The 144,179-nt window shown below is 36.9% G+C and overlaps 7 protein-coding genes across 16 annotated transcripts; 3 read left to right on the forward strand and 4 right to left on the reverse strand.

The window, feature by feature from the left end:
* Positions 1-2,129: 2,129 nt before the first annotated feature.
* mpeg1.1 (macrophage expressed 1, tandem duplicate 1) lies at positions 2,130-7,455 on the reverse strand. Its single transcript, XM_079897943.1, has 2 exons — positions 6,854-7,455; positions 2,130-6,573 (listed from the first exon to the last, which is right to left on the reverse strand). Exons 1-2 carry the CDS (start codon positions 7,316-7,318, stop codon positions 4,852-4,854), a joined length of 2,187 nt encoding a protein of 728 aa, XP_079754069.1. The 5' UTR covers positions 7,319-7,455; the 3' UTR covers positions 2,130-4,851.
* A 4,384-nt stretch (positions 7,456-11,839) lies between these two features.
* On the reverse strand, positions 11,840-12,377 carry LOC307174313 (histone H1.4; the record flags this gene model as incomplete). Its single annotated transcript, XM_079898073.1, has 1 exon — positions 11,840-12,377. One exon carries the CDS (start codon positions 12,375-12,377, stop codon positions 11,880-11,882), a length of 498 nt encoding a protein of 165 aa, XP_079754199.1. The 3' UTR covers positions 11,840-11,879.
* Positions 12,223-21,546, forward strand: tspan36 (tetraspanin 36). Of its 2 annotated transcripts, XM_079898072.1 has the most exons (8): positions 12,223-12,431; positions 17,780-18,029; positions 19,693-19,884; positions 20,053-20,127; positions 20,262-20,357; positions 20,492-20,641; positions 21,077-21,160; positions 21,252-21,546. In XM_079898072.1, exons 2-8 carry the CDS (start codon positions 17,970-17,972, stop codon positions 21,324-21,326), a joined length of 732 nt encoding a protein of 243 aa, XP_079754198.1. In that variant the 5' UTR covers positions 12,223-12,431; positions 17,780-17,969; the 3' UTR covers positions 21,327-21,546. The 2 variants fall into 2 exon arrangements, with proteins under 2 accessions (XP_079754198.1, XP_079754197.1); XM_079898071.1 differs by lacking the exon at positions 12,223-12,431 and having other exon boundaries at positions 17,685-18,029.
* A 1,874-nt stretch (positions 21,547-23,420) lies between these two features.
* Positions 23,421-38,717, forward strand: mapk4 (mitogen-activated protein kinase 4). Of its 2 annotated transcripts, none has more exons than XM_079898165.1 (7): positions 23,421-23,555; positions 25,954-26,027; positions 26,430-27,010; positions 32,579-32,723; positions 33,488-33,649; positions 33,724-33,925; positions 36,980-38,717. In XM_079898165.1, exons 3-7 carry the CDS (start codon positions 26,468-26,470, stop codon positions 37,950-37,952), a joined length of 2,025 nt encoding a protein of 674 aa, XP_079754291.1. In that variant the 5' UTR covers positions 23,421-23,555; positions 25,954-26,027; positions 26,430-26,467; the 3' UTR covers positions 37,953-38,717. The 2 variants fall into 2 exon arrangements, with proteins under 2 accessions (XP_079754291.1, XP_079754292.1); XM_079898166.1 differs by having other exon boundaries at positions 23,465-23,789.
* A 3,114-nt stretch (positions 38,718-41,831) lies between these two features.
* On the reverse strand, positions 41,832-91,026 carry slc20a2 (solute carrier family 20 member 2). 4 transcript variants are annotated; one of them, XM_079896936.1, is made up of 11 exons: positions 90,869-91,026; positions 65,701-66,259; positions 65,142-65,282; positions 64,201-64,286; positions 61,252-61,348; positions 60,913-61,032; positions 58,410-58,619; positions 57,696-58,305; positions 55,879-56,064; positions 49,310-49,394; positions 41,832-44,128 (listed from the first exon to the last, which is right to left on the reverse strand). In XM_079896936.1, exons 2-11 carry the CDS (start codon positions 65,987-65,989, stop codon positions 43,964-43,966), a joined length of 1,989 nt encoding a protein of 662 aa, XP_079753062.1. In that variant the 5' UTR covers positions 65,990-66,259; positions 90,869-91,026; the 3' UTR covers positions 41,832-43,963. The 4 variants fall into 4 exon arrangements, with proteins under 4 accessions (XP_079753062.1, XP_079753065.1, XP_079753064.1 ...); XM_079896939.1 differs by lacking the exon at positions 90,869-91,026 and adding an exon at positions 80,981-81,065; XM_079896938.1 differs by lacking the exon at positions 90,869-91,026 and adding an exon at positions 75,783-76,073.
* Positions 91,027-91,101: 75 nt separating this feature from the next.
* hsd17b3 (hydroxysteroid (17-beta) dehydrogenase 3) lies at positions 91,102-103,937 on the forward strand. Of its 3 annotated transcripts, none has more exons than XM_079896949.1 (11): positions 91,102-91,170; positions 98,099-98,145; positions 99,104-99,179; positions 99,272-99,379; positions 99,472-99,539; positions 100,685-100,729; positions 101,566-101,600; positions 101,999-102,080; positions 102,214-102,279; positions 102,408-102,557; positions 102,891-103,937. In XM_079896949.1, exons 3-11 carry the CDS (start codon positions 99,119-99,121, stop codon positions 102,984-102,986), a joined length of 711 nt encoding a protein of 236 aa, XP_079753075.1. In that variant the 5' UTR covers positions 91,102-91,170; positions 98,099-98,145; positions 99,104-99,118; the 3' UTR covers positions 102,987-103,937. The 3 variants fall into 3 exon arrangements, with proteins under 3 accessions (XP_079753075.1, XP_079753074.1, XP_079753073.1); XM_079896948.1 differs by lacking the exon at positions 91,102-91,170 and adding an exon at positions 91,905-91,956; XM_079896947.1 differs by lacking the exon at positions 91,102-91,170 and adding an exon at positions 94,210-94,477.
* A 9,102-nt stretch (positions 103,938-113,039) lies between these two features.
* Positions 113,040-131,990, reverse strand: ercc6l2 (excision repair cross-complementation group 6-like 2). Of its 3 annotated transcripts, none has more exons than XM_079896927.1 (18): positions 131,763-131,990; positions 130,874-131,282; positions 130,675-130,785; positions 129,818-130,011; positions 128,675-128,836; positions 128,278-128,485; positions 127,924-128,181; positions 127,364-127,483; positions 126,267-126,338; positions 124,678-124,823; positions 124,459-124,554; positions 121,738-121,837; positions 121,389-121,541; positions 120,981-121,052; positions 119,137-119,851; positions 117,985-118,139; positions 116,665-116,837; positions 113,040-114,241 (listed from the first exon to the last, which is right to left on the reverse strand). In XM_079896927.1, exons 2-18 carry the CDS (start codon positions 131,150-131,152, stop codon positions 113,344-113,346), a joined length of 3,912 nt encoding a protein of 1,303 aa, XP_079753053.1. In that variant the 5' UTR covers positions 131,153-131,282; positions 131,763-131,990; the 3' UTR covers positions 113,040-113,343. The 3 variants fall into 3 exon arrangements, with proteins under 3 accessions (XP_079753053.1, XP_079753055.1, XP_079753054.1); XM_079896929.1 differs by having other exon boundaries at positions 130,874-131,220; positions 131,763-131,951; XM_079896928.1 differs by having other exon boundaries at positions 130,874-131,296; positions 131,763-131,904.
* Positions 131,991-144,179: the final 12,189 nt, after the last annotated feature.

Consider the following 144,179-nt stretch of genomic DNA (forward strand, 5'->3'; position numbering starts at 1 on the left):
TGGTGTTTGTTCCGGACAGACTCAGTTTGTGCATCAGTGGTGGGGATTCTTCCAAGTGGTTCTTACTGCAGAGCCAAATGAAGTCCAGCTCCCCCTCTTTGGACATAATGGGTGGAGCTTGACCTAATTAGGTTTAGCTATAGGGTGTGGCCATTAACCTCCACCAATTGGCATTGAGCTGTCTCTCAGTTTGCATGTAAGTGACATGTGAAGGCCAAGTATGGAAACTTATACTCATAATATTTACTTATACACACACACTAGGAGTAGTGAGTACTGAACACACACACACACACACTGCAAACCCTGGACACACACCCAGAGCAGCAGGCAGCCATTGGCGCCCGATGCACAGATGTATCCTATGCGGAAGTCTTTCTTGTTGAGAAACCCGACGCACTTGTAAATTCTCCTCCCCCTCACATCTGTCACAATAAATGCTATACCTTTTCAGTTTAAATAAACCATATATCTTACATATTTCAACAGTATATCTTGCTTTATCATTATTATTTATGAAATTCTTAAATAACCAAACTTAAACAACATAAGGGCAGATCCTTTGAACACAGCTGATGACGAATAATATCAAGAAGAATATACAAAAAAACTTTCCTTTGATTCTTCCGTTCTCCTTTTCTTTTCATGCAGCCCTCCCTTGCATCCTACAGGGGGTGGAGCTGAGATGCAAGGAAAGGAAGCAAGGATGCACAAAATAAGAAATGAGAAGCACCCACTGAGTAGACTTGTTTCCTCGAGGGGTCAAAGATCTGTCCAAATGAACTTCCCTCGCCCACTTGATGAAGTTGAAAGCACTTCAAAATGTTGGCGGTGAAGTGCTTCGGGAAGTTTAAAAGTCTAAAAGAGTTAAACGCAGCCAAAGTAGCTGTCAATGTCTTTTCAATACGTCTAACTTTTGTGTGACGACGTGTTTTTGATTATAGAAGTGTTTTTCTGGGACTACAGAGAACAGTGTCTGGTTCACAAAACACAGAAATACGCTGATAATTAGCCTTGCTTGCTGTTTACAAAGTTGATGGTTTCAGTTTATAAGACATAATAAATGATATAAAAGACAAAGAAGCCACAGAGTTAGTGGAATAGTGACAGTTGGTCTTAATACTGCCAAACAAACACACACACACACACACACACACACACACACACACACACACACACACATTTCTACCTACTAATTTTGATTATGCACTATGTTAGCAAACTTAAGCTTTCTCATTTACGAGAGGAAGAGATTATACAGTCAATACACTTTTAAAGGGAAGCAATTGTCTCAAGCTATAGGTGAACAGGTAGTTGATAAATAGGGCAGATGCCAGATAAACTTAATTCCTGTTTTGTTTTTATTTTATTTAAATTTTTTTGGCTTGGGAGACAGGACATCTTTGAAAAATGACAAACTGACTATTGTCCAGGGCAACACTGTTTAACTGATTGCTCATCTGGGCAAACAGTCTTACATAGTGGTGCCACTGTTATATCTGTATCACTATGCTTTCTTACTTGTCATGCGAAGCAAGTTTGAACAGATAATTGGCACCATCTTAAAGGTGAAAAAAGACAATGCTCAGAAGAATAAAGATGAGAGAGAAATTAAGAGGAACTGGGATTTTTTGGGAGATTAATAATACACAAATGAATTGTCTAATGTTTTTACAGAGTTTGTCTTTGTAGTGGCTGGACATATCAGACTCACAATTATTTGTTATATTTAACAAAAAATCTACAATAGGCCTACCCCTCACCTAACAAAACAACCATGAGGTAGAGTTCTAAGGCTTTGCCTCTAAGAGCAACTAAACACCCCAAATGCAGATAACACCAGGCCTCTGGTTAACATGGTACCAAAGATAAGACTGGTTTACAGCTCAAATGAATGTACAGTTTCACTCTAAATTCACTTTTTAAACAGACAAATGTACCCTTTTTTACAGTCTATCCTAATCCTATACCCTCTATATAATTGCTTAAGATATGTACAATCATCCAATTTTTCTATGTAATCATATATGTTATTTTACGTTGTTTTGCTTATGTTTTAATTCAAACTCTATTGAAGGAATGATTGGGTGTCTATGAACTGCAATTTTAATTTTCTTTATTTTAATTTGCATTACATTTTGCTAACTTCTTGTTTTATAACCACAGAACAAGTACACAAGCATACACCCTTTCACATTATACATATTCAATTTACACGTCTTTTACACAAAAAAGAAGAAATGCATAAAGCAAATAATAAATAAGGAAATGAAAATAAATGAATTTGTTATAGACAGTGTTTACAAAGTCTTTTTCAGTAAGGTCTACATTTCCATTTTACATGATATTTATGTATGGCTCCCATAGCTCCCATTTCCGCTTGCACTTAGCAATACAAGTTAGCCTTTCCAGTCTGATACAGTTCGATATCTCCTTTATCCATATTTTCATGGATGGAGCATCCATACTCTTCCAGCATAATGCAATAACTCTTCTGGCTTGAAGGAGACCAAATTTTACAAGTTTAATCTGTCCTGATGTTTGTATAAAGTCCATTGGATATATTCCAAGAATACAAAGTTTTACATTCAAAGGAATTTTAATGTTAAACATGTCTGACAACATTTTATAACCTCCTTCCAGAAGTTTTGTATTTTTGGACATTCGTTACATAGGCTATTACTATTATAAGAATCTTAAAGGTTTCTTCTCTTAACACCCAAAGAAACAACTTCTTATTAGCTCACTCACGTCCCGAGAGGGTGTGGCATCTTCATGTTTAAGAAAAGTCTCTCACAGCGTGCTTTAATGTTTAAGGAAGTTTGTTTTGAAATGCTTTTATCCTGTTTAAAATCGCACAAAGCCACACTTGTGGTGTTACCTGTCAAAAATGACCAGCCTACAAAAAAAAAAGCTTATAAATCATGCTATATTATCATCAAATATTTGATTGTCTTTTTGCCAACTTGTTTTCTTTCAATTTTTGAAAGATATTCTTTAAATTTCTTTCAATATTTATTTTTTAAACTGACTGATTGTAGGTCTCATTCATCTGAGCTTATATTGGTCAAAAATTAATATCCATTGAAAATGAATGGGAAATATTTAAAAAATAAAATAAACATTTAGTGTTCAGGAGCATGTTCATGTTCACATATTTACATGTGTGCTTGCATAAAGGCCTTGGACCTGTGCACACTCACACCACCAGGCACACAAACACACACGTTCATGTACACAAACTATTTTGAGTATTTAATGTAGTATTGAGATGAGTATTTATTTTTTTATTACAGGCTTTCTTTTTCACAGAGATGAAATTATACTCGGATCAATGAGATCTACTGTCAATCATTTTTGTTTTTCAAGAGGTTTTTGAAAAAAGCTTTTCAACACAGCACAAGGGTTCAACACTGATCACAAGATCAAGCTCTTTGCTTCTTCTTCCCCTTGGACCTTTTTCACAGACTGTGATGACAGATGTGAAATGCAGACCTTCAAAGGTTTTTATATGTTCATTTTTTTTTTTAAATGTATGTAAATTTATAACACTTAAAATTTAGTATTGTATTACCTTTGCATCGAATTGCAAAAAATTAGTTAACGCTGCTGTGAGTAAAAATATGTCATCTTTCTCTCTTCTGACTGTTATCGATCTCTATTTATTTATTTTTTATTCTTTTTGAAAGTTGTGAAACCTCTATTGTGTAGTTTTTATTTTGCTATTTGAGCAATTGGGCACGCCAAAAAAAAAAAAAGTGTATAGTCTCTCATTTACCGCAATAGAAGTTCAACCAACTATAACGACTTCCGCTTCTGAGAAACCTGGAAATGTGAAAGAGTCTATTCTGAGACTCTGACGTGAAGATGATGCTGAGCTTGAAGTCTTCTAAAGACCCCCAAGTTTGTGCCAAGCTGCGGCCTTGTCTTTCCATCCTTCAAAGATCCTCTGACTCTAACGGGTTATCTCTCAAGACAACTTCAGTAAAGATCAAATGGAGCGTCAACAAATTGCATAAAGAAACTTTTATTTAAATGGCCGAGACATACAAGTAGCATATGAAACCCCGGAAATGAACATTTCTTAGAATTATTGAAACAATTTGTTTGGTTGTGGTATTAATTCTACTTTATCAAGTTAATTCTTACAGCTGATCTAAATAATTATAATGAATTATTACTAGTTGTAATTAATTATGAAAAATAAAATAGTCTATTACAATCTCACTAACAACAAGTAAGATAATATAATAACTTAACTTGACATCAGGATTTTCATCAAGATGTCCTTAAATTTATTTACAATGTAAGTCTGCCTGGTGTGAGATTAATGATCATGTTGCATGTCTGAGTTCAAGACATTTGCTCAGTTTTTTATTTTAATGAAATATTTATTAGACACACAAGCACAAAAACTTAGATATACACATATATCAATAAAAATAATAAAGCATTAGAAAATAATTTTATATATAAAACCCAAATTCTGTGAATGTATTTTTACTCATCTTCTCTAAAACTAATTCATTTCAGAGTATTCTTATTTCACAAATATCTCTCTATAAGGCACACTTTACAATTTTCAAGATTTCATTACGTTGAATTGTTTTTATGACATTGTGTTAACAGAATCATTTTCTTCCAATGCTTGGATTGTTAGTTGAATGTAACATGTTGAATGTGCATGTAAGTTATTTTTGGAGAATGGTTACTGACTGAGATCACTTCTAGTAATATAATTGCTGTACCTGTTACTGCTGCTGCTAACTATTAATGCTACTACTAATCACATTCATTATAACATTATAAAGCTTTTCTGCAAATCTCTGAATAGTCATCTTAAAGAGATTGTTATGAAAGAAGGGATTGAGTGGGGTTATCATTTGCAATCTCAATCTGTTGTTCTCTCTGAATCTCTACACTACTCTCGCTTTGACCCTCACTATGAATCTCTTCATAGCCTTTGCTCAACCTGATGGCAGAAAACCTCTTTCTCTTTTTCATTATAATCACCATTCCTGTGACCACAAGAGCAACCAGAACAATTACACCAATGGCTACGCCAGCCTTTTCTCCTCCGGACATCTTTGAAGAAGACTCTGTGTTAAACATTGTTGCCATTTGGTTAATCTCACCAGGCTTTGCCAGTCGCCACATCTTAGTTTGTCCAACTCTCACCCAAGAACGATCACCTTCTGTCATTACAGCTACAGTATTTGTGGCAATCATACTAACCATTGGTGGTTTTGTGAATGGTGGGAGACGGACTGGCATTAACTGACCACCAGTGAACACACCGGACTGGACACAGTACAGTACCTGACAGCCATCACTAATGGCAGCAAGATGTTGACTGAACTGAGGTGGACAGCGAGATTGACCCTTTGAGAGAGGGTTGCCAGATTGGCAGCTAAAGAAACCAGCAAAAGGCACAGAGAATCTTGTTGCGACCTCATAATCATTGCTCAGACAAACCTTCATGCCATTAGACAAAAAGTTTTGTGTAAAGTAGTTTGGTGGACAGCCAGTAGATTTGGTCAATGGGTTTTGCATAGCTGGTCCAAATAGACCTCCAAATAGGTATCCAGAGTACTCAGGGATTTTCTGAGTAGAGGAACACCAGTAGGTTTCAACTTTTGCTCGACGGACACGGTAAGCATCACCACATGTTTGGTCACAGCAAGTAGACAACCATAAGAAACCGCATGAATGACAGTGGCTGTGGCATTCATAATGATTATAACCTCTTTCTACTGTCTCAGAGCGTAACAGAGTGGTGTTGTACTTTGGAGGGCAAGTATAATCACCAGTGGCTGGGTTTTTCTGTGCTGTCTCATCACAGATGGCACTTCCATCTGATGTCAATGGAGTGCATTTTTGGTAAATGCCACCAAAGCTAAGATTGGTGACTGGACCCTCACAAGAAGCGTCATCTACATTTGCCTGAAAGTTGAAATTTGGGGAATCTGGACTTACACAACCTGGAATGGTGTTTACTTTATAGTATTTATCTGCAGCCTGACGAACTGATGAAGCCATTTTGCTTACTGTTGGTGTTGGGAGGTCTGGGAATGTTGATGGATTAAGAAAATAGTGCAGCGGCAGCCCAGAGCGGTCAATAGCCACCAGATTATTAAGCGTACTCTCTTGCCACTTCTGTAGAGTGATGCCTGGGTAGAATAAAGCTCCACCATGGCTCTGAATTAACGAATATGTGATGTTACCCTGATAACCACTGGTTTTAGAGTTTCCCTGGGATGTATTGGCACCAATATCAAATTTAACTTTGTCAAAGAAGTTAAAGCCTGCTGATGCAGAAACCGAAGACATGTCTGACTGACTGTTAGAGACATAAGACATTTTTAAATAATCCTCTTGCACTAAAGTAGCACCAGCATCAACACTTGTGATGACATGAGTACCATAATCAAGGATTAGTTTCTCTGACAGGTAAGTTGCTTGACGTGTTTGATTGTTCTCGATAGCGTCTGCAATTTCCTCTGCCTGTCTCGCAAATCGGGAGTCCAAAGTGAAGTCGGGATACGCTTTTACTGTGTACAGATGGTTACGGACCTGAGAAACAAATATTTGATATGAGAAAATGAAGGATTGATTTTCATCATTTGTTTTAAACAATATTTTTTTACTTGTAGATTTTATGAGATGTAGTAGCCTATATTTAATTTATTTTGGTGTTAGAATTGTAATTGAGATTTTATGTTACCATAGTTTCAAAATGACTTTTTCCCTGGTTTACGTTTTACTTCAAAATCTTCTGTATTTGTCCAGCTTATCAATACAGTCCATACGAATCTCTAGGTATGAAGTTTTTTACTTTGACTTTTGTACTTACTTGGACCCGTGCTGTTACAGAACTCTCTCTCACTTGGTGGCTTTTCATGCGCTGGTTTTCTGTGGAGAATTTTGCATTTAGCACCGAATAGAAGGAAATATCAGCATTAATGGAGCTTGAAGTGGAGCTTTTTTGTTCCAGCCATGACATGATGATCTCCGAGTTTGTTTCCACTCCACTCACTTTCTGTGGAATGACAAAGACTTCATCTGGAATGAGATAGGCACCATCTTCTGTGGTCTGACACTGGGAATAGCTCAGATTCATCACCCGGCCCATGTCTATGTTGCGCAGGTTATCCCAGCCTCCACCTGGTAGAACCTCCAGCGCTGTCAAACTTGAGTTTTTGCGGCACAAACGAAGTCCATTACTGGGACGAATGAGCGGATGAAGGTTGCAGATGTTGATTAAACAGCAGAGAATCAGCAGACACAATGCTCTTGCTTCCATGATCACCAGATGCATGTTTCACACTACTTCAATAAAAATGTATGTGGCAGATTATAGAATTTGGTGAGTTCCTTAACAAAGCCACTTCTCAGTTTCACATCTGTCAGAAAATAGTCACGAGACCATGAACTTCCTCTTCATGGTTTGGCAACCTTTGAGACACAAACAGACAAAAGAGCCTTCAACCTATGTTTAAACGTTCAGTTGAAGGACGGTTTTATGGGCTGAATTAAACAAATATTTTTGTTGTGATTTATTTTTCTGGGTCTTCATATGTGTGGTTTTATTTAACTATTCTTTTTTTTTTTTTTTTTTTTAACAAGAGGAAGTGAGATTCTTTGCTGCTTCTTGTTTTAGAAGAGTATGGCATTATCAGGTATTTTCAAATCCTCTTCAATATGAGAAACATTCTAAAACTGCTGTGGATGTAGATCACGAAAGCCTAAAACAGGTCATGAAAACAGGTTTCTTGTCATACTTTTTGTAGCATATGGCAGCACAATTTTATATTTTACTATGTCAAAGTATTCCATTCACATTTATTTGTATAGCGCTTTTCAAAATACATATTGTTTCAAAGCAGCTTTAAAATGCATGTCTACATTACAATTTAGACAGGATCTGTTATCAGAGGTGACTGTGTCATGTATCTCAGAAATGTACTTATACAAATCACATAGTTAGCTAATAATGTATAAATTTGACCTCATTGAATATAAAAAGTACTTGATGTTGCAACGCATATGGTCAGCCGGATATGATGTCAAGCTTAAGTACTTCTGTTTTTCACTAAATAAATGTCAAATATTCAGCTTTGAGGTTTGTATGTATTTAGCCAAGAGGTCAACATGTGATGTTCACATTCTGTGTTGAACAAAAATACATTTTCAAGCCATAATTTACCAAATGATGCAGTAGAAGATATTGGTTGAAGGCTCATGTGATGTTCACATTCTGTGTTGAACAAAAATACATTTTCAAGCCATAATTTACCAAATGATGCAGTAGAAGATATTGGTTGAAGGCTCCAAAGTACAATGCTCAAAGCCTGACTTTAAAAGAACCCCTTAAAAGAACTTGATTAAACTCATAAAGAACCAAGAGATAAAAAAAACCTTTAAATATTTAGCATCACTAGTTTTAAACCACAAACATCCAGTGACATGTTCAGTTCAAGTTCTAATAGTTGCCAAATAGATATGTGGTGTGAAATCTTGAAAATGGGCCCTATTTAAAAATCTATAAACACACTACAAACATAATGTTGTGTACCATTCAAGAGTAAACTCTGAAACGATAACCATGCTGTATATGTAGTTGACAAATATTTTATTTTGATTAATGTATAAATGTAACTAAAATATAATTATTTATTGTTTTACTGCTTGCTGCTATTTTTGTTATTTCGTTGTATTTTTTTCATTACAACAATAACATTTTACTTTCTGTTATTGGTGAAGGTGATTATTTAGAGTTCATCTTTTTCTTTTTTTTCCCCCCTTTCTTTCTTTTTTTGCTCAAGCTAGCATTTGCGTTTTATGTTTAGGCCCAATGTTGTCTTAATTGAAATGTACAACAAATAATTGCTTCTTAAATTAATTACTTTTTCTTAAAGAAATGGAAGAAACACACTATTGAATGCAATTGAGTTTTTCTTCCCAGGCAGATGCTGTCTCACCCAACAGCCTCATCACCTGTGAAGAATAAGTTAAACCACAATGCACACACACACACACACACACACACACACACACACACACACACACACACACACACACACACACACACACACACACACAGATGGACGGTGTAGATACTTGAAATTTGGAAGGATTTGTTTTCAAGAAATGAAGAAAACTTCTCTCAATGTAACAGTCAGGCTACTGTTTCTGTCTCAGAAACAGCAGTTCAGTCAGCTCATTCGTTTGCATACTGTATGCATTTATTAAGTCTTTTTGCTTTGCTTTTTTATTAATATAAAAACCATAGGTTATATGATATTATAAGCTGAAGAAGCCTAACATGGTACTATTTACTGTACAGTAAAATAATAATAATAATAATTATTATTAATATTTAACATGAGTGAACATGGATATAAATAAAATTGGTAAACATTTTCTTGTTTTCCTCAACTTTTCACATTTTTATTTCGATATTTCAACAGAATTTTTTAAAAATAGCCCTTGTAGTCTCAGTATGAGCTCATAAAAACTGCATTCACAATAATTATGAGACATTTAAAAAAATACTGGTTAAGTAATAAAAACCTACTGTGTTACAGTTCTTCTGAAGTTTGTCCATGGTCTTCTTGGCTTGAGGTGCAGTCACTACACTTTCACATTACACTTTTGTTCACACTTATACAGTATACACGTCTTCCCCTTTGGGCCAAAGTTCATGTTTGATGACCTGCAAGTCTGTATATCAAAAAGATAACCAATAGAGGATGAAATGTCATCTCTTAACTCAAAAAGAATCCAAACTTCAAGGCTGCATGTTTTGTAATTGTGGGGAAATGAAATTCTGTATCCTATTATATTTTAAAATGTGTAATGTATTATTTATAACAAACATAATCTCTAGAACATCTTATCTTTATAATATGGCATGCTCAAATGCTATTGTGTACTTACAGTTACACTTCCTCAAAGATTGATTGACCTCATTTTAAACGAATGTAAACACAGGAGAGCACAGTGCAAGCACACGTAATGCTTTCTCTTTTACTGCGTACCAAAGTTAAAGTTGGTTGGCAGCAAACTTTATTAGGATGGTCATGAAAACATTATGCTTTATTATACTTTAGTTTCTCTAATTCCTTTGCCAAAGTTTAATTTTATTATGTAACAGAAGTTTACAATATCTAAGTTTGTTTGGCCCACTTGCACTTTTGATAAATTAAAATACAAGACACGGAAAAACTGCGAGTGACACTCCACAGATTCAAAATTATGCAAGAAATTTGCATGAGAATGTGCAAAAACTTGACATAAACAAAAAAAAAATCCATATAGACAATGCAGACATGATGAGCGGTTTCAGAAAAGATAACATGTTGTATGTATATATGTATATATGCACACAATAGTATTGTATTTGTATTTGTATCGATCACGAGAGTGCCCGGGATATATAACCATAGGAAATTCCCAAGGCTCAAAAATAGTAACTCCCTTCCGGGTTGCACCACAGCATGAATACATTTTGCAGACTAATGTTTAACTAATATTTTACTGCTGTTTTACTGCTTGTTGCTATTTTTATACTGTTATTGTGTTTTTATTTTCACTTCCAGTAATCGGTAACCTATTATGCAGATGGGAGACATGATAGACAATGTAATCACTTTACAGGCAAACAAAGTAGGCTACTCAAAAGTACGACTCGGGTCATTTTAACTTGATTGGGAATTTACATTTATCCATTTGGCAGACAATTTTATCCAATTCTTATTTTAATTCATAATTAATCATTCTTATTTAAAATGTAAAATAAAATGTTATATTTATGGTACATTTATGGTATTATGTTTCCTGTTTGGTTTATATAATGATGTGAATATGTTAACAAAAGGTATTATTATTGTTATTATTATTCATGTTATGATTGTAATCAATTATTAATGTTACAAGCAATGTGTGTAGCCTACTTCATATGAGAAATTATTTTTTTTTCTATAGTTAGACAGGACATTGACTTACTTTCATTAGTTGTGATTAAAAGAGTGTGCTTTAATATAGCCTTGGCATAAGCATGAAAAATATTAATATGAAGAAATGAATCCACACTTACAGGAACGTTTATTTCTACTCAAACAAACACTTTTGTTACTATGTTTCCAGATAGTGAGAATTTTAGAAAATCAAATGTATAATTTTATGTTTTATGTCTTTTTCATTTTACCCTGTAACACTGTCTAATGTCATTTATGAATTTCCAATTTAAGTAAAAAAGAAATATTGGTGATGTTTTGTATAAATGAATTGCAGTCTTGGATGAGCATCTCTTGTTTTGATAAATATATGTGACGTGTGTAATTAGGCACGAGCTTTATACACGTTATTCCACTAGATGGCAGCGACTCTAAACGGAATGATGACTTGCTGCTTTTCAGAGAACACCATCTAGTGGAATAACGTGTAAAGCTCGTGCGTGATAAATACACGTCACTTTTCGATACAAAACTATCCCAGTCACGTAATTTTTAACATTCACCATCCGTTGGTATTATTTGCCCTTTTACATTTCTTGCTTATGTCAAAAATAATAAATACAATAGAGTTAGGCCTACCTATTTGCTGTACAAAAAGTAATTAATAGCCCAATATGGGATTTAGCCTATGCTAAAATGAACTTTGGTCTGTTGTAAATAAAATGTTAAAACGCAATACAATTAGTGTAAATAATAGTAATTATTGTTATTTTTATTATCCTCATCAGTCATCATCATCATCAAAATTTCAATGCAGCAAGAGACTAAAAGTTTTTCATTAATTACGAATTGTTTTTTTTTTTTACAAAGGGTGCAATATCCCTTAAAAAGTATGAACAATAGCCATTATCATGGTATCAATTATTTTTTTGCTTTGGTTGATTTGGAAGCTCTTCGTTTGGCTCTCTTGGGTCTTGTGGTCTTCTTGACCGCAGCTGTCTCGCTGGCTTTTTCAGGACTTCCTAAATTTCTCCTTCTCTTCTTAGGGGATTTCTTTGCCCCGGTAGGTTTCTTGGCCGTCTTTCTCTTTACCCTCTTCGCCTTTGCCTTCTTTGGCTTTGTAGCAGCTTTCGAGCCGATCCTAAATGATCCAGATGCTCCAGTGCCTTTGGTCTGAATCAGGCGACCGCTGGCCACCAGTCGCCTAACTGCCAGCTTAATGCGCGAGTTGTTTCTTACCACATCATAACCACTGGCAGGCAACGCTTTCTTCAGAGCAACCAGAGAGACACCGCCACGTTCCTCTGAAGATGACAAGACCTTGAGGATCAAATCAGACACACTGGGTCCTGACTTCTTGGCCTTGGACCTTCTTTTTGGCGTTTTAGTAGCAGATGAGGCTGCTGTGGGAGCTGACATGACTGACAGTTTATTTGAGCAGGAACATCAGCTGGAAGAAGATGTCTGATGAGAGTGAGTTTAAGGGCGGGTGCGTGCAAGTAAAATAGTCAACATGAGAACCGTGTAGACTCTGGTAGTTATGATTTCAGCGCCTTTTTGAGCCGCAATAATTTGTGTTTTCCGACTAATAGAAAGAGTATATTTTTTACTTTTAAAAATAATATAAAGATCTGGATTGTCGATCAGAAAATCAAGAAAGTTCCACTAGGACATTTAACTTGTACATAGCATCCAAACAATAAAGTACTAATTCGTTTTTTATTCGCAAATGTGAAGAATCGATGTGCTGTGCTGTTTTAAGACTGAACAATTTCTGTACTTTGTTTAATTACATGATTTAAAAATATTGTTTACTTATTATGTGCCATTGTTCAGTTAGAGTGCACCATATGTAATATTTTCATGCATTAATAAAGCGAATATTTTGCAGAGTTTTTGAACAAATAATATATTTTCAGTCTACTAAAACACATTTTCTTTTTCTGTCAGTTTCAGTCAGTTATACATTATGGCCCTACAAAAACAATGGCACATTGAATAAATGTAATTGATAATGCAATAACACTGATCAAATATTTTTATTCTTTTTTATTTTATTTAGTATAGCCAACACCTCAAATCTGTCAGGTGGGATAGTTTGAGATCTAAGGCTATTAGATGTCATTCATTTGTCCATTGTGCTTATTTGGCTGATAGCTTTATAGTGCTAAAATAAACTTTAGTTTAATTCATAAAAGCATTTAAATTCTTACAGTTTGATCTTCTGGAGTTATTACACCAGAAGGGTGTCTCCTAGACGCTGAAACCTTATCTTTGATGCCATGTCAGTTGTTAGATAAATGACCTAAAAGGACCTTTTTGGTTGTGCTTGTTTCAAAGGTTCATTTTCTGGCAGTTTTTAAAGGATTACATAAGCATAGATGATTTTGCTGCTTTTAAATCAAACATGCTGACTTTGTGAGCACGTTGTGTTCTTCAAAATCAATAGTTATTTGATTTAGTTTACATCTTGATTTTATGTGTTTTTAGCATTTTAATTTAGATTTGAGCCAGATACATTTTTATATCAATAGTAATGATTTGTTAATTTAAATACCTTTAATTCATCTTGCAGCCCCTTGCAAACCAGTGCTCTAAAATGTAGGTAGTATAACCAGGCCCAGAAAGTAGCCTAATAATTTTTCTTACACCTTGAATAGCTACATGTATATGTATCTCATTGTTTAATTTTATTTAAATATATATATTGTTTCACAAATATGAAATTAATAATTAATAAAAAATGATATAATACATTTTTGGGGAGCCGCCCCTCACAACATATTAAGTCAAGTCATTTTACTGTTACTTTGATACAAATATTATCACATTGTGAGAAGTTTTGTGACCAACTAAAATGAAAACTTTTGCTAAAATTGAACAAAATCTTCATTAAGCCAATTTATTTTGTGTTGTTTGGCAAAGTTCGTGCCAGAGATTGTCTTATTATAGGGAGATGAGAAGTTCTGTGCCTTTTACCATTGGAAAAACATCTCTTTACAAACCTCAGTTCCCTGAGATAACAGGAACGAGTATTGCGTCGGTCTATATCTTTCCTCCGAGAATTCTGAAGCCTGATTGAATCACATATCTACAATTGCACAAACCTATGGTGCTTCGGGGCTACCCGTCTATATAAGCAGGCTGAGAATGCCATTTTCTCACAATCTTTCAACTGAGGAGCGGCAAGCGCCTACTCAAGTGCAGCGCGGTATCACGGCCAGCTACGCAATGCTCGTTCTCGTTATATCAGGAAACTGAGGTTACGTCAGTAACCGAGATGTTCCCTTATTGATACGGTTCACTCGCATTGTGTCAATCTTTAGCTGATGCTATGAGGACGCAATCCAAAAGAGCCATACTACAAGCGTAGAACGAGATACCGTCCTACGAGCCCCAGCCTAGGGCACTCAAGGTTAAGGGCCCAGAAAGGCAGCAAGGCAAGAATTAGGGCAAGAGCATCCGCCCAAAAACACAAGGCTCAGGTCACAAGGCCGGAGTCCTCGGCAAGCGCCCTAACAGTTAGACTTACAACGAGGTCGAGGACCGATTTAGACACACAGGACCCGTGCTTGGAGAGCAAGGACGTCCAAGTTATAAAATCTGCCGAAGGTGGATGGAGAGGATCAGTCGGCCGCCACACAAATGTCACCAATGGATACTCCACTGGACCAGGTTCAGGAGGAGGCCATGCCCCTGGTGAATTGGGCTCTCACTCCAACGGGGCACTGAAGGCCCACAGAAGCATAAGCTAACACAATTGCATCCACTATCCAGGGTGATAACCTCTGCTTTGTGGCCAGGTGCCCTTTAGTGCGGCCTCCGAAGCATACAAAAAGCTGCTCTGATTGCCAGAAGTGGCTAGAGCACTCGACATATACTCTGAGAGCCCGAATTGGGCAGAGTAAGTGCAACCCTTGCTCGTCCTCAGAAACAGGAAGAGCAGAAAGGGTAATAACCTGTGCACTAAATGGAGTAGGGAGCACCTTAGGCAAGTAGCCATGTCTTGGTTTGAGGAATACTCTGCAGTCGTTTGGCCCAAATACAAGGCAGGACGCTCCCACTGAGAGCGACTGCAAGTCCCTCACTCACTCGACCAACACTGAATCCAGCAAAAGGGTGGTCTAATGCGAAAGGGGGCGCAGCTCGGCTGACAGAAGCTGCTCAAAGGGCGGGCCTCAGAGAGCCCTGAGGACCGTGGATAGGAACCACAGAGGCAGCCGCCATTAGACCCAGAATCCTCTGAAAAGTCCTGAGGGGGAGTGAAACCCCGACTTGGAGTTACACCACAAGCTGCTGAATCGTTAGAGAGCATTTCGGCGCGAGGTCCGCATTTGGTCCAAGTCGAGAACTGCTCCCAGGAAGGATATTTGCTGTCTGAGAGACAGTGAGCTCTTGGCTAAATTGATCCTGAACCCCAGGCATTCCAAATGGCCAAGTAGCAGGGACTTATGAGCATTCAACTTGTGCTCTGACTGGGCCAAAATGAGCCAGTCATCGAGGTAATTCAGGATGTGCACTCACTTCTGTCTCAGAGGGGAGAGAGACGTATCCATGCACTTCATAAACGTGTGTGGCACCAGGGACAGTCCGACTGGAAGGACAGTATACTGGTAAGCCACCCCTTTGAACACGTATCTCAAGAACGATCTGTGTTGAGGGGCTATCTGGATATGAAAGTAAGCATCTTTTAGATCCACTGACAAAAAACAATCCCCTGCACAAACCTGCTAGAGTATTTGTTTCAATTTTAACATCTTGAACGGTAGCTTCATCAGATGTCTCAGATAGAGGATGGGCCTGAGGAAGTAGTGGCTGTAAAAGCCAGACTCCCAACAGAGGCACAGTGGCGAGCTGCGAGACTGTCTCTACGCCCCCCTTTGCCAGTAAACTCTCTACTATGGACCGGAGGACGTGTGAATTGCTGCCCCGTACCGAAGTATGTACCATGCCCTTAAAGCAGGGAGGTCTTAGGCTGGAAGTGGGGTATTGCCTGCGACGACTTCTGTGCAGTGAAGCGTTCAGCGAATCCATCCACCGCAGGGCCAAAGAGATCGGTAAGGTGAGACTGGGGAGTCAAGGTTGGCAGCCTTTTCTGCTCTCTTTTGGGATCTGGGGACGCGGGATGTGAAGCGTTTCGGGCAGTTCACTCGTACCCGTCAGCTCAACCCTCTGGCTCTCCTGTATCTTCCTCAGTGGTTCCTGGGAGGAAGAGAATGGGTGAGCGCGAGGGGCCGCTCTCTAACAAGAATGCGATCCACGAGCGGAGAGAGACGAGACTCATGGGCTAGAGACTCAAGCGAGGCTTCTGCACGGGCTTTCCCCCGACAAAAATGTATTTATTGGTTGTTAGACTTCCACAGAAATTATAAATACAAACTGGGTTTATATATATATATAAAAATTGCCTACCCTAACTTTAAAGGAGAACTCCGGTCAATTTTAACATTGAGCTCATTTTTTTGTACATTTGGAGTGCTGTCAATACAGAGAACAACGACAAAAATCGGTGTTGCCTACACCGAGTTATTCTATTTTTAAAATTTGCACCATGTTGACTTCAATGGGGCAAGTACTAAACCTGCTTTTAGCCTCTTAACATCCTTGATGTGTCATTACAAGTGCACAGAAAATGTGAGTGATTCCTTCTGAGTGAACACGAGTGAGTCTGACTGCAGTAGATGTGAAAGAAATGTATAAAAATGATGTTATTTAAGCCAGCGCAAATATCTTTGTTTACATCCTGTTTTTCGGTTGAAGTCCAAAGTAGTCGATTGCAGAGTTCACACGCATAGGTTTAATACCTATGATCACGCGCGTGAACTCGGCAATCGACTACTTTGGACTTCAACCGAAAAACAGGATGTAAACAGGTATTTGCGCTGGCTTAAATAACATCATTTTTATACATTTCTTTCACATCTACTGCAGTCAGACTCACTCGTGTTCACTCAGAAGGAATCACTCACATTTTCTGTGCACTTGTAATGACACATCAAGGATGTTAAGAGGCTAAAAGCAGGTTTAGTACTTGCCCCATTGAAGTCAACAGGGTGCAAATTTTAAAAATAGAATAACTCGGTGTAGGCAACACCGATTTTTGTCGTTGTTCTCTGTATTGACAGCACTCCAAATGTACAAAAAAGTGAGCTCAATGTTAAAATTGACCGGAGTTCTCCTTTAAGGTATTGAAATCTATAGAAATGAATTTTATACAAATGCACCAATTTATACAAACTATGTCATCCAATCTGAACTTTCAAAGCTGATGGGTAATAAACAAGCTTGATAAACAAGTTAAAGCTAAGCCACATTGTGCCATTGACAAATCAGTTATGTTGCTGACCAACTCAAGGAGACATAATATGATTTCCAATTCAAAATGTTGTTACGTTTCATACAAGAAAATGCTATATGGATGTAGTTTTTGTAGTATTTAAACTAAAGCAAATATATTTCCATCGAACTTCATTGTTCAATGTGTTTAGCTGATGTTGTGCATCTGTCCCAATTCAACTAAAAAATCATGTGAAATGCAATGCCATCAGTCTGTCATTATCTTACTATTATATTATGCTACTTTAAATAATTTGTCATGAAATATTTACATTTAAACAGGTGTAGAAACATTTTTTTTTTTTTTAAACTATCAACCATCACGAATACTGTGCCACCTTCTCTGTATCTTCTCTGGTCACGTCACCTAAGCAACGCAACGCCTCACGCATTTCCGTCATGAACAGCTTCCCTGTGAACAAGAAAGTTTAAGGTATTCTTTTTTTTTCTCTTTTTTTTTTTTTTTTTTTTTGTACGGTTTTTAGGACCTGGGGGTTTCCATTGTTGACGTATGAGAGAGCATGTGACTGACTGAACTATAAAAAACACGAGGAAAGACAACGTCACAAACTCCAAGAAGAAAAAGAAGAACGCCACAAACTCCAAGAAGAAAAAGAAGAACGCCACAAACTATCCGCAACATTCTCAGCTTCGACTCATCGCTCAGCAGCAGACATGGATTGCGGAATGATAACATCCAAAAGCGTTCTTTTGCTTCTCAGTTTAATGTTTTGGGTGAGTTTGTGATAATTTCTGTTCAGTTCTGTTTCTGTGGCCTAAATATAGCCCATTATTATGAGGTTTACAAACCTATGCTGTCCATGTGGGTTTTGCTGTTGTTTGATGACTATATTTGTAAGAAGAAGGGTCCTTATAAACAGCACAATAGTTTGTATTCATTCCAGAGGTTGTTTCTCCTCCTCCAGACCTAAACGTTTAGTCAGAGTTATTTGCTTTTGACAGCGAGCTGTTCTCTAGAATGTAATTTAATTTAGGGTGAATCATTTGTTTGTTCTTTGTTTATACACTTAAAACAACCATATGAAAAGGGCTTCAGTGCTTTTTGCTATGCTGCCTTTAAACGTATGCACTTGTTTATTTCAGAGTTGATGTAACTGTCAGAGCTTCTAACTTGATTTCAATGGAAATAAATATTTTTGATGTCCATATTGTCTGTGCCATCATGTAGGCCTAGTCATCTGACTGGGCTTAATGCCATGTGCCCTTTTCTGGCTTCAGTGGGCACGAAGGGGAGTTCTGTAGAAAACCAACACTTCTTACTCTTCTGCACAGACAATTTAATACTTTCGTGCTCACTGAGATGTTGCTAAAACTCGCAGAAACCAAGACAAACTTTAGGGCTGAGACCCTCCGGGGCCCCGCGGTTCCCTTCCTTTCCAGCCCTGTCTGCATGTGGAATTTGTTTTTTTTTTTTTTTTTTTTTTCTTCTTCCCAAAAACAACAGTACAAGAAGTAAAACCTGAAACCTTACAATCTGAGAACTGAAAGTTCTCATTGTAGCATCTTCGTCTTCTGAAAAGCTGAATTATTGCTGTTGTCATGTGTACTTTTCTTCCTTGTTTGTTTTGTTTCTGTTTTGCTTTTGCCGCTTCTGCTCAAGCTGAGGCACAAGACCAGCATTCCAGGAAAGATTTGAGGGCAGGAAAATGTTACTCATGGTCTCGTGACTGTGCATTGTGACTGACTGCTGAAGAAACCGATCATGTGCTAGCGAGTCATACATAACCCAAGGTTTACTTGTTATGAAATGATACCTTATGAAATCATATGAGAGATGATGTATGTGTTCTTATGGAACTGAACTGTGTAAATTTCACACAAAAAGTGTGAACCAATTTCAAGTGTGGAACCAATCTTTTAAAAATCTAGTTTCATTTTTTTTGGGGGGGGGGGGGGGGGGCAGGGGGGAATTTATACATATGACTTTTATCTTTTACCAGTTTAAATTTAATGGTCATTTGTGAGTATTGAGATATCCACTCTGGATTTCAGTTTACATCTTGACTGTGTGTGTGTTTTAGCATTTTAATTTAGATTTTTATTTGATTATTTTAATATATCAATAATCATTTAAATACTTGGTCATGAAATAGTCATGGAAGTTTCCTGCTGCCCCCTGGTTGAAAACCACTGCTAAAATGTCATGTGGTGTAACCATCAAGTAAAAAGTAATGACATATTTTTCATACACCTTTAATACATGTGAGTGTACATGCCTGTATATCAGTATTTGTTTTTAATCCGGTTATAGATTTTTTTATTGTTTTTTTTTTTGTGTGTAAATATCATGAAATCATTTTGGGGGGAGTCCCACCACCACAGACATTACTGTGAAGTTTGATGTCATTGACCCACCTCTTGTGTCGTTCTTTTTCAGGGTGCTGGAGTGGCCCTTGCATATGTTGGTTCTTATGTGATAAAGAGCTACAACAGCTTTGAAGAGTTTGAGTCTAATAAGTACAGCATCATCCCAGCAGCCATTATAATCGGTGTGGCTGTGGTCATGTTTGTCATCGGAACCGTTGGCTGCTGTGCAACTCTGAGGGAGTCCAAAGTCGGTTTAGGCTTTGTAAGTATGAGCCATACATCTGTGTACCTTGTTACCAAAAATAGAGAGTAGGGTCCATGTGGTGGTTTCTATTCCTATTTAAATCCTTTTGGATAGTACTGGTTTCATCATGGTGCCGATTTTGGGGGATTTTTATATTTTATGCTTTTCTCTGAATTTTTCATTTAGTTTTTTGCCATCATCATGATAATCTTCGCAGCTGAGGTGACCGCTTTTGTGTTTGGCTTCATCTTCAGGGGCAGAGTAAGTTATTCTTATATAACTTCTGAATAACATTTTCTTTTTTCTTTTTTTTTGCTTTCCTTTTTTTTTTTCTTTTTTAAATGGGATATGTTGAAATCTAAATCATTGGACATTGTTTCCCGTGATGTTTACAGATTAAGGGTAGCCTAGAAAAGTCAATGAAAGACGTCTTCCAAAAGTATGACGGTCTGAACAGTGAAACGCATGCAGTGGATTCCTTGCAATCTGAAGTAAGACTAAAAGGTTCCTTCATATCATTGCAATCATTTTTGGTTGCACAAGAAATGATAGACACACTGGGCAGGAAATGGATGCATCTCCTGATCTGTATTTTTTTTTTTTTACTCCATTTTTACATTTCCAGTTGGAGTGCTGTGGGGTGAATAACTTCACAGACTGGACTGCAACACCATGGTTTGGCCAGCATAACAACTCTGTGCCACGTTCCTGCTGTAAAGCAAACAATACACAATGCACGGGTCAACTCACCCAACTTGATCTTCTGAATACACAGGTTTGAGCGGCGTGTCATTTCGTTTGACATTGTCAATTATTGTTTTTAGTGAACAGTGTTATTTTAGAATTTATATGCCATTTTAGTATATATATATAAAATGTATATTAAAATGTATATTAAAATATATATATATATTTTATATACACTAAGTTTAAGTTGTTTTTATTTATATTTAGACTTCAATTTATTTCAGTTTTAGCAAGTTTATTACTTCAACCTCAGACTTATTTTAGTTTATAATTTGCATTTAAATGTTTCATCTGATATTTATTTTATTCCATCTTAAGTAACAATAACAACTATTAACAGTTTTAGTTAACAATAACTATATTGGTATTCAGATCAGCATATTTCCAAGCAGTTTTCTTGAAATATGTAATTGTTTTTAAACCATTTTTTTCGGGAGGAAAACACACTCTGTTGTTCCTACAGGGATGTGAAGCTAAACTGGAGCAGATGCTTCAGGATGTGCTTAGTTATGCAATGTTGGTCGTCCTGGGATTTGCCATCATAAAGGTACATCAGTTCATTTTAGCCTCATCATTATACTTGTTTATCTGACAATGAATTTTCAACAACTAGTTTTGTGTTTCTCTCTCTTTTTCAGTTTTTTGGGTTGCTCAGCATTTGTGTCATCACCTGCCGAAGCAAGAAGAATGACTATCAGCCTCTGTATGCGTGATAGTAAAATCTGAATCCCTCTCTTGGGACAGTCTCTATTTTCTCAATACTGTGCAGCTACACACAGCCTCACTGGCACCATAAAGAACAGATTTGACAGTTTGAAGATGTGACAGTATTCTAAACATTCTGTATTAAACAAAAGTTAATTTTAATATCTTTCGGTTTGAACAAGATATGCTGACAGGAACCAGAGATGTGTGTGGCCAAAAAAAACAAAACACTTTTATCAAATTATCACTGAGGGTTTGAAAATGTGACACATTTTGGAGTAGTTTTGATGGTGAGTGTTTTCCTGCCAAATAGGTTTATAAAATATTACACCCAACTCCACAAAGTTTAAGGAAATGTTACTATAGCAGCACTTTACCAAGTGTGTATGCATTTAGATCAAACTTTTGAGTTGATTGATGCACTTCATTTTTAAGGGTTTTATGCATTTCTGTGTGCTTTAGTTTATACATTGTCATATTCAGTGTTTTTTTTTTTTTGTGCTGCTATCCAAATTAAGTCTTAATAGTTATGCATGTATATGATATCTATTACAATTATTTAGCTCAACAAAAGAATATTAAATTGTGTAAATAAATTGGTCTGGTGAGTGTATTTTTGACATGGTTAAGATTACAAAAGAGCATGTTAATAATTATCCTCAAATGACTTAACACCATTTCTGAGGAAATACACATGTGAATTTAGATAAATTGTAGGCGTTGACTAGTTATCTGTCTTGTGCTGACACAGTTGTGAAGATACTGCTCATGAAATTAAGCCGTAAAGGCGTAAACTGTCATTATCAGGAATGCTCCGTTGGCACTTCATGTTCAGCTTTGTCGGTTTTTAACTAGAGAAAACCCCTAACGAACGAGACAAGGCCCATTAAGTTTAGTGATTTAAAAGTAATCATAAAAAAAAAAATACAAGAAAAACTAAAAACAAAAAAACAATTTGGTTAAATCGTGCCATTATGAGTGTATGATTCTATAGTCGTTTGCAATTTTATCCATTAGAGGTCGCTGCAAGCTAATAACTAGATAAATAATGGCGATTGAGAGTTTTTCCTCTTCATAACAGCATTTGAATAATCCAGCTAAATACATTATCAATGATATTAAGCATACAAAAATTGACGAGTGTGGAAGCAACTAAACAAAACGCACTGCTTTGGTTATCATCTCACACTGCTACATTTGTATCTATATCTATACACTCCCCGAGCTGACTCTGGTGTTTGGACAGAGGAAATGTAGACGAGCTCTTCATTTATCTAATTTCCTCCTTTCACCACTGACTCCTCAGTGCGGTAAACTGACCTCAGTCAGGATGAAGCGTTTGGAGGGCAGCCAAACACTTTCTCTCCTGCCGAGGAATCCAAAAAGATACTGCATCTCAGCACTGCCGGAACCGAGATGTTCATTTTATTTCCAGGAACTGCTGTACTTGATCTTTGGGCATTTATAAACTTTGAGATGAAACCACATAAACAGAATGAGGGCCAGAGGAGTGAGAGTGTGTGCAAGTACAAAACAGAGAAGCAAAGCTCTGGGTGACCTAATCTTGACATCTCCGTTCACTTTATCTTGTAAAATAAAAGAAAAAAAGACGACCATTGATCAGAGTGAAAGGAAACATTGCTCAATCAGTCAGACAAAAAAGTAGTTGGATCGTTCTCTGGAAATGGTGGCATCAGTGACCTGTTATTTTATAACCGTACTTAATTTGTAAGGGGATGTGTGTGTGAATAGACTGATTTTTAAAACACACACACACACACACACACACACACACACACACACACACACACACACACACACACACACACACACACACACACACACACACAGTGTGTAAATGCAGTGTACAAACATTACCACAAAAAAAAAAAAAAAATCTATTTTTTATAGTTAGGCTAATAAATCAACTTTGTAAAACAATGAGTGTGTCGGTATAGTGAAGCACTTTTCATGTTGAAAACAGATGCCCTGACCACTGACCAGTCAAGAGCATCATTTAAGCACAGGATGTGTTTGTCCTGCACAAGCCCGCAGGTGTCAGGATCACCGTCTGATGGACGGGGAGTGCGTGACGTCATCAAGGGGGCACCGACGAGTTTTGCCAAAGAAAAGCTTGTAGATCCACACAGTGGGAAAGGGACACCGGGAGGCGAACGAATGCAGTGTATCTCAAATGAACGCTCTCTCGGCGGTTTCTCCCGTTGACACTATCACGGGTAAGATCTTATGTTATTCTCTGATAACACACACGGAAAATTCCTCACGGCAGCAGCAGCAGCAGCAAACTGACAGACTAAAACCTCCATCTACCGGACTGCACCAGTGCCGATTCAATAGCAAACTCTGAACTACGAAAACATCACTTTCCCGGTGGAAAAGTATGTTCATTTGTATTTTTTTCCAACACAAATAGAGCAAACCCGTGGAGCAGCTGACAAAGGCAGGCGACGGTAAGAGACCCAGGAGCATCGCTGCCTTTGTAGTTTTCTCCGCGGATGGGCCGGAAGATAAGAAGATAGTGTTGTCAAAATCTGATTCTATACTCTATTTCTTAGGTTTATAGGCTCTTTTGTCACTTCTGCGTTGACTTGCGAGTGAAACTGCTCTTATTCTGTATATTACGCACGGGTTTGTGTATGTATCCGTTAAATTTCAGAACCAAATACAGGCGTTACTGTTGTCACACAAAGGCGAATGAATGCAGCGCTGCCTATTGTGTGTTCAGCTGGACCCACAGCTTCATTTGTGCTTCATTCACAGGCTTAAGTTCTCCGTTTTTATTATTTTACGTTACCAAACGTTGTGCGTAAATATGAACAATAAAAATAATTCAGCGTAATAAACGTATACATTCTGTTTTAACGTTCAACAACAAATTGCATCCGCTTCCACGGTCAGCGCCATAGTCATATGCATTATTTATAAAGTTTGGCTCACACTAGTCTGGTCCCATTGGTTTATACTAGATTCCTCAGTCAGTAATTGTTTATTTTTATTTTTATCATTATTATTATTCAAAAGTTTGAACCTACACAAAAAGGAACAACGCTTTTGAGAAATCTCAATAAAAGGCTACTCTAAACGTATCAGTGTTCTAGAAAAATCTGTTCTACATGTTGACATCACATGACCTGTGGTGTCACGCTATTGATAAGTTACTACTACTTCTAATTATAATGTTAACTTTTTTTTTTTATCTATTGCTCAAGGCACTTTACATAGCATAAACAATAAAAGTAGCAATGTCCATTAAATGGATGTGTGTAGTGTGAGATACTGTTTGAGAAAAAACATACAAAACTAGAGATAAACAGCTTCATTGTGGAGTAGCTTCAATAGGTTACAAAAAAACAACTTGATGCATTCATGCCAATATGTGCCAGTATAGAGTCCAAAAACCACTAGCATAGAATGCAGAAAGGAAATTCCCATTCTTTTTCTCAATAGAGGAATTGATTTGTGTTGATAACTTATAATATAAACCATTAAAGACAGACCTACTGTGAGCTAAAAGGTTTTTAATCAATGGTATATGCTTTCGTTGAAGCTGTCGGTCAGCATTATTTCAACTTATTTTTTTAAATCGTGTTCAACAGCAGAATTACTGGTGTAACACTACCCATGATTCTGTGGAGAAATCTCCACCAACCAGAAAACAAAACAAGCAAACAAATCACCAAAATATATCGTTTGTGCCCACCTATTCCCATGTCCCATGTTTCTCCATCAGTTTTATTTTGATTGTCATTCACAAAGCTTCATAGGATTTTAGTTTTTCCCTCATTTAAGCCGTTAAGTACACACTCTGTACCTTTTGTCTTTTTGTCCGATTTACAAATACTTTTTGCTACATATCAAAGTGTGTAATGTTTTGATTCACCTTGTAGCTGGTTGGTTTGGTTCATGACTTGTTCCATTTTAACAAGGTTTTTTGAATAAGTAAATGCGAAAAATACTTTCAGAACCAATGCAGCTGAAAAGTGAACGGACACTGCTGCACTCCATTGAGGTGAATAAGAGCCAGCTAAATGTAAACTTAAACTTACTAAGTTCACCTTTACGAATTCGGAAAACAAGAAATAGTATTGTAGTGATATCAGACTATTAAAGGGATAGTTCACAGAAAAAGGAAAATTCTGTCATCATTTACTCAACCTCAAGTTGTTCCAAACCTGTTTGAAACACAAAATAAGATATTTTGAAGAATGTCTGTAACCAAACAGTTGATGGACCCCATTGACCTCCATAGTATGGAAAAAAATACCAGAGAAGTCAATGGCACTCATCAACTGTTTGGTTACCGACATTCTTCAAAATATCTTCTTTTGTGTTCAGCAGAAGAACGAAATTCATACAGATTTGGAACAACTTGAGGGTGAGTAAATGATGACGGAATTGTCATATTTGGGTGAACTATCCCTTTAAGTCTATGGAATAACACTGGATGCTTTTTTGCTCATTATTTATATAATAAATGTATGAAACTACTAAGCTGAAATATTATAAACTATGAACTGTAAAAATGTTCATTTGGTCATACTTCTAAAGCATACTTGTCCATATGTTTATTGTAATTGTGATCAGTATCTAATCATTTGTTTTTCTCCTCTGAAGGGAATGCACGAGGAGCATGACACATAGCTGCGTGAGGAGCATGGAGGGTACAGGACAGCCTGGAGCCCGAGACGGCAAGTGAAACTCGCCCACGATGCTGCTGCTAATGTTAAAGTCAAACATCACAGAGAACCTCAAACTCCAGCGCAGGGGTGTAATTCAGTTTGAATATAACATGGAGTGTTTTTGGGGTAGAGATGAATCCTGGGAGACTGCGTTTCAGAGTGTTTGCTGTGTGCAGCAGGCACTGGCTGACTGTGGGATGTTGCTATGGAAACACTTGCCCTGTACTAGGGTGTTGAGTTGTATTCCACCCAGTACTGTGCCCCCATTGCTTTGCTAGTGTGCCACTGTGATTTAAGATCTCTCTCTTCAAGAAAAAGTGTTAATGTTTTCATGCAGCTGTAATTTGAGTTATAGATTGTAATAAAATATTACATTTTTCGGTTATTTATCATTCTCCTTACTCTCTCCAGCCTCTCACAGGCAATGCCCAATTGCTCCTCTCTAAGCAATGGCCTGGCAAAATACATCCCCATTCCGATATGGCTTTGACCTGGGGGGACATTACCAGGATCTGCGTCCTCTGGGCGTGGGAGCGTCAGGGCTCGTCCTCTCTGCGGTGGACAGGCGCAGCGGCCTGCGTGTGGCAGTGAAGAAGCTGGTAATGCGAGATGCCGTCAGCGTAAAACACGCTCTGAGGGAGGTGAAGATCACCCGCCGCATTCAGCATGAGAACGTGGTCAGGGTGTATGATGTGTTGGGGCCGTCCGGTCACCCTTTACCCCGTGACCTGACCCATGTGCCGGCAATATACATTGTGCAAGAGTGTATGGAAACTGACCTGGCACGGTTACTCGAGCAAGGGCCGTTGCCAGCTGAACACGCCACCCTGCTCTTTTATCAGCTGCTTCGTGGGCTCAAGTTCATCCACTCTGCCAACGTGCTGCACCGTGACCTCAAGCCTGCGAACATCTTTATCAACACGGAGCAAATGCTGCTGAAGATCGGAGACTTCGGCCTGGCTCGCATTGTCGACCCACATTACTCGCACAAGGTAGGAATGACTGCAGCACATAATGCTTCACTCACTAGAAAGAATAACTGGTATCTACTAGATAGGTCTTTGTTAGTAGAAATAGTACAATGGTTTCCAATAGAGATATCTGACTGATATTTCTTTGTCAATTCTCAAAAATGTATTTGTTATCAGTGCTGTAGTAGTTGGTCTATTGATGAATGGCACCGTTTGGTGAGTCTCTACAATATTCATTAGTTAAGTATCATGGATAATAACATTTTAACATTCATTCATTCAAGGAAGCGTAACAATTAGACATTTGGAAAGAAAATTGTTTAGATCAAAAAGGAATAACTAATAATATATAATATATATTATGTTCTTATTGTTGTAGTTTAATTGATTATTAAGTTATACATTATTTAATTAAAAAGAAATATAACAATAATAATCACATATTCATAATTAGCTTAGCAATAAGACATTGACCAAAGAATGGATTATTTGTGAGATTGTGACCATTTTTACCTTTGCAAAAATGTAAATAATAGAAATAATAATAATTTAAAAAATAATCATTTATTGCATTTTATGCATTTTTTTATGCATTTTATGATCATTTATACAGCAAACATATAACAAAATTATATATTTCCAAATTGGAAATATGGAAATAATTTGCATTGGTATTGGTCATAAAAAGACAATATCGATTCTATCAAAACTCATCAAGATGTTAATCTAGTTTGTTGAGTTTTAGTAAATGTGTGTGTGTGCATATATGTATGTATGTATGTATATGTATGTGTGTGTATGGCAATAACATGTTTTTTGTTCATGTACCAGGTTATTGTTTAGAGTACCAGGTGATCTAATATATATCAAAGCACTATTACAATCTGATGCATGCAGCTTCTGTGGTATGGTACCGAAGCACACAGTACTTTTTGTAAGGGTTTGGTTCACTTCATGTTGAATAACTGGATATATTAGTTCATTTTTGGGAACTTTTTGATGTTAGTAGTATGTACTGTCATACTGTTACTGTCTGTACTGCCTTACAAGCTTTCGTCGCGGTTCACCCTGCAGTTACAGTCTGGCCTTGATTAGCAGAATCACATTTCCTATCAATTATCATGTGCTACGGGCTATAAAGATAATGACATATTAATCCATTTACAGCTTTATCATCAACATAACCTCCTTAGGAACAGAAGTATTTTAGATCTGCTTTTAATCTTTTTGATGGTTCTCATTGTCATAGGTCTAGGCAGCTACACATTCAATTTAAGCAGTATCTGCTATGCTACATCAATTTTTTTGATTATTATTATGCATCTGTAAGTAATTTTATATTCCTAAAAGTTAGTTTAGACAAGTTTTGTACATAAAATACCTATTAATATAGTTTTTTAAGCTTGTATAGTTGTTTGGAGAGTTTATTGAAGCATTTTTGGGCACAGTGTTTTGTTTTATGCAGATATTATTATTATTTGATCCTGGTGACCCTACATTAACCCTATTGATATAACAACTACAGTCTGTCTAAAGTTACTTCATATTTTGGTGCATTTTACATAGATAGATGTTTTCAAACTTTGACATTATGCCCTATTGCATTACACAATAATTATGAACAATTACCTTGATGTTATAGGAGCTGAAAGATTAATGTGGCACTTTACTGTCTCATTGTGCTTCTGTATTATTTAGCAGAGCTCAGTGTGTAACACTAGCAGACCAGGAGGACAACATGAATGGAGAGCTTTGTGTTAGACAGGACAAGGTGGGGTGAATGATCAGGGAAGGGGGATAGTCACAGTTTGGGATGGAAAGAAAAGCTAGAATAAAGACAGCCTTACCCAGGAAATGATGGACTAGATGGACTATTCTTGCAAGAGCCCAGTTTAAAATGCCATGCACTGATAGTAAAATAGCTGAGATTGCAGACTCTATAAGAGCAGCGTCCCTCTGCTCTCATGTCGCTCAAAATATTCATTTATTATCAAAGTCTCAAAGCTGCTTTGTCTTCAGTGGCTTCAAAAGTTGTACACTTTAGCCACATTTAATGCACAAACATTTAGACAAGACAATTAAAGAAAATGTTTTGGTATGTTTAACTATAAAACAATATATTTATTGTGCAAAATTAAGTATTCAGCCGGTCTCATTAGGAATCATTAGTGGAATATGTTCTTATAGGATACGAGTATATACACCTGAAAGTGCCAGATCTTGCTTCAAAAACATAAGTCAAAAATAAGAAATCCAAAACAAGCATATAATTAGCCAATCACATGGCAGCTACTCAATGCATTTAGGCATGCAAGACCATCTGCTGAAGTTCAAACTGAGCATCAGAATTGGGGAAGAAAGATTATTTAAGTGACTTGAACATGGCATGGTTGTTGGTGCCGGACAGGCTGGACTGAGTATTTCAGAAACTGCTGATCTACTGGGATTTTTACGCACAACCATTTCCAGGGTTTACAGAGAATGATCAGAGAAAGAGAAAATATCTAGAGAGCAGCAGTTCTGTGGGTGAAAATGTCTTGTTGATATCAGAGGAAATTACCAGACTGGTTTGAGCTGAAAGAAACAGTTGAGCACAGTTGAGTACTGTTGAGCAGGCAACAGTACCTTAAAAAACCTTAGAAAATCATCTCTGAGCACACAACACATCAAACCTTGAAGTAGATGGGCTACAGCAGCAGAAGACACACCGGGTGCCACTCTTGTTAGCTAACATCAGGAAACTGAGGCTATAATTTGCACTGATTATAGAAGGACAACAGAAGACTGGAAAAACTTTGCTTGGTCTGATGAGTCTCTATTTCTTCTACAACATTCAGGCGGTAGGGTCAGAATTTGGCATAGACAACATGAAAGCATAGATCCATCCTGCCTTGTATCACAGGTTCAGGCTGGTGGTAGTGGTGTGGGGGATATTCTCTTGGCACACTTTGTGCCCCTTAGTACCAATTGAGCATCATTTAAATGCCACAGCCTACCTGAGTATTGTTGCTGACCATGTCCTTTCCTTTATGACCACGGTGTACCATCTTCTGATGGCTGATTCCATCAGGATAACATGTCACAAAGTTCAAATCACCTCAAACTGGTTTCTTGAACATGACAATGAGTTCACTAAACTCAAATGGCCTCCACAATCACCAGATCTCAATCTAATAAAGCATCTCTGGATTTATTTTTCTTTGGTCATGTCTCATCACCAAGTGAGCCTGGACTGCCCCTGTAAAATAAAGGTGCAGGTTATATTAGTCTGAAGAATCACTAGTGTATCATTGTACCTCTGAGTATAGTGAGCTTGAGTGAATTAAGGGCAGTAGTTCCCTTCACCCATTCCCTGAGCAAGTGCATGCAACTCTGCCATTCAGTGCTGAGAGCGTCTGTTCCCCTCTCAGCATGGAGGGAACATTCAGTTCCCAAATCTAGAGGATCACAGATAAGTGGACTATGGATTCACAGCAGCATCTGGATACACATATGCTAGCAGTGCAGGCAGGGGACTGATACGGCCCCAGATGGTTATACTCATTCAATACAACATGAAGAATAAAGATGATGTGGACACTGAACTTCATCTATAATTTAAATAAGGAACCAATGGGCCCATTCTTGTGTTCTGTAGCTCATTTATGATGGCTTGACCAGCGTAAGCAGATGTATAAAAAGCTATATTAAATTCCTTAATCATATTTCATGACTTTGAAACAGATTTGACTTTTGGAAACTTGATAAACAAATCAATCCACAAGAGTCAAATGTAAAGCTGTCATGGAGATATTATATTATAGGATTTTTGTGATCATTTTTTATATAAATATCATAAAAGAATAATTTATGAAGAATAATTATCCTAAAAATATTTATCCTATTTGTGGATTTTTGGCCAGTAAAAACATCCTAAATGTCGAGTCTGTCTCAGTGTGCAAGTTGAACTGACAGTTTTGACAGCTCGAAATCAGCATTACCGACATTTGTTGGTCAAGATGCCTGATTCCTGACATTTTGTCCTCATTATTGCTCATTTTCATTCGTTGCTCATTTTGTTGGCCTCACTTGCTTGCGATCGTCAACAGTTTCAATGGTCTGAGTGAATCAGCTCCAGTGAGAAGACAAAGGCCCTCTGTTTAAGCAGGATATGTAAATATCATTCTCGTTTGTGTCACCATCACCCTTCAGATCCACCCTACTGAGGCTGCCTGCTAAAATCCCACAAATAATTCATCACCTGAGTCCTGGGGGAGAGTGGGAGGTGAGAAAGAAGAGGAAAGGATGAAGGAAGGCAGGAAGGATGAGCTGATGGGAGATTTATTGGGAGTCATGGGGTTACTGTATATCAGCTGATTCTCATCAGACTTTATACAGATACAGTCACATGGCATTTTTTACACCCTACTGTATATATATATATACAGTGCTATGCATAAGTTTAGACACCCATGCTAAAGTTGACTAAAAAGAGGAATAAAAAATCATCTTTTGGAAATTGAACTTAATGCCTTAATTTAACCATACCTAGAGATTGGCATGGAGTACTTTCCATAAGATCATCTCTCAATGCAAATCAAACCAGCTATTAGGCTAACTGAAATAAAACCATGCCAATCTCTAGGTATGGTGAAGGCTATGTGATGATGTGGGGCTATTTTAATTCCAAAGGCCGAGGGAACTTTATCAGGATGCATAGTATCCTGGATCCATGAAGTAACTGGCCTTTAAAAATAAAAATCTGCCTGCCTCTATGGGAATTTAACATAGGGGTGTCCAAACTTATGCACCCTGTATTTTAAGGAAGAACATTTATTTATTTACGATACATTATTCATTCACAAAGAAAATTGGTGTCCTTAAAGGTTGGATATTTCCAAATTTTTTAAATTAAGGCATTAAGTTCAATTTCCAAAAGATGATTTTTTATTCCTCTTTTTAGTCAACTTTAGCATGGGTGTCTAAACTTATGCATAGCACTGTATATATATATATATATATATATATATATATTTTTTTTTTATACTACACAATCACTACAGTTTGGTAGACGATTAATACTTTTATTTTGCAAAGAAGCATTAAAGACATTTATAATGTTAAAAAATATTTTTATTTCAAATAAATGCTGTTATTTTGGGCTTTCTATTTATAAAATAATCCTGAAAAAAGTGTATCACGGTTTTCACAAAAATATAAAGCAGCCAACTGTTCTCAGTATTGATGATAATAAGAAATGTTTCTTGAGCACCACATCATATTCGTATGATTTCTGAAAGATCGTGTAAACATTAAGCTTTGCCAGCACAAGAATGAATTACATTTTAAAATATATTAAAATAGAAAAGTTATTTTAAATATTAATGTTACTGTGTTTTTGATCAAATAAATGTATGATATTTTTGATATATGATATATTTTTAGGTTTACTTAAATATATTTAAATCGGTGTACAAATTCAGACAGATTTCTTTTTCAGCTTGTCAACCTTCAAAACGACAATAAAAAAAAGACAATTATCATGTGAAGTACACCATTTAATTGTTGTGCATATGGTGTGTATATGTACTTTTTATCTTTGCCACGCAGGGATACCTGTCAGAGGGAATGGTCACTAAATGGTACCGTTCACCAAGACTGCTGCTGTCTCCAAATAACTACACTAAAGCAATCGACATGTGGGCCGCAGGCTGCATTCTGGCTGAGATGCTCACGGGACGCATGCTGTTCGCAGGTAAGACTAGAAGAGCCCTCAGTAATGAGCAAGGGGCCGTCATTAGTGTTTCTGTTGCTCTATTGGGTTTTTTATAGATCTTACAGTTCACTTGAGACACAAGAACATCAATCTTCATTATCCGGACTCGGTCTTAGAGCGTCCTCTTGTGGCTGTACGTGGCAAAAATAGAAAAAATAGATGTTTAGACCACCTGTCATATCAATCGATTTCTTTTTCTATCATCTTCATTTCACTGTACTTAGCAAGATTGTAATAAATAAAATATTGCAAAAGTATCTATACATGCAGCAAAAGCAGTGACAAGAATAGAGGTTTTTTTATTAATGATAAAAATATGGTCAAATAAAACAATACAAATAGCGGTAACAAATAGTTATGGACTATACACAAAAAGAGTATTTAGTGTCAAACTATATTTTTATATTGGCATGATTGTTATACATTTAAGCAAATTTAACAAAACTAATAGGAATGCAAAGCATCAGTTCAAAACAAAAACAGTGACCTGACAAGAAATGTATCAATGATAAAAATAAGGTACCAGTAAAAAATGGTTAAAATATGGTTACATTTATACAGACAACAATTAAAAATGATGAAATTGTTATAAACTGTACGATTTTTATTTATCAGATATAGGAATAGATTAGCAGTCCTAATGTGATGATTATTATTATTATTTTTTAAGTGCACCCTGATGTAAATACTCCTGGTGCGGTCAGACAAAGTTACGACACCTCTGTTTGTTTCTCTTCTCTAAGGTGCTCATGAGCTGGAGCAGATGCAGCTGATTTTGGACACTGTGCCTGTTATTAGAGAGGAAGACAGACAGGAACTGCTGAAGGTCATGCCCTCTTTTGTAGGTCAAGGGTGGGAGGTCAAAAAGTCACTCAGAGAACTACTGCCAGAGGTGGAGGAGAAAGGTAAACTGAGCATATATTATTATATTTTTAAATATGTGATACTGTGATGCATCAACACTGAATCTACATTTCAGGCATTGATTTCTTGGAGTGTATCCTCACCTTTAATCCCATGGATCGGCTGACAGCAGAAGCAGCTTTGTCTCATTCATACCTGCAGAGATACTCGTGTCCTCAGGATGAGCCTGTCTCCCTGCAGCCGTTCCGCATAGAGGACGAGTTAGAGGACAGTGTGGTCACTGAGCACGGTCATGCGCTCAGCTCCCACTGGGACAGGTACACCTCTCACATGTCACACATGAGGCACTCTGACTTATCAGCACCCAGAGCTGTGTCATTTGTTTCAGTTTTCCTGGCACTCACAGTTCCACTGCTGCTGACACAGACCAGCGACAATATAAAAAATGTAAACTCTTGCTCTTTTATAAAGAATGTTGTTAAATCTATATAGCTAGAAAAAAAATCATTGTTTAGTTCAAGTTTCAAATAAAGTAGAATCCACACTTTTTAAAGTAGAATCCACACTCCAAGGTTTTATTCATGTTGTATTTCTTGCATGGACCTTAAACTAAAATAAAAAAATAATAAATATAATTAATAATAATTACATTAAAGGTATAGCGGAGGATTTTTCCGAATTTTAGAAAAGAACCGCCCTCTCCACTTTTTGAAAAAATGCACATGCGCAACACTCTACCTGCTCACCTATTAAACGTGTGCACGAGAGAGCATGCACGAGCTAATCATAGCTTACATTAACTTTTACTAGCAGTGATTTTAAATGCATTCCTCCAAATAGCATGCCAAACTTTACCTGTCAAGTAGAAACTTCGCGACTGAGGCATCAGTGGGAAGCCCAACCTGTGTTTTGAGCGCACGCCATCGTGTGAATCGTGTGCACGAGCACGTACGACGGCCTTACGTGCACATATCACCAGAATGATTGACACTTAGGAGGACCAATAGTCTTGATGATCCACCCGGAAAAAGAAAATCCTCCGCTATACCTTTAAGTAGAGTAAATAATACATTTAGGGATCATTTTAGGTATGCTGACTGAAAACAACACTATGTGACAATGGAAAGAAATTAATCAAGACTACTGATTTCAGAACACTAAAACAGCTAAATATAATCAGCTTAATATATTATATAATAATATATTAATGTAATATGTAATTAATATATGATATTACTTAATGTAATACAGCTTAATGTAATATATAATCAAACAATCAATTAATTAATTCATGGATAATACAATATAATATTGAGAACGAAAACGCATGTATGTTGTGTGACAGTATATTGGATCTGTGCATATGCTCTTAAAGTGACAGCAGCCTAATAAACCTACTGATGTCTGTCATGTTAATCAAAGGACAAAAGACAAAGAGAAAATCGCTTGCTGCTCTTGACTGGCTTTGTCAAAAGGCCAAAGGGCCTTGTCAAAAGACTTTGGCTGTACAAAAGTTACAGAACTTTTGTAACTTTAATTGTAAGAATTAATCTGTATTTCATTTTTATAATAAAGACTATCCAGTGTTATTTTACATTTGATTACTTTAATTTAATTTCTGTATATTTCTTACCCAAATACTACTGTTAGACTCACCTGAAACACTTAAAGCATTGTTCATTTCATTTGTTTCTCTATTCTATTGTATTTATTTGTGCTATCGTTTGCAATTTTGACTGTTTACTTGTCTTTTTTTGTAAATTTAGATCAGAGTTCCAAATAAAGCCTCCCTGTGTAAGCTATTTGGGACAAATTACCTAAATTATCAAAAAATTATGATAAAATGTATATATGGCAGTTTCCCCCATGGTATCGATTATCGTATCACATCGTATCAAAGTTAGAAATTCCAGTTTCGTTGCTTCTAAGCAACAAATATATTTCTCATAACAAATAAAAATATGACAAAATGAAATGAAAATATTTTATACGACTCTCTGAATGTTTTGAAGGTCTCTTTCTGAAAACAGTCTGTCTTTTCCTACAAACTATGTACAGTACAAATGCAGAAAAATATTTTAATTTGACTTCCAGGACATAGTATGACCAAGATAAAGCTTTTATTGGTTTGTTGCAACTTTATTATTAGGCAGTTTACCATCTTATATGCAGCATGTCTTTGCCAAGCAAAGAAACGGGTTAGTTACCCTACGGGTACATTGTTACGGTTTGCCAGAAAAAAACATTATTTTAACAATAGTAAGTAGCAAACAAAACCAGTTTGAGCTGAGATTTGTGGACCCAATAAAGTGCAGAACTTGTGGTACTACATAATGAAACTCAGAAAAAAAACTAATTCCAGTTTTGAAAGAGCAAATTAAAGTCTGCAGTTGTTCTTTAATGATAAAAGTTTGATTGTTAAAAGTTTGTGGGTACATGCGCTGGAAGAGTGAAAACAAGGGTCACGTAAAAGGCAATTTACACAGATGGGCACTGAAATACCCAGAGGACCTTCCAATGATGTAGAATGCTGTTCAAATACAGAAACTTATTAAACCCCTGCATAATTAAATCTCATAGCGGACTCTGTGACAGCTTAATAAGAATGTCATTGTTGTCTTCTATGTATCCATATGGGCACATCTGAAACAAAGTCTTCCTTTACTGATCAGAACCAACAGTGAGAGGTGAAAAAGCTTGTTAGCTTAGACCAAAGATCAGGAGTGAACTTTTAAAACATCATATGATCAAATATTAGCAAAGTGTATAAATGCTGATGCTTAAAGGAAATGAATGTGGATGCCGCAGATGGTCTTCATTACCACCACTGTTTGAGAAAACACAATTTGTGGCTTAAGTAATGCACTTACAATGGTCAGGACAGAAGTATTTGATAGCACAGACAAGTTTACTGATTGATTTGATCGCACTGATCAACTGTTAACATGTCTAATGTGCAGCCTGATATTATTACGATTCAAAATAACTTTTAGATTTTAATATTTTCATTCCTGTAACTGCCAAGCTGAATTTTCAGCATCATTACCCCAGTCTTCAGAGTCACATGGTCCTTCAGAAATCATACTTTTAATATTTAATGTTTGTTTTTATATAAAAATGTACTAACACAGTGTGCATGATTCTATATATTTTTAGCATATATGCTGTTTGCACAATGTCCTACCCTATAAACTTCCTAGTTCATTAATGTAATTTAAAAAAAAAAATGTGGGAAAAGAGATGCTGGTGTTTTTAACCTAAAACATTCCTTTAAATAATGCTGTGACTAATTGCTAATATGCACTTATTTACACCTTGAATGAAACCTTCATACAATATGTATGCTAAAACTGCATATACACTTTTTCCAGGTATGATGGGAGTCTGTCGTCAGACGTTTATTGGCGGCCGCAGGAGCAGTGTGGGTGCATGCAAAGCGTCTCAGAGCTGGGAGAGGCAGAAGACGACGAAGTTCAGAGAGATCCACGAGCGAGCTCGACGGCCCACATCGAGGAGGCTCAGGTTGACCCTCGCAAATACTCCCACAGCAGCTCCGCAGAGCGCTTCCTGGAGCAGTCCCACTCGTCTCTGGAGCGCGTCTGTGGACAATTCACAGAGTTGGACTGCGGCTCCTCCTGCGATTACAAGGTGGGCTCTCCGTCCTACCTGGATAAGATCGCGTGGCGAGAAGGGAAGCCGCAGCACTACTCTGAACCCAAGCTAATACTGGACCTGTCTCACTGGAGGCATAACAGCATGTCTGCTCCAAGAGGGGGCAGCGTGGAGAAGCTTCCTGCCGAGCCCGGAGATCTGTTTCAGGAGATCTCGCGCTGGGTGGAGAGCACACAGTCTGGACTCCACTCGCCCGGTTCACCTCAAGAACCTCTCACCTCCCCGTGTTCCCCTCCTCAACCGCTGTCTCCTACAATGCTGTCGCATTCTCACACGCAAATCCCAGCACCTTTGCAACTGTCCAGCCCTCACCAGCTCCATGAGGACAGGAGTCTTACCCCATTCTTCTCCGCTCCTCCATCTCTGCTGCCCTCATCTCCTTCCTCTCCTCATCAATTTTCATCTGATTATCCGCCTTCCTCCATTTGTGAAATCGACGAAGAGCCCTCGCAGATGGATCCTTCCGGAGAGGAACATTTTGACCTAGATGTGTTTATCTCTCAGGCTCTGAGGCTTTGTAGTCAGAGCGAGGCACTGTCGGAGAACTCGGATGCTCCCAAACCAGGCAATGTTAGCCACGTTCATAATATCTCAGATCACAGACCCTCCAGAACACAAACTCCAACCCCTGAGATTGTCAAGGCTCACGGGTGTCATAAAGAGCACTGGTAGAAGAGATCTGTTACTTCTTATTTAATGATTTTAAAGATGTTTGATTAGTGCAGCTTATTTAAGATGGCATGAATGAATGTGAACACTGAGGACCTTTTGAGGACCAGAAGATTTTTTGAGAATGTTGTTTTATTACCTGAAGCTGAGATTCTGTATTCCACCAAAAATCCAAAGTATTTACCTTTAGGAAGAGGATCACCAGGCAAAAACATCTGAGATTTCAGATATTAGTCGAATGGAGCCCTGAGGGCAAATGGTGATGTGAACATTATTTGTTCCCCCAAGAAACTATGTTCTCTCTCTCTCAAGAAAATTTGTTTTTGCGAGAGACATCTGTGTACTCTCGTATTTGATTTCACGCACATCAATTCTCTACAAACTATTCCATCTTTTTGAACATTTGAAAACTAATTTTGTTTGACAAATTTTGCAAGTTTCTTGGGAAATGAAAGGAAAATGCTAAAAAAAAAAAATTTCACCTTTCAACTAATTTCCCTCCATAACTAGATCTGTTTAGGCCCTCTGTATATTTGAAACTAAAATGTTTTATTGAATGTTACTAAAAACATTGTGCAAGAGTGAAGGATTTGTCTGTTAATTCTATTTAGCACAAACTTAGGTCAGCATCATTTTTAATAAGAACTTAAATTATTTAAATAAGCGTGTAATCGAAGTAATTTTTTAACTAAGTTATCTAAAAAATGGCACTTTTGATATTAAAATTTTCACTCACAATGAAATAAAGACGTGATTTCAATGGCCTAGAAAAAGATGTTTCATTCTACATAAGGCATCCCCCCATTATTGTCCACCATGTATAGACAAAGACTACAGTATATGCCAAGACAGTTTACATATTACACTGAATGGGAGAAACTGCTACACATAATATGGTAGAACAAGTACTTCTAAATAAAAGGGCCGATTGGTAAAGTTACATGCACATTGGCTGGACCAACTTTAAATTTTCATACAATTCTTTTAATGCTATCTGAGGATAAGAAACAGAACTTTTTTTTTGGGGGGGATAGTTAATGTCAGATTGTGTAGCTGATTTGAAATATGTTTGAATGTGAATTTAGCAAGAGGTTTCAGTATTTCCCCATTCAGGTAGATTGGCCGAACAGTGAACAGACTTTCCCTGAAAGAGTCTTTGGAATAGATCAGTCTGACCCTCTTTATTAATAACCCCCATCATTGGACACTTTTGACTGAAGAATTAAACATGGCTGTCAAATATGCCTGTGCATAGGATATTTCTACAATATCATTGTACCCACGCTGTCAGACAATGACAATGTCAAGATTCATCAGGCTCAAATTGTGAAAGAATGGTTCGGAGGGACATGAAGAATAATTTTCACACATGAATAGGCACCTCTGAGTATTGTTAGACTTTACATTTTTGGTCAAGATCTTGTATTGTCAATGCAAGAGTCAAGCACTCTGTATACACCTCTTGATGGAAATGAATGTGATTTCCATCAAGAGGTGCACACATTTTTGGTCAAGATCTTGTATTGACAATGCAAGAGTCAGGCGCTCTGTAAAGTCTACTCCAGCACATCTCAAAGACTTTCAATGAATTTAGTGTTTGGACCTATTCATGTGTGAAAATGATTCTTCATGCTCCCTCCCAACCATTCTTTCAGTTTGAGCTTGATGAATCTTGACATTGTCATCCTGGAATATGGCCATGATGTGTCTTCCTACATGGTTGTTTAAGAAATGAAAAGCTACACACCCCATCAGTTAGGTTTAGAAGAACTATTGCCACACATATAACATGCTAGAAACATAATAATCACTGCAATAATGATCCAATCATAGACACTTAAAGCATCTGCCAATTTTAATCCAAACAGCAACTTTTTTTTCTTTTTTTGGCCGTGCAGTGAATGTCCATCCATATTAAGCTGGGTTGAGATTCAACTTTAAAACATCAATCAACAAATTAAAACAGGAGATCGGAAGATTGTTATTCTTTGTAATTTTAATTCCCATAATTTAATTAGTTAAAATGCAGACAACTTTCACAAAAAAAGTTCCAAAAAGAAAGAATACAGCAATACAGTACATATGCAGATAAGTGGGTTTGTTAAATCTAAAGCCCTGTCTTCAGATGGTACCAGACAGTTAACAGCATAGCATTCACTTCATCATGGAAATAGAGACGACACAGCAGGCAATCAGCAGGCCAGCAGAGGATTGGGCTACATTCTATTTTCAATTGCAGATAAGAACATGGAAACTTAAATGATATTAGTACACTACGGGAGGATGTCACTATAGGCTGCCAAGGACAGTTATGAAACCTTTTGTCATCACTCCGGTTGAGGATATGGATGATTTTGTTTGCGCAACTCCTACCAAGTGATTTCTTTGGATATGTCCAATTATAAAATGTCCATCAAAAAAAGCACAAAATGCCACTGAAGTTTTTGATCTAGCATAGTAGTGACTAAAATGACATTCTTTGTAACTCAGAGTCTGAACTAACTCTGTGGCCAAACTACTGCAGCCCAATGTTCAGTTACACAAATACCTGAACGCAGACAATTACGAAATTCAGCGCAACTCAAGTGCGCATCACATTTCCCAATGATATTGTACGGAGCCCTTAAAGGGACATAGTGAGGGGAAAAAATATGAGATGGGAGGACAAATGATGTCAATGCTTTTGCGTTCTGTTGTGAAATGTTTGCGCTCCCCAAGAAACTTTTGAGTTCTTTGCAAGCGAGCGCAAAGTTTCTTGGGGAAACGCAAAAGCATTGAAATATATATTTTTTTCCATCACCATATCGCTTCAGGGGTTTCGTACTTTAGAGGGAATTAGCGTAAATTGCTTTCAGATAAACTACTTTCTTGATAGAGCAACAGTCTGAAGAGAATTTAATTGAGAAATTTAAAGACAATTTTTATAGCAAATTACCTAGATGAAATATCATTTGGTTTAATGTTAGATACATTTGAAAGGCAACTTTAGGCAACACAAGAGCGCATGTGTGCTGGTCAAACGCAGAGCGTCTGCATTCGTGTACTAGCGTAAAGTGTTTCTGGCTTTTTATTTTCACTGCGCATGTGAATGATTTCGCTGGTGTGCCGCTATAAAACAAACCACGTCGTAGCAGAAAGGCTAATTATATCGCCAGTTTGATGCAAAATATCGGATGCAGGTTAGTAAAACGTTTCGCTGTGTCTGACTCTCAACGTTGGTAACGCCACTGCTGGTGAAGGTCCGATTGACCACAGTCTGGCAGCTCAATATTGCATTTCAGGGAAACAAAATTACAAAGGTATTCAACCTTACTTCTCAAAAAATAATCATGAAAAACTGTTGAATTTTAACAACTCGCAACCTCTCTCTCACGCAAGGGAGAGAGATGTCCCTGGGCAAGAAAAAACAATGGATATATGGAACCAATCCACATTACTAACACCTGTCAATCATCTTTAAGAAAATGTTCAGTGGTATTCAGCACTGAATTTTCTTATAATAGTTACTGGTACTTTCATATAATCGCTGCTCAGGAGCCCAGTTTACTCTCCATGTAAGAAGTCGCCACCTAGGTAAAACTTATATATGTAGAAAAATATAGTTTAATGAAATTTATATATCTATTCATTTCTTTTTTTTCTTTTTTTTTTTAATCTTATCCACCATGTAAAGTTGTGTACTACATGTAGCAGTGTGAGTAACACAGGATCATGATGGATCACACTGCTAAAACACAAAATGACATGAAACACCTTTGCACTATGCCTGGTTATTTCATATTTAATTTGTGATTAATAGTTAGTTGATTGGCATATTTAGGCAACTGCAATGAGTTATTCTACAATATGATTACAATGTAAACACCACAGTACTGAAGTTACTGTATCCAACAAACAGTAAAGCACAACATTACAAGGCAAATGGCCATTTAAGCATAGATTTGTTCTTGATGAAAAATAAAAACAAAATTAATACACACACACACACACACACAAAAAGAAACAGCAACACTTTGCATTGGTTCAAAGCCACACGTTTGTACAGTTTCCAAATCAGGTGACTATCCAGAGGCAGATTACGACGGTGTCTGACAAACATCTAAGCTCAGTTCAGCTGATATAGCATGGTCATTTTTTTGGATGGAAATCATGAGACTTTTTGGTTTCTTGTGGTGTCAGGGCCACAAATAGGTTGTTACATATTGACCTTTCATTTTATGACACATTTGTGTCTCTGAACCACATATTGACCTGATGTTAAACAAGTTCCTCTTCTGATAAAGCTCAATGTGATATCAGTACTGAAGGCTTAATCAGTGAGGCTGAATCAAGTAGCTGGATGCTGATATGAGATTCACCGATAGCCAGACCCAGCATCTAATACTGCCTCTCTCAAAAACCATCTATGTGAACTGGTTAAATCTACGTTTGTGTGTTTGTGCTGGTTTTATGGGTTCACCCACGTGCCCATTAGGGGATTTTGGCTGTTTCGGCACATACAGGTTTTTATATTGGCATCATCCATTGGGCTCAAAGAACATTTTATACTAGGGCTAGACTGAACTACTAGCATCCTTTATATACTTTCTGCAATACAGAGACAAACTGATCTCTTTTGTTTGGACATCATTTAGATTGTTGTAATTACAAACACGGTCAAAGAGTTTGGCAATTAAACTTGATCAGCAGAATCTTTGGCTATTTTCCAAAAAGGGAATAAAATCAAATTAGTTCAAATCACCTATTGATATGTATGGATAAAAAAAAAGCTGAATATTTGAAAGTTTACATTGAATACCTAAGATATGCTCCTTGATCCCCTCATTAAGTTTTAACATATTTAAAATGATGCTGAATTCCTAATATTTCACTGACATGGGAATCTTCTAGGTTAGTCGATTGGAGAAAAAGTGGTAAATCGTTTATTTTAAGTTATTCTTGATATACCCTGACAGGATTATGAATGTAGTGTCTTGTCATAGGAAAGTAAATGTTTAATATTTGATCATTTTCATATGCTTGGAAGAGCATACGTTTCATGCAACTACCAAACCTGGTCTAAAGTCTCCTTATATGTAACAATATAAGACCTCCAAATAAGACATAACTAAAAATCTAAAATCCAAAGCTGAATATATACACAGTAGAAATTATAGTAGTATACATAGTTCAAAACATGATTTTGTCTTCACACCTTTGTTTTTTAAAAAAAGGTCTGAATGGTAACATATCGGAAAAATAAATACAACAATAAAAGAACAGGGAATTCTTGCACATTATCCACTAGAAAAATTATTAATCTTATAATATGTCATGTATTATGAGATAGCACAGTTTTGTCACTTGTCTTTTATGTGGCATAGAGGGTTGACTGAGGTATGATTTTAGCAATGCAGCTAACGTAGGTTTTGAACAGCAGGATGCTTCTCAGTGTCATTTACGCAGAAGTTTGATGTTTCAGCGAATGGCAATAAAGGTGCGGTTATAACACACCACAAATGGCATATTTCAAAACATTACATTTAGAGGCCCAGGAACAGTTAACTATATTTTGTGCCAATATACTGTGAATTGTGCCATAAAAGTCCCGTTCTTCATGTACATATTTTATGTGAGATTGGCAATTGCAACGGTTACGAATGCACTGAGTATGTGCACATCTGTCCAGTTCTGGCTACTCCTTTGAACATGTAGGACCACAGATGTACGAGAACTATTTTTTTGGAACTTTGAAAATGTACCATTTCATATCACTGAGTCAAAGACCTTGCGGTTTATGGTAACATTTCAACAAAACAATAGAAAAATGAAACGGAAATAAATACTCTTGACAAGATTAAGGATATTTAAGTCAAAGGATTCTGGACGCTTTTCCAGGCAGCATTTGAAGACTCTCCCTACCCTCTGGTTGTCCCCTTATATCATGATATTGAATTTTTTTTCTGTCTCTGTCTCTGTTTTATTTTTTCATCATTACCCTCCTATACCTCCTTCTCTCTTCTCCATTTCCAGTCTCAGACGTAAGGCAGTATGCCGTAGACGAACAGGGCCATGACAGCAGCGCTGAAGAGGCCTGCTACAGGGACAGTGACAAACCAGGCCAGGAAGATGTTCCGGAAGAGACGCCAGTCCACAGCCTTCTTAGAGCGGATCCAGCCCACCGCCACCACTGAGCCCACCTGTACCCACAGCAGAGGCAAAATCAGCAGTAGCACGATATACAAACATGAAATGAAAGCAATAAAACATGGATTTCATCTTTCAGATGGGGAACCAGGGATTCAATATCTATGGAATGTATTTTGTTATTCCTGAAGGCTTTTTAAAGACCCCATGAAATCACAATCGGAGTTTTATGTCCTGTTGAATCAGGATGTTAGATTGATGCATATTACAGTGTTCACCCCATTATTATTATACATATTTTTGTGGTCAAAAGCGCTGGGGGCAACATAGCTTAGAAATTGAGACATCTTGTTGTTAACAGACTGAAATATATCAAAATATGATTTATATCAAGATGTAATATATAACAATATTTACTATATAGAAATTATGTTTAAAAGGCATAGTTCGCCCAAAACATAAAATTCATCATTTACTCACTCTCATGTCATTCCAAATAGGTAAGACTTTCGTTCATCTTTGAAACACAAATGCATATATTTTTTAATATCCTCTCAGCATGTTTGTCACTTCAACCACGCACGTATAAAAATACATCATAAAAGTAATCCATATTACTTAGTCTTCTGAAGGTACATGACTGTTTTATATGATGAACAGATTTAAATTAGGTTACATTTTGTTTTATTCATATATAAATTTGGGTTGTTCAATTATATTTTAATTGGGTTTTAAGTATGTACACCCACCAACATCTGTTGCCATGATGTTTGGAATGACTTATCGTGAGAGGGGAAAAAAATGACATTTTAGTCGCATAACATCGGTTAATGGAAACGCCGTCATTTAGCAATAGTTTTTTAATCGACATTTAGCATTAAAGTTTTGCACAAATCTGTAATGGAAACCAGGCTTTTCTTTAGCAAACTGAATGTTCAGAAAGCCATCTAAAATTACTACTACAGTATATGGACCACATTTTATATAGCCACCACGAATATAGGGAATATTTGATATATCACACAATTATATATTATAGAGAGCATTTTACCAAACAAAAATGCTGGCAAAAGCTCTGACTAGCCAATACATGGCTTCAAAGCTAACAGACATGAGCTAAAAGCCAGAAAACTTCCATTTTGATTTCAAAGGGTCATGTGCTTAATATGTCTCCTGAATGCACTGACATAACAAAATACATGGATTTGATTATTAATTGTGCAAAGTACTGGGGTTAGTTAGAGGACACAAAGTACCACAAGGTTTGAAATTAAGCTTTCTTTTCCTTTATAAAATCTGGGTCAATCCTCAGTAAATTACAATTAAGCCATTTAACAAAGCCATTATCCTGCTCTGCATTAGTCATGTTCTCTTTTTGCTTGAAAGGTAAAGTCATGTCATGTCCTGCCTACCACAGGGCAGCGGGAGGAGTAACATTTCCATACATGCTGTGTGACTCAGTGGTGCTGGTGACAGGTGTTGTGCTAGATACAAGAGCGATCTGGCTGTTCTTATACGGTCAGTGTAACCGAAGCCTCCGTCACAGGGGGGACTAAATCTGGAGCAAAAGTCAACCCAAAGTCAACAACAGAGAATAAAAGACTTCAGGCCTTTAATTCTCCCATGACTTTCTTCAACATTTAAACCCCTTGAACTTCGCAAACTTCATGTAAGATGTAGCTGTGTTTGTCATGTGGGCCATGCAACTAATCCACGAATTCAAGCCAAGCATCATGACCTTTTTGTGAATTTGGTGGTATCATTTGTTTAGCAAACAAGCAACTCAATTTTTTGAGGCTTTAATCAATATACACCTGATGAAGATGAGACTCCTCCACAGCTGCCATGCGTTTGTTCCGGTTTTAAAATGATGCAATATAGGTGGCTTTACTGCACAAAACTCAACCAGAAAGGCCTGCCAATTCATGTTTTGGATGCTATGACACAAACATGACACATGCTCACAACAGTAATGCTGATAATTCGAAAACCCAAACTAGGGCTGTCAATCGATTAAAAAAAAGAAAAAAAGTATTAATAATATGTTGGAACATATGCGGATTATTTAATTAAATCAATATTTACTCAGAAAAGGCCTCAAATGAAGAATTCAAAGAACTAACATTAAAGATGTTTAAATCTTGATTTGTTCCCATATTTTCAACAACAACAAAATTATATATATATATATATATATATATATATAAACCCATTAATTAAACTTTATTAGAAATAAAACATTAAAAAAATGTGCTTAACCCCATACATGTTTGATAAAACAGCCTAAATTGAGCTGCTAGTCAATAACAGTGTTACTGTTAACTTAAAACTAAAACTACATTTTCAATATTGAAAAAGTTTGAATAAAATAAAATATAAATATTAGATGAAAAGCTTAAACTTAAACATTTCTAAGGTAGAAAAAACTAAAATGAATAAAAATGACAAAAGCACATAAATGACAATCTCCAATTAAAATGAAAATTGAAAAAAATAAAAATAAAACTAATTCAAAATATTATAAATACAAATAATATAATAAATACTACAATAGTTTATAAATAATAGTAAAATAATACTGGTCAGTAGGGGCTAGATAGTTTGAGACCAAATGTTGTTTATATAATTCCCATAAATTCTGCATTTGAATTGTTGCATATAGTCGCAAACTGTTGGATATAGGGTTGGGTATCGGGCTGAATTTAAGCGATTCTGATCCTACTTATCGATTCCGATTTTTTATCGATTCCCAGTTCAAGTCAAGTTAGGTAAAAACATTCATTCAAACATTTTGTTGCAGCAGATTTCCAAGAACAAAAATCATCAGCCTAAAGAACACTAACATTTTTCTGTGGTTTTAACAAAAATAAAAGCCATGAGTTTTGTGAAAATGATGGCAACTTTTCAAAAACCCTGGCGGGGAAAGAGTTAACATGTTAAATTGAAAGCCCTAATCCAAACTGTTAACATGTTAAATTGACAGCCCTAATCCAAATTAGCCTCTATCCAGTTTTTAAAGCACTAGAAAGATTTTACAAGATGTTTATAAATCTGAATAGAGGTCATGGAGTAGAATGAAGCCAAACATGCTTAAAGCCCTTGAATTACAAAGCATCCCAGCACACGCAAGAGAATACACAGAGGTCAGCTCATGTCCACTCCAGGGATTTGTAGAAACAATAAGTAAATAGGATTATTTTGATTTAGATTTTTGACTATAGGTGAGGTTGCTGGACTGTCAGCTGAATGTGAACAGTTCAGGCTGTTGACCTATGGTAATGAGGAAAAATTAACTACTTTTAAATGGCATCACTGCAAGTGACATGGTGTGGTTAACACGTTTAGTATCTCAACTGAAATGTATGCACTACACAGTAACTTTAAAAAACATACAGACTTCGATTACTACCTTTTCTTTAAAACAACTTAGTAGATGAAAAAAGAATGAATCAAAAAAGTGAATCAAAGCTGCAATCATGGAGTGACATGTTTTGCAGAGGTGAGCACTGATTGGCTGTTCGGTGATTATGCTAGTGAAGCTATGGGGTGGAGTTTAGCACTACCAAAGCTTCACTACTATACCAATACCTTGCAGTGGGTGGAGCTTATAGGAACGCCCACATTTGAGGCAACAAGCACTGTTAGAGCGCTCATTACTTCAATGCAAAATCCACTGTGACAAATGACAAGACAAAGACAAACAACAGATAAAATGTAAGAGACAGGCATAGCATGGAGCAAGACACCAGTGGCCCCGAGCATACGTGGACAAATACACAGCGACATGCCATGAAACAGATGAGGAGGGGACAAAGAGATGATGTGGTGAAGCACAATCCTTAACACAATAAATAAACACAACAAACACAAATCTGTGAAGAGAAGACAGAGTTATTTCATTCTGTATGCACCAAGGCCACGTGTGAGAGAAGAGGGAGTACTCGTCTTTATTTCTAAAGGGTTTGAGAGAGCCGCTTTAGCCTTGATGAGAGGGTTCATTGTCCCAGAATTGACATCAGTGCGCAGTAAAGTTGATTTATAACCATCAGAAACCATGACCGAGCCAATGACATCAGTAACTGGATGACTCACCTCAGAGAACCTAGGGTGCCTGCCAGAGTAATCGTGATTAAAAATAAATGCAACAAATGTCAGGAAAAAGAGGTGCTTGACCTTCAGAAAATGTTGCTCATCCACTTCAGGTGGTAAAACAACATATTACATGAGAAGCTTTATTTTATATTTATTAAATACGTTTTGGAGAATTTTTTCAACCTGTTACTAAAACATAGGTAATTTTGTCTAAATTATGTCTAATAATGCAGATTTATAAAATAAAAACATTTATTTCATAATTTAAACGAATAATTTAAATAAGAATAAGACAATGTTTGTTGGCAGTTATTGACCAAGTTATTTCAGTATTATTTATATACTATTATAGTATTTTTTTTAAATATATTTTCAGCTTTCATTTTAATTTTAGTTTAAGTTTTTGTCATATTATATGCTTTTTTTCTTTAAAATATTTAGTTTTAATTCATTTTTTATTTTGGTTGTAGTTTTAGTGAATTTAGTATTTCAACTTAAACTTTTATTTCAGTTAGTTCCTGAGACAACATTTCTAATATTAAGTTTAAGTTTTAAAGATTTCAGTTAACAAAAGCTATTTTTAATAGTTTTAGTTAAATAACAACACTGATTATTGATCAACTTATATTTCCCATAAATAAAAGAAAAGTATTGAAACAAATTCTTCTTACAGTACCTTAACTTTAATTACAGGGTACAATGGACGAATGCAAATCAACAATAAAAGTCTAATTTAAATTTTCTAAATGATTTATGCTTGTGGTAATTCAAGCTAAATAAGAATTTTCTACAATTAATTATAATTGTAAAATTGTATCATTGCATGATTTTAAATGTTAATATATACAGGATTAATTTTGAAACTCCCAACAACTCATACCATGTTCATTTTATGTTATCTAATAGTTCTTGTTCTAAGTACAAGTGATTTGTGCGTTTATTGTAGCAGGACAGCATCCTATTTGTGGATAGGGTGTCAAGTGTTGCTGTTCATCATTATTTGTGATTCACAACAGCATCATATGCTGAAAGCTGATTTCGGCAGCTCTTGTTCCCTGTACAAACAGACAGTTCCCTCCTCTCTCCGGTGGCGTGCACACAATAACCTGAGGGGGCCAGCTGGGGTCTGACCCGATCTTTACCTTGCAGTGTGTCGTACTGATTGGAAGTCCGATATTGGACGCCAAAACAACAGTGAGCGCAGAGGCCAGTTCAATAGTGAATCCACTGCGGGGGGAGGGCAACAGAACACAACTTTATACAGTTACACCTGCATTTAAACCAGTTATGACAATGCATGCCACTGAGAAAGGCCGGTACACACGTACAGCACGAAGGTCTAGAGGAGCAGAAACATTTTAACAGGCATGCAAGAAGTCCACGAGGAGATGAAGGTGGTGTAGTAACAAGAAAACAAGGTTGACAGGTTTTCTGTGAGTATGTGCCTATGAAATGTGTGCGTGAGGGAGAGTAAACGTGTGTGCATGCATGCAGGTGGAAACAGCGGCAGCCTTGTGGTGATTACGGTTGTGCTGAAATTGTGCTGATAAACTCTCCTGTGGCCTCTTAAAACACACACAGACAGCAGGAACACGTGGGTAAGATATGCACTGTGCACAAACAAGCAGACAAACCATCCACAAAATCATGCAAACCCATCTAAACAGCAACTTTTGAAATAATGCATATTGCAGGCAGTTCACTATCCCAGGGTAAAGTGCCCCTATTATGCTCTTTCGAATATTAGCCTACCTGTCATGCAGTGTGTACTATAGCTGTTTGTGAATGTAAAAGATCTGCAAAGTTTCAAAGAGCAAATAAATGGAGTCATTGTCTCCCAAAAGAAAGAACCGATTCTGAACTGTGTGAAACGAGCCATCAGTAATTACAGTCTTAAATCCTGCACAAATCTATTTAGGTTTGTAACAAATTTGCATAATGCCAGCCGATGGTCTTCACTGTCTACCTACGAACCACGATTTTCTTTGATCTGCCCTCAAACACAACTGTAATAGATTTAACAGGGAAATATTATGTAATTTTACTGTAAAATACTGTTAGTGTACAGATTTTGGATTTAAGATTTTTACCGTAAGTTTAAGTCCGGTAAAACCTTTTTTACCGTAAATTTCAGGATTTTTTTTTTCATTGTGCAGTTGTAGCTGAGATCTGAAAGAGCTTGGTTTGTGTTATCAATAGGTAGAGAAGATGCTGTTTGCAAAAGCAAATCCACTTTGCATGCTTTTCCAAAGCACAAGAACTCGTACTCAAATTGATACGGTAATACCAACACTATTATTACTGTCCTTATCACTGTGTATACAAATGGTGAAATTCAGATAATGTAAATGGGCATTTAGTTTCTGATACATACTGTAAGCGGTAGACCAATGGCAGATGGCAGACTGGGCCATCTGACCAATCAGAGCAGAGTGGGTTCACGAAAAGTAGAGGCTAAGAGAATCCTTTATTGAACCGTTTCAGACACTGAGAAAAGAGGTGGAGCTGCAATGTATATTATTATGAGAAAATGAAAGTGTTTTTTGACCTTGGATGCATGTAAACCTATTGAAGGAGACTTCCAAAACAAAATTACGAACCTTTTAAATAGCATAATAGGGACACTTATTAAGATTAAAAAATAAAAAACCTTCTTCCTGTCAACAAACATTAAAGCCAAGGAGCAACCTGACAGATGCTGAGGTCATGCTGATTGTTATTTTTGTGAGCTTTGCGAGGGAACATGGCCACCTGATCCACAGTCACTTAGTATAGACTGGACTGTCATGCAGGATTATAGAGTGACCCTTCAGGGTGAAACAACTACAGTCACCAACACATATTTCCAGAAATTGCTAATTTGCGAGCATTTCAATATAATTGACAAATAATAATGTCAAAAATGGACATTTTTGACTAAAAATGACAATCCCAATTAAGTTTCATGAATTTTCTTTTTTGCTAAAGTTGTTACTATAATTTTTTTTATTAAAATGACCAATGCTATAATAATGCTACATAACATTATTCTACATTATTCAAGTTGTTTTTCAATGTAAATAAAAAAATTCATTAAAATTCCTGCCACTTAAAATATTAAAGAGAAAAAGGCAGAACATTTAATAACAGATAATTTGATATAGAAAAATAAATAAATTGTGCCATGAAATGATCAAGGTTTAATGGCATCTAAGGCAGTGTTATTTTAGTATCATTGGGATACTAATATAATTTCTATTTTATATTAGTTTTTATTTTATATTTTCTTTTTCCTTTTTAATTAACGTTGGTACATCAAGTTAAGCTAAATGAAAATGAGAAATATTTACTTTGCAACTAGCTGAAATAAAATAGCTTTCAGTTTATAACGTTTATTTTATTTCAAGTAACAAGTTTTTTTTTTTATGGTTTCAGTTTTAGTTAACTACAATAACCCTGATCTAAGAAAAAAAAACATGTAAGTGATGATGGATACAGTATTGACAGTAAAAAAAAAAGTAATGTTCACCGTTCACGGTAGCAAGATTCTCGTGGAGAACCAATAATGCACAGATAAAATAATTTCTAAATTTAATACTTTAAACATAATACACTATTTTGGAGCTTAGATGTTATTAGTAAGTAGTAGTCAACAGAAAAATAAATTTGCCTAGTTTCAAAGCCTCATTTAAAATGATCATCTTTGGATTCGGTTTTCGGCAGAATGTCCAGAAAGTTTCAGTTTTGAGCAAGTTACATTTCAGTATATCAGTGTATAGTAATCACAATTCCTTAACAAGCATGCTTATAAAAATGATCTGAAGCTCATTTTCTCAGAACAATGATGAGATTTTTTATAGGGTAAAATCTTTTGTTCTTATAATGAACTCAAGCTCATTTGTTTTTGACAGTGTGTCTTGTTACTAAGAGAACGCAAGGTCGTTGAGGCCGTGTGTACAAGTGTCTTGCTAAATTTAGCAAACCCAGGCAGTTCTGAGTGAAGGGTGTAAAACAGTGACCGCTCTCTTTAAACTGCCTTTATTCTAAAGTGTGTTTAAAATTTAAATTACGGTCATTCTGCGGTGATATTTAACCGGATTTGTGGTGGCAACACAAAGAGGGATTGAGGGCAAGTACCCAAACGAGAGAGGAGAAAAGCCGATATACAGAACTAATCTAGCAAGATTTCAATATCAGATAAACTGTTGTGACCCTGCTGCCAAAGCACATGCTCCGTTTCTGTAGTCTACAATTACACCCTTCAGCACTGCTTTAGGACCAAGAGGAAGGTTTCAGTTCTGTCAGATTTTTACACCAAAACTGGTCCTCCCCTTCTGCTATTTTCCACTTGCTACAGGAAAAGATGGACAGCTTTTGTATTGTCAGAAATAAATAAAACATGGAAAAATGGTGTGTTTTTGGCATGGGTTTGGCACGCCCACCACAGGAGGACACTTACATTAAGTCTGCTGTATACTGTAAAATTTTTCTGTCCTTTCTAATTGCTGCTTGTTAGAATACTTAATATAAACCCAGTGAGATCCTGTGAAATAAGGGATAAGTGAGGGATAGTGAAGGGATAGTGAAAATTACCCCATGATTTATTCACCCTCAAGCCATCCTTGGTGTATATGACTTTCTTCTTTTAGACAAAACTAATCTGAGTTATATTAAAAATATCCTGGCTCTTCCCATCTTAATAATGGCAGTGAATGGAGGATGAGATTTTGAAGCCCAAAAAAGCACATCCATCCATCATTAAAGTAATCCACACAGCTCCTGGGGTTTAAAAAAGGTCTTCTGAAGAGAAGCGATGCGTTTGTGTAAGAAAAATATCCATATTTAAAACTTTATAAACTAAAATAACTAGCTTCCGACACACGGCCGTACGTTGATTTATAGCGAAAGAGTAACACTTGACCTGACGTATTGACGAAAGCAGAAGCGCAGAGGATAGAGCAAAACAAAACACCAGTCACGAATTAGAAGTCTAAAACGAGAATTTTTAAAGGGGTCATATAATGCCATTTTTGTACAAGCTAATATGATTCTTTAGGGTCTAAATTAAAAGTTTGTAATATACTTTAATAAAAAATTCTCATTAGTATTGTAAGAAAACACTCATTTTACCTGATCAAAAACAGCTCTGTTTTCAGCACGCCGTTTAAGTGCATGTGTCTTTAAATGATAATGAGCTTTGCTCACCCACTCTGTTCTATGGGGTGTTTTGCCACAACAACACACGTGGAGTGTTGCCTTGACAACAGTTGAGGGTATATTTTGAAGAATGGCAGCGGGAGTCTCTGAGGACATATCTGTGCAACCGTATCAATTTGAATCGGAGTTGGAAAACAGGAAGTTTCTGAATGGTTGGTTAATGTAATGTCACTTTGATCTATCTTCGTCTGTACTGGCAGGGTAGAGAAGTGAGATACGAACGCTATGCGTTTACTGATGTATACGTTAGTTCATTGACAGATTGATGTTACAGCTAATGGTCATGAAAAACTTTTATCAGGTAAATGTAGTCTTGTCAGTGATGCGTAACGTTATCTATGCAGTGTTAGGTACAACTGTCAGGGCTGAAGCACTAAAGTTTTACTGATCTGTTTAAAAAATAACCTGTAAGACTATGACACTGTGAGACTATGACAGTCATAAACAACACATACTCAGACAGGAGCTAATACCTTTTTCAATGATCTCGTTTATAAAGCAGTCTGGTGAAATGATTTGCGCAAACATGAGAGCATTGACGTTGATCGTGGGGAATATTCCCTTCGAAAACAAAACTCAGCCACTGCGTCTTCAGCGGTTCGGATTTAGGAACATCAAAATGACTGCTGTGTTCGTTATTATACCCAAGAACAGAACACCACAACTGCTCATAGACAGTGCTCCAGCGTATGAACAATGACGCTCGGACTATGATTGACAGCTCGCTCACGAGCGAGGGCGGGTCTGTGTTGAAACTCTGCTGTCAATCAACAATCGTGGGAGGGGCGTCCGACCGTGTGACGTCACACGGTCGAACGGATTGATTTGAGAGAGGGGAAAACATATGAAGATTTAAAAAAAAAAACACTGGATGGATTTTTATCATTTTATGATGGTTGTGTTGTGTACAGGCACTGCCAACACACATTTCAGTACAATCAACTTGTAAAAGTGCATGTACCATTATATGACCCCTTTAAAGAGAAATGTTGGAGGATTTCAATAAGAGAAGAGGAGCTTAAGTTTGTTCCCCAACCCTATTAGTTTGAACCGCGAGAGGCGTCGAAACTTCGCGTCAGGGGTTACTCTATTGGCGTAAGTCGACTTGTGCAGGCCGTGTGTCGGTAGCTAGTTATTTTAGTTATTAAAGTTTTAAATATGGATATTTTTCTTACACAAACGCTTCGCTTCGGTTCACAAGGCCTTTATTATCCCCCGGAGCCGTATGGATTACTTTAATGATGGTTGGATGCACTATTTTGGGCTTAAAAATCTCATCCTCCATTCACTGTCATCAGGGCCGACGGAAGCGCTGGGAAAACAGGGCAATTGCCCAGGGCGCCAGACACTAGAGGACGTCGCACCATGACGCGCATGAGCGTCTCAAACTTAAGAACTATCTGCGGCTACGTTTACATGCAACCAAATAATCCATTAGTAAAAGTAATCGGATTGGCGGCTCAATCGGACTGAAAAGCCTTCATGTAAACTCCTTAATTGATCCGATTGAGCTTGATGCGAATAAAATTTCAATCGGATTGAAAGGGGTGGTTTATTCCTTTTCTAATCCGATCGAGAGAACATGTAAACACTCGATCGGATTGAAAACCGAAACTGAAAGGACTGTGCATGTGCAATAACGTAAAAATAGTGCAATGACGTATGACGCGCTGAACGAGCTGTTCTTCCTTTTGAATAAAGTGTCATATAAATGAGTGTCCCGTCATTCTAAAATTCTCCTTTCACTCAGTGTCTGTGAAGGGGCGCAGGACAACGTCCCACCAGTCCTTGTTTCGGATTCTCATCCACATATCAATGTAAGCATGTCAAAAAAATCTATTACCATTTGCTGGTGACATATAAACACGCACATCAACCCGATCACTTTGTTTAGTGTTTATGTAAACACTACGTTTGGGCTCATCAATCGGAATAAATTCAGTCCGATTGAAACAAAAGGTGTGCATGTAAACATTTCACAAGTTTGTTTGAATTTGGCCGAAATTTCAATTGAGCACCCAATCTGTCGCAAATTGGATTACTCCAAGATAATTGAAGAGTTCGCAGCAGCCAAAGCAAGACAGGTCTTCATTTAAATGGTGAGTCAACTGTATTAATTCATTACACCTGTCTTAAGTCAACAGTAGGGGTCAATGTGAGATAAATTGCCATTTTTTTCTCTTAAAAATTTGAGCATAGGGGGCGGCATATTCTTATTTTGCCCAGAGCTCTGAATCGTCTTCCCCCGGCCCTGACTGTCATTATAAAGCTTGGAAGAGCCAGGATATTTTTTAATATAACTCCAATTGTATTCGTCTGAAAGAAGAAACTCATATACACCTAGGATAGCTTGAGGGTGAGTAAATCATGAGGTAATTTTCATTTTTGGGTGAACTATCCCTTTAGGAAGACTTCTTACACAGCTGGATTAACCATCACATCTGCATGCAACAGAAGCCCACACACCAATCATCATGCACAAACGTCATGCTCTCTGCCAAAAAACTGATCTCACCTAGAGGGGGTGATGGGAGTGAGGTCTTTGCCCATTGTTTGAATGACACGTCGACCCCAAACCCACAATCCAGCACAGATTCCCAAGCCGCCATAGAACAGCAGCCAGATCGGTGTGGCCGCTTCCTGCATCACCCCACCCTGGTCGTATATCAGCCACAGGGCCACCAAAGGACCAATTGCATTACTGCAGAAAAGACAAAACACAGAGGAAAATTTCTACAATGAGAATACAAACTGTATGGAGATCAAGCCATGTGGTCTATAAATCAACAGATTGCTTTAACTCTGCTTACTCATGATTACTTTTTTACCTTGCAGTTCCTACAAGTACCTACAGTTCAAGTTTGGGTTGATAAGATTTTTGTAACATTATTATTGTCATTGCTGTCACTTGATTGATTTAATGTGTCTATAATTTCAATGTCTTCTACAGCATCATAATATTTTGTGCTATCAGAGGTGGTAATTTTTTTTAATAAATTAATTTGCCCCCCCAAAACTAGTAATAATTCAAAATTATATGAATGCACAAAGAAATATAATTACTATAAAATATGAATAAACAACTATTATTAGTACTAAATTTTCAGTTTTTATATATAGTCAGTCAAAAGTTTAGAACCATTATTATTTTTTATGTTTTTGAAAGAAGTCTCTTATGCTCATCAAGTCAACATTTATTTGATCAAAAATACAGAAAAAACATAATATTGCGTAATATACAATGGGAAATAATGGTTTTCTATTTTAATACACTGTCAAATATAGTTTATTTCTGTGATGCAAAGCTGAATTTTCATCAGCCATTATTCCAGTCTTCAGTATTACATGATCCTTCAGAAATCATTGTAATATGCTGATTTATTATCGAATTTGGAAACAGTTGTGCTGCTTAAGGCTTTTTTTATAACCTGTGATACGGATTCTTTGATGAATAAAAAGTTTAAAAAAGAACAGCATTTACTTAAAATAGAAATCTTTTGTAACAACATACACTACCGTTCAAAAGTTTGGAGGAAAAAATGTATACTTTTATTTAGCAAGGATGTGTTAAATTGATTTAAAAAAAGTGATAGTAAAGATTTATATTGTTAGAAAAGATTTTGAATAAATGATGTTCTTTAACTTTTTATTCATCAATGAATCCTTAAAAAAGTATCACTTATAAAAAAAATTAAGAAGCACAACTGTCTCCAATCAGCATATTAGAATGATTTCTGAATGATCCTCATCATGTGACACTGAAGACTTGAGTAATAGCTGATGAAACCTCAGCTTTGCATCACAGAAATATATTCTATTTTAAAAGTATATTCTAAAATATATATTCTAATATTAAAATAGAAAACCATTATTTTAAATTGTAATAATATTTCACAATATTACAGTTTTTCCTGTATTTTTGATCAAAATAAATGCAGGCTTGATAAGCATAAGAGACTACTTTCAAAAACATTATGTAATGTTTCCAAACTTTTGACCGGTACTCTCTATATATAAGATGTTAACAGCTGAAGTTAGCCTAAACACATTGCCACATCTCAAGTCTTAACAGTCTGGGTATGTGCCAAATCATCTGTAGAGCCGTGAACCAGATCTGTGGCACTCAACTGAGGGCTTGTTCTCAGGACACACTAATGCTGTGGAATGTGAAAAAACTATGCAAATACAGGTCTTATTCTGAACTCGCTAAATCACAAAGCATACTAAAAAGCAAAAATACTAAAAAGAAAATACACACTGAAACATAAGTAACACCTGTCGTAGGAAAAAGAATCTTGGTTTTGAAACCAAAAACTACATCAAGTGGCATACCTGACATCATTCCCCCCGTGCGCAAACGATCCGAAACAGGCGGTGAGGATTTGCAGGAAGTGGAAGAGCAGGTAGACTTGAGCATTGTCCTTCTCTTCCTTTTCCTCATCAATGCAGTCCTCCAGCACACCTTCAGCAGGGGCAAGGGGCTCCCTTTTATCGGCTGCCAACTTCACATCCACATCACCTTCCTCTGCTTCAATCTCGGCCTCCGCGACCGCGTTACAGTAGCTGGAGTAGCTGTCATATCGCAATCGCTTCTTGGAATAGAAGACGCTGTCGCCCACTAGCTTCTCGCTGTCCTCTGGAGGAGGGGCGCTGGACTCCGACCGTATCAGGGGTTGCATAGGCATGCCGCAGATGGCCGCTGTGTAGCACGTGTAGCTGTTGTTGCGGCGAAGGTGACGGTAGTTGTTGTCAGTACGCGAGCCGCTGCGCTCGTCCTCCAGGCGGCCCAGGTGGATCTTGTGTAGGAGGTCCTTGTAAAGACCAGAGTCCTTGTGAACAGTGTGATAGACCTGGCCGTCGCTGCGCATGTGTCCGTCAAAGCTGAATCCCCCATTGGACACGGGTGACTTGAGGCAGCCGTTGGTCATGGAGTTGGTACGACCTGACATGAAAAAAACGAAATAAACAAACATATCAGGTCAGTGCAGGACATTTTTTTTCAGATGGAACCCATTAAAAACAAAATAACCACATCCTTTCACGTACCATACACTCTGCCGTTGGGCAGAACAGTGCCTCCATTAGCCAGACTGTTCAGCTCCCCTGTGGACTCCTCTGTCAAGGGCAGCACAGCATCGTTGCTGTTTTTCGCACCTGGGAGCTCTTTAAACACGGGGGCTTCCTCTTCCTCCTCCGGAATTTTATCCAAACTCTCATCAGAGATGCGGGAAAGAGCATGCTCTTTCTTCAGGCGACCTGTTTAGGGGGGAAAAAGTATCATTTAAAAATTAAGTATGGATGCACAATAAATTGGTTAACGCCCAATATTAGAGTTTTTTAATGATCGTATACATATTGGATATTTGCTTTACATGCTCATTTCCCTTATTGTTAAATTTACATTACCTTTGTAATCATCTAACACTCACTGAAAGTTACAGTATTTTTAAACTTTTAACGTTTTTTATTTTATCGTCTGAAACATGCTGTAACTAATATTTCAAAGCAACTTATATAATGCACATCAAGCATGCAAAACATTTAGATTTGTGCTGATTGAGAAAGGTATGCAAGCCCAAGATTATTTGTATAGCGCACATCCCAAATGCCGGTAGTTGCAGTTTTACTTTAAATAAATTTGTCTAGGCTAGTCATTTATAATAAATGTTGATTAGAATGAATTTGTTTAATACCTAATATTTTTCATTCCTTTTCTGTTCTGAATACCGTTAAATGTAAATTTGTTGTGGAGTAAGGGGAACTAAAATGCATGTATATAGTCTATAATGTTTGTTAAAAAAAAAAAAAAAAAAAAAAAAACACATTATTTCTGAATGTTATAATAAAATGTGGATTATATACCGACGTGACTTATCTATGGTGTTTTTTCCTCGTAATGCAACTTTAACCGGGTGTGACAGTCAGACGTGACTAATTTTCCAGAAAATACGGTAATCTTTAAAAACAATAATAATCTTTTCAAATATATATATTTTTTTCATACTGAACATTATAATGTACCATTTAAAAGATTTATTTTAGTTACTGTTTTATTTTAAATCTGCACTACCATTCAAAGGTTTGGGGTCAGTAAGATTAATATTATTACAAAATATGAATACAACATAAAATAACTATTTACTATTTTTAAAATATATTTAAAATGTATATTCCTGAGATATCAAAGGTGATCATGATCACATGATCCTTCAGAAATCGTTGCTGATTTGGTGCTCAAGAATCATTTGTTATAATTATAATTTTATTCAAAACAGATTGTGCTGCTTAATATTTTTGTGGAAATCATGATACAGTTTTTCAGGATTCTTTAAAAACTGACAGTAAAGACACTTATAATGTTACAAAAGATTTATATTTCAAATAAATGCTGTTATTTTGAACTTTTCTATTCATAAATTTAATGCATCCTTGTTGAATAAAAGTATTAAGTTTTTTCAAAAAACAAAAATCTTACTGACTTTTAATGGTAGTCTATTTAGACAAAATCGTATAGAATATTCGCTTATTGGCATCGGCCAGAATTTTAATATCAGTGCATCTCTAATCAACAGAATGTTCTTTGCCGAACAGACAGGGAGGGGGGAGTAGGCAAGCTTTGTGAAACTGGTGAAAAGCTGAAAATTAAAAGCAGCATTTACAAGATTACAGTGAGAAAAACGAGCAAGCAAACATAATCACTGATAAACATGGATAATCCATGCGTGAAAAACTGTGATATCGGTATGATTACAAACCGGCTCTTTTAAATCAAGCAGTGATAATGAACAAGCACTTTATATTAGTGCCCCTCATATTTAATGCTAATTTGCTCTTTACTCATATAGAATTGATCCTTCTCAAAAGCTTAATAAATCAGATTTTTGCATGTGATTTCCCATGGGAAACCACACTATGAAATGGACCCTTGATCTGAAAACAAATTCAATAAAGCATGCATCAATTCAACAAAGCGCTGATCCTTGAGTGAAAGCAGTGCTTTAACATTACATTTCATTAGTGATTCATTTCATTACGGCACTTCTCTCAATCAAAACATGTGGGCAGCCAATCTTGCATTGAGAAAGGTACAGCGACTGCACAAGGTCCGTGTGACTCATCTGAAAAAATGGTGTTGTTTTCAAATAAACAGCTTCAGTTTATTTGCTTTTCATCAGTCGAACGCAACATGGGCCCACAAGCCAGAGCCAGCAAAAGAGAGTCTTTACATTACAGAGCGCCCCAGCAGAGCAGCAGATGTTAGGTAATTCCTTCCCCTCCTGATCTGGTGAAGATACCTCATGCTGAGTCACATCTTTGACTTTTTCCAAAGCTAGATTAGAAATAACATCTAACTTAAGATGGCCAGATGTCAAGTGCACAAACATGTGGAACACACAATTTCTGCAAATGTAGTTAGTAATTGTCCTCAGATAATTGATTCCTAATCGGAAAAAGAAATAGAACATTTAGGACAAACGGAACAGAGATCTAACACAAACACTCAAAGCCACTAGTCTGCGGGAGGGAAAAGGAAAAGGACAGTACGTACTTGCTATTTTTCTTCTCATCCAGGGGCAAACAAAAAACCAGACCACACCGGCACATACCACAGCGCCAGCCAAGGTAATGAGGGCAATAGCCCAGACAGGGAGCATCTCCAAGCCCAGTACTGCACAAAAAAGGAGAAGCGTGACACGGTCACACACTTCATTAAACTTTGCTGTGAGATTTATAAACAATCAAGTGAATATATTCTGAAAGAATGTGGAAAGCTATCTCAAGACAATGTGGCCTATTTAATGATACTTATTCAGTGACAACAAGCAAACTCAAGGCAGATCAAGGACGTCTCTCGGGTGAATGTGACATCATTTCAATACTGACTTACAGGGAGCGCCGGTGTACATGATGGAGAAGGTGTTGATTCCGATGGTCGAAGCGTAGAAGAGGGGCAAAGCGCGGAGACCATTGGGAACAGGGTCATCCTGTAATGGACAGATCGCAGAAAGAGCATCAACTCTGTATAAAACTACACAGATGTTATGAATAAAGACAAAACATTTCCAAAGTTACATTTAACACTCATTTCTTTTGTTTATACATTAAAGTCACTGTCATTCTTAAATAAAAAGTAGTTGTAATATTTTGTAGCATAAAAGAACCACTTTTATCTAAATTTTGTTGTGATTTTGTCATTATTATTTTTTGTTCTACTTAGCTTCAATTTATTTATTTCTAGTTTTAGTTTTAGTAATTTTAGTACTTCAGCTTAAAGGGATAGTTCACTCAAAAATGAAAATTGTGTCATCACTTACTCAACCTCGTGTTGTTCTAAACCTGTGTGAGTTTCTTTCTTCTGCTGAACACAAAAGATATTTTGAAGAATGTCAGTAACCAGACAGTTGATGGACCCCATTGACTTCCATAGTGGGAAAAAAAATTACTATGGAAGTCAATGGGGTCCATCAACTGTCTGGTTACTGACATTCTTCAAAATATCTTCTTTTGTGTTCAACAGAACAGAGAAACCCATACAGGTTTAGAACAACACGAGGTTGAGTAAGTGATGACACAATTTTCATTTTTGAGTGAACTATCCCTTTAAGCCTATTTTAGTTAGTTGCCATGTCAACATTTCTAATTTTCATTTGCAATTTTTTTAATCTAATATTTATATTTAAGCTTTATTCCAATTAGTTATTCCAATTAGTTTTAGTCAACAATAACAATACTGATTTAAATACTCTCTTAAAGGGATAGTTAACCCAGAAAATGAATATTTGATTATTATTTATTTAACAGGCAAAATGTCCAAGCTGCTCTTTTCCATACAATGAAGGTTGGGTTAAGCATCAAAACTACAAAAAAAAGTAACCAGTCTATTTCTGGATAAATTGAGAATCACTTTTTTTTTCTTTCTTAAAAAAAAAAAAAAAAAAAAGAGATCACGATTCTGCAACTAAACAAAATAACGTAATTAAACCAGACATTTAAAAAAAAAAACATTTTGTATGAATGATTAAATGACTTGTAAAGATTTCACTTGTTTACGGAATGAATCAGCGTTTTTGAACAAATCTCTTGAATTAATAATAAAAAGGCAAATACATTTTTTAACAGTCAATTTTTTCCACCTAGTGGTGTAACATTGTAATTATACAATCCTTATTTGAAGCGTCAAGCTACTTTCAAGAGGTGATTTTAAACGCTACCGTAGTGTTTATATAAAAAATATTAACTTTTAGCAAAATTCGAATTATTTTCGTAAATATTAGCAAAATTCGAATTATATTCGAATTCTAAAGGCAATACTTAATGTTAGAGGAAAAAAGTACTGTACGTCTCGTCTCCTATGCCCACAAGAGGACGCAAGCGAGAGCAATATGCAAATATAAGCCAAATCAAGCATCACATCTTTTATTTAAATGATTCACTTTTTAAAGTGCATTAACTTTTGAAACAATTGTTCTTAGATAAAATATAATTTCCTTAATGTGCATGCAAGGAAAATTAGGTTACAATAGTACATAAATCTGTGTAAGTGCATCAGTAACCTGAGAAAACAAGCTTCAACAGACAGCGTAATGTACTACATGAACACAAAATAGCAAACTGCCATTCTGAAACAATCCACTCACTACACATCTACATATTGTTCGTCAAAAACACCAGAAGGTCAACTTAATCTGCAGCGAGTGCCGAGCGCTTTTTGTTGACAATGTTTTCAGCTCTGACCGATGTGCTAGGTATGGTCAAGTATGGCGTTGCACGATTTTTGTCACCATTTGAGAGGGTTTTCGTCAGCAGTAAGCCTTTTTCCACCATTTCGCACCGCGCTGTAAACAAACCGCGTCAGTTACGTCATCATCATGTCTCGAGCGCCTCTTGACACCACAAGATCGAAAGCAGCTTTTGCATTCGAATATGCCGTTTTCTTTAAAGTCGACGAATATTCGAAATTCGACTTTTTATTTGACAGCCCTAATAGACATAATGATTAATCATGTGGCTCTAATTTCAGTGTACATAAAATTAAACTTAAAAACTAAGAAACTTACATACACACTCATACAAAATATACAAAGCAATCACGGCTTCGCAAGTAGCACGCAAGTAGCATGGACAATTTGTATGGTTAGTTTTTTGTTATTATGAATTTTGTTGTCTTTTCGGAGCTTGGGATTACTGTATATTACATTTTACTTGCATTATACAGAAAATAGCTGCTTAGTCATTCTGCTAAGCATCTCCTGCTATTTTTCACAGAAAAAGTCATTCAGATTTTGAAACAGGCTGGTGAGTAAAAGATGAATTTTCTTTTTTAGGTGAACTGTTCCTTTAAACCACTGTGCTTATGTGGCCACTGGTAAGAATGCATTTCCCAGCTCCTAACTCTTTAAGGCTTAAATATTTAAGTGTTTACAGAAGCAGAGCCTACACCAGGCACACATTTAAAAGATGAACTGCTGTCGACTGTAAAGAAGTTCCTGTGCCATCACAGATGAGCTATTGTCAAAGCAATCTAAACAGCCACAGGCACAGTTACTTGGAAATAGCTGAATGCATTTTAAACAGTAAATATAAATGAGAATATGTGATGTCTTATAAAGACTAGTGATGGACCGGTATATAACACTGAAGGACTGGGAGAAGACCTCTACTGCACTTTAATGTTTGTATGGCATGTGTGAATCAAAAGCCAAAAACACTTAAAGCCTGTCTCAGTACTTTGATCCTTTTTTCCGATCATCCTTTTTTTGATCATCAAAATTTGTCAAAACGAGATCACCTAAGTAGGGTGATGTAAGACAGGTGTAATAGTCGACCCATAACTCACCTTGCTAAGAATGCAATATCTGATGATGAAGAAGAGCAGGCCAGACATCAGGCCAGACAGCAGAGGGGAGATGAACCATGAGGCAACTGCATCAAATAAACAGCAATTACTAAGTCAATAGCTTTCCAATATAATGACGCATTACGCAGCTAGAGGCACAAAGGCCAACAGCTGACATTACATTAATTACAGATCTCGGTTACAAGAATGCTGACCGCAAAAATGTGATAATTTACTCCAGAGAAACAATACATAAAAACATACTGTTCAAACATTTGAGGTTGGTAAGGTTTTTTCATGTTTATTATGAAAGAAGTCTCTTACGCTCATAAAGGCTGCATTTATTTGATCAATATTGTGAAATGTTATTACTATTTAAAATAGCTGTGTTCTATTTGAATATATTGTAAAATGTAATTTAATCCTGTGATGGTAAAGCTGAATTTTCAGCATTGCTACTTTAGTCTTTAGTGTCACATGATCCTTCAGAAATCATTCTATTATGCTGCTCAAGAAACATTTCTAATTCTTATCAATGTTGAAAACAGTTTTGCTGCACAATAGTTTTTGTAGAAACCATGATACATTTTTTCAGGATTCGTTGATAAATAGAATGTTCAAAAGAACAGCATTTGAAATATAAATCTGTAACATTACAAACGTCTTAACTATCATTTTGATATCAATTAATGCATCCTTGCTAAAATAAAGAACCCTTTAGTAAAAAATCTTACTAACCCTACATGTTTGAACAGTGTAGCAAAGCACAGCATTAAGTAAAAAACAGTGCACTAAAGAGGAATTAGACAGCAGAAACAAATAGTAAAAGGCTCACCTTAAGCACCTAAGTTGCATCAAAGCAATGAACAAAAATGTTTTCTGGCGATCAAATAACTACCATAGTATGATAAATAATGAATTTCATAATGGATTTTTTTTACCAATTTTGACTAACTGCATCCACTGTACTCCTTTAGTGCCAATAGCAACCATGGAGAAGCCAATAGTTGATCCCACAATGCAATGAGTTCCAGAAATGGGCAACTTCAGAAAAGAGGCAATGAGCTGCCAAGCCGCAGACCCTGAAAGAGACGGGAATATGAGTGGGAGGTGGAGCAAAAAAAAAAGTCTTTCAGCCATATGTTCTCTTCCCTTCTGTCTTCAATACAGTCTATGGACGGGATACTATTGAATTTTTACAATATAGCTATTCACTACCAACTGACATTAAAGAACTTCCAAAGACATATTTGATTTCATTACACAACTTCTTTTAAAACATCTATGCAATGTTCTAACTTTGAGTTTTACATGTCTAGATTAAAATTTAACTCCGGCATCAGCTAGGTCACTCTATAGCAACTCACTATAAAACATGTAATCATAACTCCCAGAACCTGGCAGCCTACAAAGAATAAACAAATGCCTCGCTAAGCTTCTCCATCATTAATCTTTAAAATGACACGCTGAGGTTTCAACTTTAAACGAGCCATTACTTACCAACCATGGCGCTGACCTCTCCAGCCATCAGTACAGGCACAGTTTCATTGTATAAAGTAACATCTATAATTCCCTTCCGAATGGTTTCCCCGACTTTGGCACCAAGGAGCATGGAGCCCAGGGTCTCAAATATGGAAGCCAGGATACAGGCCTGACGTAGCGTCACCACTCCTGACCCGACCGCCGTGCCAAACGAGTTTGCCACGTCATTGGCCCCCACTGAAAATGCCAGGATGAAGGCTATAATGAAGCCAAGCACGACCATCCACAGGTACGAATCTGTTTCCATCTTGGATTTTGTTCACGCAAAGCTTACAAATGAATGCCAAACAACCAACTACAAAGAACAGGAGTAAGGTGCTGTACTACGAAGGAAATTCTCCTTTGCTCGTTTCTTTTTTCTCCCAACTTTCCCCAGGTTAAAAGAGTTCTTGGGGGAGAGGTACACTGCTAACTAAGCCGTTTAACCTCAGTCTGTAGAGTGCTGAGCAGTGTAGGCAGGAGAGAGCATTCCATTATTTGGCCCTCTAAAGTGTCCTGTCCACAAGGATGCCTTCAGCTGTCAAAACAAGAGAGACAAGGATATCATTACACAGTATTCACACTTTCCTTATGGACTGCATAATGTAGCCAAAAAGACCATGGGAAACGGAAAAGTTGGACAGACAGGTGTTGGGGACGTCAAGGAATGTGAAAAATGTTTTGATAATAGTAATAAACATGAAATAAAAATGATATAAATTCATAACTAAAAGATGAATTAATTAATTAAAAACCAGCCAGAATGAGTAACAGTAGGGGAGGGCGATGACCAAAATCTTACAATCACATTCACAATATAGTCATTTTTGCTTTAAATACGTTTTTTATAATATCAAACTTTGATACCATAGACATTTCATAATTCTTGTCACCAATGTCAATATCACGAAAAACTAATACTAGCCTAAATAAAAAAACTCAAGCTTACTGAAGACATGTAAACAGTCAGTGATAAAATAAGAACAAATAAACTAATTACAAGCAACAGGATAAAAAAAAAAAAACTACAATAGAACAGATACAACTAAAATAGACCTACCTGAAAAACTTCAAGAAGAGCTAAATTAGAAATGCTAGCCTACATAAATTGTATAAAGTAATCAAATTTATAAAAAAAAACCCACTGTGGTGTAAATTAAACATACATTTATTCTTATTAAATTTACAAAAAATTATTAAGTCAAGAGCAGACAGTACAAATATATTAGGCTGCTGTCACTTTAAGAGATGCCCGGATCCAATAAACTGTAACACATGAGAGCTAAATTAGAAATGCTACTGTTACGGTTACTAGTATACTTGCAAAGACAGGTATTTTGACATACAAGTGTGTATTTAACCATTCAAGGCCAATAAAGTGGAAAAATAACAGACAGCACTGAGAAACAGACTCTCAGAGAGTGCGCGCATATAGCAAAATGAGTTCCGTTTAGCTGCCTATTGCGCCTCAATGGTTTAAAATCACTTGTTTTTAAACCACAATGCTTAAACTCATGCAAACTTAAGTTTTTGTGACAGCACAGCAACGTCACGAGCATAATCGCGATAGAGACAATAGTCCAAAATCTCTACCGGTTGACAAAATTCTACTGGTTAAAGGGGGGGTGAAATGCTATTTCATGCATACTGAGTTTTTTACACTGGTAAAGAGTTGGATTCCCATGCTAAACATGGACAAAGTTTCAAAAACTAAGTTGTACGTTTGAAGGAGTATTTTTGTTCCAAAAATACTCCTTCCGGTTTGTCACAAGTTTTGGAAAGTTTTTTTCGAGTATGGCTCTGTCTTACGTAAGATAGGGCGGAATTTCCTTATATGGGTCCTAAGGGCACTTCTCCGGTAAGATCGCGGCCGCGCGCGCACTCGTAGACTAGAGCAAGAGAGTGAAAGCAGTTCGCCATCAAAGCGCCCTGCCCGGCTTTTGGGAAGTCAATGTCACCAAAGAAGTGTGTTTTTGGTTGCCAGGGCAAGACAACCCTGCACAGATTCCCAAAGAACCCAGCGTTAAGGAACCCGTGGCAGTTTGTTTTCCTGAGCATAAACGGAGTTGTGTAAGACTGTTGTTCCCTGCATTTCGACGATGATTGTTTTATAAACAAAGCCCAGATCCACGGATTTGCAGATCGTCTAATGCTTAAGGATCGAGCAGTCACAATGATAAAGGTTCGCGGTCGTGCGTTGTAACCGGACGGTGAGTAAAACTGTTTGTTGAACAAATGTCTCTGTGTGTTGTCACTAGCTTGGCGCGTTAGCACAGCTAAGCTTCCCACACGGCCCGCCCCCAGCCGCTCGGTTTTTTCCGGAAAGACTCGGTACAGCCTATCTTTCTGTTAAAAATGTAATAAAACAAAAGACTTTTTGGAGATATGAAGGATGCAATATTACTCTATAGGTACTCAAGATTAACAGGAGATTGAGTGAAAATGAGCATTTCACCCCCCCTTTAAGTGTCTACCAGTATAATCGCCCACCCCTAAGTAACAGGGAGAACCCTAAAATTAGGGTTATCAGGAAGGGTTAACTATAGGAACTACATGTTGGTTTGTAGCAATTTTCCATAAATATAAGAAAAAATATTTATTTAATCATTTTCACAAAATTTTTATAGTTTTACATATACAGTACAAACTAGAGTCAAAAACTCAACATCAAACTTCAACAAACGGTCAAAAAGGAGGTTCTTTCCTTAAGACAATGGTTACTATAAACCTCAAAAATTCAACCTTTAGGACATATATAAACACATTCTTTCTAGTAATAACCATTTTAAAAGGCAAAATTCGCAATTAAAAATAAATAAATAAATAAACACACACACCAGAATGTGAAACAGGGTTAAATTGCCATTCAAAAAGGGCTAGCTAGTTAGGAACTTATGTTAGTATGTAGCTATTTTCCAAGGATTTAAGAAAAATATTTGTTTGGTAATTTTTCCCCCTCACAATAACTTGAGTAACAGGGCTGAAGGTTGAGCGTAAATACAGAACAATTTGTGTAATAATTCAGAAAATTAAACAAGAATTTACTTGTCTTCCTGCCATGCTGTTAAAAAAAAAATGTAAAGGAATGTTACATTGTTTGGAATAAGGAGGAAAATCATGTGGTATCAGGATTAATAATCAGAAATTCATTTGACTACAATGAATTGAATATTTCCAACAGATTATGAAAATATTATGATGTTACTGTATGGTTTTAATGGTTGGAAAGAGTCAGAAAAGTCGAGAACTTTGCAGAGAGACAGACCAAAATAACGATACAGACATCTGGTATGTTAAAATTAAATTAACATGAAAATGTGCTATATGTAATGAAAGTACAACGATTTATTTAACAAAAAGCATGGAATCTTAAAATAAGATATCAAATAGCATTACATAAAACAGTAAGAAAACCACTTGATCACTTACATTAACTGGCCACCTTACACTACGACACCAAGGGCGAAGCGTTCAGGTGTGACCAAGACACAGTGTACGTCCATAACAGAATATAACAGCGCAGTAAGCACTGCAAAACATTCACTCGTGCTTCACACCTCCTCTCTGCTTCTTGGCTTCGTTTCAGGTTTGAGTCTCCCACCGAGGCGAAGCAGTACAGCAAGTCGTGCTCCAGCTGCACTGTGCAACACTGCGGAGACGCAGCCCCTAATACCCGCTTACAGCCTCCTTGCTTCCTGCTTTCCCCGCTCTAAGAATCTTAGTGGGTCAAATTCATTGGAAAACGGCAGGGCTGTAAAAGGGCCACTATGTGCTTGGTGAAATCTGATCAGTCCTGTTTATCGGAACGACTGATCCCACACCACAGGGGAACACTACAGTATTTAGAGCATCAGTCAACAGCTGACGACAGAATGGACTTTAAAGCATTACAAAGACACAGTATACGATCATGTAGTGACGTCAAAACAAACACCTGTAAAATTACAGAGCGTTCTCACCACAGGCCAGACCTGCAATGCAGAGGCTGAAAAAAAATCACTGCTCAGAACTGATACCGAAGTCAACTTGAGGGGGGACAACGGCACATTCTTCCACTTCACTAAGCCTTTTGTTTAAAGGGAATTAAATGTAAAGAGTGTGAAAGCCAGACTAATACATGCTCAAGGTATTTACTGATTGTGTGCAAGAGTCCCGTGAATGGCAACACCTCACGTATCAAACATCACATGGTTGTTGACTGTCACAAAAGATGGTCTGTATAGTATAGCTGCAAGATTCTGGATATATTGAAAAATCACAAGATTATTTATTTTATTTTTTTCAAACAGAGATCACGATTCTCCCACGACTCTGAACAGACAACTAAACAAAATAACACTTAATTTACTTGAGGCTAGGGATGGGACGATTGCCGGTTTCACTATAAACCACGATAAAATGTACTGACGGTTCAAATTTTATTATCATTAAAACCGTGTTTGATTATCGCGATTTTAATAACTCACTGTAAATCCTGTCCAGCCAGCAACAGTCTGACGCAGGCGCAGCGCGCAATGTTTTTTTTTTTTTTTTTAAATTCGAGAAGGAATGGCGGAAGGCAGTGACCGTGCTCGGGATATTCTTCAGCCTTTTAAGAGGACCAAATCTGAGGTGTGGACATATTTAGGCTTTTACAAAAGTCCTGAGTGAAACTTAATCTGGGATGGTCATTACAATAGAGCTGGTAAGTCCCGCCCTTCAGCTAACCCCACTGGACCTCTAGGTTGAAAAATCGTCAATGCAAGTGAATGTGAGAAAATAATTATTTTCTGGTCCCGTTTGAATTTTGCCATGAATGTGAACATATGTTGTCTGTGAATTTTTAATATAATTTTTCGTGTGAAGAATGCTACAATTTAGCGGGTAGAAGTTTGATACGGTGACACTTTGTGGACTACAACTCTTCGCTGCTTTCGACACGAATCTGAAGAAAGAAGAACAGCCCATTTGGTTTGAATGGTGACATTTGGGTACAAAACACACAGGCATCTCAATCTGTCTCCATAGATTATCGCAGCATTAGCACCATGATTTGACAAGTGGAGGGAAATGTGTTATGGGGTGACGTCACATAGGCGACATGTAGTCTTTCTCGTTATGTCTTTTCCACAACTGCTAGCCAAAGAATCATACAATATACTGTCAAACTCGTAACATGAAAAATTATATAAAAAATTCACAGACAACATATGTTCACATTCACGGCACAATTCAAACGGGACCAGAAAATAATTATTTTCTCACATTCACTTGCATTGACGATTTTTCAACCTAGAGGTCCACTTGGGGTTTTACAGATGGGCGGGACTTATCAGCTCTATAGAGGATATAGATTCCTATGCGCTCTGTCTCTATCCTACACCTTAATCTGGGATGGTCATTACAATAGAGACAGAGCGCAACGCGTCATAATCTGAAGACCACGCCCACCGGGGGGGAAAACAATCCAACCGTCTCCATTGACTTTGCATTGCGAGAGGCTGCCTCCTTGTCATTTATGACTTATAACAAAAGACAGAAAAATGCCTAAAAGCTGCTGTGTGACAAGGTGTAGAGCAAACAAGCTAAAAAAAAACAGAAATAAGTTTTTATAATCTGTCAAAAAACGAGCGTTTAAGGACACAAACGTGGGTACAGGCTGGAACGAATGGGTAAATTGGGATCCTGACACTCAGTATGCACTAAAAAATGCAGTAAACATTTTGTCACTGGTAAGTCAAATATCCAAATGTCAGTTTTATATATTATATTTTTGTAAGCTAAGCTATACTGTCGCCGATTACGTTCCCTGCTCCAGTGGAAGTAGTTCTCAGAGTAATATGACACCTTGCGCTCTGTTTCATTTGCCTGTATCCACTTTTGTGTCCTTAAATGCTTGTTTTTTGGGGTCGACAGATTATAAAAACTTATTTCTGGGTTTTTTTTAGCTTGTTTGCTGTACACCTTGTCACATAGCAGCTTTTCGACATTGTTTTGTTTTTTGTTATAAGTCAGAAATGACAAGGACGCAGCCTCTCGCAATGCAAAGTCAATGGAGACGGTTGCTGAGGCTGTCACCCTCTGAAAGGCAAGTCACCTCTCTTGAATCCTAAAAACACTCATTGTGAAAAAATATCTCTGTGGATAATAATGGAACTCGGTCGCTGTTGTCGCTCTCGCTGTCTCCCTCTCTCGCTGTCAGATCACCGGAAGTTTTCACCGGAAGTACTAGCCCACACACTCAAGTTCGAACGTCAACGGAACGGTCGCCGTGCACGGAGCGAATAGGGGGAACATTCAAATCTGCCGAGTCGTCTCGTCTTGTGTTTATAGCGAACGCAAGGCAAGTTAACTTTGACCTCAATACCAAAAATAGTGCTACATTGGGCACAGAATGTTGTTTTGAGTTGAAATATTTGATCTCACCCACTTGAAATAAACGTGAAGCTTCCGCGAAGAAAAGTTCGCAGCAAGTGGCTTTGAGCCAAAGACGAACGAACAAGTTCAAACACTATTTTAAGAGTGACATTTAAGGGATAATAATGTATATCATTGTACACTTATTACACCGATTTTTTTTTTTTTTTTTTACCACATAATTACGGGGACATATTGAATTGAGATTAATGTTTTAAATCTTACCTGTTTATAAATCCATTTTGTACAGCGTAAGTTACAAAACAATCGTCCAGACAAGATGATCACAACAATATTAATCAAACTCTGTAAACAATAATCAACTCTGATTTCATTTTAAATACAATCAAAAACGGAGATGCAAGACGGCAATTTGTATTTGAATGAAATGAAACGAGAGAGCGCGTGCTGCGCAGTGCGTTGTGATCACTGATCTATAATGACATTCTATATAGATCAGTGGTTGTGATACATGGATGTGCGCTGTGTAATGCGTTGCTATTGACGACGGTCATGCCACAGATTAGAATCTTGCTTAAAAAAGAGAGCTGCTTGTTTTATTTGTTGTTTGTTGATTTTCAAATATAAAACTGTTTTCAGTGTGAGCATCAGTCCTTTTTTAACACTTTAATCTCGTTTTAACAAAACCGTGATAATATTGATTATCACGATAATTTTGGTCACTATAATTTGGTCACTCATGAATCATGATAAAAAAAATTCATACCGTCCCATCCCTACTTGAGGCTCTGACAAAATATGAATTGCTGCGCTCTATGCCATCAACGCCAAGGGGGGCAGAAATAGGGAGTGTTCAAGAAACCTGTCTGAAACGGTCCTAATTTTTTGCAATTCAATCTAGCGCAGACCACTAACTTGACAACTAGATAAAAAGAACCCGATACAGTGTAGTCCAGTCATTTTAAGCCAAAATGGGGGTCAACCTTGAACAAATTGCAACAGAAGCTAACTCAACTGATTTTGTATCCTCAATATGTCCTGAGTAAGGAAAAAAAAGCCCTGAAGAATCCCATTAGGGGAAAGTATAGAAAAAGACCCAAATATACCCTATTCATACGCTAAAGTACGTAATTAGATTATGCACCGTTTGTCCATGTTAACAAACTATTTAAAAAAAAAACTTGTAATACATTTTTTGTTTGTCTTGTGGTAAGTAATCAACTCAGTAATTTTCATGGTGATATCTAAAGGTTAAAATTTTTACCCTATTCACGTAAGAAAAAGAATGAATAGGCGTATGAATAGGATATATTTGGGTCTTTTTCGAAACTTTTCCCAAATGGGATTCTTCTGGGCTTTTTTTTCCTTACTCAGGACATATTGAGGATACAAAATCAGTTGAGTTTGCTTCTGTTGCAATTTGTTCACCCTTTTTTCATAAAATGACTGGACTAGTGTCCTACTCGGTTAAAATCACGTTCAACAGGCTGGGAAATCGCATTCTATTAGAATTTATAATCAGCATATTAGAATGATTTCTGAAGGATCATGTGACTCTGAAGACTGGAGTGATGATGCTGAAAATCCAGCTTTGCTATCACAGGAATAAATTACATTTCAAAATAGAAAAATATATATATTTTAAATTGAAATATTTCATAATATTACTGTTTTTAATCAAATAAATGCAGCCTTTGAGCGCATGAGACGTTTAAAAAAAAAATGTTTTTTATAAATCATATACTAACTCCAAACCTTTGAATGATATAGAGATTAGGGCTGGGCGGTATATCGAGTTTGTACGATGTATATCGATATATTTTTTAGAAACGATATGGAATGAGGCAATACCGTCTATATCGATACAGTAGTTTGATACGAGCACATCTGAAAAATAGCGGAGGACGCAGTGTGAGCTGCTGCAGTGAAAGTACATAGTACAATTTGTCCTAAACATGACAAGCTTAAATTAAGGGCTTCAAAATAACTGGTAAGATATATACATCAAAAATGACGTCATAGCGGTGTGGGTGGTCATGTGCAAGGCCCCATCTATCACATTTTAGAGCGTCAAACCGCCATTTATTGTTTGAATTTCGTGATAAAATATGCAGAATTTGAAAGCGGAGACTTTGTTTCTTATCAGAAGTAAAAGAGCACAAAGCTCTTTGCGATTATTGGACAGGAGGTGCTAAAAATAATGTTTGATGTAGGAAAAAAAACGTACATCCGGCAAATGTGGCTTGAAATACGGGTGATAGGGTCAAATAAAGCCTGCATTAACATCGCTATTTTTTAACAGTTGAAGCGCTATTGTCTCGTTAACTTGCCCTAAATTCAACACAAGAGAGATTTACTTTGCAGTCTGACACATTTTTCCGCACCCTTTTGATTGACAGGATAAAGGATATATCGGCACTGATCATCGGCTGTTTTTAACAATCGGCCATATTGTATGTATGCATGTATATACACACAGCTGTTTATTTATTGAATATCTGTTTAATTAAGTACATAATTGCTAGTAGTTAGTGAACTTCTAATGGAGTTATAACAACAGCAGCAGATGTTGGGTTTTTCAGAAAAATCAAGCAGTCTTGAGATATAAATGTCTCATGCATACTAATAGCAGGTCTGGATTTTAAAGAGGTGAATTTTAGAACTAATAATGGTTACAACATATTTTTGGAAAATGGATGCAATGCCAAAACACTGGTACTGCCATGTGACATCAGGACAGGTGATAAGCTGAGACAATTTGGATGAAATTAGATTCTTCTGATGCTCTCAGATATTTGAGGTCTATTGCTTTTCAGCCCTTCAGCTCTTTAGCAATTTGCTGACAGCACCAGTCAAAGCCTATTTTTCATATTATTGCTGAACTGATTCTTTTATGAGAAGACAACCACCTTATTCAGAGATTAAAAGGCTACATTATTATTTGTTCACAAGGCTGACCTTGTTTAAAATGTGAGAAATGTCATCAGTCTGGGATCATACTTGCATCATTTCAAGACACACTTAAAGGGATAGTTCACCCAAAAATGAAAATTATTTCTTATTTACTCACCCTCATAATAGTTCCCAACCTGTATGGACTTACCTTCTTCTGCTAGTTTTGGTTACCACTGACAAAAACAAAAACACTCAAAATATCTTTTATGTTCCACAGAAGAAACCCAGTCATACAAGTTTGGATTCACAAGAGGGGGAGAAAATGACAGCCAAATCTTCATTTTTGGGTGAACTATCCCTTTAAAAGGCCCATACACACAAACTACAGGTGCGTAAACCCTCTATGCTCAATAATTTATGATGACTTTCACAGCTTTACACAGAAAAAAATTCATAAAATGAAAGTTGACACCTTGGGACACTTTTAAACCCTGGGACACGAAACAAGCACTGGGAGAAGAATATCACCTAACTAATCTGAATATTAAAAGCATTCAGCTTATAATTTGATTGGTAAACACCGGAAGAGAGATGTGTTTTTTTTTAATACATAGTAAGTAATACAATGCACGCTAGCTAGTTAGTAGTTTCTACAATGCATTCGTCTTGATACTGCCATGCCCTTTCCAATATATGAGGTACATACAGAACCTGTTGCATTAGACACGACACAAGAAGAAAGGAGAGAGTGCAGTAAAAATGTGCCTGTAATGACTGCAGCACTCTAAACTCTAATCAAGTGTACTCACCTTTGGGCTACGCAGTGCTCAGTGTTTCCCCCCTTTTTTGGAAAGTGGGATCAGAAAAAGGTTGGAAAAACGAAAGATGGACTGATTAAACGTGAGGGATCATGAATGAAAGGATGGGAAAATGCTAAACTGATGTGCTGACTTATGCCAGTAAAACAGGAACAATGAGACTGGTCAATGGATTCAGACAAAGAAAAGATGTGCGAACGTTGTGTAAAATGTAGTATGAGGAAATGCCAGATGGAGAGTCAGACGTGTTGCAGGACAACAGCAGTGCGATTCTCATTGAAAAACCTGTCACTGCAGTCTAGACTGCTTCTTAAAGAGAGGCAGCAGCATCACAGGCCAGCCAGCCAATCACGTGCACGCTGAGTGGGAGCGGTGGATCTGATTGGCTAACGCAGCATGGGAAGAAGGAGTAACGAGGAAGATCAAGCCAATGAGAGTGAGAAGAGAGGAAGAGGGGAGGGTGAATCCCCTCTAACAGTCAGGAAAAGGCATGCAGTTGCACCAAGGACATTCAATGGTGTACACACTGACTGCTGGCACCATAATATCTGCATTATGTCTCTCTAAAAGCATTTAGTATCAAATAAATACAAATTACCAAATGCAAAAGGACATTTAATAAAGCACCACAGAGTTGTCTCTCCTCAAAGTAGAGCAGGAAAATAAGTCATTCATAAAATATTTCAATATTAAGGGATATGCAAACTCCCATGGCAAAACAAATAAAAGGAAGTCAATGGTGTGCAGGTAATTTGTGTGGGGGAAAACATGGGTAATGTCAGGAAAACAATTCACTTATTTAAAAAAAATATATAACAGAAAATCAAACAAACAAAACCAAATTACATCATATTGTCAAATAAGTATTAATATTATAATATTATTATTAGTTGGACAGTACAAAAAAAAATCTAAGCTAAAAGAATAAAAGAGGTGTGTTATACTTAGGGTTAGGGTCCTTGCACACATTAATTTGTATTTCAGGTTCCTAGAAAGGCTATTGTCTTTCAAGAAAGGAAGGACTGCATGATGAATGTTTCTGACAGTAATATTACTGACACTAATCACCGCCACAGTGAACAATAAAATCGCATCTGCTTTCATAATCTTATTACGCAGGGCTCACACACCTTTCGACCAATGATTTTGCATTAGTTTTGCATGACATTTGCCTTACATTCACCCTCATGTTGTTCCAACCCCGTAAGACTTTCATTCATCTTCGGAACACAAATTAACACGAAGGGAAGACGCAGATATTTCCCTGCGGTTTGCCCTCATTTACACGAAAACCCAGTTTTTATCACAGAAAATGATTATTTCTAAAAACTCCGGCCAAAGTGGAGATTTCTGATAACGCCGGTTATGTGTTGCCATGTCAACTGGGAGAAACAGGGTTTTAGGTTCTCAAACGTCACATTATGCGCCAGAAAATGCTTAACGTCATGTGAGCGCCCTGTGTCGCTCATGTTATTCATTGTTGTCGATTCTGAGGATTCTGATTGGCTTGCATGGCTTTATCCTTCTCCCTACACTGCCGCCCATAGGTTTGGCATAGTTATGATGGCGCTCGACGGCGTATTTAATTATGCGGGTTGATGTAAATGACAACTTTTTTTGAAAACGATGTTGTGTGCACAATGTTATTATTCAAAACAGGGGGGGGGGGGATATTTGTTTCTCTAAATACCTGGCTATGTGTAAATGAGGCCTAAGATATGTTTGATGAAATCTGAGAGCTGGCTCACTCATTCATAAGCTGCTAGGTAATTCATATCTGCCAGCCCAGAAAAGTTAGGCCCTGTTTACACGAGAACGCTCGCGGGTGAAAACGTAAAAATATTTTATCAGATGTGCCTTTCGTTTAGACGGCGACGGCGTTTTTGGGGCTTAAAAACGCAAAAAAGTGAAACCACCCTCCAGAGTGGAAATCTTAAAAACGCTCCACCGTCGCGTTTCCGTCTAAACGGTAAAGACGGTAAAAACGCAAAAGTCTGCTAGACAGTGAAGGCACCGATCAGTGCTTCACATTGCCACCTAGCCGCCTGGAGTGCATACTACATTGAATTTCACACACTTTTGCGTCACCGTATGCACGCAGATTTCCCCCCCATAACGCTCGTCTAAACGCAGAATAAAAGGTGTTCACTTTTGCGTTTTCTCTTCAGATCGTTTCCGTGTAAACGTAGCCTTAGTAAACATAGTTAAAATAGTCCAAGTGACTACAGTGGTCTCAACCTTAAGTTTTTCAAGTGACGAGAATACTTTTTGTGCGCAAAAACAAACAAAAATAACAATTTTATTCAACTATTAATTTTCTTCTGTGTGGGCCTCTGAGTGAGTTCACGTCAGGGGTGGACTGGCCATCGGGCAGACTGGGCACTTTCCCGATGGGCCAAAAACTTACGGTTTTTGGGCTGACACATCTCATACTTTAAAAACAGCCAACATCACCTGATCACATTTTCTCTTGGCTTTTTTGCCACAACAAATGTGCTTTATAAACACAATTACAGCAGCCAGAAAAAATCTAATATTAAAGAGTCAAGGGTCAAGAGCCCAACTAAAGTAAACACTGACCACCATTCATGGTGACTTCAAATGAAACTATTATTTTTATTAAAATGTAAAATTACATACATTAAGTCAATTTGGTTAGTAATAAGTGAAGCTGGCAATGCTGTTCGTGGAGTTGTTTAATCCTCCTCTGCAGAGATCTTCAGAGATTTAATGTATTTTATCTTCAGTTGATTTCATCTAAGGCTGTGGCTTTAAGTCAGATGTAGTTCTTGTTTATCTTTTCTTCAGAGATCCTGCTTGTTAACAGCAGGTGTTCATCATTAATGCTCAATCATCAGTTAATTATCTCATTAACTTCAACACTGCTTCAATGGTACTTTAACTCTGTAGTGTGCACACGATATGAACACTGAGCAGTAGGGCTGGGAGAAAAAAAAATCGATTCACCTAGCTGTCGCGATTTTTTTTTATTTTTCTAAAATCGTTTTTTTCTTTTTTTTTTTTTAGAATCGATATTAATTCAAATTCAATTGCTTTATTTTTGTCCTTGCTTGTAGATGAGGTTGACAGAAGTTAGCCACTTTCGTTCCAACAGAGGATGTAATGTGTCGTTATCTATGAGTGTTGAGTGACGTGGACGTGGAAGTGGACACGTGGAAGAGGCGTGAGACTGAAAGCACTGAAAAGCCCTTGCGCTACTTATATGCTGAGAGAGAGATACGACAATAGAGCAGCACGATTCATCTTTAAAAGACTGTGATCTCGATTCAAACACCCACGCAATCTTTCAATTTGTCTGTCTATTAAACTTTGACAAAATCATATCGCAACATTCAAAGCTGCGTTGGCGCGGCCGCTGACTCTGAGAAAGTTGTCATGAAACAGCTTCACAAACAGTCTTTTCAACCTCATAGTATCATTATTTCTGTGATGCAATAGTTAAAATTATCATAGAAGTACTTGGATAAAAGTTTAAAGTTCAAATATGAACACTGATGTCTACGATAGCGATCAAAATCAGCTTTTGATAGAAACTTGGTGCTTAAAGGGGTCATATAATGGTACATGCACTTTTACAAGTTGATTGTACTGAAATGTGTGTTGGCAGTGCCTGTACACAACCATCATAAAATGATAAAAATCCATCCAGTGGTTTTTTTTAATCTTCTTATATGTTTTCCCCTCTCTCAAATCACGCCCCTCCCACGATTGTTGATTGACAGCAGCGTTTCAACACAGACCCGCCCTCGCTCGTGAGCGAGCTGTCAATCATAGTCCGCGCGGTCATTGTTGATACACTGGAGCACTGTCTATGAGCAGAATGGCGTCTAAGCGATTGTGGTGTTCTATTCTTGGGTGTAATAACGAACACAGCATCATTTTGATGTTCCTAAATCCGAACCGCTGAAGACGCAGTGGCTGGGTTTTGTTTTCGAAGGGAATATTCCCCACGATCAACGTCAATGCTCTCATGTTTGCACGAATCATTTCACACACCAGACTGCTTTACAAACGAGGGTCAGCTGGTTTTGCTAAGAAGCTGCTCCTGAAAAAAGGATCGGTACCAACTATTCGTGTTCCTGCTGCACCTCCAGAAGAAGAAGTGAGTGTGACGTTTTATTAACCTTTATATTAATCTTTGCAAATCGCTAGCACGCTTCACGATGAATGCGGCTAATGTTTACACTCAGGGTACATTACGGCATGTTTTCTATGTATGACGTTCTCAATATAATTCATAATCCCACGTTTATAATGAACAACGCGCTATGGTTATTGTGTTACAAACGGTGTACACACAGAACAGAGTGGGTGAGCAAAGCTCATTATCATATAAAGACACATGCACTTAAACAGAGTGCTGAAAACAGAGCTGTTTTTGACCAGGTAAAATTAGTGTTTTCTTACAATACTAATGAGAATTTAAATTAAAGTATATTACAAACTTTTAATTTAGACCCTAAAGAATCATATTAGCTTGTACAAAAATGGCATTATATGACCTCTTTAAAACAATGCATTTATCGATTACATTGTTTTGCCACTATGTGGCATCAAGTAACTGTTAAAAAATGTATTTATTATTGAATCATTTTTTCAAGAGAATGTGTATGATGCTTCTGAAATAAAAGTCAGAAAGATGTGATTTGTTTTTGTAAATATGACTCATCTTATACATCATGTACAGTCTATAAGTGTATGATTTAACTTTTCCCGATGGTCTAGTGTTAAAAAAAATTGCAATATCGAATCGCAGTACTTGTAGAATCCCAATTCTTAAAAGTCCTTATTGAAATTCCTAATTCCTAAGTCTTATCTGATGGTATAATTCATAAAACAATGTCCAAATTTGAAGCAGTCTCTTAGATGAATAATCCAAACGATAATAGTTCTCATGCATCAGACTCTTCCAAATCAGGAATACTCATAAGTAAGCCAAAAGTCCCAAGCTTACATCCCTCTGGGCTTTACAATCCACATTTAGTTTGCAACATGCAGTGTTAAAGTCACCGATAGAGTCCTTCTAAAATACATACAAATAAACTGTATCAAACTTCTTAGCAACAAACAACATCATCATCATCATCATCATCATCATCATCATCATCATCATCATCATCATCATCAAGGCATACTTTTAAATAACAGGAAAGAAAACAAATCCTTACTTTAAGTTGAGTTTGAAATGGAACATTTCCCAAACAGGACATAGCACAAATGCAGGTAAGCCATGCTTTCTGCTGCTGTTCTGCTAACTTCCTCTACAAACCCACCTTTACTTAAGGAGCACATTTAGGCACCATAGCACCCCTAGCGGTGTGGAAGAAAGACTGCAGATAGAAGACTTCGTAACAGGCTTGTCTGTTACAGTTTCCTTTACATATGACTGACACATATGAATCACATTTAGTTTAATAATACAATTACATAAATCTTATCTGTTTCGTTTATATATATGACTGAAAAATATGAATCACATTCAGATTATTCATTTGTTTATATTAAAACTATGTAATCCAAATGGATGGAAATTTTATATGCCGGTCTGGGCCAAAATGCCAGGGCCGATTTTTTGTCCCAGTCCAGCCCTGGTTCACGTAGTGTAACAGCGAAGTGCTTCTGAGTTGTACGTCAGAACGTAGGCTCACTATTGGCCAGCACCCATCACACGCATGACCAGCGTCGGCCAATAGTGAGCCTACGTTTTGACGTACAACCCAGAAGCACTTCGCTGTTACACTACGTCAACAGCTTAGGAGAATGACATGGAAGAGAAGAGATGGTTGAATAAAGTAGTTATTTTTGTTTTGTTTTTGCACACAAAAGTATTCTCGTCGCTTGATAAACTTAAGGTTGAGCCACTGTAGTCACTTGGACTATTTTAACAATGTCTTTACCAACTTTTCTGGGCTGGCAGATATGAATTACAGTACCTAGCAGCCTATGAAGGAGTGAGACAGCTCTCAGATTTCATCAAACATATCTTAATTTGTGTTCCAAAGATGAACAAAAGTCTTACAGGGTTGGAACAACATGAGAGTAAGTAATTGCTAACAGAATTTTCATTTTTGGGTAACTAACCCTTTAACTCAAAACTACGGATTTTTCTGCTACCCTAGTTCAGATTTCTACATGCTCTGTGAATATTTTCAATGACCCATATACAAATGTAATATTTATTTTGCAAATATTTCGGACTGCAATAGTTATTTTTAAATATTTATTATTCAATCATTTTTCACACATATATGAAATGTCAAATAGTTATATATATATCTGACAAATATCAAAATATAAAACTTAATTATTTGTATGTTTTCTTAAAGAATGTGTGCAATAATAGCTGAAAAGTATACACACACGATAGATAGATAGATATTCTGTCTTTGTTTCTTGCAGTGTTTGGAACAATCAGTGCTTTCAGGATGATGATATCATTATCATGTCATGTGACCCCTCCCATTCACAGTCCACCTCTCTTGCTCTGAACAGTGAACACTCAGACAAAAACAAAGCCAGAACACGTCGGGCAACTAACCCTCTCCAGCACATCACAGACTGTCCCGCGCCGCTGACACTTGAGGGATGTCTGTAGCCCCGAGCTGATCAACTCACCCTCAGGTCATCCATCTCTGTCCTTAAAATAGCCAAACCTCCAAACAATCATTCATCCACTGCTGAGACAGTAGCTATAGGTGATATAGCTGTAGTTATTGGAACACTCTCTCCAACAAGCACCGTCAGAAGGGGATGACAGCCTGTCAGACATTGTCACAAGCAATTCTGGGACTCGCTCTCACATCTACACAGCCCTGACTCACCGGCAGAACATCACGCAGTGTTTCAGAACACAACACTTTTATCAACTTGTCCTGTGGCAAAGAGATACTCTAAACAAGTCTGTGCGGTTTCGGGCATCATGGGAGATAATATATGGGTGGTTTGCAAATAGAAATCCGTAAACAAACAAATGACATTCGCAGGATGCAATCAAACGACTTCCTTCGCTTCCTTTGTTAAGCTGACGAAAGAGACTGAAAACCACAGAATAACAGCCAGTGTGTTTACAATTTTTACAGTGTCCATTGTGTCAGATGAAATGAAATTACAAATGAGTGGCTTTTTCATTTTTCATTAGGGATGCATTGATATTAAAATTCTGGCTAATACTGATACAGAAAATTCGGTACAAAAAAAAACTTAAACTTAAATCAAACACACAACATTATAATGCATGCATGGTATATAAAATTAATTTTGTATTAGTAAATATTACACTTAAAAGTGTTAAATGTAAGCATTAGGAGATAATGTCAAAGCTAATGTAAATGAAAAAGAAAAAAAAACCCGAACATGTATGATTAAACATCCATCAATCAATACTGACAAATAAAAAAATAATATAATATAATATAATATAATATAAGCCATAATAACTGATATGGGACCAAATACATCAGGCAATTGTTCATAGCGGTGAGATGATACATTTGTTTTTTTGATGCATCAATTATAAAATATTTTTGAAATTAAATAAGAATAAAAATTATTATTTGCATTAAATAAGAAATATTCCTGAAATGTTTTAATAATTATAAATATTAATTTGGATAATATGACTAAATATTAAAGTATTAAGAGGAGGTGGTCAGTTTTTATGTAAAATTAATTATGAACTGACTTACAGTAGAAAAGAGTCCCTTCTGAATCACACTGAAAATCAATGATTAGTCAATCAAACCCTGATGTTTTCATTGCTTTTTCAAGTCTGTATGAAGTTCGTGACAGGAATCCTGCATCAAAGAAGCGGTCAAAATCAACAATGAAGCTCCACAATATTATGCCCCCCGCACAGACATTGATGGTTTCAGGTGTCTGCAAATAGATGCTTTAACACTGATAGCAGGGTGCTCACTTCCTAAACTGACCCTAGGGTGCTGGAAATAGCCGTGACACATGAGGCCGTTCAAAGAAAAGAGCAATCAGCTGTCCATTGCATACATATTCTATCATTAACTGTACTACATACAAAACACCCTCACAGGAACAAAATGCACACAGACACCCTCTTGAGTGCACACCACTCCTCCTCTAGTGCCAAGCAGTAATTTGATATTTTTAGATGGCACTGCTGTCTGTGTGGTGTTGGCGTGAGTAATAAGTGCTTTGGTGGATGGTTTATGGAAAATATTAGTTTAGAGGCTTCCATTCATGTTTCCCCGCTTGAAAGAGTTGGAAAGCTTAGGTGTTACGCTGTTAAATGTCACGCAACCACGCAGCTCGCAGTGTGATAAATGTTCAAATTAAGACATGTGGATGGCTGAGAAATGCAGATGAAAAGGCCTCGTGCTACTAATATAATTACTAATTTGTCATTAAAGACCCCATGAAATGGCTTTGACAAGTTCAGATTTCTTTTCTGTGCTGGCGAATAAGAGGTGAGGCATATCAAAAGGTCTGTCCTTTTCTTTTTTTACACAACCATAAACTATAAAACATGCTACTGCAAGTCATGGCAAAAATGCGTTATTCATACTGTACATGCAGTTTTTTTTTATCTCCCTATTAAAAAACACAATAAATGCTGCAAAAAAGCAGTTCATTCAAACATTTTTTGTGGGGCTAGTCAAGTAGGTGTCTGATAAATGTTCAGAAACTGTAATAAAGAAACAAAAGTCTCATTAATAGGCTAAATTCCATTCTAAAAAGTGCCATAGTAATTATTTATTTAAGTTTTTACACAGTTTTATCAAATATTAATATCTGGAAAAGTTTGAAAACAGTTTAACATGAAATTTTTATCTCAGATGACCGACTGTAGACCCACACGACTGTGTGTCAGGGTCAGTAAGTTGTAATAATATAATATGATATAATATAATTAGGGCTGTCAAACGATTAATCGCGATTAATCGCATCCAAAATAAAAGTTTGTTTTTACATAATATATGTGTGTGTACGGTGTATAATTATTTTCTATATATAAATACACACACATGCATGTATATATTTAAGAAATATTTGCATGTATATACTGTGTATATATATTTATATTATATATAATTTATATTATATATAAATATTTTATATATAAATAACACATTTTTTTAAAAATATATATGCATGTGTGTGTATTTATATATAGAAAATAATTATACTCCATACACACACATATATTATGTAAACACAAACTTTTATTTTGGATGCGATTAATCGCGATTAATCGTTTGACAGCCCTAAATATGATATAATATAATATGATATAATATAATATAATATAATCAAATATGCAATATTTATGGTTCTTTTTAAAAGTTTATTTACAATCAACTTAAAATGCGCAATAATAAAAGTTAATTTTCATCTTTAAGGCCGTATTTAAGCGTACTCCTAAAAGTTAACAGTCAGGCACACAGACTAAAATCCACAAAAATTTAATTGTATTTCATGTTGTCTTAAACTCCATAAAATTACATTTATCTGTTTGTTTGTTTTTCCTTCAGCTCTGTCTGATGTGAGCTTTATTTCATCATTTTTTTTCTTGCACCCTGAAGGAGGAAAAAGCTTTCCTTTTAAAAAAAAGGTCATTTCAGAGACATATTTGCCAAACCTATGTTCTAACGGCTCGGTGACAGAATGCCTACAGCAACATCTAGTGCACTAGAGGCAGCCCGTGGCCACTGCCAACCTGCCTTTCTACATTACCCTAACATGCCAACTGCCAACAGAAATTAGAATTTCAGATCTACAATTTATCATAAGTCAGACTAGATTTTTTATTTTTTTTACAATTCTGCCATCTCAAGATTGAGTGACAGAAAGATTCAGAGATGACAAACACATGACAGACTTGCGCACCATTTACTGACAGGTCCGAAATTTTCACCCATTACCTAGTGTGCGAGTGGCGCAACAGTGTCATCTGGGACTGGTGCCAGTTGCCGAGGAGTGACAGCTAGACAACAACAAGCAGCCATGTATTTCCATGGGACAAAAAGAGAAAACAAACCCTAGTCAGTTCTTTACACACTAAACTTGTACATACTGGCAAAGCACAAACTCGTTTGATGTCAAAAAGGGCATGTACAGGATGTTTCTGTTCTTCCTCCGGTTCAGGGTGAGGCTCTGTGGATTCCTCCACCGAATTTATTGGAGGGCGTAAACTCGCCCTCCAATAAAATGCCGTGGGCATTTTAGGCATTTCATTTTGTGCTCTTGTAACAAGAACCTAACTCTTAACACCACTTAACCTGGTCATAAATTGAGCCATGGGACTTCATTTAAAAACCCATTCACCTTCACGATAGCTTAATGGAGTCAGTGACTACTTCGAGAAGCCAAGTGTTTGCCATAATGTCTCATTTAGAAACATTTCAGAATGTCGCTATTTCATAAACAATGTCAAACTAATCTGGTCACCTCCTCTTCTCCTGCTTATGTCATGTTTTTTTGTTTAAAATCCCCTCTACGGTGGGAATTTAGCCACAATGTTCTGCTACAAACAGTACCATAACCTGTTCCGACATCTTCACAACAAAATCATGTCCCTTTACAAAGAATTAGCCATTGTGTTTAAAGAGCACCTCCCAGCAGTTCCTCAGACATATCAATGACTTATTGTTCCTTTAGTGCTGCAATGGGCATGCTAAATGGGCAACTTGCCTTCCTTTGAGAATGCCAAGCGAAGAGCCAAATGTTGTCGGGGTTACACACAAGGCTGAGCTGTGAGTACTGACATTCAAAGCTCAGAGGGAGCGTATTGTGAGAGTAGCAACAGGGAACATGGAAGATGGGTAATTCACTCCCTGTATTGTGGAAAACTCTGCCTCTTTCCTCATTCCAAATGTATAAATCACTATCATACTAAATCTTAGATACGTTTATTATTTTTTTATTAGCATCAAAAGTTATATTTGTGGCAAAGACTAAAAATAAACTAGAAATAATAAAAAAATTGTATACAAAAAAATACACTTAAAATCTTAATATTAGTTCTCAGTGAAATCTCTTAAGGTGCCAAGTTAAGGCTCTTTGCCTGCTCAAAATTTAGTGTAAATACATAATGCTGCACAAAAGCCAGATAAAATCATGCATGCTCTGCACCTTAGCTCCTATATAACAGTATATAGATGTAACTGCTGTGTAAAAGCATTTATGCCACCTTAAGGCTGAGGTTAAAAAGCTCTGTAAAGCGAGTACAACTACTCTAAAACCATTTGAGTCTCTGTATAAACAATCACTCAAAATTCTTGATAAGAAATCAGTAAATTTTCATCATTGCGCAATACTACTGTATATATATATATATATATATATATATATACACACATACAGACACACACACAACTGCACATTGGTCCACAATGGGGTGGAGAAAGAGGGGACTGTATTATTCCTCTCAGAAAATGTAAATTTAGTCAGTCTGTATTTTCAGTCAAAGCCGCAAGGGAATGGAACTCATTCCCATCAACAATTAGAAGATGGGATATATGGTTCTTTTCAGTTTCATCTTTAAAAAATGGTCACTTACTACACAGAACTGTCAACATTAGCATCTAATATTCCGATTTTAGTTTTTACTTTTTTATTGTAATAATTGCTCTTGGTTATTTGCTTTCTCCTGTCACCATCTCTCTTACCTATTGTGGCACAATATATGTTTAAATCACATGTTCTATTAATGCTTTAGCATGATTTCCACATGGAATAATGTACTTGTATTTTTTATTTGATAATGTAAAAGTGTTTTTTTTTGTTTTTTTTTCACTTTTTTCTATTGTGTGTGTGTGTGTGTACTGATGTAAGTCTTTTGTTTCTAGGGTGACTTTTTAACATTCTCTCATGGGTCAACAGATAAACAAAAATAGCCTTTTTGACTAATTCTGGAAATTTTCAGCCATGTTTATTAATGTGCACTGCCCCTGTAAACAAATAAACTTAAACCTCTGATTAAACCATCTCTGAAATGCTACTTCAGAAACGCTTCAGTCAACTTTACAGTGTTAATTTGGCATTAGACATAAAAAGAGCAGTGTGGTAAAAAGTAATCATACATCCGTAAGATTTAGCTTGATTTAACTGTTTATTCGCTTTGCATTGATTGGGGTTATATAACGTTTTTTGTGAATAAACTCATAAATCGCTGAGACCAAAAATGAACCTGGCCATTTCTTTTTTTTTAGTAAGTTCAACAACTCAGCAAACACTTATCAGATAGGCCCGGATACATAAACATGCACACATGGCACATGCTGCTGCACATGATGCTCTAGGATGAAATACTGGTTTTAAAGTCTCTTCATGTGTGTAAAAAAAAAACCATTCGCATGCAAGTTTATTATGACAGGAACTAATGATTGATTTTCAGGCATTAAGTGAATATTTGACATTCTGCCCATGTGTGATCTCAACAAAAGGTAAAGTCTGTTTTGTAGGTCCATAAAAGGACAGAAATCTAATATACCAATAAATGATATCAAGCACTGTGAGGAAGCATACAAGGCGTCCAGTATATTTGAATAGACTACTATTTGAATAAATCTTTTCATAGTCTTCTTGTGCTTATTCAGCTTTCATAGTATATTCCAACCAAGAGCAGACTGAACACTGACTGTAAATCGTACACTCTTACCAATATATACAATAGGAGATGAGGAAGGGATTCTAGACACATTGATTTCACATGTATGCATGATATTATTTATCCATATGGTCCTCAGATTTAACTGAATTAACTAGCCATTTTTATCCATTATTATATTTATATAATAAAGCTCTGTATGCTTTCAAATCACTCTCGCAGTACTTTGATGTCATACACCGATCAGTTTGCACAGCGCCACTTCAAGTCGAACACACCTAAGGGTGTGTTCACACTTGTAGTTCGGTATGCTTGGTTCGTTTGGTCTACTCTAGACCAAAAAAAAAAAAAACTTTTAGTCCTGGTCCACTTAGCGTTCAGATTGGCATTTTTATCACTGAACCTAAAGGCATAGGGATATGTTCACAACCTGATTGGTCGGCTTCGTATTGCCTATTTTGAGACGGTGTGGTGAAGTGATGAGTCCCAGCTTAGGACCCCAGTAATATGCCTGATCTTCTCGCGATTCTTAATGTAATCAATCAAACTTTAATTCATGTAATCTTTTATTTTTATCCTGATTATTTATATAGTTAAAGTGAAAGAAATTGCATTTTTAGGTATGTTTTGCGACATTGTTAATTGTTATTAAGCAATAAGGCATCATTTTTTTTATTACAAGCATGTCATGTCATAATTAATTCTTAAACAGAATTATGCTTGTATCATATTTGTTATCTAAGTTTTTATCGAAAAATATCCTAGATGGTGAAAAGAACGTTATCTCTAATCATTTTGGATAGCTGTACGCTATGTATGCTGTGTGCTGGGATTAATGTGCTCGTTGTATGTGCGTAACCTACTTGAGAACTCATGAAGAGCTTATAATATGTGTAAAGGAGTCAAAACAGCAGAAATGAAGTTTCCGTCACACACAAAATGAAGATCTGCTGCGAGGAGACGCGGTTCTGATGCCTGTATCGAACTGTGATGGATGGGCAACATCACGACTATGACTTTTTAGGGTCTCATCTTCCTGTTTTTGGTTCGCTTTCATGTCTTTGGTCTGTGTTGCATTCATATTTCATTCGAACCGCACCAGAGTTCAGTTCTTTTGGTGCGCACAAGGGTTTGGATGGCAGCGTTCACACTTATCCAAATGAACCGCACTTACAGAGCAGTCGCACCAGGGTTTGTCTTAAACAAACCAAACATACCAAGTGTGACTGTGAGCACACCCTTAAAGTCCTCGTGAACTGGATGTTGTTTAGCGCACCTCCTCTCAGTCGCAATCCCTCGCTTATTGCAGACTGATGGTTGGAGGGGAGCGGAGGTGATCATGTGGTACAAGTCGCAGCTCTCAGAAAATTACCAGTTTACACATTGTAATTACAAGTTCTACAAACACGTGACGGCTTTATACAGTTCAGAATCGTTAAGGTAATTACAACATGGCGTGAACACACCTATATTTAACAGCGGAATTCCTGGTGAAAAACTACATTAGCCATGATTCTGCAAAGATATCTCCACCAATCAGAGAATCGAAACAAATCACAAATTGTGCCAAAAGAATGACATATAAATGTCAATGCTTCTTGTGATTGTAGTTCTTTCCCTCATTAAAGTCTTATACCTACCTAATAATATTCATAATAACATACGACATAGGCCTAGTAGTCTTGTGACTATTCTAACAAACAAAAATCCTGCATTAAAGAAATGTTTTCATGTAAATTGCTCTTCTTAATTATTTATTATGTGGCAATAGTTTTATAAAACGCACAGGGGTCTCTCGTACCTTTTACACCTGAATTAATTACTTAGGCTACTAATTAAATAAGCAATTAATTACTGAAAGCAATATCACAGACCAGCGAATATTAGCTGATTACATGTGGCAAGAGGCAATTTATTTCCGTGTGACACTGCTGTGAAACTATAAACTACATTTGTGCGCTATATTTTGTTGTGGACCGTGAAAAAAAAAGAGTTTATAGTAAATAAGTGCTTCGACATTACAAAATATTACAACAGACAATCACGTGTATAACGTCTCTAAAAATCACTGTCTGCAGCCTGTCCGTTGCTGTCTGTCTCGACTAGTGCGACCTCTAACAAATACATAGCCTAAATTCACATTGGAACAAATCAACAAAAGCCCTGTCATTCACAAAACGAGCACCATGCTTAATACAAAGCGGTTAATAGCATTAAATACCAGTGGACAAATCTGACCCTGAGGAAAATTACGCAATCCCTTCTTAATATACAAGCACTAGGCTATAGAGACAATATCACCGCGTCTCAAAGCAATAATGCAGCTGCACACGCGAGTAATAAAGTAATAAACGGGCATTTTCCTATTCCTGAGCGCGTGGTGCTGAAAATATTCCCTGAGTGTCGCGTGAATCTAATCCATTGACGAATTATCGACGGTTTGACAGCGTTCAGTGACACAGCTCTTTTTACTTACCAAGAAGAAAATGTAGACCTCGGACGAGGCTTTAGGTGCTTCAGGCGACCAGTCTAAGAGCCCTTACTTTATATAGAGAAATTCGGCGAGGAGATTCCTAAAGGCTTCCTTCAGCTCTGGCGACCATGTTTGTCCTGACTGGCTGACTGACTGACTGTTGCTGGTGTGTGGCTGTGTGCATCCGGGCGCTTGGGGGATCAGGGGGCAGGAGCTTTCCGTGTACGGGGAAAAAAACGGGAAAGAACGTGTGGAGACGAACCAACGCAAAGTCCTGTCCCCTTCAACTGAAGTATCAGCCAAATGTCAGTGGATTCAAGCTAACTGGCGTTTTATTAGGTTTATTATGGGATGTTTAGATATTACAGAAATGTATCCTTGTGGGTGCACGAGCCACGAGGTCATTGTTTTTTCTGACGAAACCTTGTAATGTCTGGATCACTCAACAAGAGATCGATATCCATAATGAATATCCATTGGGATAAGAAAACACTAGGTATAAATTCTCAATTCGAAATATTGATATGTTTTATGTTTCCGGGCAGGTAGTTGATAGTATACGTACTGTTACGTAACAGCATTCGCGCGTTCTCAACACATGCGCGCCACACGAGACTGGGAAGTCCGACTCCTTTCCTCGAATCATTCGAGGAAAAGAGTCGTCGAATCGGTTCTGTTAAAGATTAATTTAAAAAAAACCTGTTAAAACGATTCAGCGGTTATTTTACACTCGGACGTAATTGCATAATCACGTGGTCCCTGGCATATTACACGCTAACGTTCAACAAATACGTTTTATTAGGGAGTTCGTTGTAATTTCATATGATTCATCTCATAAAAGTTTAGAACCTAAATATTTGTATTGCATTAAACAAACATATTGTAATATATATATTATATCACATTATGTGCATTTTAAATAGGGATAATTCAGGAGAATTGGTCCCAACCAATTTACTTAATTATTATCTTGAACGAATTGTTCAGACCAATTTTGTGATTCAAATGATTCATTGAACAAATTCGACTCTAACTCGGATTCATCAATCGGACATACACGACGAGACAAGTTCAGAAGTGCAACACCACAAGTTCACTGAGTTCATCCTAGATATTGATTTACATACATCATCAACCTATTAAGGTAACATTTAGGAATATAACATTATAACACGTTTACCTCTGTTAATTTCGACCAGACAGTGCACCAGTCAGAATTTTGTGCCATCGGGTTGCTTCAATATGTTAATAATAATAATAGAGGACGTTATTTCTTCAGTTCTTACAGTTTGATAACATTAACTCTATATAACTATATTCTACATAATGTATTTTGGCCGTTTTCATAATTAAAGTTAAATTATTCGAGAAGTTGATTGCTGTAGTAGTCCTATTGCTATTTTTCCTTCACATCAATCATATTCAAGTAGCCTACATTTAAGAAGATCAAACTCATTACTGCTATAAGAGATCATTTAAGATGCAGTTCGATCATATGCACTGGCCTATAGACTATTTATAGTGGCCGTTTGCATAATTTAAGTTAAATCAACTTGATTGTGATGTTTCATCCACATATATTTAAAGGGATAGTTCACCCAAAAATGAAAATTTTGTCATAATTTACTCACCCTCAAGTTATTCCAAACATGTATGAGTTTCTTTCTTCTATTGAAAACAAAAGAAGATATTTTGAAGAATGTTGGTAACCAGATAGTTGACGGTAGTAGTAGGAAAAAAATACTGTGGAAGTCTGTTTGGTTACTGACAGTCTTCAAAATATCTTCTTTTGTGTTCAGCAGAAAAAAACTCATACAGGTTTGGAATTGGAACAACTTGAGGGTGAGTAAATGATGACAGAATTTTCATTTTTGGGTGAACAGGTGACCAAAAAAAAAAAGCCAAACTTGGTGAACAGCGCTCTCTGCTGTTTCATCCCGACATGCAAATGTTGATTTAGTAAAACGAGAAGTGCTCGTTAAATAAAATAAAAATAAAAAACATTACAGTGAATAATGCTCATTTCTACATCTCACTAATAACATCCCTCTTGAATCATATAACAAACCGGTTGCTAGGGATTAAACAATAAGGCAGAAAACATTTTACATCCATTCATTTCAAGATATTCCTGAGTGGGCAGTGGCTGGCAAAGCCAAACAAAGCCCTTCTATGAGACTTTTTAATCTGAGGGAGGGAGTTTTAGTTTTGAGTCTACTAGCATAATTTAACATATGTTTAGAACAATCAATAGAAAATGGAGTAGGGTAACATGTTTTATACTTTACGCAGTTGGGCTGCAGGGCGTGATTTTTACTACACTAGATGGCGGTGGAGCTTTTTAAAAGTGCCTCAGAGAGTTCAACACTGCAGTGCCAGACAAATGTGCTAGACAGGGCTGATGATGAGAGCAACTAGTGTGATGATGAATTAAAGAGTGATTGTTGACTTATCTTCACAAGATCAATAATTGTGAAAACAAAATGTCAACAAATGAGGCGAGCAGTGCACATTTACTGTAAATCAAAAGTTGATATTTAGTCATACCTTACAGTCTTCCCATGAAAAAGGTAAATAAATTAAGGATAAAAAAAGATGGGTCTGGATGTTCTTACTAATAAATTAAAAATACATTTTATCGCCCTCCAGTTTATGATCACACAGATATAAATTGATAAACAGTGAAATCTTTTTGTTGTTGAGTAAATATGTTCATGCCTTATTATTGTAACATGAGCAAATGTGGGTTTTTTTATATCACTAATCCATCTCTACATTAACTAACACTGAACTGTATGTGACGATATAAATAAAAAGGGTTTATAAAAATATAAAAAGAAAAGATTCAGGTAAATTTCCACACAAGAGTTGGGTTAGGGTTAAAAAAGAGAGGAGGGTACTAATAGTGCCAGGTTAGTGAACTCGTTAATAAGTTGTCAAAGAGTTAAACAGCTTGGGACCATAATGATTAAAGTCCACTTTTTTAATTTTTTTGTGTTTAACAAGCAACCTGCAGTTATAGATGGACTATATTTTATTTAGTAATTATATTGCTATGGTATGCAGGGGCAACACCCTAAAATCTGTTCTGTAATACAGCAGTGAAGGGAATTAAGTGTCGAAATGTGATTCTTTAGTACAGAATGAACCTATATTCTGTGAAACAAGGTAAGTCACTTAAATTCACTTCACTCTGGGATTTGGAAGACAATAGGTGAGCTTACTTGTACTAAATGGCACAACACACACACACACACACACACACACACACACACACAAATCAGGAATGTGAATTATGTCCTGGTCAGAATGGGCAGAGAAGATTCTGATTGGCCGAGGGGGCTGTCAGCATTGAGGTTGAAAGCTTGTGGTCAGATTAAATTAGAGAATGAGAACCGTGCAGTAAAAAGAAGGACCAAAATAGCAGGAAGGACTCATTTCAAGCCTTGAGAAAATCTATCATGACTCTCACTGAGATTCTCTTCATCTTGACCGGGACTTGCACCGTCCTGGTTTTTGGAGGGAAACTATTATGCCTTCTTATGATGCTTGCCCCGAAGCTCTTCTGTCCTCTTTCTGAATCTTTTTTCACCTCTCTGGGGAAATGGGCAGGTGAGACATTTTGACTTTATTTCCTGTATTTTTGTCTTAAGCATGCATTTGTATTGATTTAACAGGCAGTCAAGTTTTGTTTAAATATTAAGATGTCATTCAGCAAAAAAAAAAAAAAACTTTTACTAAAATTACAATACTACTTTAAATCATGCTTAATAGATAATTAGTTTAAAAGCAAGTTATTAGTTAACAGTTAGAAATGTCATGATTTAAGCATTTAAGAAAATGCAATGTTTTTTGTATGTTGAAAACATGCTGCTGTGCCTTGAGGGACAACCGCTGGTTGAGAACAGTCAGACTGAAGCCAGCACTACCTTGCTTTTGTTCCACTGTTTGACCCTGGAACAAGTTTCTTGTCTCACTTTAAATTTTCACTCACAAAATGTCTTGCTTCCCTAAACAGGACTTTTATTGTTGGCAAAAGAGGGATCCTCTTTATGGCTTTCTTGAAATTATATAGTTTATGCAAGTTGAGCAACACAAAACAACAATTCCAGCCACTTTTTCCCAAGCTTCCTTTCCATTCCATTGCGGCACTGAGAGTGGCAGAGAACAAAAGGCAATTAGAACAGTATGTTCTAGGACGCTATTTCTCTATTCATTTCTTGATTTTGAATGGTTGTTCCTGTTCAGTTTAAAACAAATTAACCTTACTTTTTCTCTCTTTCCACAAGTAATTCTTTCACTTTGAGGCTTTGAAAGTGCTTCCTGGTGTGTGTGTGTGTGTGTGTGTGTGTGTGTGTGTGTGTGTGTGTGTGTGTGTGTGTGTGCGTGTGCATTACAATATCCCTTCCCAGGGGTGTTTTCTCGCATGTTAAGACATAGTGTATCTGCTGTTCTTTTCACTTTGAATAAATATTCATGCAGTGTTTTGCAATTTGTCCTGCACATTATAGATGTCACACAGTTGGTTTGGCCTGTATGAGTATATGTGTGTGTCTGTGTGTATATAATATTTATATAACACAACTTGATTGAGTTTAGGATTTCTGCGGGTTATCAAATGGGCACCCCCCTTCCTCGATGTTTCTTCAATTTAAGCCCATGACATCTCAGGGGGGCTCGACGGTAGAACCAGAGTCCTAGTTCCACCCCTGCTTTCTACCTCCAAAGTCAAGGTGTTCTTGGCCCTTCACCATGTTGGTTCTGCCACTGCTTGTTCTGTTTGATCCATATCCACCAGAATGCAAGCTTTGTCTGTTTGGGGATGTTTGCTACCAGCTGCTTCCTAGCCTTGCTGCCAATCCCAAGCAGTCTAATGGTCCTCCAAAGTGACTGCCCTACGAAACCCCTACAGCCAACCTCCACTGACAGGTTCCAAGCCTTCCTTTCCGTTGGCACTCGAGAATCAAAGCCTGATATTTCTTAAGCTTACGCTTGTGTGCATCTTCCATCCTCTCTTCCCAGGGTGCTGTCAGCTAAATAAGTACCGCCTGCTTGGTGCCCTTTGACCAGAGCACAATATCAGGTCTGAGGCTTGTATGGATTATTTCCTCTGGGAATTTGAGTTGCTTCTTAAGGACTGCCCACATCTTCCAGTCGTTTGCCGTGGCCCAGACTCCTTTACTCCTCCTGTCTGTTGCTGTGCTCTCTCCAGACCTAAGGAAATGGATTAAACAAGGCCCCTCAAAAAGTAGTTTTGGCTTCTTTCTTGCCCGCTTCACCCCGACAGCAGCTTAGTTAATATTTGGTCATGTCTCCACCAAAATTTCCCAATCACCAAACTTGACCTGCACGAGGAGAGGACGTGCTCAAGATTAGCTGGCCTTCCCCAGAGTATGCAGGTGTGGCTCTCTGTCAACCGCCATGTATGAAGGTTTGATGGAGTAAGTAGGACATTATATATGCAACACAACAGAAACTCTCTTCCATGCTCCTGATGTCCTGCAAGGTCAGAACCCTTTCCCGAACACTTTCCCAACTCGTCCAGCTGCCCTGCTTTTTCATGGCTGCAGACTTAACATGTCGACTTCCCTCAATGCTCTGCCGGATAACCCCTTGCGACCCGTTCTAACCTCAATGTCCGCCTGACGTACTCTTGTGTCTTTACTGTTTCGCAGCATCATAGCCTGCCATGTTTTTGTTAGCTTATACTCCTCCACCACTGATGTTACTGGCAGCTGCAGCTTGCTGCCTGTGCTATACTGGCCTATGGAGCAGAAGCTTAATGGAAACATGCTGAACCATCTCCTCAAATAGTTAAAATAGTCCAACCTCTCCACAGTAGAGACAGGTACCTCATAAATGAGCAGTGGCCAGATCAATCTGGGTAGGACCCTTTGCTGGTATCCCCAGGCCTTATACTTGCCAGGCAAGCCGCTCTTCTCCAGGGATGTCATCCAGGTTTTAACTTCCTTAAACAATTCCATCACACTCTGCTTGTCATTGAGGTCTGCCATGTACCACTTTCCCAACCTCTCCACTGACTTTCCTTGGACTGTTGGAATGGTGTTCTCTTTGACCTTAAAGTGAAACCGATCCTGGATGTGTTCCCTCCTCAACACCAAACTTCTGGAATTTGCGGGTTTGAACTCCACCCTTGCCCAATCGGCAAGCTTAATAAGTCCATTGTCCATGTCCATAAGTCCTGATTTTACCGTGATGGTCAAGTCATCCATGAATGCTCTGATAGGCACCTGTTGGGTGCCATCTGCCAGTACTGTAACTTATCGGCTGACTTGACAAGGAGATTCATTGCTGCTGAGAACAGAATGACTAGCCTCTATCAGTCAGTGGTAAATTTCCCGCAGGTGAAACACATGTTAACCTTACTGAAGTTGCACATCATTTATTAATTTATAATAATTATAATAAATTATAAAACTGAGGCAAGCCAAATGAAGATTGAATGGTTCACATTTACAAAGTTTTTTCATTAAAAATATTTATCTTGAGATCTCACTGAGATTGTGAAGCAGGGTACTACTTGTACTTCTTGTACACACAACCAGTGCTGCAAAGAAAGAACGAAAGCATGGGAAACCACTTAAGTAAAAAAGACACAAAAAAGTAATTTTCCCACATGGAAGATAACACCCGGATATTAGTTCAAATCTCTCTAGTCTGCAATGAAAGCATGAAGGCAGTAATTACATCATCATGTCCTCTATATTATACACTGGCCATCCCACTGGCCCTCCAGCACCCTTTTTCCTCCCACTCTCTTGTACAATGTGAACTTCTATGATGGTCTAATAGTCAGTGGTGGAGAGAAGATGCAGCTCCAAACTTTCAGAGAGACTTCACACATATGCACCACCCATACTTCCACATTGTTTATTAAATTGGTGGGTACACACAGTCTGTCCAAGAACATGCTGTTAAAACACTGACTGCCTATCGTCTGAAGCGTGTGAGATTCTTAGAGGGAGTGATAGGAGATAGATTATCACATTCTTAATACACTTGATACGAGAGCTTATTTTCTATAATAAAATGTTAATTATGTGGTCGTAGTTGTTTACATTGAAACATTTATTTTTTTAAGTATTGTTAAATCGTTTTATTTTCTCACCTTGAATAGGTTGTTGATCACATTAGTTCACAATGTGACACAGAAATAATTATTCTTACCGTTTACGATTTCAAGAATAATACTGAATATTTCTTCTGTTTCAGTGGTCACTGGAGGGTCAGATGGAATAGGCAGAGCATATGCAGAAGAGGTAACAAGACTATTGCCTATGTGAAAACTATTTTATTATGACTATGTCTTGATATTAGATTAGTTTAATAATTAAGTATAAGGATAAAAAGGTAACAGTAAAATGTGTTCATGCTTATCTTTATAATGACCAAATAACATACACTGACTACACTAATTATTACTTTTATTCTGCAAGGATGCATTAAATTGATCAAAATAAATGACAGTAAAGATATTTATAATGTAAAAAAAAATATTTCTATTTCAAATAAATGCTGTCTTTTTGAACTTTCTATTCATCACAGAATAATGAAAAAAAATAATGTATCATGGTTTCCACTACAATATTATCACAATGCAGGCAAGCGAAGAGGAACAGAGAAACTCCTTTGCAGCAGATTTAGTTTATTTACAAAAACAGCAATCCAGAAGGCAAAAATCAGTCTAACAGCTTCATACGTGTAAAGACAATTCAGGATAAAGAGAAGAACCAAACCGAGGGCTTAAATACATGGCTAAATGAGGAACCAAACCAGACTCAGGTGAACATAATCAATTAACCAATGAGTAACCACAGAAACCAACTAGCAACTGGAACAAAGGGAACAGGAACTAAACATAGTCGGAAACACGAGAATCAAAGGGAAAACAACAAGTGTCCACACATACAACATAACTGTTACAAATATGAAGCAGAAATAAAAAGTGTTAAGCAGCACAAATGTTTTCAACATTGATAATAATAAGTTTTGATTCACCAAATCAGCATATTAGAATTATTTCTGAAGGATCATGAGACACTGAAGACTGGAGTAATGTGAAGTAGGCCTGTAACCAATCTGGACCAGGAAGTAATCTTTAGTTTAGGCTGCTCCAAATTCTTTGTTAAGATCCCATACTGTAGCTCATCCCCTATAGATATATAGGCTGTTTCCATAAGACTTTACAATCTTTGTATTTCCTGTCTTTCTGTGCAGCTTTCAAAACTAGGTATGAATGTGATTGTCATCAGCAGAAATCAAGAGAAGCTTGACAGGGCAGCCAGGAAGATCGGTGAAGCGTTTATTGTTGAAGTTTCAGTTTCTTAGCTTTGTCTGTATTCTTAGAGCTCATTTTTAACCTGCCTTCTTTTCTTGTTCTGACAGAGCTCACTACAGGAGGGAAAGTCAAAGTAATAGCTGCTGACTTCACCAAAGACGATATATATGGACACATTAAAGAAAACATTGAGGGTTTGGATATTGGTATTTTAGGTCAGTAGGTATCAGATATCTCAATGTGTCAAATTTTGAGCTGCAGTTATATTAAAAACAGTAACGTTACTGTTACTTTTCTTTAAACACAGTGAACAATGTTGGGATTCTACCGAGCCAAATACCCTGCAAGCTACTTGAAACATCTGATTTGGAAGAAGTGAGGTCACCTATGGTTCATACAATCATTGTTCATGCATTTATCTTTATAAATACTAAGAGTTTGTATTGTTCCTGTATTGTATGTCCTTCTCAGCACTGCACATTTTTGATATCTCCGTGATTTAAAGTGGGCATGAAACTACAGTATATGCTACTAGTATCGGCTCCCATTAAAGGTTGGGTAAGCAATATTTGAAAAACGCTGTTTGGAATTTAGTCGGACTGACACAAACAAACAACAACAAACGTGTATAGCCAATCAGCATTAGGGGGGCGTATGGCAGGGGAGGAGAGAGAACGAGCAAGAGGGAGATTTGAAGAAAGACTGCAGAAATAGAGATGAGAGACAATACAAAAGAGATAAACAAAAGAAATCACTGGAAAATGAAGGGTTATGACTGGGCAAGAGCTTTAGGACCCGCGTTAATATTAGAAAAGCTTTACAGCGCTGGAGAGAGCTAAGCGGGAAGACCTGAAAACAGACTTTTGATTCCGCTCCTGGGAAACACTGGGTTTGAGTGTCATTGTGTGTCTGGAGCTGCTGTGCTGTTGGCAACTAACAACCAATTCTTGTTTGTAATTACTATTGTGTACTGTAAGTGCTTCCTTGTCATTCGTTCATCATCTGCGCTTTATTTTTCTTGAAGCTTTATTTTGTTGCGCTTCTGCTATGATAAACAGACATCCACTCTTGGATTGCGTGTGTAATGGAGGTCAGTTAGTGAGAGTCGCGCTCACGATTGCTTGGGAATGTGGTGTTTAGCATCATTGTTAGTGCACTTGCCTCGCATGCCGGCGATCAGGGGTCGAGACAGACTCGGAGCAGGGCGGTTAGGATTGGAGGGTGACTTTTGGAGGCGGAGCAATGAAGAGAGAGGTGTGTTTGGGTTGATTTCAAATATCAACAATGTCCAACAGCTTTTTTGAATTATCGCTTACCCCACGTTTAACAATGTAGTAGTAATTATTTTAGATATTAGTAATAGAAAAATGCCCACCGTAAAACTAAATGGAAGCATGCTTTAATTAAATATCACAAATATCACAAATGAAATTCTATCAAGCAATAGTTGTAGATATGGTTGGCCTATTACAAAGTATTTATCAGAAACTGTTGTTTATGTTTCATGTGGTGGCCTCTAGAGAATACATGATGTTATCAACTGTAATGTAAAAGCCATGGTTAAGGTGAGTAAATGCAAACAGAACTGCACATTATAATTATTGTGGGCTCAGTGAAGAAATGCTTATGTTGCTCTGTTTTAAAAGTGTCTGCTAAATGCATACATGTAAATGTAACTGGGTCTTTACCACTCACTCGTATACTGAAATAGATAAGGAAGTCAACTAGTGGGTCGCAGTGGTCACATCCAAAATTGAGTCACAGCTCTGACAGGGTTGCCGAAAACAAGGAAAAAATGCAATTAATTAAATGCAATGATATAATTCTGCATAGTTAGCAAAAATGCAAGTTTATAAACTTTTAAAAGTCATCAAAGTCCATCAGAAAAATTGTAAATTCTCAGCATAAAATGGAAGTTGGAAGTTACAATAGTCTTTTCTTACCTATTGTGACAAATATCTGAGTGAAATGCCTTCTCGAACAAGAAAAAAATGAAGGACGGGACTTGATTTTGTCCATGGGGAATTGATTAGATGGTTGTAGTTTGCTATGATCTGATGTGAGTGACAGGTTGTCCCGCCCTCACACCAGTAAACACATCATCAGAGAAGAGAAGAGATGTTGCTGCAAGAGAGAGGGGAAGTTATTTTGATGAGGGCACATGAATTTAAAATAAATAAATAATATATACAGATAAATCATTTGTAATAAATAGAGTTGTCAATTTCATGGTGATTTTAAGTGTAATGACAGATCAGTTTAATATTAATACATTTTAGTGTTTGAATTTTTTTTTTGGTTGAAAGTTTGGATGTAAAACGTAAAAGCCAGTTGAGAACCATTGGTTCAGTGCTAAAGAGTTTTAATAGAATGCACTCACATGGTTTTCCTCCATTTTTAGATGTGCAGAATTGTCCTACCAGGAATGCAGCAAAGGTTTGGCCTTCTCTGTTGACCTCACTAGTTTTCTTGTCATTTTTCACACATATTTTGGTTACACTTTATTTTGATGATCCCCTTTAGACACTCCGTTGACTGTAAGTAATGTTGTTCAACTAACTGAGTATTAGTAGACTGTTAGATGTAGGGTTAGGGTTAGTAGAATAATGTGACGTAGTTGCAAAGTTACTAATAGTCAGTAGAATGTCAGTTGGGGACCATCACAATAAAGTGTTAGCAGATATTAAGCAGAGTCTACAATACTCTAATGAGAGTTAGTGGACATAGGTGCAATGTTACTTGTAGTCAACAGAGTGTCTAAAGGGGATCATCAAAATAAAAAATGCCAGAATTTTAACATATGACAAGCCCACTGACAATTAGTATTTCCTTAGAGGAAGAGGAGTCATTCTGAATGTGTCTTCTGGAATAGCCAAAATACCTTGCCCTATTTACACCTTGTACTCAGCATCAAAGGTAAAAAAAAAGAAAAGAAAAAAAGAGCAAAACATCTATACACAAAGTTGAAAAGCACATTATTAGCAATGTCAATATAGCAAATCAAAAAATATTTCTATATATATATATATATATATATATATCTTTTCAGGTTTTTGTTGAGAGATTTTCACAGGGTCTTCAAGCAGAATATAAATCCAAGGGAATTATTATTCAGGTAGAATACAAAACTTTCTACACTACTAACCACACAACAGTTAAATAATGTGTTTTTTGTTTGTGTGTGTCAAATTTACATATCTGCTAACCAGAAGTGAGATATCAATGTATTTTTTTTTTTCTCAGACGGTGGCTCCATTTGGGGTTTCAACATCAATGACAGGACATCAGAAGCCAGATATGGTTACATTCACAGCTGAGGAGTTTGTGAGGAGCTCATTGAAGTATCTTAAGGCTGGTGACCAAACATATGGCAGTGTCACTCATACCATATTGGTAATGACCTCTGTTTATTAATATAGTTAAAGAGCACTCTTAAAAATAAAGTTTCTTTATTAGCATCAGTGGTTCCATGACAAACCTTCAACATTTATGGAACCTTTCCATTGCAGAAAAGGTTAGCCTATTTATTTATAGTGGGAAATGTTGTTTAGATTGTTAAAACGTTCTTCACGTTAAGAAAAAAATGGTTCTTTTAAGAACTGTTCACTGAAAGGTTCTCTTTATGGTTATTCTATGTATGGCACCTCTGTGAAAACCCCTTTTTTTAAGAGTGTGTGTGATTTCTGTGCATGTATTGTTTCTGACCAACGTGTAATTCTCCTATAGGGCGGGATTGTGCAGTCCATTCCCACCTGGGTCCTGCAGAGTGAAGCGTTTCAGCATCACTTTAAGGAATATGTGAAGGAAAGGGTCGAAAGCTGAGAGTTGTCATTCTCTAAGTATATAGAGTATATAGAATTGAACATTTAAACACCACAACTGTTGTGGATAATAGTTTTGTTTGCACTAATTATGACAATACAGTATGCAAAAAATCTAAGACTGTGAAAGAAAGTGTGAGGACGAAACAACTGTCAAGAGTCCACGGTCCTTCAAAATATGCTATATCAGTGTTGATAATGGAATGTAATAATTATTAATCATAATCATATCAGTAGACAGGAGATAGTTGAATGGAACTGACCTTGATAACATTAACAGAAGGTCAGTTTCACAAAGGCCAAATGACAGTCGAAGAGATGTGACCTTGTAATTTTTTTTTGGTCTATATTTTAAGGTTAGAAAATGTTTGGTCTTATTTAAAGAGCAAAATCATGTTTTCATTTGAAATATCCAGTTATTTGGCGCCACATAGTGGTTAAATGCACTTTCACATGATCTTTAAAGCTTGAAGATGATGCACTTTTTCCTCATTATCCCATTATTTTGACTTTTATGTTAACTAATCACTGCAAAGCTAATAGCTGCAATGACGCACAAGAACGCACATTTTATTTATTTATATGGATATAGATATTAACATATCTTAGATCAATTTTAAGAACAGTTAGCCAGAGTCAGTCTGCAGATTTGAGTTGAATTTAACACAGACATTACACATTTCACAACGCCACACACTACACACTTATGGATCTTTCTGTAAAGTAATCTCTAAATATCTCATTTAACTTTAAAAAAGAGCTGCTAGTTTTGTTTCTGACACTGACATGCGGCCAGCAGAGGGCATATTTTTGACTCACATTGAAGCGGTCACATGTAGTGTGTGGATTCAGATTTCAAAGATCTCTTGAAGATGCTGAGCAGGTAAAGGACACAGTCTGATGGGGGATTTCCATTTGAGATGTAGCCGTTAATAAAGATGTTCACCCTTAAGCGTGCTGTCCTGATTGAAATACTGCTGACAGGATAACAAGTTTCCACTCACATTAAAGGGGTTTGTGTTTTTATACAGGGAATTTCCACTGATAATTTATAATGATACTGCTTGTAACAGAAAAGACATTTATGTGGAATAAGGCTAAGGCAATAATTAAAATAAAAAACACCGGGGAATTTATTGTGTTCATCGTGTCTAAGCTATGCTTGCTTTGACTTTTTTAAAAACATGCTTCCAAGTTGCAGATAAGCAAAATAAAAGTTGCGAACCTAATACCCCAAATCTTGCGGAAACCACTAACTATATATCAAAACAAATGAATGTGGTTTAAACAGTGTACAAACTGTTTCTTAAAATAGCCTCACTTTCTCCATTCCATTATTTTGCTAGATGACTGGTTTGTTTCTATTTCATTTCATTAATTGGTTTAGATTAATTAATTAACTGCTATATAGTTAATTAATCTAAATGAGCCAACTTTTCACTATCTAAAATTTTACTCAATAGTTCCCTATAGTTGTTGACTCCTTTGTTTTGCTAAGGCTAATTTTATTGCTCACATTTTATGTATCCTAAATACAAATAAATCCATAAAAGTATTTGTGAAAAGTAGCAAAAATATATTCCAAGTGGGGGGAAAAAAAATCCTGATTTTTTATTTATTGAAATGAATCTTTCAGATAATAACTTTCAGATGTTTTGTTTTGTTTTGTTCACCCATAACTTCAGACCACAGTTTGAAGAATAATGCCCTGGTGACTAAGAAGTACACTTTAGCATATTTTTTAGCCTAATTATATACTCTGAAAGACTAAGAGCAAACTGAATGTAATATTTTCGGACACTTAATTGCATGTAATTTACAATTAAATGAAAACGAATTATAATTTATATTAAATGCAATTAGTTTAAATTACTTTATTAAGATTAAGTACATCTTTATATGTAACAATTACTTCTATTGACTTTTTCTGCCATATCTGAATAGCAATTATGGTAGGCTAACTAAGATATTCTTTAATGTCATTTCCATTCAAACTTGTATGTTAAATATATTTGTAATTACACATTAGTAATGATGAAGTAGCAATTTAAATATTTAACATTTAAATATAACCTATATTAATTTTTAATGTAATATCAAATAACACACAAGTACTACTTTGCATGTACTTTAGTATGATAGTCAACACATAAAAATAAGTGTACTTTAAAGCATGACAGAAGATACAAAGGGGTCATTAACACAACACCGTTTTCGATACCGTTATCGTCTCTGTGTAAACTACAAAAAAGCAAATTTGTGAAAACGGTGACGTTTGCACATGCGTTCCTGTTCAGTCAATGGGCGTATAGTGTTTGTTTAGACATCGACAACTACTGGCCTGGATGCACAATACAGCCACTGTACAACGACACTGACCAAGCAAATAAATATAGCAACCACTAGGATAAAAACAACAAATTATTTCCACGTTTCGTCGTTTTTTGCCAATGTGTATTTTTTATGTACGGACAGCATATACTCTCTTTCTCCCACTCTCTCCCAGACTCTCACTCAAACGCACCAACACGATCTCATGAAAGTGCGTATCTATAGCACGAATGATATTTCTCGTATCATTTATACAAACATCTTGGGTAGGATTAGGGATGAGGAGGGCGTGCATGTTACACGCCATAAAGTGCGTATCATATGTACGCGAAAACTCATTTTGGCGTATAAATGATACGAGAAATATCATTCGTGCTATACGCACTTTCATGAGATCGGGCTCCAACGCACACACATACTAGCCTGACTACGTCAGACTTCCTACTTCCGCTAATTTCATTTCGCTCCTGTAGTCAGTCTGAGATAGCAGCGTATCTTTCAGTTTTCCACCGGCCTGAAAACAGCCGGGCCAATCAACGAACAGAGGGCGGGCTGAGAGCCGTGACGTAGACGCTGATTGTACCGTGGTGGATGCGTACTTGCGTAGATTTACTTCACATAATCTGCAAAAGTCGTTCACAGCCATGTTCACTCCGGTATTTCGCTCGATGGTTTAGTTTTTGCATCATACATGTGTTTACAGTGGAAGTTAGATGCGGCTGAGCATGCGCATAACACACGCCATAACCAAACGTTATGTGATTGGCTTACGGGTAACCAATGATTTTAAACTTCAGACAAGCGCCCCCCCGCGAGAGAGAAAACACTTCTCTATTATGCTATTCCAGACTCTCTCTACGAAGCAAAGTGAAGTAGCAGAGTCTGGTATTACCAGGCTACACACATACAGTATGGACACACACTCTCACAGAAACGTCTCGTCAGCGCTGCTCTGAAAATTTTATCAGTAAAAAAGTTGAACAACTTAAAAGCAACAAGACATTTCTCACTAGCGGTGTAATAACGGCTCTGTTCTTGGAGCAGATAAACTTACAGTTTCGCTATTAGTAGAGACACTGATGCTGCTGAACACTGTTGGTTGAGAGACACACAGACTGAGATAATTCATACACGCTTGATAACTCTCTCTCTCTCTCTAATAACTGCATTAGGCTGCTATCAGTGGCTGAAGCCTCCGTTACTAGCTCTAATATGACGTTTTGGAAATAGCAACGGAGGCTTGGGTTTAGATGCGCAATAAATTAGTCAATTATGGACAAAAACCTGACAAATGTCTTGAAATACATCATCTGAACAATGTTTTGAGGTGTGATAATCGTAGTATAAGCGGAATAATTGACTCCGGGCCGTTGAATTTTAGAAAAATAATGCTCACCCGAGGCATATAGGGTGTGCATTATTTTTCAATTCAATGGTCTGTCGCCAATTATTCCATACTGTATGCCAGTACAAGTTGCGTTCAGTTAAAACAGCTCAATAATGCATTTTAGTCTGGGACTAGGTTTGAGCCTTGTCTGTGAAACCGGGGGATTGTGTTATAAAATATTACATGCTTTGTTTACTAAATTTTGCAACGTTTAACAGCTGCATGTAGTCATGAGCCAACAAATTGTTTTCATGTTGGAAATTTTCTGCTGAAATAAACAAGCACAATGCTTTATGTTTATATCAGCTATAAGAACATGAAAGTGAGAGGACTGTTTTGTCATCAGTCAACATGTGACTGCAGTCTCAATAAGCTTTGCTTGTGTGGTCCAGCTTCAAGGGCTTCGAGTCCCAACACACATAAACAGCAGGCAGATGTAGGACGAACGACTGTTTACCAAGCTCTCAATTCTCTAAACAACAGATCAAATGACACTGAACTCTGGCAATCAAACAGAGAATCTGCCTCATTCCCCAACGGGTAAATATTTACCCTAATATATCAAAAAAGTCCCATTTGTCAGTGCCTGGGACAGACATAACATGCACATTTTGTAACCAAATAGTTCCTCTTTAATGTCTATTTGTGTCAGTTTACCCGTCTTTGCTGTCAAAACCGTGCTTTTTTTGGTGTTTATCATGACAAGATCTAAAAACATCATTAATAACACTATCTGGGAAGTGGGATCAGCCATGTTTGCTTACTTCAGTATGTACTGAAACACTTCAAATTAGGTCAAGTAAGGAAGGAGCATGTGGGAACTCTTTCAGGGGTCAGACCTTCATTCTGAGTGGGAGTTTATTGTTATACTACATTCTCCAACGGTTTTGTGAGGTGTGATATTCAATAAGTTACTCATGTTACACTTAGCGGGAGAAAACCAATGCAGCTGATGCCTGAGGGCTCACCTTAATGATGGTGGACTCGTCGTCATGGCAAGCACGACTGTAATTTCCTAATAAAATGAAGTAGGGGGATTTTTGTGGACCGGCTGAAAGTGTTAAACGAACGTGAAATCAGTTCTGAAGAAAAAGTGCTCACTTGGAGGACAGATGGTGGTGGTTCAATCGACACTTTTCCTCGTCAGTAGGATGACATGAAAATGAAAGCTGCCCCTTTCCTCCGTCTGAACAGAGGTTGGGCTATTTCGCACATTCTCAGAAATCAAATCAAAATGCCTGCTAAAATGACATTATAAAATAAGCAAAGTAAATCAGAGTCAGCAGACCGATCGCAAACGTGACTTCAGTCTTGGTTAGCATCAGGAAAAACAAACAGCTTGGTCTACCTGCCCCGGACTGAACTGCAGTGCTGATGGAGGTGCTGCTAAAACAAGCAAATCTCCCGTGATTTCTGAATATCTCTTTGTGCAACATGGAGAAATAACAGGACGTCCAATTCCTGAGTTTGCATGTAGCAGATACTGATGAAACGGTTTCATTTTCAAACCACATAAAACAGGCGTTCCTTTTTTCTCCTACCTTTTTTGGCAGCAGAAGCCCATATGAACTAAATGATTTATTTGATATACATCTTATGTTCTAGCATTTCCAACATGTCTAAAAAATATATTAAACCTAATGATTACAAGATTTGTGTAAAATGTTATGGTATTTTGTCAATTCATTGTATCCTTTTTATATCATGTTTTATATTGAATATAATCATGACTAAAGCAGTCTTCAGAGTCCCATGATCCTTCAGAAATCATTCTAATATACTGAATTGGTGCTCAAGAAACATTTATTATTTTTATCCATGTTGAAAAGTTTGAATGAACATTTATTTGGAATAGAAATCTTTTGTAACAATGTAAATGTCTTTACTGTCACTGACTAATTTAATGCATCCTTGCTAAATAAAAAGTATTAATCTTATTAACCCCATGAGCGCTATTGTATTTCTTAAATACACTCACCTAAAGGATTATTAGGAACACCTGTTCAATTTCTCATTAATGCAATTATCTAATCAACCAATCACATGGCAGTTGCTTCAATGCATTTAGGGGTGTGGTCCTGGTCAAGACAATCTCCTGAACTCCAAACTGAATGTCAGAATGGGAAAGAAAGGTGATTTAAGCAATTTTGAGCGTGGCATGGTTGTTGGTGCCAGACGGGCCGGTCTGAGTATTTCACAATCTGCTCAGTTACTGGGATTTTCACGCACAACCATTTCTAGGGTTTACAAAGAATGGTGTGAAAAGGGAAAAACATCCAGTATGCGGCAGTCCTGTGGGCGAAAATGCCTTGTTGATGCTAGAGGTCAGAGGAGAATGGGCCGACTGATTCAAGCTGATAGAAGAGCAACTTTGACTGAAATAACCACTCGTTACAACCGAGGTATGCAGCAAAGCATTTGTGAAGCCACAACACGCACAACCTTGAGGCGGATGGGCTACAACAGCAGAAGACCCCACCGGGTACCACTCATCTCCACTACAAATAGGAAAAAGAGGCTACAATTTGCACGAGCTCACCAAAATTGGACAGTTGAAGACTGGAAAAATGTTGCCTGGTCTGATGAGTCTCGATTTCTGTTGAGACATTCAGATGGTATGAGTCAGAATTTGGTGTAAACAGAATGAGAACATGGATCCATCATGCCTTGTTACCACTGTGCAGGCTGGTGGTGGTGGTGTAATGGTGTGGGGGATGTTTTCTTGGCACACTTTAGGCCCCTTAGTGCCAATTGGGCATCGTTTAAATGCCACGGCCTACATGAGCATTGTTTCTGACCATGCCCATCCCTTTATGACCACCAAGTACCCATCCTCTGATGGCTACTTCCAGCAGGATAATGCACCATGTCACAAAGCTCGAATCATTTCAAATTGGTTTCTTGAACATGACAATGAGTTCACTGTACTAAAATGGCCCCCACAGTCACCAGATCTCAACCCAATAGAGCATCTTTGGGATGTGGTGGAACGGGAGCTTCGTGCCCTGGATGTGCATCCCACAAATCTCCATCAACTGCAAGATGCTATCCTATCAATATGGGCCAACATTTCTAAAGAATGCTTTCAGCACCTTGTTGAATCAATGCCACGTAGAATAGGGTATATGTCGAACGTCGCATGACGAAACCGGAAACCTGGTCTCATCGCATCCGCTTGTCATAGAAAGTGTTAACAGCCGTATGAACTGATGCCGATATCTATGGAATTTTAAGGTAATCAGCTAACCTACCTATCTCACTTTGTTATTGGCTTTTTATTCTATTTAAATATCTAAACGTTAGTGTGAAGATTTTTTTTTTTTTTACTTTTAAATATCGATCTTCACATGCGAGGGACATTGGTTTATGATAATCTTTGCTCGCTCCTTTTAAGTTATCTTGAGTAAAACAGTAAAAAAATGCATGAAGCACATACAAAAGACCTGAACCGGAAGCGATGCGTTCTGTTTTCCGGTTTCGTAATGCGGCGTTCGACATATACCCTATTAAGGCAGTTCTGAAGGCAAAAGGGGGTCAAACACAGTATTAGTATGGTGTTCCTAATAATCCTTTAGGTGAGTGTATATTTAGTTCATAGGTTTATAAGAAAGAATTTTCCATGCAAATTTTTCTGTATTGGTGTTTTAATCACGATTCACAATTTTATCACGATTCTTTTTCATGTTGTTTTTACTATTTTACAAGTGACTGAGCATTACAGCCAAACTAATGTCCCTATTTAAAAAAACAAAGCCTTATAAGGTAACAAAATATAAAATAAAAAAGAATGGCAGACATTTAGCCCAAAGAGGTGAAGATAAAAATATTTGTCATTATTTTCTTTGTTATTAAAAGATAACAAAGATACACATAACATATACACAACATACAATATACAAATATTTTTTTTCAGCTACAGAAGCTTTATTTAACAGAAGCATTCAAGAAAGAAATTAAATAAATATAAAAATAAAACACTACATAGACTTCACTGTATAAATTATACATTGATGCTTATTAAAGCTACTAATAATGTTCTCAGAGCAGTGAGGGATTTTCTCTTTGTTTTTTGTTGTTTTAGGAACAACATTAGAGTGAGTAAATAAGGACAGAATTTTCATTTTTGGGTGAACCATTGCTTTAAGAACAAACGGCAGCATGTTTACTATTACACGGACACGGACACACGGACACGGACACAGGCACCAACACGACAAAAAACGTCTTGGGTAACATGACACTCACCAACAGACAAACACAAACAAAAATAGACAAGATACAATGGAAACATGAGAGCTATTTATACACCAAGACTAATGACTAACAAGAAACACATGTGAACAACCAATACAGTCAAACAATAAGAATATGGCACATAAGACTAGGGAAGCACAAGACATAATTACATGAGGGAAACACATGACAAACAGGAAACATGACTATGAGAATTTCAAAATAATAGACATGAAACATGAACATGAAACAAATCCCAAAACTAAATGTGACAATATTTTTACAAATTAAAATAACTGATTTTTATTTTAATATATTTATATAATGTAAAAATGTAATTTATTCCTGTGACAGCAAAGAGTCACAGACACCGTCACGGATACCGGCATGGAAACCAGCACCGGCACCGACACGACGCGCCAAACAAATTTAATTTGACTTGGTTACATGAGACTCTCACGAACACCGGCACGGATACCGGCATGGACACTAGCACGGACCATCACGGACACCGGCACGGACACACTGATACCGGCATGGACACCTGTACGGATACCGGCATGGACACGAACACAACAGCACGGACACACCGGCACGGACACAGGCACGGACACACCGGCACGGACACCGGCACAGACACGGACACCCGTCACGGACACTGGCACAGACACCGGCACCGGCATGGATACACCGGCACGGACACCGGCATGGATACCGGCACGGACACGGGCACGAACACGGGCAGAGGCATGGACACCGGCACTGGCACGGACACACCGGCATAGACACCAGCATGAACACCGGCACGGACACGAACACTGGCATGGACACCGGCACGGACACACCGACACGACGCAACAATTTTTTTCAATTTAACTTGGTAACATGAGACTCTCACGAACACCGGCATGGACACCGGCATGGACCATCACGGACACCGGTACCGGCACGGACACATGACACTGGCACGGACACACCGACAAGGACACCAGCACGGACACGAACACATCAGCACAGACACCGGCACGGACACCGGCACAGACACTGTGAATGTACGTCGCATTGTACAGTATGTTGGGATGGAGGTGCCAGAACTGCAACTGAAAGAATACACTGTATAGCACGATACTACGATATTTCTTCAAAAGCAGATCGCGGAGACATTTTAATCGTCCACGGTCAAAAGTCGTGATATCACACACCCCTAATTACAAGTACAAACAACTAAGTTTCCTCCAGTACCTACAGATGATCTTTAGGAATATTAAAAACTGAAGACCAGTTTGGAAACAATTTCTTAAGGTATTTTGTAAACAACCATTCGAACAATCATGGCAAATGTTTCGTGAGGACAATATGCTTGTTCTACCTCCCAGAAGTTTGGAGGCCGTCTCGAGTGTCCTTTGTAGCCCCAACTTGTCTTCGTTTGTATTAAAGCTATCAACACTGTCTAATTTCAGCATTTAAGAGAAGACCAAGAGTGAAAATCCTACCCGTTCCCTCTTGTTTACCTAAGTGCAACAGCTGAGCAATGTGAGACAACAGCTGCAAGTCACATGTGTCATTTCTCTCATTGTGCCACCACTAAAGCAGTGTGCTGAGGATATGGTACAGGTGCTGAGCTCTGCGGCACATGGCAGATGAGATGAAACAAGTAGCAACGGCCTTAAGCTTCCATGAAAGAGAGACTGCGGCGAGAGAGATTTGTGCCACTTCGTCAAAGCGATTACACCACTTCAAAACTATTTACACCACTTTTTGGTCTGAGGTCCAAGACCACCAACTATTTAAGTCATTTAACTGCCTGAAACCAAATGAGAGGCACAGTTGTGTGGGAGGAAAAAAGAAAAAGTTTTGTTGAACATGTTGCACTGTTTCCAATTCTGATATAAATACTGTAAAAAAAATTCAGGAAAAAAAAATTACCAATTAACATTCAACATTTAACTACCCCACACGCTCTGACAACACTTTTCTTACCATGTATGAGTAAAATTCACATTATTTTTATATCTCAAAAAGTAGCTACATATTAAAATAAAACATTCAATTCCTTTTCCAATTTCCAAAATCTGTAACGAAACCACCAGTGAACCATCTTTTGTCAAAGTTATTTTATTGTTATGTATTGTATTCATTTAATACATATGCATTCACAAAATATGTGCCTTGTGCCTTCTTCAAAACATGAACTTTAATACAATTAAAAAACAAGATAAAATAACAATTATATAAATTGCAAGTCAATTATACAGTGTACTGAATCCTGAAAAACCAAACTAAATTTTTTTTTTACATATAAATTCAAAATTTAAAACAAATAAAAACAAACGATCATAAATAAAAAGCCTGTCCTTGCAATAAAACATAACATTGTAAATAATCGTAAAAAAGAGCAACCTAAAAACTAGTGTTTCCAGAGAAATTTCTCATTTTTTTTCCAAAGTTGCGAGCTTTCGGTTTTCTCATTACTCCTGGACTTTGCAGAGACACTAACGCTGTTACAGATCTTCTCCACCTCAGTCAGATCTGTGAGTTTGTTAATGCTCTCCACATTCCCCTCATTCAAAATGTCCCAGAAGTCCTTTCCTCTACTTTTTGCTCTTTCAGTGCATGTGGATGTTTTCACATCCCTCGGTTGGTCTACGGTTTTCTTCTTTGACTTGAACAAGTCACTCAGGATGGATGTGTCACCTATAAGGTCTGAGATTTTGGAGGAGCTGCTGATCTGGGTTGAGCTTGATGCAGCACAATCATCTGTGGAGATTAAAGGTGACCGTGAAGTGTATTTCTTGCTCTTGAAAGGTTGTGAGGAACTAATAATGTTGGTTTTAGTCTCTTCTACTGGTGCACTGCACCTTTGAGAAAGATGTCCAGAATTTGATGATGGGTGTTTATCTGTGGAGGACATCTTCATTTTGTTGTTTGTGAGGTCTGTACTGCAGTGAACGTGAACCTCAGAGGTTTCTGGTTTACCCATTCTCTTTTTCTTTGACGGTTCTCTTTGATCCTCAACTTCAAGGGTTGGTACCTCAACCTGAGGTTTAAGAGGGGAGTTTCGGTGGGCTCTTTTTGAGGTAGTTCTTTGTCTGGCTGTAGAATGTGGCGGTGAGGTGGGCGGCTTTGGCTCGACGTCGGGTTTAGGAAAGGTCTTTTCGGTGAAGTTCTTGAGTTCAGGTCTCTCCTGGCTGTAAAAGCTTCGCAATCGGCTTAGTCTCTGCTCTGAATCGTTCTTCAGAATGTCTTCTGCAAAGTCTCGCACAGTGTCGAATCCAAAGAACTGAGCCATTTCTTCCAATTGCTGTCTGCGAGACAAAATATTATCTTAATGACACAAATCAACTTATCTTAGGCCCTGTTTACATCTGACATTAAGATGGGATTTGGTCGATCGGATCACAAGTAGACGGAAGACACACCCGTTTACAACTGGTGTTTTAATTCACCTCTATTTTCCACTTTCAACCACTTCTGTCCTGAATTTTTTAGAGGGGAGGGTCTATGGGCAGGTAAATCTATGGGCTTTTTCAAATCTTTCTACTGGATGAAATAAGCTCACGCAATTTACATATGAACATGACCAGAGATGATGGAAAAACAACGGAGAGCAGCAGCTTTCGTTTGTGATCTGATAACCAGAAGAAATCAGGAATAGTGAGAGAACATTGTGCTTGGTACGTTTTTTTGTCTTGGGTCTCCAGCCGATAAAGTTTAAATCCCGTCTGGCTAGCTCACTTCCCATAACATGCATGTATTAGGCCGTAGGTATAGGTTACCGATGTGTAGAAAGGCCAGGTATAGTAAGAGTTGTGTTCCTGTATCTATACAAGCTCTAAATACATAGGAATTCGGCCATTGATACGTCACTTATGCTCTCTTTGTTGTTTTGTGATGTCAGCGATTGTTTTTTATTGTATTATGATTGTATTAAGATATGGCGATAATTTAACATGTTATGTGTGTTTGTATTATGTACACATCTACAGTGGAAACAAATTTCCTCTCGAGGACAAATAAAAATCGATCTATCTATCTAGGTCAGTAGGCGGAGAGCAGGTGGTCTTTTGTGGCTATTCGAAATGCATTCGACCACATGAGTGTTTACACTACAAAAGCAAAAGTCAAATGTGTTTTCTACTACCTTTGGAAGTGGTCGGAAGTGGACAAGCTCAAAATGTTTTAGACCCCGTTTACACCTGTATTTAGCGTCGCCCACTTGTGATCCGACAGACCAAAACACTTCTTAATACCAGGAGTAAACAGGGCCTTAGTGACACAACTATATACAAAATGATTTTCAAAGCTTTAAGTGTGTTTTATTTTATTTTAACTCTTTTATTTGGTTAAATCATCTGTAGTAAATCATTAGACTATACAGGTCAATGATAAATAAGAAAAGAAAAAAAATCTAGTTTAAAACACGTGCCAAGTTCTTAAAGATGTACTCTTTGTATTCACGTTGGTTTCATATGTTTTTTTTAAAAACCCGCTTTATTAACATCAAGTTTTCGAGGAGTTGCACCACGTGATATTTTATAACCGTGTTAAAAAAAGGTCAAATTATCTTTTATATTTTAAGAGACACACAGTCATGAGGGTCTGCAGGGTCTTCAATGGGGTCCACATATATCATTTCCTGTTTTGTTTTGGGAATTTTTTTTTCAGACCACACAACGTAGGACTTGAAATATTAATAAACAGTTTACTTAAAAAATTGAGTGTATTATAAAATTCTAAGAGATTGTTTTATACTCCATGCATTGCAAAATACAGGCAGGGAGCAAGTTTATAACAGCCTGTATGTTATATCATTATATCAAGACCACAGCCCATAAGTTACAGCATAATAAGAACCAGAAGATTTGCTTAATGCTAAAACACGTGACATGAAACACACTCTTAAAGGGATAGTTCAGCCAAAAATGAAAATTCTGTCACCATTTACTCGCCCTCCTGTTGTTGCAAACCTGTATGACTTTCGTTCATCTGTGTAACATAACAAATATTTTGAGAACATTCTTCCAAATATCTTCATTTGAATGACAAGCAGAGGAGTACATAAATTATGACACCATTTTTATTATTTTTGGGTGAACTATGCCTTTAAGATGAATTAAACAACGAACCCCATTTTAAAACATAAAACAACCCAGAAAATTCAGTGTAAAGGTCTTTAAGGAAAACCACTTAGTAATTTGAAACTGAAAGAGCTCACAAGCTGCTTGTGGCGTAACTTCTAATGCTTGCCACCCTTTGTGGTTTTAAAGCAAAAACTATCTATGAAGCAAGACCCTTAAGTATGTGTCTGAGTGGAGTTGAATCCCATTAAAGCAATTCATCAAGAAAAAGAGAATTTATACACTAGTGTGTGTGTGTGTTTTCACCATTACATGAGCAAACAGTACATTTGTGAGATTGTACTGAGGAGAAAAGCAGAATAAAGAGGGGGTTTTGATTACGACTTTGGCCAGACTTGGGAAATGGGTGGGTGAGAGGGCTCCGGGGTGGTCTTCCCTCGCTCCTGCGGCCCCAGGGGCCAGGCGGGGGCAGCACACCATAGCTGTGGGGAGAACTGGCACATGGCCCTGCGCTACCAGGAATTTCTTCTCACTGACTTGCTGTTCTAGTGTTTGAGTTTTTAGCCCAATTGACTCAATTATTTGCTTTGTGTGGAGATGACGGCTAGTCAGATCTTGTGCGGGGGATTTGGAGCAGAAAATAGTGTTACCTGCACATGCTACTGGGTGTTTCGCCCACTATGACAGTGACATTGTTCTGGCGGTAAGAGGTTTTGATGGTGTGGGTGACCGGATGCTCCATTTGGGGTCTGCCATTTGCTAGCGGTGTCTGACCTCCATCGCCGTGATCTGCGAGTACGGGATCAGATGACTGGGTGGAAGTCTATTACACAATAAATACAAAGTATGTTAGAATTGGACTTATTTAACAAATCTTTACCCAAAAATCTTGAGTCTTTCCCAAATTATTCTTGGTTGATCACCCAAAAATCCTATCTGGAATTTCAAACTAATTAATTATTTCAAAAAAAAAAATGAAAAGCACGTGCAGGACAAAACATAACCGCTACGGATAATCATTATGCTGTGTGCAACGGTGAAAAAATGGTACGTAGTAGATCTGCATCTGCAGTGGATTTATACCACAAAATGTATAATTTTAAACACCTGAGGACAAACTAGCTGAACTGGCTTTATTTCACAACATCTTAAAGAAAATAACCAACCAATGCTGTGTCTCATGCACCTGAATCACCTGTGCCACAGCTAAAGAAATTATATTTCACATAAATTGTGATTTTCCACACTGAATTTAATGTAATGAGATAAAAGCACCATGAAATAACACGAAAACAATATATCTTTCAGTTAAACTGTCTTGATTCCACTCAAAAAAGAGCCCGTTCTTTTAATAAATCACTCAGAAAAAAAACAAAAAGTTACTGGTCTCAATCAGTCTGATAAATCTTTCACCAAATGAACGCATCGAATTGGAGCAGTTACTGAATCAACATTTGATTCACTCACTAAACACAAGTTTTTATATTCAGTCATTTCTGACAGCAAAAGGTCTGTGTAATTAAGGACTGTGAAATAAATTAGTTGTGTTACTGACCGGTTGTTCAAATGTAGTTCAACATTTTTTGTTAATAAATCATATTTAAATTTGAATACAAAAATGATTACTAATTTCTATAAAAATAAATCTCTCAAACATTAAAATGTGACCAAAATACTATTTTTAGTTGCATTGAAATTGAAAATTGTTAGTGAATTCCCCCCACAGTGTGCAAAAATATAAGTTATTTGTACTTGTGCAACAGTTTTTTTGCTAATAAATTATATTTTAATGAAGAAAATTAATATTAATTTATATAAAAAATATAAATATAATTTATATCTAAAACATTCAAATGTTACCAAGATAGATACTTTTGTTAGTTAGTTGCACTGAAATACCACACACAAAAAAGCGTGGTAACTCCTAGTCAGATCGGTGTGAGGTACATAAATATAAAACTTGTAGAAACCTCTGATGAATCCAGAATCTGGTTTGCAGGAAGCTGCGAGTGCTTGTTGAGTTCAAACACATCTCGTACGGCAGCACGGCTCAGGCGGTCTTCTGCTCTGCTGGAGCCCACTACCTTCTGATTCGAGTGGGTGTAGCTCACGTGCTGAAGTCCACCTGTCAGAGAAGTCAAAACACTCAAGTAGACTGGAACAAAGAGAATTGGAACAAACTCAAGATGACTTCAATCTTCTCAAAATGTTAAAACTTTTTATTGACTCAGTTCTCTCTATTCATTTCATATACAGAGTCAATAAAAAGTTGACATTTTGAGAAGATTGGTTTCTGAAACACCCAATGGAGAAACCAATCTTCTCAAAATGTCTTAACATTCTAATATTCTGATTTATTATGAGTGTTGGAAATAGTTCTGCTGCCTAATATATTTGATGAATAAAAGGTTAAAAAGAACTGCATTTATTCAAAATAAAAAATATTTTCTAATAATATAAATCTTCTTTACTATCACTTTTTATCAATTTAACACATCCTCGCTGAATAAAAGTATTGATTTATTTCAAAAAAAGAAAGAAAAAAATTACTGATCAGTAGTGTATATTGTTGTTTTTGTTTTTATTCATCAAAGTATCCTAAAAAAGTATCACAGGTTATGAAAAAATATTAAGCAGCAGAACTGTTTCCAACTTTGATAATGAATCATCATATTAGAATGATTTCTAAAGGATCATGTGATAGACTGGAGTAATGATCCTGAAAATTCAGCTTTGCCATCACAGAAATAAATGATAATTTAAAGTATAATAAATTGAAAACCAATTATTTTAAATTTGTAATAATATATCACAATATTACTTTTTTTTCTGTATTTTTGATCAAATAAATGCAGGCTTGATGAGCAGAAGAAACTTCTTTCAAAAACATTACAAATAGTAATGTTTTCAAACTTTTGACCTGTACTGTACATGTAATTACTATAGAGTTACGGTTAGGGTTTGGTTTAGTTACTTGTAATTATGCATAATTTACGGTTATTACTATAGTAAGTACATGTAGTAATGTGTAACTACTTCACCTTAAAATAAAGTGTTACCATCAATAAAGATACTGAATATAAAAGATTATTTCAAATCCAGGTAAATAGTCCAAGTTATACCTAACAATGAGTCCAGAGTTCCGGTGTTTCCTTCATCTCTGGATTGGGTTTTGTTAGAGCCTAATGTGTTTCGGCTCTTTATGCCCAAAGACATTTGTGTAGTGTTGTCCTTCCCAGAAGACCATCTCTGAGTTGACTTATTCTCCTGAGGAGAAGGACCCTTCATACATCTCACTTCATCTTCTGATGAAGAAAAACTTTCAATATCAACTTCAGATCTTTTATCTGCAAACTTCACCCTTTTGTGAACATGATTCTTGCCACCAGTTATGTTGTGTTTGTGTGATCTTGGTGGAAGGATCTCAAGGTCTGCTGACACTTCTGATATTCTCTGCGGTTTACCATCAGTGACTCCCTCAATCCCTTCATCGGATTCAATGGACAGATCCAGTGTCTTAGATGCTTGTCCCTTAATCGTGGTGGGTTTTGCATAGTTATCCTCGTCCTGACTCTGACTACTAAAGTCCTCTTCACTGTCCGTCTCCTGCAATCCTCTCTGAGTCATTTGTCTCTGGAGAACACTATACAGGCCCATATTGCCAATACAGGAAGTTCCAGCTCCCGTCTGCTCTCCTGTGTTTGTTTCTAAACGCCTGGAGCAGCAGGGATCTTCATCTTCACTTGCACTGCTGAAGTCCAACACCCCAGCGGTTTTAAGCCCAGAGCCTGCTGATCCACCTGTCTGCTCAGTAGCAGCATCTGCTGACCGGGGATCCTGAGGTAAATCAAGATGGTTCATTAGTTTTATGCAGAAGATGTTTTGTTTTTTAACCATCAACATTGCTTTGATTATTTGCGTAAAAATATGAAAATTAAGGACACAAACGATTTAGTAAGTTCTTCAAACAGGTGTTATAGTTGTATTTTTGCTTTGAAGGTTTTGATTATTTTTATCTGGAAATTTTGTTCTATTTTATGTTGTGTGTGTCTCTCTCTCGCTCTGTAATATTCACAATATGCCAATATAAAACAATTGCTTTCTGCTATTGCTATTAAACAACAGAAATGCTGAATCTCCAAACAGTGATGAATTCAATCTGTAAAAAAAGTTGCTGCCTTAAATTTTGAAGTACAATCAACTTGGACGTTTAAGTCATTTCAACTTAAATTACATTAAACTGACTTAAAAAAATGAGTTGCATCTTGTATAACATAAAAAAGTGGAAAATTGCTCAACTTATTTTGATGAGATAGGCAATGTAAAAGCATATGTTGTCATACCTCATTGATCATGTATTTTTTTTTACAGTGTAATGATCTAAACTGAATGTGATAAAATAATGACAAAATAAAATAATAGCTGTCAAATAATGACAAGAAAATAAGCAAACAAAACAACTTTCTACTGTTTTGTCTTTACTAATACAACTGCAATGCTTAAAAAAACAGAACTCTACTCTCAACCAAGGAAGCGTCATCCTTTACATAAATGTATATTTCACACCAATCTATATTGAAATGTCTATAACAGTTTCTTAATGGATAACATCTAAAACACATAACATACAATTTTACCACACTTTAATGATAGCGACATCCAGTTTTTAGCAAAACATTGATTTTAACAAGCCGAGGCGTTGTAGTCAGTGCCCATCCTCTTCAGAAAATCAATGTGTGAGGTTCTTTCCAGAAGAACAATTAGATAAGGCCTCTGCTGAGTAAATAAATGTGGTATAGATAGTATGTTTCTGTGTGGTCTTCACCACTGGGCTTCAGAAGGGGTTGATTACGACCATGTGTTCACCCGTCATGCCGTGGGAACAGATAAATGATGGGAAAGAAGAGGGGAGGGATGGGTGGGAAAGAGAAACGAGTCACGGGTCTGTGACAGGGTGGGTACTCACTGGCTCCTCCATCCTCTCGTCCAGAGCTTGAGTTCTGGCCGTCATGATTCCCACCTCCACTTGGCCCTCCCTCTGTAAGCCAAACACGCGATTCCCATCATGTCAATGAGAAGGAATTCATTTCATATAAACAGTTCATTAAAGGCATGTCATTAGGGATATGTATGATCAGCTGGGCCCTTACAGACAGTAAAACTCTGTAGATAGTTTCCACATGCTCGTCAGAACCACTGCATTACAAGTTCATGATGTGCCCTAAAAATCTAAATGAATTTCGCAAGACTAGGGCTGGAAAACTGAACAATATAACATATAAAATATATCTATATCTATATATATATATCTATATATATTCTGTATATAGAACTAAGACGCTGGGTTTGGATGCGGATTATGGACGTTTTTTACCTCCAGGATGCGATGGGTAAGACAGGTGCCATCAGTCTGCAGGCGAAAAAGGTTTCGGGTACCAAACAGCTCCCCTGCCTTGCTGTCAGTACCCTGAACCGCCTCAAAGTAGCGTCTAGCATTCTCCTGGCCAATCACTGACAACTGAAGTTGCTGTCAAGCAAAAAAGGAGAGAAAAACAAACAGGTCTCAATAAATTGTACATAATTTTAGTCTAATCATATGTATTAGGTGTAATGATGAGGGAGCTAAAATTAAAAATGCTCACAACAGCAAATTACTGTTAAACTGTATAGGAATGATATCTTCATACACCTTTGCCGAAATGTACATTTTTTTATCAACATACCTGTTTGTAAATTTGGCGCAAGTATATGATCTCCTCTACCGTTCCTAAAGAGATGAGTCTAAAAACCGTCACATCCCTGCACTGGCCAATACGATACGCCCTGTAAATTGAAACAGGATTCACTATGGAAGTAAAATATTGTCAAATGTTTTTGAAACAAAAAGCCTGTTGAATTGCACTTCTTGAAAAAAAATAGGCATTGCATTAACCATGCTTGCATTTTAATGCATTGTATTTTTAGGGCTTGCATTTTTATGGGCTGAAATTCAACATGGTTGAATATTTAAGCTGTGAATATTTCAATTAAAAACATTTCAAACACATTTTCATTATTAAAAATTCAATAATCCATATTCACCTTTCATATTTCACTTCCAAAATATTCAAACTGTTTAAAAATACAACCTATAATATTCAACAGGCAATTTTCGGTCCATTTTATTTCGCTTTGAAAATTCGCTTCCACAAATTCGGTGGTTCAAATTCGACAGAAAATATTACGTTGACATCCATGAACTGCAGGAAGAGCAGTAGATTACCGAGCGTACTCTCCATCTGCTGTTAGTCGGCTTCACCAGCAGGTGGTGCAAAAGCTCGTGTTGTTGACGAAGACAGAGCAACAGTTAGAGCAAGCCATTCATTCATAAAACTCATCAATGCAAGTGTATTTGTGATTATTATGACGGCGGTTTTATGTTAAATTCAGTGTCTTCACAGTTACTTTCCCTGTGTAGCCTACAAGCATCTTTCTCTACCGTTAACAAGATTATAATGTTATTCCCCGATGCGGATATACAGATCCAATATTACATTTTTGAGGTTGACATATATTTCTCTTGGTTGTTTAGTTGCCTTAACTTTATATTGTGGCGATGTGCTGCATGCAAGCTATTAGGGTTTCCCTCAATACTTAAGGATTCACCAGCTGGACATATAAAACGCTTAACGTATAGCTTAATGGACTAATTACAGTGATATAAAAGACCAAACTCGTTTAATGCTGAGCGTTTCCCAGAGATAGACTGGCATAAAGTTGGCTTGACGTTGGACATTCGCACATTTAGGGACCGTCTCTAAAGTGTAGGCTATACGACTTTGGTATACACGTTTCTAACTTCAATAGCATTTGAATAGAACAACTTACAGTCATAAAACCAACTATAAAGTGTTCATGTAGTGTCAGGCATAATGCGCACCCTTTGGATTTTTTTATATTTATTCAATTAAAGTTTGCTATTGAAGTTAGAAACGTGTATGCTAGTGTTTTATGCAACTTTTGAGACGGTCCCTAAATGTGCGAATGTCCAATGTCAAGCCAATTTTACATTTATTAGGCTACATTTAGTCATTTATTTAGCAGACGCTTTTATCCAAAGCGATTTACAGTTAAACTAACAATAGGAGGACAGCAATATGCAAGTGCTATTACTCTTCCCAGTTTAAGCTAATGCAATACACGTAGGCATAGCCTATACTATACTATACTGTAGAGAGAGAGAGAGAGAGAGAGAGAGAGAGAAGAGAAGAGAAGAGAGAAAGTGTTAGTATTGATCAAGTGTTGATTTTAAGCCAGTATATCACGAAACGCTCTGCATGAAACTTTGCGCGTTACGTTCATATTCTTAGTCCATCGAGCCTATATAGTAGCCTACAGCCTACATCCCCAATAAGATGCTTGTAGGCTACACAGGGAAAGTAACTGTGAAGACACTGAATTTGACATAAAACCGCCGTCATAATAATCACAAATACACTTGCATTGCTGTTAAATGAGTTTTATGAATGAATGGCTTGCTCTAACTGTTGCTCTGTCTTCGTCAACAACACGAGCTTTTGCACCACCTGCTGGTGAAGCCGACTAACAGCAGATGGAGAGTACGCTCGGTAATCTACTGCTCTTCCTGCAGTTCATGGATGTCAACGTAATATTTTCTGTCGAATTTGAACCACCGAATTTGTGGAAGCGAATTTTCAAAGCGAAATAAAATGGACCGAAAATTGCCTGTTGAATATTATAGGTTGTATTTTTAAACAGTTTGAGTATTTTGGAAGTGAAATATGAAAGGTGAATATGGATTATTGCATTTTTAATAATGAAAATGTGTTTGAAATGTTTTTAATTGAAATATTCACAGCTTAAATATTCAACCATGTTGAATTTCAGCCCATAAAAATGCAAGCCCTAAAAATACAATGCATTAAAATGCAAGCATGGTTAATGCAATGCCTATTTTTTTTCAAGAAGTGCAATTCAACAGGCTTTTTGTTTCAAAAACATTTTACATTATTTTACTTCCATAATTCACGTCAACAAGTCTTATTAGGACCTTGCTAATTCCATACAACCTGAAAATGTAAACTACTGTTCAAAAGTTTGGGGTCAGTAAGATTTTTTTTTATGTTTTTGAAAGTAGACTCACTCATTATACAATCAAAAAAATACAGTAAAACAGTAATATTGTGAATTATTATTACAATAAAAAAAAAAATCTATTTTAACGCTTTTTATTTCTATTTAATCTTGTGATGATTAAACTGAATATTCAGCAGCCATTACTCCAGTCTTCAGTGTAACATGATCCTTCAGAAATCATTCTAATATGCTGATTTGCAGACTAAAAGTATAAAAAAAAGCATTGAAGAATTTTAAAATGTTTGTCAATATTTAATACTCAAATGCAAATACCTAATTATATGAATATTTCCTTTTTATTTGCTCACCTGTCAATAGCCTGGAGATCATTGGCAGGATTCCATGTTGGATCAAACAAAACGACAACATTCGCTCCGATGAAGTTTAGGCCAAGCCCACCCGCCCTACAGAAGAAGCATGAAGATCAAAATCATTGTAAATCAGACTTGTCATGTTGTCAAAAATTTTGGGAGATCTTGTAAATGACAGGCATAACGAAACATAATAGCTTTTGGGGCCACACTCACAAAGTAGACACCAGACACAGGTTGACATCTCGAGAGCTGTTGAACTCTCTCACTATCTTAACTCGGTCCTTAGACTTGGTGTTTCCATCCAGTCTGTGGTACTCCAGACCCTCGGCCATACAATAGCTTTCCAGAACATCTAACAGCTGTGAAAGAAAGTATAAAGAAAGGTTTGTATAACCTGATTTATATTTAATAAAATTAGGACTGTCAATCAACTAAAATTAATTGCAATTCTATATTTACAAAAAGTTTCACAATTAGATAAATTATATACACTGATGAGCCAAAACATTATGACCAGTCAGAGGTGAGCCGAATATCTTTGATCACCCCCTAACAAGGCCACATATTAAGGTCTGGGTAGATTAGATGGTAAGCAAACAATCAGTTTTTGTAATAAGGAATTAAGATCTAAGCGACTTTGACAAGGGACAAATTGCAATGGCAAGGCGATAGGGTCAGAGTTTCGCTGAAACGGCACAACTGTTGCCCCCGGTCAGCAGTGGTGAGAATTTACCAACAGTGGTCCAAGAGGGACAAACTGGCAACAGGGTGTTGGGCGCCCAAGGCTCATTGATGGACAAGGGCAACAAAGGCTATACCATCTGGTCCAAGCCAACAGAAGGTGTACTGTGGCACAAGTCACAAAATTTTAACTATGATTAATTATGATTATGGGAAGAATGTGTTACAACACACAGTGCATCTCACTCTAAATGGCTGCAGACCAGCCAGAGTGCTTATGATGACCCCTGCCCACCGTCAAAAGCACCTATAATGGGTGTTCAGTGGAAGAAGGTTGCCTAGTCTGTTGAGTCCCATTTTCTTTTACATCATGTGGGACGGCCTTGTACATGTGTGCCGTTTACCTGGGGAAATGATGGCACCGGGATTCAGTGTGGGACGACGACAAGCCGGTGGAGGGAGTGTGATGCTATGAGCAATGTTCCGCTGGGAAACCCTGTGTCCGGCCATTCATGTGGACATAAATTTGACATGTGCTACCTACTGTACCTAAACATTATTGCAGACCAGTTGCACCCCTTCATAACAATGGTGTTCCCTAGTGGAAGTGGCCTCTTTCAGGTCAATGGTTTGAGGACCATGATGAAGAGTTCAAGGTGTTGCTCTGGTCTCCTCGCAACCTACAGGACTTAAAGGATCTGCTACTAATGTCTTGGTGCCAGATACACAGGACACTTTCAGGGGTCTTGCAGATTATATATACTGTATATGATTTTGCCAAGTAAGACATGTTCCTGAATCAAAATAATTTGTTGATCCTGGAACAACATTCCTGTCCGAAAATGTAGTCCTAACCCTAACCCTACCCATAAGTTATCCCTAAAATCAGAGGGAATGATATGTGAATAACACTGATGTAGAAGCACCTAACCCTGGTTGTAAGCCTAATCTTGATATAAACTGTAAACTTCACTCTCAAATATGATCGGTTGATTGAAATGTTGTTCCAGAATCAACAAAGATATTGATCCAGGAACATGTTGCACTTGGTGAAATCACGTTCACCATATAGTTTATATACATTTTTAAATAGCATAGCAAACTTTTTATAACCATCTCACCTTGGTGGAAAGAGAGAAGAGTAGAACTTTGTCTTTCTTCGCGATAAAGTGATTTAGTAGCTTTTGCAGAACCTGAAACAGGAAGAAAAACAGGACACGCTTTTCAAAATGATGATGGGAGCAAAGACAATCTTGCTTATCATAACACGTGAAAACACACAAAGTGTTTCATTTAAATTGCAATGAGAAATAACACGTCAGTCAGTGGCCACTGGGTAGAGATTAACAGAGCAGGCTGTGTCTTTTCTTTCTATTGCTGATGTTTCAGAAACCAGCGGCCATTCTTGTGAGGATGCCAGTAACTCAGCATCTGCCAATAACAGCACCCTCAAGATGCTCCGGCTAACGGGAGGGGGAAACCTTTGAAAGGAAGGCCTGAAGAAATGTTAAATACTGTCCTTGTTATTTCTCAAGGAAGTGTATCCACAGCCTCAGATGGAAGACAGCTCAGGGCCAGTGCTAGCCACAAGAGGGTTTATTAATCTCCATATTGCCAGTGAAAAATCCGGAACGGACTGGAAATGAAGACATCTTGGCGAAGCAAATTTTCTATGCTGTCCGTTTGATAATGTGGGCACCCCTGATTCTAATAACTGTAATATGCAACTAAACATACTTTTACACTCAGGGCTCAACCATGAGAATGGGATATATTTATCTTGTACATTATTTTTTATGTCTAGCAAAATTAAAACAATGTATTCAATATTGTTGTTGAAAATTCTGCTGATGTGTCACCAAGATAATGTGTTGAAAACGGCAAACCAATTCATTTGCAGGCCAGCAAAAGTGTGTTTATGAATTATAGTTACATTATTATTATGTAATTTTCAGAATTTTGTAAAGAAAAAAATATTTATAATAAACAGAAAGAAAAATTTACATTGAATGAAAACTGAACATATTCTAGCAAAAATAAATTCGCATTATTAAAATTAAAAATGTATCATTCCCTTTGTGGTGGATCCAATGAAAATGTTGGATGGGCAAGTAAAAATTTGAAATGACAAAAAGCCGACACTACTCCAATCTAATATACAATTATTGTGTGAAATAACTCCAAATCTGGTTCTTGATCATTAGGAAAAATGCCTCACCTTCATTTTTCCACTGTACATGGGGTCAGACATTGCTTCAAATGCAGCTTGTTTGCACCTCTCTGTGAAATCTGGAAATTTTTTAAAAACTTGCTCGCAAATGGTTGTCACATATTTTTCCTGTGGTTGGAAAAATTGCAAAAATATTTACAGAAAGATAAAGGATGATGATGATAAACACAATCTGTTCTTGATGGACCGAGTCCATTTGAGCCACTCTAAAATACATTCACTCAAACCTCAAATCTGTTTGAACAGGCCAGTTGTACTGATATACACTGATAATAATAAGAAATGTTTCATGAGCAGCAAATCAGCATATTAAAATGATTTCTGAAGGATCACATGACACTGAAGACTGAAGTAATGGCTGCTGAAAATTCAGCATTGCCATCACAGGAATTAATTACATTTTAAAATATATTCAAATAGAAAACAGTTATTTTGAATTGTGATAATATTTCACATTATTATTATTTAACTGTTTTTCAAAAACACAAATCTTATAGACCCCAAACTTTTGAACGATAGTGTATCTGACAACAATCCCAATTACTAACCTGTTTTTTGCTGGTTCCTTCTTTGGACTGCAGTAGTGCAACATGATTTGCAACCTTTCTCAGTATAGCCAGATAACTGAAGTACAGGTTTCTGACCGGCACACCGTCTGCGTTCAGTTTGTAGCAGCACTTCTTCCGTGGACGGCCACTGCCACAGTGACACTTTCCTGAGCTCTGCAACAGCAGGTTCACATCGTCTGTGTCCAGCACTGCTCGGTACACCGTCCGCTGGAAGTCTGTGAGTGAGCAATAGACAACCTGGAGAGGGACAAGACCAGAAGGAGTGCAGATCAGAGCATGTACTATGAGATTTCATATTAAATCAGTTGGTTTCTTTGACTTGAACTAACTCACTCGATCATCTTTCTTAGGTAGCTGGTCACTGATAAGGGCCTTTGTTCTCCTGAGGAACCAGTGTGAGAGTTTTTTGGCAAGTTCCTGAACTGCTTTACGGCCTTCTGCTAGAGCTCTTTTTGTCACAGTGTGCTTCTGCCCCTGCTCAATGGGGTCCGAAAACCTGTTTTTGAAACCTGCCAGAGGACCCAGGCATCCAGGAATGGCCCTATGACACGAAAGTGTTTTAAACAAATGAATGGAGAAATAATAATTTTCATGAGGTAGTATAATGGCACAAAAATATACAACTTATGTTCCAAACCCCAGTAAACGGTCTACAAAAGCATCCAAGTCAAAATGGAGCTAAAGAACCTCAATCAGGGTTAAAATCAGTGGTGCTTTCTGAGTGTCTCACCAGTCCATGACACACCACAGCTCCTCAAGGTTGTTCTGAAGAACTGTTCCTGTCAGTCCAACCCTCACTTTACATCTCATCTCCTTCATGGCCTGAGTGATCTGGGACCTGTGGTTCTTTATTTTGTGAGCTTCATCAACGATAACGGCAGCCCAATCAATACTGTACAAAATCAAACATTACATTGTGTAATGTGAAAAAGATGAGTCATCATCATTAATTGAATTTAATCACAAAGAAAAGCAGAAAAAGAAATATGTTGAAAACTACACTGACCAATTAACTTTGTACAATGAATGTTTAAATATGAAAGGAAATAAACATTTTGACCAGTAAATATTTCGAAATATACTCAATATAACTGAATACCATGCAAAAGTTTTGGGACAGTAAGATTCTTTCTTTTTTTTCGAAATTAATCTTTTATTTGGCAAGGACGTATTAAAGTGATCCAAAGTGACGGTTAAAATGTTAAAAAATATTTCTATACTGTAAATGCTGTTCTTTAGAACTTTCCATTCATCAAAGAATCCTGAAAAAATTTATCAAGTTTCCACAAAAATATTAGGCTAAGCGCCGCAAGTTTCTTCAACGTTGATACACTGATAATAATAAGAAATGTTTTTTGAGCACCAAATCAGCATATTAGAATGATTTCCGGAGGATTATGTGACACTGAAGACTGGAGTAATGATGCTGAAAATTCAGCTTTGACATACCAGGAATAAATTACATTTTAAAATATATTAAAATAGAAAACAATTATTTTAAATTGTAATAGTATTTTACAATATTACTCTTTTTACTGTACTTTTGTATCAATACACCCTTGATGAGCATAAGAAAACATTTTAAAAGAAATCGGTAACACTTTATTTTATGTCAGTTACATATGTTGCATGTAGTTACTATAGTAATAACCATAAATTATAAATAATTACACGCAACTAACCCTAAACCCAAATCCTAACCCTATAGTAAGTACATGTAGTTACTTAATATTACTCAGTACTTAAATGTATAAATACAGTTTAACAAAGACATCTTAAAATAAAGTAAAAACCAAAAGATCTTACCGACCCCAAACTTTTGAACAGTTAAGTATACATATAAAACAAACTGAACTCAGTATGAACAATATACCTGTTAAACTGGTCCAAACAGAGTCTGAGGGTCTCATAAGTAGTAAGAGCAATCTCACATCTTCCTCTCTGCACACGCGCCAGTTCTTCATCCTTCCTCACACCGTGCACGACCACAACTCTAAAATGACCCCAAGTGTCTAACTCATCTTTCCAGTTGTAGAGGACAGAGAGCGGAGCCACAATGAGGAAAACCTGAACAGAGTCAAACAAACAAAAAATACCCTACTATTAAAGGGCTTTTAATGCAGTATTACACAAGAACCTTCTGTCAGGGTTCTGTCACTTCTGTCTATTTCTTGGTTTTGTGACAGAGCCCTGACACTCCTGTGATTTCACATATGTTTTGTCTTGTGCTGTGTAGCACGCAGTGTGTGAATTGTGCTTTCATGTTGTCTTGTTTTGTGTGAACACGTGGCTTATGAGTGTTCTCATTGGCTGCGTGTTCATGTCTCGTTTTGTGTTATCACATGGCTTGTGATTTGTTTTACTGGCCATGGGCTTGTGTTTTAATCATGTTTGGTGTGAGCACATGGCTTGTCATGTGTTTCCTTGTGCCATGTGCTCTCCTGTCGTTTGTCTAACCCTTGTTACCTGATTATTGATTCATTTGCCCTACCTGTCCTCCCTCGTAACCTGCTTTGTTTGCTCTCCCTATTTATTCTCCTTGTGTTTGCAGTCCTGTGCTGGTTCGTCGTCTAAGGTAACCCTCATGTTTCCTGTTCCTGCCAAGTCCAGTTCTTGTAAAGTCTTGTTTCCCCCATGAGGTAGTTTTTGTTTTATTTTATGCTTAATAAAAGCCCATCACTCTGCATTTGAGTCCTCGCTACTTTCATCAACCCAAACTCTGACACTTACCTTCTGAACTTGTTCTGATGGCTTCTGTGACAGCAAAAACTGTGGCCTGTTGTTCTCAACGTCTTTCCATGTACCAGTTTTCTGCAAAACTGCAGCTAGGAAGCCGATGACCTAAAAAAAACAAAGGAAAGAGGAAAAATGAGCACGCCTTACTGGTTTTATTCTATATATTGTAATATGTAGATTTGCGTGGATTTACCTGAACCGTTTTTCCAAGACCCATGTCATCACCCAAGATGCATCCTCTGGATTTGGCATAGTTATGATAGATGAATTGAATGCCCTCTCGCTGATAGTCTCGTAAATATCGATTGATGGTGTATGGAACTTTTAAGTCACTTCCTGGCAACAGAAATGGCTCAGAAGTACCTGGAGGCGTCTGGTTACTGTGGAAAAGAGGCCTCTCGTCCTCAAACTGAGGGCTAGATGTTCTGCCATTCCAGCCCTTTGTAGATGAGCCTTCCTCCTCCATCTCCATCAAGACAGCGTTCACATCAATACAGGTGCTAACTAGATAATGGCTTGTTTAGTTGTGACCGGCTTCTCCTTTGGAGCAGCACAAATGATGAAATCATTATGGTGATCAGATTAGGAGTTGTACGTTTGACCTGCAAAACAGAGGCTGAATAAATTAATTCCATATAAGTCATATTATTTGGATATTGAGAACTTTGCTGAAAGGTTATTGTATGGGGAATAAAGTTGTTTGCTGATCTATACTTTTAGCTTTAGCTTTAAGTTAAAGCTAAAGCTAAAAGTGTAGATCAGCAAACAATTTTATTCCCCATACAATGAGAGTGAATGGGGACTGAGACTGTCATCCCAACACCTTCTTTTGTGAGGAAAGAGGGAAGAAAGCCATACAGTTTAGGAAGAACATGACATGAGATTCCCCAGAGGAATAATTTATCAGCATTTTTATGTCTTTAACTAAGCTCAGCTGTCTCACTCATTCGTGAAGTCTGACGCGAATTTTGATTAAATATTTATTTTGTTTTAATTTAAAAGTCTATTTTGCGAGTTGCGATCACTTTAAGTGCTATTCCTTGAGTTCATTCGTTACACAGTGGAAGTCAGTTTAGTCTTACCATCATGAATTCATTTTAGTCTCGATGTAGTCTCTGAGATGACCATGTATTTCTGGTGCCTGTAATGGCTTGACTGTGAGATAAACAGGTTGTTATTCCTCTGCATGTCCAATGAATTTTGATTTCGCTCTCATCAACTTGGTAACATTCCTATTAGACATTCTCTGGTAACATGCTGCATCCAGCGTCGCAGTGGAGAGATTCGCGTTTATTTACCTATCTGTGTGTTGAGAGCTGCACTTTCCGGACAAGCGCTTAGAGAGAACCCAGAGAGCCATTGAAATCGAGAGAACCTAAACGAAATAAAATAAAATAAATAAAATAAAATAAAATAAAATAAAATAAAATAAAATAAAATAAAATAAAATAAAATAAAATAAAATAAAATAAAATAAAATAAAATAAAATAAAATAAAATAAAATAAAATAAAATACAATACAATACAATACAATACAATACAATACAATACAATACAATACAATAAAATGCAATACAATAAAATAAAATAAAAATGAAAAACAAAGCCAATAGGCTACTTGTAATAATTTAAAGATTAAATTAGTAAACTCAGATCAATTAGCTCTTAATATTAATACTGTTCATTTTTCTATCTTCACTCGAAAGGGCAGCATACACCAATGCTAACATGTTGTTTTTGTTTAAATAAATTAAATGGATTCATTCATTCATTCATTCATTCATTCATTCATTCATTCATTCATTCATTCATTCATTCATTTATTCATTTATTTATTTATTTATTTATTTATTTATTTATTTATTTATTTATTTATTTATTTATTTATTTATTTATTTATCTATGTTTCACAGACTTTCTCCCATCTAATATTTTAGATGAACAACTTAAACTTAAAAAACTAAAACTAAAACTACAATAAACATGAAAGTTTAAAATAAATAATATACAAATATTTTTCAGTTTTCCTTTATTTAATAGTAATATTATAATAAAGTAATAAATACTATGATAAATAATACTAAAATAATTATAATTAATTATAATAATCAGATATCCCTGAGCTATGCAAACTGAGGTTTTATTGTTCTACCTGGTGCAAAAAAAAAGGAAAAACAGAAACATATTCTGCTTAAGCGCATAATCAATCATATGCTGACAACCAAATCTTCAAATCAAAATATTTTTAATTGCAGTTAAATACGGCAGGTTGTGTCTGGTAACCATGACCAGACCAGTGCAAATTAGCACACAGCCCTACATTGCTATAGGCTCAGACTGGAAAAGTTCCACTCATTTGTTTGACATCCTCCTAATATACGTATTTCTTATGAGCCTCTTTCCAGGGGAGCCACCAAATCTGCTAATTATGGTCAACGAACGCAGTTAATGGCTTTGCTCAAGGGTGGTCCATATCTCTTTAACACATTCATTCGGACTGACCTCACCATTACCACCCATCTTGGGTGGCTGTTTTTTTCATGGGGGCAAACAGACCCATGTGCGCTTCTAGAAGAGGCAGAAGTGTTGTGTGTGACCCAATGCCTTCTGCTATGTAAACCATCTGTCATGACTGTTTGGGCTTCTTTATAAGAACATCTCCAGCAGCTGCCCTATAAATTCCCAGCATTGAGAGAGGACGAACAGAAAGTTCTGTTTTTGTCTCGCAGTGTACCATAGCCGAGCGGACAACACAGGCTTCCTCCTCATCTTTAGCTTGGATAACAATAGCGACAAGCTGTTTCCTTAGGTTTTCATTCAGAAATAGGCCCTCTTGATTGTTTCTACCACAAATATCCTCAATCATCCAGGTAAAATGTTTCCTGAGGTATAGTGTTCAGATGGAGACGCATCAGGCTTTTCCTGAGCGGTAAATGCCCTTAGATGACTTTCCTACAATAGGCCGCAGTGTTGTAGTTTTGAGCTCCATGCACTTATGTTGTCCCATGCGGTAGTGTAAATGGCATTTTTCATTAGCAGTGTGAGATGGCAGGCAGCAGAGACCACTGAAGTTCCCCCTCACTGCAGATGCTGAATGGGAGATTTGTCCTCTTCTCCCTGCGCTTAGGAAATTCTCCATCTGTGTTTCACAGACTTTCTCCCATGAGTCACTCAAACTTAGAAAGCCAAAACCAATTACTGCTAGGCCAAAAATGACAGTTTCAACTTCATAAAATTGATTATGGAAATTTCAAAAAAGGATTCTGTTGATGTTATTGTTTTTATTCCTGTATTTGCTTGAAGTTACTATATGTGCAGACCAGATGTTTTTGAACTTGCTGATGACACAGACCCATATATGATTATTGTGAGGGACCCCCTTCCTAAAATAAACAGATATTTCATGTAGGCTAGCTATACATCTCTTTTTTTATTTCAAATATAAAAACTATGGCTGTCAGTAAAATACATTTTGGTGATGACTTCTTACCAGCATTTAATGCTTTGATAATAATGTAAGATGTTAAAAGATGTTCTTTATTTATTAATTAATTAATTAATTAATTAATTTATTTATTTATTTATTTATTTATTTATTTATTTATTAATAGGGTTACGGGGAAATGAATGAATGAATGAATGAATGAATGAATGAATGAATAGGATTCTGGGGTAAATAGAAAAAATAATTAAATAAATAGGGTTATTGGGGAAATAAACAAACAAACAAATAAATAAATTAAAATAAAATAAAATAAAAGTGGGTTCTGGGGAAAATAAATAAACATGAATGAATGAATGAATAGGATTCTGGGTAAATAAAAAAATGTATTAAATAAATAGGGTTCTTGGGGAAATAAACAAACAAACAAATAAATAAATTAAAATAAAATAAAAGCGGGTTCTGGGGAAAATAAATAAATAAATAAACATGAATGAATGAATGAATGAATAGGATTCTGGGGTAAATAAAAAAACAAACAAACAAATAAATAAATTAAAATAAAATAAAAGCGGGTTCTAGGGAAAATAAATAAATAAATAAATAAACATGAATGAATGAATGAATGAATGAATGAATGGGTTCTGGGGTAAAAAAAATGAATAAAAGAGGGCTCTTGGATTAATTAACAAACAAATAAATAAAAATGAATGAATGAATTAATGAATGAATGAATGAATCGATGAATGAATGAATGAATGAATTGGGTTCTGGGGTTAAAAAAAATAACAATAAATAAAAGAGGGTTTTGAGGTAAATAAATAAATACGTAAATAAATAAATAAAAGAGGGCTCTGGGGGAAATAAATAAATAGGGTTCTTGGAGAAATGAATAAGTAAATAAATAGCCTAACCCTCTTGAGCTCAAAAACCTCTTGTCTTTTCTAACCACCACCTCTAAAGATTAGACACCCCTGAACAATAAACATCTAACAGAACACAGTCTAGACAGCGGATATGCTCAATAGGTTGTAATGTCTTTAGTCACATCATGTCTAAGTTTCTAAACACATGCACGCTGTCCAGACTTTTTTGACACAAGGATTTTTTTTGGATAGACATATTTTTAGTGTTAACAACAGCACAACCTGTTAAATGGACTGCACGCTTAACCTCGTTTTCATTCACGAAAAATAAATGATGTGGTCTACCCTGGAAATCCATCAAAAATAACTGCTACTATTAGTTATTTTCTTCAACATGAGTGATTATAAGACCATATGGGTTTGCATTACTATTCCCTTAGTCTTTTTCCAATATATTCCCCATTAATGCATATGTTCATATCAGCAGTAAAGCTTTACAAAATCTCCTTTCTGTCGAGCTGGAAGTTTCAGCTGTGTGTGAGGTCTGTCTCAAGCAGATTCCAGAAGTTTTGCGTCATTTCCCCACGTCTCTGTTTGTGTGGTCAACATCACAGACACACCACTGAATCTTTCAAACAGTCTGAATGAGGTGTCTGATAGAACCCTAATACTTTTCCCGGCCCTTCATCCACAAGGCATCCGTCTTCTTTTCCATACTAGATTTGTCAGGATCTGTGACAGTCTAGGACTGCTTACTATTAAAACTTTAGGGATGCACACAATTAAAACTTTCATGTAAACTGCTAGCGTGTCTCAGCGAGACATAAGCGGCTGATTTGTGGTTGAATTCACCAGCGCCTCATGCTTGCAAAATAATTCTAGAATTCTGGAACGAGTACATAGAACTTTTGTGATTTCTTTGGACCCGGCTTTGGCAACGTGTGCCGCATTCTGTCAGCTATTTACTCTCACTGTTAATTTAAAATGTCACATGGCCCAGAATATTAATGCCTTTGGGGTGGAAAGGGCTTCTCTTTTCTTTCTTTTTCCTTCCCCCTACCTATTTTTTTCTCATTTGTATATAAATGTAACTGTCCACACGTCAACAGTAGTTACATAGAAATTATTTTTTAATATACTTGCTTTATCAAAGATGTTGCCCACATAAAATACAGCAACAAATAGAGTGCTGCCATGCGTTTCAGTGTAGATGTATACTTGAACATTCTCCAGGCTTCTTGAACTAAATCCAGCCCCTTTATCCCTCTTCCTTTGTCTTTCTCACAGGCAATTATAGAACCGCAAGCACACACTTGAAAAGCACACACTGATCGTCTTGAAGTGGGGTCTATTATGGAAAGGCACAGAATCTAGTTGCAGGAAGAGCGCAAATAACAAGTACACTATTTATTTATTTATCTATCGTCGTTCCCATCGTCGGCTGGCATCCTCTTGAGGCTTTGTGCGCACAAATTATTTAACTCAGTGAGCTACATCGCCAAATTCAGGCTGACCTGAATTGGATGGGCTGGTCTCTTTTGTCCTGCATTGAGATGGAAAGACTGGATGAAAAAAAAAACACATATTTACAACCAAAGCGGCGCTCATTATGCCGGGACCCCATAGAGGGCCCTTTTGTTTGTTGACTTGAGCTACAATAAACACATCAAGCATCCAATATAACTCTCCCTGTTCCATCATCAAAAGCCTCGATGGGCCTCTTATGGTCTGAGACTGATTTGATAAGCAAACAAAACGCAAGACCAGTGAAAAAACCTGCTGGTGTCGGCATTTTTGGAGTGCTCTGATACAGTTGGTAGGAATCGCCTATTCATCCTTGCAGCTAGACGTTCTCCCGCCACCATTGGACACTGGCACGGTGGCATGGGTTTTGTGTGCCACCACAGACCAACAGTGATGCATTACTGAACAGAAAAACAAAGGCCTTCTGAAATGTACCAGCTCAGCAGAACCCAATGTCCACATCCCTGGCACGTACAGTATGGCCACTATTACGCAGATCGTTGTTCTTCAGTGCAGGGGAATTATTCTGTTTAGCGTTTTAAACCGGGGTATTATACTTGCCCAAATGCAACATTTAAAAAACAATGGTGTATCATAAATGTGACCCTGGATCACAAAACCAGTCACAAGTCGCACGGGTATATTGTGGCAATAGCCAACAATACATTGTATGGGGCAAAATTATCGATTTTTCTTTTATGCTAAAAAACATTCGGTTATTAAGTAAAGATCATGTTCCATGAAGATATTTTGTACATTTCCTACCGTGAATATATAAAACATTTCTTTTTGTGAGTGAATGCAGCACAATCGCGAAAATGGATAACTTTAAAGGCGATTTTCTCAATGTTTCGATTTTTCTGCACCCTCAGATTCCAGATTTTCAGATAGTTGTATCTCGGCCAAATATTGTCATATCCTAACAAACCATACATCAATGGAAATCTTATTTATTCAATTTTCAGATGATGTATAAATCTCAATTTCAAAAAAATGTACCCATGTGACTGGTTTTGTGGTCCAGGGTCACAAATGTCCTATTCATGTAATATGAATATGCTAATTCTATACTTTTTTTAATCATTCCTTCAATTATTTTATTTAAAAAAAAATCATTCCATATTATTTTTCAAGCTTAAAGTCATACAATGAAAATTAAAAAAAAAAGTTCTTCTAAACAAGAAAATAGGCATACACCTTTTTGATATTTATTGTATGAAAATTATTTGTATATTATATTATTTTTTACACATCAGTTGTGCCCTCATTTTCATTACAAACAACAATATTGCCACAGGTTTTATTAAAGGTTTGTCTTGCTACGAAACAACAGTGTCAATGAAGAACATGTTTGAGATTAAATATGAGCCATGCGATGTGTGAAGAAAACACTGTAAAGTCAAAGTACATATTTCTATTGTGCATTATTTTGCAATCAAGTTGTAATTTAGTCAAACTATGGAAAAAGAAATGAAAAAGAGATTTTTAATTGTGCTTATATAGCTGGTCATCAAGGTCAAATTTTGTCCAATTATGCAAAAAGATTAATGAAAAAAATATATTTAATTATGTTTATTTACAAAATACTACATATGAAATTAGCCTTCGCAAGTCCAAGTTCAAAAATGTAATTTCCACCAAAGAATGTAATTGTAAACAAACTATTATGGAGCCCCTAAAGGGACATGGTGGAAAAAATATGGGAATATCAAAGCTTTACATTCTTTCGCAAATTGTTTTGCATTCCCCCCCGACAAACTTTGCGTGTGCTTTCAAAGAACACAAAGGTTTTGCGATCAAATGCAAAGTTTCTCAGGGGAACGCAAAACTTTTGCGACAGAATGCAAAAAAAATAAATAAAAATTCCCTTTCCATCTCATATTTATCACCATGTCCCTGTAGGGGCTCTGTATCATGTGGAGGAAATGCTCATGATGTTTTACAAATCAACCAATAAGCTAGTTTAACTTCTTTAAAGTCCACAGGGACATCAGTGTCCATATATAGAGAAACACCCAAGCCTGGTTTCACAGACAGGGCTTAGATTAAGCCAGGATTAGGCCTTAGTTCAATTAGGACATTAAAGTCGATTTTATAAACGTGTCTTAAAAAAAAACAGTACTGGTGTGCATCTTGAGATAAAACAATGGCACTGACATATTTTAAGATATGCCAGTGCAAGTTGCTTTCAGTTAGAGCAGCTCAAACATGCATTTTAGTCTGGGACTAAGCTTAAGCCTTGTCTGTGAAACCGGGGGCCAGTGCGCTGTGACAATGTAGATTCCAAACGTGTTTATGAAATGTATTGAGACCAGAGGTGGACAGTAACATTTACTTGAGTACTGTACTTTACTTGAGTATTATTTTTTCTGGAAACGTTTTACTTTAACTTCACTATTTGAAAGACAAATATCTTACTTATTACTCCACTACAATTCTGTCAAGGTCCTTGAGTAGAAAGTTGTAATGTCAGTCAGGGTTGCAGGGGTTGCTTTTTGGTCGGAAATGAAAGTCGTTTTGACGTCAGATTGACGTCAGAACCCGACATCGATTGACGTCAGCATTTGGTTGGAAATGAAATTAAATGAAAGTCGGATTGACGTCAGAACTCGACTGATGTTGGTTTCTGACGTCAACCCGATTTTCATTTTCTACCACAATATAACGTCTGTCCAACGTTGGAGATTAACGTCAATCTGACATTGGAGTCTGACATCAACCTGATTTTCATTTTCAACATTGGGTTTGGTCTTCTAAATGCGAATCTTGTCATTGTTTTGGAGCACACTAGCTTATATAACAGTAAGGCTAACATTATTCATACTAAAAGCCAAAAAAACTTTAAATAGGGCACAATTTGAGGGAACAGCCATTTGGGTGTCCGAAACCATTGTGGACGTGAATGCACTTATTCAATTCAATCCCAATTTGATATTGATTTGAGGGTAGGTAAGCAGGCATGGATTCAGAGGCATAAAGTACTGTAAGTATTACAACAATGCAACAATAATAAAACAATGCATTGACATTTACTTAAGTACTTTTAAAAACAAGTACTTCTTAACTTTTACCTTACTTGTAACAGAGTATATTTGACCAGTAGTATCTGTACTTTCACTCCAGTAAGGAAGTTGTGTACTTTGTCCACCTCTGATTGAGACTGAAGAGTCGCTGGCATCAGACCACACTACACATAACCGTCCTCAGTGACCTCTCCGAGCCAATTCTCACACCATTGCCACATAAGGGAATTGTTTGTAACTCACGGTATGATACTCTCTCTCATCTCTCTCTCATTTCTTCTTCTTTCTTTGTGTGTGGCCGTGGCCCATTTTCAAATAAATCCTTTTCTTACGCAGCCTATGATCAAACAATATTGTGAAACATTTTGAAATGATAAGCACCAGCTGTAAACAATGTAAATGGGTACAATGACAATGTATTTTTATATATAATTTAAATAAATGTATGAGGCAAGTGCATATACTGAGAAAATGTTTAGTCAGTCCAACTTCGTGCGGTAACACCTTGAATGGGTTTGTTGAAGTGAAAGATATAATTTAAGATTACTGATTATAACTGAGTTCAACCAACCTGAAAAACTGGTTTTGTTGAAATGAAATAAATGATTTAAGATTACTGATTATAATTGAATTCAACCAACCTGAAAAACAATGTTTTACTGAAGTATAACTGTCAGTACTAGATATAACCTGATTTCTCCAGCAAGTTAAAATTACTTAATAAGTTTGATATAATCTATATAAAATAGAAATATTATATGATGAAACATTGATGTTACTGTAATACACTCAAAAAATATTCATTAACCTTATTTAATTGAAAACATTTTTTATCAACTTCTAAATCAATTTAATTTAGTTTATTCAAAATAAATCAGTGTAGTTGGGTCAACAATGTTGTTCATTATTATGCACAATGTATACAATGAACAACTAATTAAAGTGTCAGTACTGAATATAAAAGTCTAAGCGTTACTCTTCAGAACAATGGTAGGCTAATCGCAAAACGGAAGCTTTAACTTTAAATGTCCAACATAACTGAACATTAAACATTAACATAAACATATTTCCCTTTAATGAAAAACACACAAAAAAATAACAATTAATACCTAATTTATTAATGCAGTCCCTTGCAAAGCATGCTGGGAACTACAGATCCACTGCCCAGGGCTACGTTTAGCATTGTGAGCCTAAGTAGATCATAAAGCCTTTGCCACCAATGGTCTCTACGATCAACTTCACTCACAATGCTTTTGAGAACACACACACACACACACACACACGTCTGGTTCGCTATCTTTGTGGGGACTGCATATTCTATCCCCATATACTAACCCTAAACCTACCCATCACAGAAAAAACTGTCTGCATTTTTATATTTTAATAAAACATTGTTTAGTCTGTTTTTAAGCCATTTTAATTACAAGGACTCAGGAAATGTCCTCATAAACCGTTTACGTTGTAATACCAGTGTAATACATATATGTACACAGTACACACATACACGCACGCACACACACACACACACACACACACACACACACACACACACACACACACACACACGCACACACATATATATCAATTGGAACAAAATACTAAACCTTCTAAATGATCCAAAACATTTGATTGATAGTTTCATTAAATATAAGGTTGAGGGATGAGAATTTGTCCTTATTTTCTTATATTGTTTGGCCACTAGGGGGAATGCAAACAACAAGCAATCAACTGTGTTCTCGTTGTGTTGTTCACACTGGCTATACTACAGTTCACACCACATCCAAAAGAGTCGCCTTCATGTGACCCAACTGAAACAGTGAAACTTTAATAGCCTACAGTCACACAGTGACTGACATTATGGTTACACACATAAACGCCACTGAAGGCAGCGTCAGTGACCCGCGGCTACATAAATACACTCATGTGGGTGGTCATAAAGCAACAAATATTATACAATGACACTGACTTTCAGAAGTTCATTTCAAGTTTCGGGTCATGTTTAAGCACTGATACCAGATAGCAAGCTGAGCGCAGAGGCGTTCTGCCTATGAGCGGTAAACTAAATACTGCTTGGTGTGTGGTCTTTTACCTCCCAGGCTTGTTCCGGGGAGCTTGCGCTCCTCCTTGGTTCCAAGACGGGGAAAAAAGTCCAGTACAATAAAAGGAATGTTCGTCTTTACCAGTGAAACCACGTGTCTCTATTGCGTAAACGTCGATGCAAACACAAACATGTCTATAGCTTTGAACATAAGACATGATTTGGGGGAAATATTTGCGCTTTTTATATAGGCTAGAGGCTTTTTAACTCATTATACTCATCACATATGCACATTTGAAATGATAAAATACACACTTTAAGCATTATTAAAAATGTACATACAATGCAATGTTATATTTGCAATGCCAAAATGAACATTCTGGTCACCCTCATGTCGTTCCAAACCTGTTTGCATTTCTTTCTTCTGTGAAACAAAAAAGACATTGTGAAAAATTAAAAAGGCAATGAGGTCCAATGTTGTCCATTCTTTAAAAAAAAAATCATTTTTTTCAGAAGAAAGAATTCTAAATGATGGGACATTTTTAGGTGAAATAGCCTTTAATGAGCACATGTATGTCCACAATTGTATGCATTCCAACTGTAAAGAATAGGCCCATAAAAGGTTGCATTTAAACTGGATATACAGTATGTATGATACACATGCAAACACACGCTTGGATCATGTCTGTGTTAATCAAGAGTGTCTGACCGTAATTCTGAGTTGTGTTTGTATAAACTGCCTGTCAGTAACAATCCTCGCAACTTCAGGAAAGACCTGCTTGCTACAGACGTGAACTAAACACATAAGAAGAGACACACTAAACGAGGGTGACTCATGGTTGCGTAAAACTGAGTGCACTCAGACAAATAACTGTACCAGGGAGTGTAATCTCAGTTTTCACTGTGATAAAAAATGAAATCTGTCATCCAGAGTTTTAACCTGTCAAGGAGGGACATAAATGATATGAAACCAATTACAAACTAAATGCAATATATAAACTTGAACTAGTTATCAAAAACCTCAGAAGTCTTGAAAAGTTAGCGCCCGTGCTCTTTTTGTGGGGCCTGATCAGGATTTTCATTGTGCTTACAAATTGAAAGAAGACAGGCATCTGCTTAACAAATACAAATGTATGAAGTGTTTATTTTCCCAAGATTTTCCCCTCGGTCGCTGCCACGTGCAAACACCCCTGCAGCACATGTGGCCATACATCTTCTTGAATGCTGTGTTTGACAGTTAGGAATAATCACTTTCATAATACAAACAAGTTCTGGCACCGGCCCTCACTGTGTAAGCTTTCTGACCAAAAGACAAAAGGTATACGTCAGTGAAGCTTTCCAGGTGTTCCACTGAATCTGTGTCAGTCCTGCGCCCCACACTGGAGATAAACCCGGTCTGAGACACATGAAAAGAAGTTCATTCATTCTGAGCTGTCTTATTGCTCATTATAATCAGTATGCTTGTATACGATTAACACCTGGTGTTGATTTTAAAGATTTTAAAGATAGTTTGAGAAGAAACGAATATTTCCATTTCTGTCCATTTTTCAAGATTCATTAATGAGTATTTAAAGGATATGTTCATCTGCTGCACTTAATTTACCTGCTACGTCAAAAAGACCAATCAGACTTTCTCACATCTCACTCCCACAAAGATAAGAAATGGCAGCAAAGGTAACTAGAAAGTTTGTCAGTCTGACGTGGGACAGTTCATTAAAATAAATTAATTCTGTTATCATTTACTCACTCTCATCCAAAGGCAAGACTCTCTATTTCCATGGAACACACACACACACACACACACACACACACACACACACACACACACACACACACACACACACACACACACACACACACACACACACACACAAAAATATATTTTAAAGAATGTGCTTTATATAAAATTTAAATATATGGAGATTGAGGCAATCAAAGTTATCATAGCTGCCAACTCTCGCACATTCGTCTCATGCTCTTATGCAACCTTTACGGCAAATAACAAGACAACGCAAAATAATCACTACAAACCTGCTTGTGGGATTTTTTCCCCATCTGCATAATGATCTCAGATATTCTCAATCAAGTGGACTGGTTTAAAGCAGAAAGATTCTACACCAAATGAAGTTCTCCCAGCTCTTCACAAGGTGAATGTTAAAGTGGGCATGAAACAGAAGACACAATAGTCTTTTCTTCCCTATTGTGACGTATATATATATATACAGTAATATATATATATATATATATATATATATATATATATATATACAGTAATATATATATATATATATATATATATATATATATATATATATATATATATATATATATACAGTAATATATATATATATATATATATATATATATATATATATATATATATATATATATATATATATAGGCGGGCGCTAACAAGGACACTAAAGACAAACACAGCTCTTACTGGCCTACGTCTGTTACACTTGTTATGACATGTTATTTGACATTCTGCAAATTACTTTATGCTTTCATATATATATATGAAATGGCTTCCTGAATAAGAAAAACGTAGGGAAGGACTTTATTTTTTCCATTGGGAATTGATTGGATTATTGGATCATTGTGG

This window comes from Squalius cephalus (assembly GCF_949319135.1).
Source record: "Squalius cephalus genome assembly, chromosome: 16".
Classification (NCBI taxonomy): Eukaryota; Metazoa; Chordata; class Actinopteri; order Cypriniformes; family Leuciscidae; genus Squalius; species Squalius cephalus.

Excerpts from the sequence above, each read along its gene's own strand:
- ercc6l2 (XM_079896927.1), bottom strand. The coding sequence starts at position 131,152 with ATGGAGATGGAGGAGGAAGGCTCATCTACAAAGGGCTGGAATGGCAGA. Across the intron at positions 121,542-121,737 it reads TGCGCCAAATTTACAAACAG|CAACTTCAGTTGTCAGTGAT; the intron begins GTATGTTGATAA and ends TTTGCTTGACAG. Across the intron at positions 114,242-116,664 it reads ACACCCAGTAGCATGTGCAG|ACAGCAATTGGAAGAAATGG; the intron begins GTAACACTATTT and ends TTTGTCTCGCAG.
- hsd17b3 (XM_079896947.1), top strand. The coding sequence starts at position 94,327 with ATGACTCTCACTGAGATTCTCTTCATCTTGACCGGGACTTGCACCGTC. Across the intron at positions 98,146-99,103 it reads GCAGAGCATATGCAGAAGAG|CTTTCAAAACTAGGTATGAA; the intron begins GTAACAAGACTA and ends CTTTCTGTGCAG. Across the intron at positions 101,601-101,998 it reads CTACCAGGAATGCAGCAAAG|AGGAAGAGGAGTCATTCTGA; the intron begins GTTTGGCCTTCT and ends GTATTTCCTTAG.
- slc20a2 (XM_079896936.1), bottom strand. The coding sequence starts at position 65,989 with ATGGAAACAGATTCGTACCTGTGGATGGTCGTGCTTGGCTTCATTATA. Across the intron at positions 56,065-57,695 it reads CACGGGGGGAATGATGTCAG|TAATGCAATTGGTCCTTTGG; the intron begins GTATGCCACTTG and ends TCTTTTCTGCAG. Across the intron at positions 49,395-55,878 it reads ACTCCCATCACCCCCTCTAG|TGGATTCACTATTGAACTGG; the intron begins GTGAGATCAGTT and ends CTCCCCCCGCAG.
- mapk4 (XM_079898165.1), top strand. The coding sequence starts at position 26,468 with ATGGCCTGGCAAAATACATCCCCATTCCGATATGGCTTTGACCTGGGG. Across the intron at positions 27,011-32,578 it reads ACCCACATTACTCGCACAAG|GGATACCTGTCAGAGGGAAT; the intron begins GTAGGAATGACT and ends TTTGCCACGCAG. Across the intron at positions 32,724-33,487 it reads GGGACGCATGCTGTTCGCAG|GTGCTCATGAGCTGGAGCAG; the intron begins GTAAGACTAGAA and ends CTCTTCTCTAAG.
- tspan36 (XM_079898072.1), top strand. The coding sequence starts at position 17,970 with ATGGATTGCGGAATGATAACATCCAAAAGCGTTCTTTTGCTTCTCAGT. Across the intron at positions 19,885-20,052 it reads CCAAAGTCGGTTTAGGCTTT|TTTTTTGCCATCATCATGAT; the intron begins GTAAGTATGAGC and ends TTTTTCATTTAG. Across the intron at positions 20,358-20,491 it reads TGGATTCCTTGCAATCTGAA|TTGGAGTGCTGTGGGGTGAA; the intron begins GTAAGACTAAAA and ends TTACATTTCCAG.
- mpeg1.1 (XM_079897943.1), bottom strand. The coding sequence starts at position 7,318 with ATGCATCTGGTGATCATGGAAGCAAGAGCATTGTGTCTGCTGATTCTC. Across the intron at positions 6,574-6,853 it reads CTGTAACAGCACGGGTCCAA|GTCCGTAACCATCTGTACAC; the intron begins GTAAGTACAAAA and ends TTTGTTTCTCAG.